Source organism: Strix uralensis, chromosome 27 (assembly GCF_047716275.1).
Source record: "Strix uralensis isolate ZFMK-TIS-50842 chromosome 27, bStrUra1, whole genome shotgun sequence".
In the NCBI taxonomy this organism is placed as follows: domain Eukaryota; kingdom Metazoa; phylum Chordata; class Aves; order Strigiformes; family Strigidae; genus Strix; species Strix uralensis.
Window position 1 is genome coordinate 1,964,177 of NC_133998.1, and position 140,174 is coordinate 2,104,350.

The following is a 140,174-nucleotide window of genomic DNA, read 5'->3' on the forward strand; positions in this document are numbered from 1 at the left end:
ACACAAAGACCCCCAGGGTTTGCAGACTGCCTTCCTTGAGCCCCTAGATTAAGCCAGAAAAGCCAGCCTGTTCTCAGACAGCACACACTGCTTTAAAATGGTGTGTGCCCAATCAGACAATTTAAGAGGTCCACAAATTGATGTTAGAAAGAACCAAAACCTTGCTTTAAACTAAAAGCCAGGAATCTTGTGTAATCTTGTATGACACTCTGCAATATTGGCTATGAAAAGTTAACTGCATGCAAGAGTCCACAGTCACTACTGATCCAGGAATGATTAGCTTAAAATCAACACACGTCTAAGAATAGTTCAAGAACTACAGCAGTATTAAGAATGGTAACAACTACCCAGGGACAAACAAAAGGCTCATCAAACCCAGCAGCCACTGGCTGATGCCTGAGGAACCAGCACAGGAAGAGAGGCAAACACGCAGCAGGCCTTCCTTAGGACACACGTTCAAACAAGCTGAAGGCCTAACCCAAACCAGGAGTCTAGTCTAAAGAACATGGACTGAGAAGGTAACACAAAAAAACAAAAATACCATTCATTTGATTTATTTTGTTCATCAGGTTTATAAATTACTCCCACTGGGATAAGCTCTGCTGTGACAGTGATCAGAGGAAGGGTACTACGCAGGCTGGTCAGTGAAGTTAAATTTGTTCACAACCAAACGGTCACAACCATTCGTGGGAGAGAAAGGGACACCGTGACCTGTTGCAGAATCTGTTTTGGGCATTTCAAGTTCACCTCAAAGCAGGGTCTCAGCGGATGGATGGCTCCAAAACACTCTATCCAGCAATAAATTTCCTACAATAAACACAAAGCAGTCATTAAGGAGTGCTTCCTGCAAAGTGCTACAGCAGCCAACACTACAGACAGAACAAGTTCAAAAACCTCAAAAGCCCGAGGTTTCTGTTATAGAAGCCGGTACAGGCACAGCAGAACGCAGGCCTGTAGTCACTCTGGAGGGAATCACAGGCCACCATAGAAACATCCTCTTCCTCTCTTCCAGTAGAGGAGTATGCTCTTCCCAATGACACATCAAAGCTCTTGCTTCAAAACAGAGGACACACACTGTGGTCTCAGAAAGGTATCCACATTCCTACTACTAAGAATTTTTAAGTAAAGAAAGCCCTTACTAGGTAATTTAATTGCCTCTACATGACTTGAGAGCTTTTCCACCGACTTATCCATAAACATCTATGGTCACCCAAGATGCTACAAGTGCAGCTGATTTTCTTGAGAAGTTTCTTTCATCCTTCGGTTACATAAAAGATCGGTGTGATACATATTTTGAAAATGGAGAAAACAAAGTGCTTAAACTGCAACAAGTATGGAAAAAGAGACTTACAAAAGTAGTAACAATTTGCTTTGCAACTTCCAAACTCAACCATTGTGTGGCTTGAAGGCAAGTATCTTTCTTACATTTAGCAACATTAAAATGTAACTGTTATTCTGACCAGAAGAAACAAGTATTGAGATGTATATAGTTTCCTCTGGACCTTTTCCCATCAGTATCCCTTCATGCAAAGCAAATATCTTCCTAACTCCCCTCTGTCTGCAGCAAGGAATAAAAAAGCTCTAAGCCTGCCTACTACACAAATATGCGTTCAGAGGCCCAACAGAAGGCATCATCTAATTGCTGCTCTAGCTTTACGGATGGTCAGTCTTACAGAAGATTCAGAACAGCACATTTCATATGCAATTAAAGAAGGAAAAAAAAAAAAAAGCACCTTGAGAAAGCCAATTTTCCAATGAATTCATGGCACTTAGTCACCAGCTCTGAACATTCAACTTTTAATAACAGTCACAAGGAACAGAACGGAGCCTGAATTTGCCTAGCAACAAAACTAGTCATGAGCTTGAAGCCGTTCTACCTAGGAATAGAAGTAAATAGATCTGTCAAAAGTTCCAATTTACCACAAAAAACTTGATTTGACTTCTCAAGATCCACATTACATTTTGAAAAATCCACTGTTTGCAAAATAATCACTTGAAAAACATATTCTTATTAATATTATATCCTTCTGGCACTCTGTGAAGCCTCATATGGAGGAAAAAAAAAAAAAAAGTCAGTCCTGAACAATCAAATTGAGCACTTCTGGTTAGGACCAATGATATGACTGTGCCCTGGACAAACAGGACACATCAGCTGTCACATAACCACAATGCTACTGCTTAAGCTAACAGATGCACAAACAAAACTTACCATTAGAGGGAAGCTTAGTCTTCAGTTTTAAACTTGCCACCGATGTAGGGAACATACTGAAGGACCAGCTTCCAGTCTGTGAACCATATTATACCAGTACCAGCTACACCACCCCATGTAACGAGGGTGGGAGTCCTAAAGAAGAGACACACACATGTGCAGGTAAACAACATTTCTCCACTGTGAAAGGTCTGGCAAATGCTCATCACTAAGGTACCTGGGAAAGTAATTTCAATCAAGAAAAAAGCTTGGCAGAAATCTTGGAAGAATCTCACATACACAGAAAAATACCAGTCCCCTAAGAAGTAAGGTATTTTACAGAAAAAGGTTGATATGCTTTTAGTTAAAAAGAGCATCATCAACTTCAGCAAAGACGCACTTATTTGTCCAACTATTCTACTGCTATAGCTCACGTCCCCTTTATTCTGGTCCGCAGCTACTTCATCCTCTCTCACGCACTCGCTGGCACTGTGACAAACATTTAAGCTCTGAAACACTTTGAAGACAGCCAGAGCAATCCGGAGGCCACATCCACCTCAGCCGAACCACCGCCAGGCAGACAGCCCCCCTCTCCGCCCTCCAAACCCAGCCCTAGCGCTGGGCCGGGCCCAGCGGGGTCAGCGGACCGCACACGGAACGCAGAGCCGCGGAACAAGGCGGAGGGGAACGGAAAGGGCTCGGGAAGCCCTTCAGGCGCCTTAGGTGAGCGGCGGGGGCCGCGGCCGGTCCTGAGGTCCACGGTGAGAGGTGCGGAGCAGGCCGCGCGCCTCTCACCGTGGACGCCGGGACCGGCCGCGGCCCGCAGAGCGCACCCAAGCCCCGCTGTGAAGTAGCCCCGGGGCCGAGCGGGCAGCCCCCGGCCGGGCCTCACCAGTTCTGGAAGAGCTGGACGTAGCGCGGCCCCACCAGCTTGCTCAGCATCCCGCCGCCGTCAAAGTCACCCCCACTGCGCATGCGCGAGCGCGCCGCCGAGCCACAAAGGCCCCCGCGCTCCGCGCGCGCGCATTGAGCGGGGCTGCCTGCGGCACTGCCTGAGTCAAGCGGCGTTGTCATGGCAACACACCCCCACCTCGGTCGTCCTCCCTCGAGGCCCCGTGGCGCTGCGTCCCCGACCCCGTCTCGAGAGGGGACACGAGCCCTGGCGGGGTGGCCTGTCCTCACACTGGGGAGGGGACACAAGCCCTGGGGGCCTGTCCTCGTCCTGAGCTGGGTCCGCTTCACAGAATCACAGAATCGTCTGGGTTGGAAAAGCCCTTGAAGCTCCTCCAGCCCAACCATGAACCTCACCCTGACCGTTCCCAACTCCACCAGATCCCTCAGCGCTGGCTCAACCCGACTCTTCAACCCCTCCAGGGATGGGGACTCCACCCCTGCCCTGGGCAGCCCATTCCAACGCCCAACAGCCCCTTCTGCAAAGAAATCCTTCCTAAGAGCCAGTCTGACCCTGCCCTGGCGCAGCTTGAGGCCATTCCCTCTTGGCCTGGCGCTGGTTCCTTGGCTCAAGAGACTCATCCCCCCTCTCTGCACCCTCCTTTCAGGGAGTTGGAGAGGGCCAGGAGGTCTCCCCTCAGCCTCCTCTTCTCCAGACTAAACCCCCCCAGTTCCCTCAGCCGCTCCCCATCAGACCTGTGCTCCAGACCCTGCACCAGCTCCGTTGCCCTTCTCTGGACACGCTCGAGTCATTCAATGGCCTTTTTGGAGTGAGTGGCCCAAAACTGAACCCACTCATCGAGGGGCGGCCTCACCAGTGCTGAGCACAGGGGTAAGATCCCTCCCTTGTCCCTGCTGGCCACACTAGTGCTGATACAAGCCAGGATGCCATTGGCCTTCTTGGCCACCTGGGCACACTGCTGGCTTCTCGCACCACAGGAAAGTGCCCCCTTCCCAGAGCAGTGTCCCCAGCACCCAGCGGTGCCTCTACAAACCCCCCTCGTCGCTGCCACCCAGCCTCTCCCAACAGGAGAGGGAGTTTCAGGCCAGATTTTTTCAGCAGAGGGTCCTAAATCCACCATCAATTCCATAATGTTCCCCAGGCTCTGCTCCAAGCCAGCTCAGCCCTCTGTGAACCTGCAGAAAGTCCGAGGGGGGCACTGGAACCCGAAGCGTCCCCTGCGGCTGCGCTGCCAAAGCTTCAGAGCTGCAAACGCTTCCCCTGCGCAAACCTGCAGTGACGGTGTCCTGCAGCTGTCAGCTTCCCTCACCCCCTACGCTGGCTGCCGGGAGCTGAGACCCACAGAGCAAAGCCTGTTGCAAAAACCCAGCTCCTGTTTTTTCTCACCAGGACACGGAACAACTATTTTATCAGCCCTTTGGGTGACTGACTCAACATCACATTTCATTCTGATGGTTCGAGTGTTTCCGTGCCTCGGTGCCAGCAGGGCGACGTGAGTTACCGAACCGTGCAGACTTTTGGGTTCCTTTCTGCGAGCTGTTTCCCCGCTGCCCACGCGCCAGCTGGTGCACGAGGTCAGGCGGGAGCTTTGTGGCCTGTGTTCCTGCAGGAAACCGGTGCCTTCGCCACAGCCACCACGTTACCAAGGAGAGGGGGGGGGGGGGGGGGCGGGGGGAAGCGAGGCTGGTGAACAGGCCCCGCACAAGTTTTGCTTCTTTAATGTCTGTTTAGCTCCATGGAGTCACGCACACACAGGAGAGGCTCAGCTTTCACTTTATATTGAAAGTTTCCCAGATGCCAAAATAAAAATACTAATACGAAAGGCAAAATAACTCAAAAGGCAATGAAAAACAGCTCAGTCTTTATCTTCAGGAAAGCCTTGGGGTTTTGAAGGCAGTTTGAGGGGGGTGTGCATCCTACTGTTTCACCCCAGTCAAGGCAGACAGGGAAAGATCCAGTAATACTACCAATTTCCTGGTTAGAACAACAGCAATATTAACAACTCATCCTTTCAACATGTTTTGCTTCATCTACAGTTCAAGCACTGTGCAAAGGGATTTGTGGTGTGCTCTGGACACTGTGCTGCAACACCACGCTTGCTCCTTCCCTGCAGAAAGTCCTTTGAGCTGTTGGGAGAATGTTCACGCCGCGGCAGGGACAGCTACACCTCCAAAGCCCGACTTCTGGGGAGGAGCTGCCACTGAGGGTGAGAGTCACTTTCTTCTCTTGGTGTCTTCTGTGGCACAGGTGTCATCTTAGATTCAGAAGCAGAAAAGAAAGGGCAGTGAGCGTGGTTGTCCAGAGCTGCCTTAGGGACACCACAGTAAAGCACAAAGCTGTGTTCGACCATCAGAACAAGTGATCTGCATCTCAGGCCACCAGAGCAAGTGAGGATGTCTCTGCTGATGCCTTGCATCAACAAAAATCACTCCCTGTTTAAAGCAGTGAGGTGGAGTTTTCTGCTCCAAGAGACCAGACTGCTCTGCGATAGCTTGTCCTGGCTCTAAGGACAGTTCATGGCCATGGCTGGCAGTGCCAGCATGACCTGACATTTGCCCCCAGGACCTGATAATCTCATCCCACCCCTTGACACATCGCCAGGGACAAAATGCTTCCAAGTATTCACCCAGGAACCTCCAGCTCTGTTGGTGGCCACTGCTTGCATCTTGGGCAAACTATTTGCTCTCCTGTTGTGTTGCTCCTTGTTCCAGCCCTCACCTGATCTCCCAGCCCAGGCCTGCTCTGGCCACTGGGACTTGCCTGTTTACCTTCAGCCTCATCACCTCTGAGCACCCTTCTTCCAAGCTGCAGCCTTGCTCCCAAGCACACATTTCTCCCTTGTCTGGCTCTGGTACAACCTTGGCTTCTTGGTCCTCTACCCTTTCTTGTCCTGACAGGGGTGGATGGTTCCCCTCCTCACCCTGAGGATGCCCATCATCCCCTGGCCTGGCAGCTCACGCCTCAAATTTCTCAGTAACAAAAGTGTTTGGCGTCTTTAAACAGTTTGGTTTATCTGGGCCTGCCCTGGCTTTTAGCCAGCTCAAGGGAGAAGAGCAAACAGGCCCAGCACAGGCTCTGGCTACACAGCAACGCAACGCCCAAGGCTGAACTAGCTCTTCTACGTGACAGCACGCAGGAAACAACCCCTGTGAGGAGGGAGTGATGACAGAGAAGATGAGCCGAGGCACATCGGTCCAGACAAGGAGACAGAACTGAAAGGACCATCATTCGACGGACTTGGTGCGGCTCAGGGAGGGCAGCGTGCTACCTCAGAGCTTGCTCGCTGCCGAGAGAAGGGCTGCCAGGGCTCAAAGAGATTTAACTAACTAGCACGAGCTGGTGGCAGAGGGCTAACCCAGCCCCGGAACCACAAGGGTGTGAAACAGTGTGACCAGCAGAAGCAGGGAGGTGATAGTCCCCCTGTGCTCTGCACTGGTGGGGCCACACCTGGAGTGTTGTGTCCAGTTTTGGGCACCTCAACACGAGAGAGATCTCGAGGGGCTGGAGCGAGGGCAGAGGAGGGCAACGAGCTGGGGAAGGGCCTGGAGAATAAATCCTGTGAGGAGAGATTGAAGGAGCTGGGACTGTTCAGTGTGAGGAGGAGAAGGGGAGGGGAGACTCATCACTCTCTACAGCTCCCTGAAAGGACGTTGTGGAGAGGTTGGTGCTGGTCTCTTCTCACAGGGAATTAGTGACAGAACAAGAGGGAACGGCTTTAAACTGCAACAGGGGAGGTTCAGACTGGACAGGAGGAAAAAATGTTTCCCAGCAAGAGTGGTCAGAGAGTGGAATAGGCTGCCCAGGGAGGGGGTGGAGTCCCCATCCCTGGGTGTGTTTAAGGGTCGTTTGGATGAGCTGTGGGGGGATGTGGGGTAGGGGAGAACTTTGTAGAGTCGGGCTGAGGGTTGGACTCGATGATCCCGAGGGTCTTTTCCAACCTGAATGCTTCTGGGATTCTGTGAACTACTGCGAGAGCCCCTGCTCAGTTAATTTGGACTGATTTTCCTGCTTGGCCCTATGTGGACAAGCCCCGAGCTGGAGCAGCGCAGCAGAAACACGGGCAGCAAACCTGATATCGGAGGCTGCTTTCAGGCAGCGTCTCCTCTTTGGAACCAGGGTCTTGGAGAGGGTCTGCAAGGGCTCAGTGCTCCTGGATGCAGCTGCCACAACTCCGTTTCCCCCCAAAGGTAGTCGCTATCGTGCTGCATGAGCTGGTGGCAGAGGGCTAACCCAGCCCTGGAAACCACAAGGGTTGAAGCTATGACGATTTGGGGAAATACCTGCTGATCGGAGGGACAACAAACATGTTGAGGACCTGCCTGGTGACGCCGGGAGGAGGAGGGCAGGGAGAGCCCGGCTGGGCAGCACAGCGGAGGGTTTGAAGATACCGTGGCCAGGGCTGGGTCCTTGGCAGAGGGTGACGGGGAGAGATGCCACCATTGAGCCTGGCCAGGGCACAGCCTCACCCCATGGCCGAGCCTGGGAGGGCGAGAACCTACGGGGCTGGGCTGTCTCCTGGTACTGGATCCAGCCCATTCTTGCAGGGTTTAAGCCCTCTTAAACGCTCTGCCACGTTGTCTCCCCCCTTCCCAGTCTATGCTGGACTCCTGCTATGGGCTGGGTGCGTTTGACCCGATTTCCAACTTGCACCCTGCCGGTACCGCCCTCGCTGGGTGCTCTCCAGCAGGGCAGAGGCAAGGAAACACCTGCTGTGCTGCAACACCCCTCCTTCCAGCCAGGCCGGGGCTGCATTCCCAACACGAATCTTGCCACCACGCATAACCTGGGCTAAAATGCAGAGTGCCTGATGAGCCCAGCGCCCGGAGAGGTGGCAGGGGACCCCGCTGACCATGGCAGAGCCCCGGGAGCAGCTGTGCTGTGGTGGGAGAGCCCAGCACCCCCCTGTCTGCCCAGGCGCTTCCGACGGCCGCTGGGGAAGGTGCCCAGATCCTACGGCGATGGGCAGCGCTGGAAACCTTCACCGGTGGCCACGTGCAGGGGGGTCCGGAGCACCTGAGGCTGCACCACAGCGCGATTCGGGTGGGTGGGACCCGTGCCCAGAGCACAGGAACAGAGAGCGAGGGGACAGTGTCTGAAAACCTGTCTTGTCTTGTCTTCTTTCTTTTTTTTTTTTAGTACAAGGTAAAACCTTTATTACAACTTTTCATTCATAGGTATACAACATCTGAAAGACAGATATGGGGAAAAAAAGGTAATATTGTTATAAAATGTCACATTTATTGCTACATTACTGTTATATACAGGACAGTTCTCAAAATCTACTTTAAAAAAGTTAGGATTATTTAAAAATTCCAAATAATCCAGCCAGCTGTTTTGACACTTGTATAAAATTATTTAAAAAAATGAAAACAATTCATATCTTGAGGCACTCAGAAACACAATTTTATCCCCCAATTGTGATTCCTTTCAAAGAACAACGCATTTTCCCACCCCCGAATACTTTATTTTTTTTTTTTTTTGCTGGGTTAGGCATATATATATATATATTTACTATATATATAGTTCAAAACTATAATGTGTATCTGATTTAAGAACAAGGATTTCAGCCACTTAAGTACATCTGGATTTACAGGTAGGCAGCATAAACATCAAAAGCAAGGACCATTTTTTAAAGGCCAAAAACCAAATCCATAAACAACCCAAAACTTTCTACGGGGTTAAAAATAAACAACTTCCGCAGGCATCTCCCGTCTGCTTTCCCACCCCTCCCCGTCCTACAAAAATATATAGAAAGAGCAACCCAGTAACGCTTCGTTTCCCCAACGAGCTGGAACCCTCCCTAGAAAATGGGTCGTTTCCTGCAGACCGTGAGGTCCAAGCGTGTGGTTGGGGTCACCCCTGCTCCGCTTCACCAGGTGCCTCTTTCTCCTCTCCCCTCTCCCGGCAAATGAACCACCGCTGGCAGGAGGGGGCCCAGCTTCCCGCAGCTCCTTCCCTCCCCGAGAGGCCCCACGTTCCAAGGTTTGCTCCAAAGCTGGTGGGTTTCAAGTGATTTGGGAAGACATAGCACCGGGAAAGGGGGAACCGCCGTGTCCCCAGCTCGCTGCCGCGGGGAGCTCCACGGGTCCCCTGGGCACAGCCCAGGGATGCAGGGCACAGGGACGCTCTTCAGCAAAAGGCCTCGGTACCCGGGACACCCCATTTTGAAGCGCAAACCCCTTTGCTCTCCTGTACTGGTGCTGTGCCCGGATGTAACAGGACACGAGTTTTATTCCCTCTCCTTCCGATGTGGTGGGTGCTCAGAACTGCAAGGCCTGAGGAGCCAGAGGCGTACACAAGCAGAGGAACAGAAATACCTGCGTGGAGACCTGGCAGGGCTGCCTCTCACCCCCGTGGGGTACAAGACGGACACAGAAGGTTTGGCAGAAAGGACACCTGCAGCCTGCAGCACCCTCTGAAGCAGAGCCCACCTCCACGCCCAGCTCCTGTGGGAGCCCCACGGCAAAGGCACCGCAGCTGCCGGCTCTGCAGAAGGGGGGAATCGCCCTGAAGATCAAACCTCTGCACACAGCAACCGAGTCCCTCCACGCCTGCCCCAAGGGCAGCGGGGCAGGGAGGGGCAGCTGTGCCACGGGACCGACCTGCAGCATCCACCTCCCCAGTCCTCCAACCTCCGCCCCAGCAGCCAGGCAGTCAGCGGCACGGTTCTGCCCCACTGCAAAGAAACCCACAGTGGCTGCGCGTGAGGGGAAACAGCTCAGAGGTGCTGGCTGGGGAGACTGGGGAGCGCAGGAGGAGAAAAACACACCTTCAGGCTTGTGGTGGTTGAAGGAAGAGCAGCCAAGCCAGGCCTGAGGCTTGGGCACTAAGAGCAGCCCTTGGAGCCGGGCAGCAGCGAGGTGGGACACAGCGTCTCCATTCAAGGGCACTGGGGGAGGTGGCGCGAGATGAAGGATGCTCGCAGTGAGCTGCCAAGCATCGAGCAGAAGGCACAGGAGGGTGAAGGGTGTATGGAAGAGCCCTAGGACCAGGCCTGGCCCCCACCAATTCAGTGCTCAGCTCCTGCAGCATGAGTTGGAAGGGGTGTTCCTATGGTCTCACCCCTCGTCTACCCCCCAGCTCCAGGGCACAGGTCCTGCAATGCTGTTGGAGCTGCTAGAAATGAAGCTGGACCCTGAGAGCAGCAGGGAACGGGAGCTCAGCATCATGGACAAGAGCAGGGAGAAGGGCTGGGCTGGGATCTGGAGAGCCCTGGGTGAGGGGAGAGGGGGTTGCATAGGATTTAACAGGGCAAAGACCTTGTGCAAGCTTGTGGTACAGAAAGCAGGTCTTGCTATTGCTGGTGTCAAGCAGGAACGGGGGAATCCAGTGGCCACGGCTTGCTCCAGGTTAGCCAGCACTGCACCTTGGGGGCTGGTGGCTTGTCCTGGCCCAACTCCAGTACTAGCTTTGCTTCACCTCCCCATCCTCAGCTCCTGTCTAAAACCCCAGGCCAGGAGCTTGCTGAAACCGGAGCTGGTCCAGAGTCACCAGCACGGCTCGCGGCAGGGCCTGCGAGAGGACCAGGGGCTCCACTGGCACTGAAGCTGGCAGCCTCCCCCTGGGAGCAAAACTCAGGGCTGCAGGTGGGGAGTGGGGGTTTCAAAAGCCTCCTGTTCCTCAAGGCCCCGCCACTGGCTCAGGGGGAGGATGCGCTGACTTGCCCAGGGCCCAAAGGCTCTGCTGGCTTCAGCAGGTACACGCGTGAGACGCAAAGGACCTTTGAGAGTGGCTTCTGCACTGAACCTGAAATTGCAGACTCCTGGGGAAATCCCAGCCTGATTCTGTCCTTCCTCTTCAATCGCTGCTGGACAGCGAGTGCAAAACCTCTAGGAAACCAGCTTGTCACCGAGACACGGGCCAGGGGCAAAAGCTGTTCACTGAAGTCACAGCTGGGGAGGTTTCACATCACACTTCTGCATTTCTCTGCTGGGGAGGGCACAAACCCCAACGGCAAAGCATCCAGAGCCCCGGCCCTGGCGCGATGACACACAAGGGGCAGCAAACTGACCCCAGCGCGCGGGGGCTGGCGTGGACCTGCCCCCGACAGCCAGACGTGGCATCTTGGGGTGCCCAGCTAACTCGACTGCCCCGACTCCTGCAAACCATCAGCCCGGGCAGTGCTGCGCCCCTGCCTCCGGGCTGGAGCTCAGGGCAGACAGGAGGGGCACACGCTGGGATCCAGATGTCCCAGGTCCTGTCCCTCCTGCCAACACACCTCTGCAGGATACCAGCGCAAGCTGTAAAAGCAGGGGAGCAGAGAGCCCGAGGAGATGTTGGCAAAGAGCTGGAGCTGAACTCAAGCCAGGCAGTTGCTTGGCTGTGAGTGGGTCTGACTGGCGGGTCACAGGCAGGGGAGCGACTGCCAAACCAGGGGTTAGCTGGAATTTTGCTCCCCGGGGTGCGCTGGCAGCGGCTGCGGGGCTGTGAGCTGGAGCAGGCAGACTGCCACCACCTCCCGTCGATGCCGAGCGCCGTCCGTACGAGCCCATAAAGGTGCAGTCTCTGGGAGGCTGCAGCTGTTTTGCTCTGGGGCAAAAGCAGGTGAAGAGGGAGAAACAACAAAAATCTGCAATTTTTACTGTTAATAAACTGGATTCCAGACACTCCCCAGCACCTGGCGGCATGCGCAGCTCTCAGGCAGGATGTGCAGGGAGGCAGGGGGCTGCTTGAGGGGGGGGGAAAGAGGGGGTCCCTCAGGCCAGGGACCCCAAGACTGCAGCCCCGCGGCTGGCCCTGCCACACAAGAGCTGTCCCATGGCAGCTGTGTGCCAGGGACCCCAGTTCTGTTGTTCGACCATGACGCAGCCCAGTTGCTGCCGCCTGGGAAAAGAGAAACTAGAAAATACACCCAGGGGAAAGCAGCCTCTCCCCTGATTCCCTGTCTGACTGAAGAAAGCTTTGTGGGGGCTCTGTGGCCCCCAACGACGAGGGGCACGCAGCCCAGGAGAACCCATGCATGCAAGGCTGAGAGAGGAAGCAGAAAACTGAAAGCTACCCTGCAGTACGTCACCCACCCGTGACACCTCTCTCTGCAGGACCACTGGTGCGAGGGACATGCAGACAGGCAGAGAAGCAAGTTTGGGGAAGAGAAGCGATCTGTGAGATCGCACAGTTGGATGCCAGCAGAGCGTGGGCTGGGGAGGGCGCTGACACTGGCATTCTCTTACCGTGACACCTAAAGACCAGAGTTTCATTGCAAGAGGCTGTATTTCAGGGCTGGCCTGGTGGTATTTTGGGGACAGCACCTGATAGTGCTCATTTTTAGAAAAGCCACTTTCCCTGGCAGGTTACAGGGACCACCACATTCACACAGAGCCAAACACACTGGCAAGCCAAAGTAATTTTCCCTTGTTCCACTCCACAACTGCTCCCTGTGCAGCTGGAGAGCAGAGATGCCACCGAGGCCGCGCTGGGCTGGCGCACACAGAGCACCCCGCGCCATCGGGGCAGCTCCCAGGCACGGCACTGCCAGCCCCCGACACTGCGCTTTCCTGCTGGAGGAACCAAGATCTCCAAACCCTGGCACCGGGGGTTTACACTCAAGGACCTTCATCCAAGCCTTGCCAAGGAAGTTTAGCTGGTTTTGCTGTCAAGAAAACAGCACCTCAACCACCTCAATGCAGATGCAAAGTCCCATCTCTGTTGCAGTGCCTGGTGGCTTGGGGATGATGGGAAAGGCTCTGTCTCCTCAGGAGTTCCCCCTGGCCTGCAGAGCATCAGCCAGGACTTGGAGGGGATGAAGGAGTTCAGCAAAATTTTGAACAACTCATAAATCTCAAATTTCTAATTTTGATTTTTCTTGACTACAATCTCTTTTCTTTAAATCCAGTTGTATGTGACTGCCACCACAAATTCTTGTTGCAAAATCAAAGTGTTGGGGAAGCACTTTTTAATTTTTTTGTATGGTTCCAAGCTTGCCATTGCTGGGACATTGCTCCATCCCTCCTTGGTCCTGGGGCAGTGACACTGAGCCAGCGGAAAACCCTGAGCAGCAAGTGCCCTGCCAGCCCCAGCACCGTACTGCCAATGGGGCAGAAACTCTCCTGGGATGAAGCAGCCTCTTACACGCTGCAGAAAGCAGCTGCTGAGTCCCCAGATTCCTACCTCAGAGCATGAATCGGGGCCGTCTGAGCATGCTGACCCTGCTGACAGGCTATGGAGGGGCACTGCCCCCTCCCTGCATGTTTTACCATCCCCAAACTGAACTTGCTCCAGCGTCTGAAGCACAACCCAACCCAGCAGGAGGCTTTAGGAAGACGTGGCTTTTGCTGCGAGGGAGCTGCTCCATGGGGGCACGGCTGTCACACATGGAGGAAAACCTCATCCATCTCCCTCTGCCCAGAGCTTAAACAGGCAGAAGAACCCAAGGGAGGGAAGAGTGTCATAACCTGACAAGCTAATTAGGCTGAAACATGTCTGTTGACACAGGCGAGAAGAACGCATGTTCCCGGGCTGCAGGGACCGCAGGCACTGACCTCTCCTGGCCTTCCTGGGGACAGAGCTGGAGGCTGCTCTGGTCTCACCACACAGAAGCGATGGTGGCAGGAAAAACCAGCAGCACCCAAAAGCCTCAGAGCTGTGGCTGGACCTTGCAGAGTCCCAGGGCAGTGCCGGTGCCAGGGGCAGCAGGGAGAGACGTCCTGTGCTGCTCTGGCACTTGTAAGCGGCTCCTCTCTGAGATGCTACAGGGGCTGAGCCCACGGTGCCCGGGTGCAGGTGGCAGATAGCAACATCCCGAGTATTTCCAGCAGGCTTTGGCGGAGCACAAAGCACAGCTACGAGCACAGAGGAGCACCAGGAGGTGTGCCAAAGCCTGCGGTTGCGAGTTAGTGCCACAGGACCTAATCCTGTTCACCAGTCCTCTCCTTCCCCTGGGCCGAAGCGATACAGCCTCCCCAGGAGCACAGGCCGGAGAAGCAGAGGGGAGAGATGGACCCTGATACTGGGGGTCCGACCGTACTCGCTGTCCCCACGTGCCCCCCAGGCCAGCTCCCAGTTATCCTACCTGACTGGGCTCTGCCAGGCAGATCTGGGCAGCAGACGGCCCCAGCCCGAGAGCGTTACAGACGCTGCCGAGATGGGATTTAACATCCCCCCGGGGGGCTGAACATATCTGCCTGCAGAGCTGGGAAGAATCAGGCACAAAACGTTTCAGAAGGGGAAGGAGAGGGAAGAAACAAGAATAAATTCCCAGTGGATGCTTTTCCATTGCCAACTCCAGAACAGCTGCTGCAGCTCAGCACCGCTGAGCACCTCTTGGTTTGCTCCTGCACCTCCGGGGCACCCTGGCACGCGGTGGGGTTGCCGGGGGTCTTCCTCCCGCTGAGCACACCGGAGCACTCTGGAGTGACACTGGGAAGCCCTCGGAGCGATGGGGTCGCTGGCCCAGCTCGGCTGCCGGAGCATCCTGCGCAGGACGGGCGCTCGCTGCCGCCGTCCCTTCCAGCACGGAGAGAGGAGCCCACGCGCAGGGGACAGCGGCCACTCTGCATCCCCGTGGCGAGCCGGGCAGCGTTTGCCTCTGAGATATGACAACGGGGGAAGGCGAGTGCGAAACCACCCCAATCCCCAAACCTGCGGCGTTTTGCACTCGCAGCGGCGGTGGCTCCCGCGCAGGGAGACGCTGCGCAGAGACGGGGATCCTGCTGCCGGTTGCGGCTTCTGAGGGCTGGAGCGAGCGCACGTGCCGGTAGCTGCTCCCCTTCCTGCCGCCTCGGGCTCCGCTGCCAGCGTCCGCGGGTCCATCTGCTGTAAGGTCGCCAGGCGCCGTGTCCCGCTGCTGCCTCTGCTCTGTCTGCCTCCGCCTCCTCCCAGTCCTCCAGCTTTGCTCAGTTCACCTTTGTCCAGCGCTGCCCCTGGAAGCGCCTCTGACAGCGGCTCTTTGCTCAGACGCGTGGGCAAGAGGCGCTTTCCTCCACCCTGGGCTTTCCTCTTGCATCCGTGTTGCTTCTTTGCTTACCTTGAAAGCGCCCTAGTCCCTCGTTCTCTTCCACCCCCCAAGGCCTGCTCTCTCCCGGCAGCTCCTCCTCCCCATCACGACGCTCCGGGCCAGCCGTGGGGCACCGCGGCCTCTGGGATTCTCCAGGAGTAAAGCAAATCTTGCAGAGACCCTCGATGGACCTCAGCCACCTCCCGGGAGGAGCGGGAGCACCGCTAAGGGACACTGCTGCAACTCGCTTTGCTGTTTAACTTCCTTTTCCCAAATCAGAAGTGGCCAAAGCAAAGAGATGGTGAATTCAGCACATGAGTTTGTTTGTTTTTTTATAATGGAAGGTACAAGCCAGGCAAGGAAGAACATCCCCTCGCTGTGGCTACATTCGCTTTTAGTGGCTTTCAGAGCCGAATCTGAGAATTCCTCTCTTTATATCCAGTCTCTCTTAATACAATTTTAATATTCTGGTTGATCCTAAAGATGCAACGTTAACTATAGAAACAGCAGCAGAAAAGCGTGGGGTACAAGACATTTTTTTTATACAAAAAAAAATTCTTTTCGTTGCTTACAAAACATATGCAAAAGAAGCTAAAAAAACCAAAAGGCATTGCTATTTGTTCTACATAAAAAATCTCATAACTAATGTTCTTTTTTTTTAAAAAAGAAATATCAAGCTTAGGCACAATTTTGCTGCTGGCTGCTTGTGAACAAGCCAAGAGAACACGCCACCCCCTCCTAACTGAGTGATATGTATTGACTGTTCTGCACTTTATACTTAAGGCAATTTTTTGTTTTCATTTTGCTTTTGACAAAGTGTTTTTTCCACCCCTTACGTCATGCCAGGATCCGTCCACGTGTGTCAGTATTAGCAGTACTAAAGTTTATGGTTCGAGAAGGTTGCAGGTCACACCGAGGGTTTTCTTCCTACAGATCTCTGTATCCAGAGGAACAAAAAGATCTACAAATAAAAAAAAAAAACAAAAGCCTGAAGTGAGAGAAACCCAAATGAGAATCAAACTCTGCTCCTCGTGTGGTGGGGGCCACAAGGTCCCCCTACCACAGCCTCATCCCTGCAGAAGTCAGCCCCGAGGGCTCGACGTGGCTGCAGCGGAGCGGAGGCGTGAGCTCACTATTCTGCTGAGACACTGGCTTTGCTTTTTATTTTTTTTCCTCAGGGCAGCCCCAGGCACCCACCAGCGTGGGTGATGTCGAGGGACCGCAGCCCCCCCCACGGTCTGGGGCACGTGGGTGCTGTGGGCTGAGGCACCTCTGGGCCACCGCTCCCGGATCTGCTCAATCCCCCACCGACACCCCTGCGCCGCTCAGGCCAAACGGGCTCAGCCGCTCCTGGCCGAGCACGGGGTTCCCTTAAAAACGGGGACAGCCCAGCAGAGTCTGCGTCTGCCGCGGTCTCGCTGGGGGAATTTCACCTTCTGCGTCTTCCTGGGCATTTCTGGGACCTGCCCATTCCCTCCTCCAGAGCCACCAGGCAAAGGAGTTGCTGGTTTCCAGCAGCCAACTGGGGCAGGGCTGGGAGGGGCAGAGCAGAGCTGAGCTCGCTCAGGGTGGTGACAGCACCAAAACCCTCCGACCCAGCTACGGGGCTGCACCTCTGCTGTGGGCAGAGGCGCTGGGTGACACGCACGTGCAAGTCATTTACTTCAGGTAAATTAAGGACGTTGGCTGGCGCCGAACGAGCGGGGCTGAGCAGCCGAAGCAGAGCAGCGCGTGTCGGCAGCGGGTCGGACCCGCAGCGGGGTGCTGGGATCACAGGGCAGGGGGATGATACCTTTACATGTGTCCAACAGGGTTGTGACCATCTCCTAGACCAGGATGTGAAGCTGAAAGTGTCATCTGGGGATCTCCTACTACTCCGGACACTTTCTCCTCTTCCCGACGCTTCAAGCAGGCTGCTTTAGGGTTCAGATTGCGCTCTATGCCAAAGACAGCAAGGGAGGGAGGGAAGCAACCTCAGTCTGGGCAACAGCATCGCGCACGGCAGCAGCATCCGAAAGAGAGAGCGAGGACAGAGTCCCGGGACAGACACACGGGACCATGCGAGGAAACAACCTCAATGCAAGCTGCTCCTTGCAGTGGCTGCAGTAACTTGGCCGGATCCCTGCTAGAGCAAAACCCCGTGCCCGGCTGAAACACCACGCCAATTTAAACATGTGCTTGCTTTCAGAAAACCCCAAGTGCCTCAGCCAGCTCCGGGAGTTGAGGACTGAGTTTTCCAAAGCTGCTTAATGGGATCCAGGTGCCAAATTCCCATTGAGCATAAAGGGAGACGGACAGAGCGGCCTCGAATCCACCCCGGGCCGGGGCTTTGGAAAGCTCAGCCTGCCGCGAGGGTGCCGCTGGCGATGCAAACACACCACCTCGCACCGAAAGCAGGAGTCACAACAGAGATGCACGCGCACGCAGAGATGTGGGGGGAGAGAAAGGCCCCGAAATGCACCTGCCAGCTGGTACCATACCTCGTACTTGCTGCTCCAGGCCCAGAATGACCTGCACCGCTTGCTGTAGGATGATCAGTTTGGTCTGTGCTTTGTCCGTTTTTAAGTGCATCTGACACATGCGTCCCAGTTCTTTAAAGGCCTCGTTAATGTCCCGCACACGCACCCTTTCCCTGGCGTTATTGGCCATTCTCCTCTCCCGGTCCCTCAGATCTTTGTCCTCCAGTGACAAGGCCTCGTCTGTACTGCTGGGTTCATAGCACCACAGGGATTAGTCAGGGGGGTGGTACCAAGGTGGGGGGGCTATACGTTGCCGTGCTGGTAGTGCTTCTGGTGTCCACTGGAAACGGCTCAAACAGCCTCACTTTGCAAAGCCAATTCGTCTCGGGTGCTTCCTGGCGCGACCCGGGCTACTGGGGCTGCGCCTCTGCAAGCCACGTGAAGGTGCTGCCAGCACGGGGCCGGGCTCCCACAGGGCTGGAAGGTGCTGCCGGGGGCAAGGGTGGGCAGTGGATGCAGTATTGACACCGACACCTTCTCCCCTCCGCAAAATTTTGCCTTTCTGTTCATTTTTGGCTGAAAACTAAAAGGTCGGGGCGGGGAGTCTCAGTCAAAAACACTGGGTTCATCCCCCAAGGAAAGACTTTCTGGCAGAAAGCAAATCCCTCTTTGTAAGATTTCCTTCAAAAATCCCATCTGCAGCAAAATCCTCCCAGTGAAGGCGTTTCAGGCAGCCTGGCCTGGCACCCTCTTAGGGGTGGGGGGCAGCACCGAGAGCAGGAGCCAAGTGCCCCGGCTACTGCTGAGGGTCAGCCTTGGATGCAGACACTGAATCCAGGTCTTTCAACACAGCCAAAATCTCTCTGGAAAGGGGTGATTTTCTTTTTCAGGCATGGTCAGGAGCTTTGGGAGAGCGTCCACCACTGGCAGCACCCCAGGGGTGCCCGAAACAGGCAGGGACCATGGGGGAAGGCAGAGTCGTGCTGGCAGCATCTTAAACCATGGCCTCGCCCGCAGCCCGTCCCCTCCAAACCCCCAATTTACTGTACAGACGACCTTCTCCCCCAGAGCAAAAATTCTTGCAGGAAAGACACCTATCTGAGGAGGGTCCTCGGGTCAGACCTGGCACTGGGACAGACTGTGGCCTTCGGCTCCAGGGGAGCCATGTGGGGATAAGCCTTCACCGAAGAGGGGCCGCAGAGTCAGAGCCTTCCTGGGTGCGCCAGGGGGGTCTGGAGAGCCTCCAGACACTGCCCAACCGTGTGGTGGGGAGCAAGGGCTCCCCCAGGCAAGCGCTTGGCCCACTGTCCCTGCCTGCAACCTCTCCTCGCTGCCTTGTCCCTGCCCGTGTCCCCTCCTCACTGCCCTGTGCCCCAGCCGGCACTGCCCCCTTCTCTCCAGCACGCCCAGGGTGGCCAGGGGGCACCCGAACTCACTCACAGCAGGAACCCAGCTCATTCCTCCGAACACACGCTGGCAGCTGCGGTTCCTGGCTGGTGCCTGCCCCCAGCAGGGACTCAGCTCCAGCAGCACCTTGCAGGCAGCAGCCGGGCAGGATGGAGCCATTTCCCTGCCACCTGCGAGCGCTGCTGGTGGGCTGCACACCCAGGGGGTCCCTCTGGGTTACAGGGATGTGCGATGCCTTGGCTGCCTTGTGCCCTGCTCGGAGGGGCACTGACCTGCCTGCTCGGCCCCCTGCAACGCTCCCCCAATCTTCTCCTTTCCCTTCCTGCCCCATCAGCTGCTGACAGCAGCGGGAGGGTCCCAGCAGCCCCGGCTGGGCAGGCAGGGACCCCACGGCCCCACTCCCACCACGAGGGGACAGGGCAGGGGGGGGTGGCTTCTCTCCTGCAAAGCAGCCCGAAGGCCAGAGAAGGGACACCCTAACTGCCTGCGCTAACGCCTGTGGACAGCGGCATGCGGGGCTCGGCTCGCTTCCCCGGCTGCGTCCAAGAAGGGTTTAAAAAGGGACAAGCGTGGGAGACCAAAGTGAACACGGTGCCAACTCTGTCTACCCCCTGCCCCCCGCCGCCCCTCGGCTCCTGCCTCGATCCGCAAGCAGCAAGTACAAGGTAGAGAGTGGGACCACCGAGAGGTCACGGCTGGGGACTGTCTGTAGGAGATCGGAAAGAACAGAACCAAAAAATAAAAACTCGAAATAAAAAATAAAAAAGGAAGGGGAAATTAAAAAAGAGACAGGAAAAAATATACATGTTATGAAAGGCAAAAAATTACAAACTGAAGAGAGGCACAAAGGACTCCAACATCAATGCAACAGCAGAGGCCAGCAGAGAGGAGCACAGCCAGGCACAAACCACCGATGCGTGTTACAACAGCCTCTGCAGAGAGAAAGGGGGTTAACCTGCCCCGGCGCCCTGCGCGGCGGGCCGGGGAGCGGGAGCATGCACTGCGGGATGCGGGAACAAAGCAGCAAAGTCCTCCGGAGTGGGAAGCCAAGCCCTCGGCTTCCCCTCCCAGCGGGACGCGGCACCCAGCGCCAGCACGGGCGGCCGAGACGGGCGCAGACACTCGTGGGAAGGGAGCGAGCGTGTCCCGGCAAGGCAGAGAGCCTGCGCACGCCCGCCGGCAGCTCCAGGCTCTGCTCTAGGGACGCGCAGTGCTCCCATCGGAGACCAGTGTGTCCAGGCAGCGAGGGCTGCTCAAGCCCGGGCTCAGCGTCGCCGTCCTGCCGCCCCTCGCACGGCTCCAGCGATCCCCGGGGGGGTTGCGGGGTGGGGACGGGAGCGCAGAGCCCCGCGCCAGGCGGGCGGGGAGGACGGGGCATCGCTCGCTGCGGCCGCGGGCAGAAACGGGCTCTGTGCTTGGAGCAGCCCTCGGAGGGCTCCCTCTGAGAGATCTGCTGGGTTTTTTGTGTGGGTTTTGGTTTTTTGGTTTTTTCATTTTGCTGGCCAAGCAGCTGAGCAAAACACCTGCCTGCAGGAAAGCGAGGACAGCGCAGGTGCCCCCTCGGGGACCGGCATGCAGCACACGCAGCGGCAGTGGAGAACAAAGGAGAGAACAGCGGGGATGCAAAAAAGGGGAAGAAAAAAAAATAATTAAAAAAAAAAAAAAGGACATCAACAGCCTTGGGAACCCAAGGCCACAGGGGAGAGAGACAGTGCGAGGCACCACAGCACATGTCACAGGAGACAGACAGACAGACAGCCCCGTGCCGATCAGATACGTAAAATATCACCACTCCGGGACCCTCACTGACCTCTAACTTGTTGCTCCAGGTTCAGTATGACTGATACGGCCTGGTGTAGGATTAGCAGTTTGGTCTGCGGTTTTTCGCTGTTTAGGTGGAGTTGGCACATGCGTCCGAGCTCTTTAAAGGCCTCGTTGATGTCACGGACCCGCAGGCGCTCACGGGCATTATTGGCGACCCTCCTTTCTCTCTCTCTCTCGGCTTTTTGCTCTGGGGGAAGAAGATCGTCCTCCTCATCCTCATCTTGACTAATGGTTTAAAATAAGAACGAGACAGGGACATTCCTCGCGTGCACTCTCAGCACTGGTCAACTCACAGAAAAGAAACACACGTCGAGGCACCGAGACGCCGAACCCCGTGCATGGCCCCACGAGCCGGGGCGCTGCGCCCTGCGTGTCCCCGCCGGGACGTGCCAGCCCAGTGCCCCACGCTCAGACACGGGGACACGCAGTGACTTTGGAGAGAAGCAATTAAGGCTCTTCTTCTGCCTCTTTTTTTTTTTTTTTTGCTTGTTTTGTTTTTAAACAACAAAGAAAGAAACCACAACAATGCGATTAAGGCCTGAGCTTGTTGCCGGGAGGTTGCAGGGTGGCCCGGAGAAGGTCTGGGGGCCAGCACTGGTGTCCCAAACTGGTGTTTTGGGAAGACGCAGCCCTCTGCCTCCAGGGCAGGAGGTGGCTGCAGTCTGGCAGGAGCGGGGCTGGCGCTGCCCCACCAGGCAACATCACCCTGGTGAGGTCTCTGAGCCGATGGCGAGGTTGCAGACAAGCCAGCACGCTGGAAGGACTCTACCTGATCCGCTGCCACGTATCTGGCTGGATGGGACAGAGGACACAGGAGCCCAAAGCAGACAGCGGAGACGACCCGAAGCAGGGAGGAGGTCAAAACCTTCCCCGCTCCCGGTGAGGGGAGCTGAGCGCTCGGTCCTTTTTGCGCAACGCCCTGAGCCACCACGCAGGCGGGTGCAGCTCGTGTGGGTCAGGCGCAAGCCCTCTGCTTTATGAGCATGAGGAAGCCCTGTGGCCACGGGGACGGGAGCCAGCAGCAGAGGGTGGCAGGGACCCTTCCCTGGCACAGCCCGAAGCGGCCGGGCGCAGGGAAGCAGCGGGAGCCCGGGCTGTGCCGCCTCTGGGCGAGGGAGGATGCGCGAGGCTCCCGTGGCAGGGCAGGGGCTGGCGGGGCTGCGCCGCAGGACGACCGCCGGCCTCACCGGGCTGAGCCCAGCCCCTGGGGCACCACGGCCGTACCCCAGCCCAAATGCCCCCAGCCTGGTAACAAAGTGAAGGGAGAGACCTGTTCAAAGAGCACCTTGTTCTGTTCCGGGAGGGTTTCAGCTCCTTCTTCTCCTCTTCCGAGTTATCTGCCACTGACGTGTTCTCCTCGTCCTCCTTTTCTTCCCTCTTTATTTCGCTGGTTCCCGAGGAGACGCTGCTTCGCCCCAGCCCCCCTGACAAGCCTGCTGAGGAAGCAGAGCCACACATGGAGGTTGGAGGGGCCGGACCCACACGGAGGACAGGGGGGTCCCAGGGGCCGGACCCACACAGAGGGCGGGGGGGTCCCCAGGCCCTGCTCCCGCTGTGCTGCATCCCGGACTCATTCTGCACTGCTGGTCCGCAGCAAGAGGAGCTGGAGGGGGGGCTGGCTCTGCCCTGCCACCACTCTCCATTATTCTCCCTGCACCTCCCAAATCAGAGCCCAATCTCCCCTGGCGGAGCAGGGCCCGGGGGCTCTGAGCACCCACAGCTGGCAGGAGGGACACGAAGATGTAGGTCAAACCTCTGGAAAAGGCTCAAGGTAGAAACTGCCCTGCGGGTGCTGCAAGGAAGCACCAGCCTTGCGAGAGCACCCACCTGCCCCCAGGCTGCTGCTGGAGAGGGCTGGACCTAACGGGTGACCCCGATCTCCCCCGCGGCAGGCGAGCCTCAAGCGTGCACACGTGCAGAGCTGCCTCAGAGCTGCCTTACCGCTGTACGTGTCCTGCTGCCTGCTGAGGTCAGGGAGTGAGCTGGGCTGTGACGGAAGTGTGACATGGTTGTGGAGCATGCTGGGGTTGCTGGACAACCCGTCTTCGGGGTGACCTCCTCCCACCTACAGCAGAACAAGCAGAGCAAGCCTTGAGGGGGGGGAAGTGTCACGGCCAGTGGGCATGGGCACTGTCACCCCGGGCAGGGCTCTGCAGACCAGGCTGAGGCGCAGCCATGCGCCCTCGTCGCGCGCTTCCGCCGCCCAGAGCGCCGGCATGCAGGAGGGAAGAGCCAACCTGCTCCAGCACCAGCTCTCCTCTGGGGATCGTGGCGGGAGCACTGCAGAAAGCAGCTCCGTGCCCTGCACATCAGCTGGATCAAGCAGAAAGCCCCCGTCAGTGCTGTCCCCTCCCCACCGTGGAAAAGCCTCTCTCTGCCTGGATGCAAGGACACCCTGCCTGGCTGCACGGGTCCTGTCTCAATCAAGCACCAACGTTTGTGCCACCTCCCCAGTGCCACCAGAGCAAGGGACATCCCAGCAGTGTGAACTTTGCTCCCAAGGGCCTGGATGCGAAGGGTGAGGGTCAGGCAGCCTTTCTGAGCCTGCATCCCCCTGAGGAGGCACCGCACCAGCCAGGGACCGACAGGACAGAGCCAGCCCTGCTGCAAACACTCTCATTTCTGCAGCTGGCAGCAGTTTGCAACAGAGGACACACATGATTCATCGCTCAGTAGCAGAGTCTGGGGAGTTTGGAAGGGAAGCACGTCTGGTTCTCTAGAGACTGGAGACACGTTACTGTTCGCTGCAGCAGGCAACCGGCTCTGCCAAAAACGTGCTCCTGTGGTCACCAGCCTCTGGACAAGGCGGGACCCTGGTGACCCAGCACGGGACCCCAGCACCCACGTGCTCAGGGCACCCGGGACCTGTCGCGCTCCCTGGAGCCTGAATGAGCTGTCACACATCAGCACCCCCCACGCACATGGAAGGACACGGTGCCTGCCCGACAGCCCAGAGCGGTCCTGGTGATACCCAGCTCTCTATACCCATGGTCCTGCCCTGCACCGGATCCCTCTCCTCCTCCCTGCATCCCCTGCGGACGGCCTGAAGCTGTTTTGAGGGATTTCCAGCCATGGTGCAGGGAAAGAAGAGCTTTGACCACCTCTGCCTGCCCCAAGGGGCATGTGGGGCTCGTGCCCAAGAGCCAGCGCTGTGCTGAGCACGGATTCACCCCCCCTGCACAAACGCAGCAAGCCACAGTGCAGCACTTTGTGCACGTCACCCGCTCAAAGCTCTCAACAGCTGACCCAAGCTGGACCACACGGAGCCATTCTCACCCTAAAGTCAGCGTCCTTCAGGGGACCCCGCGACATGGGTCCCCCCACAAGCCCCCGCCAGCTGCCATGATGCTTCCACACTTACCAGACTTGGGTGCCTGTTCCCCAGGGACATGACTGAGGGGGGGAAGGCCTGGCCCAGGCTGCCCACGGTGGCACTGTGGGCCGGTGCTGAGCCCAGGAGCCCGTGCATGTCCCCGTGGTTGCTGGGCATGGCGGCTGTCTGGCCCACGGCGTGATTCCTCAGCACGTGGATGGCTTCGTCCAACCTGTCTTCCATTTTGTTTTGCTTGAAGGACGGGACAGAGAAATAGGTCTGCATTAACGCCTTAAAGCCAGCAACCCGCTGCAGCGCTCTCCGCTAGGGAATGGCTGGCAGCAGTCACGCACTCAGCTGCCACAGAGCAGGTATGAGGAGAAATAACCCCCGACCCAGTCCGTACTGTCCCCCAAAGGCACAAGGGGTCACACAAGTGGAACTACGCAGGAAAGGGAGGCAGAAACCAGCCAGAAACCTGTTTGGTTGGGCCAGACCCACAGGGATGTGCATGGGCCATAAACAGGGGGAGGGTGCAAGGCTGCGCCTCTGGCAGCAAGGCTGGGCTCAGGGCACTCCCAGCCCTGCTCAGCTGCTTCCAACCAAACGTCCAGCAATCGGGCAACCATCTTCCTTCAGGCACCGGGCGTTTACGGGAGAGGACTTTACCCAAAAAATCCTTTACTGCCAGGCACAAAGGGATGGGAGAGGAAAGGAGACACTTACTAAAGTGTGGAGGCTCCCTTCGTAGCTGGGAGATAAGGCACCCTGTCCACTCGCTCGCGACCACTGGGAAGTGCCTGCGAACAAACGGGGAGAGCTTGGGACCGGGCATGGCTGCCACTAGATGGGGCTGGAAGCTGGGCCACCACACTGCGCACGGGCCACCATGGCACTCACGGCACTGCAGGGGCCACCACAGCACCGCGTGGCACTGCACGGGCCACCATGGGACCGCAGGGGCCACCACAGCACTGCGTGGCACCACACAGGCCACCACAGCACCACATGGCACTGCACGGGCCACCATGGGACCGCATGGGCCACCACAGCACTGCACGGCACCACACAGGTCACCATGGCACTGCATGGGCCACCACGGCACCACATGGGCCACCACAGCACGGCATAGCGCCACACAGGTCACCATGGCACTGCACGAGCCACCACAGCACCACATGACACTGCATGGGCCACCATGGGACCGCACGGGCCACTGCAGCACTGCATGGCACCACGTGGGTCACCATGGCACTGCACGGGCCACCACAGCACTGCACGGGCCACCATGGCACCGCATGGCACCACACGGGCCACCATGGCACTGTATGGCATTGTTTGGGCCACCACAGCACCACATGGCACCTCTGCTCTGCCTCACCAGGAAACTGAGCTCAGGCCTTCAGACCTGGAGAGGTTTTTAGGTTTCTGTGACGGCAGCGAGCGGGCAGCAGCACGCGGCTGTGCTGGGCTCACCCGGCCCCAGGGCAGCGCCAGGCTGGGGGGGTCTGTTGCTCCGCATCCCGGGCACGAGGAGCCTCAGCACCAGCTCTGCGGGGCAGAAACAAGCCCTCTCCCGCCGGCTGGGAGCACAGACGGGCTCTCACCAGGCACCGAAAATGTTTTTTAACTAGTTGGCTGCTTCCCAGTTCCCACTGCGCTCCTCCCACGGGAGAAAACCAGGGACAAACTCTCCCAGCCTCTCCCTGACTGGACACCCAGGGCCAGGGTCTGTCTGGCGGCGGCAGCGGGTCCCAGGGGTGGCAGCGATGCTTCCACTCAAGCACGTGCTGGTGCTACTGTGTGGGCCGGGCTCCCGCCACCCACTAAAACTCACAGAATCATCTCGGTTGGAAAAGCCCTTGAAGATCCTCCAGTCCCACCATGAACCTCACCCTGACCGTTCCCAACTCCACCAGATCCCTCAGCGCTGGGTCAACCCGACTCTTCAACCCCTCCAGGGATGGGGACTCCCCCCCTGCCCTGGGCAGCCCATTCCAACGCCCAACAGCCCCTTCTGCAAAGAAATCCTTCCTAAGAGCCAGTCTGACCCTGCCCTGGCGCAGCTTGAGGCCATTCCCTCTTGGCCTGGCGCTGGTTCCTTGGCTCAAGAGACTCATCCCCCTCTCTGCACCCTCCTTTCAGGGAGTTGGAGAGGGCCAGGAGGTCTCCCCTCAGCCTCCTCTTCTCCAGACTAAACAACCCCACGCGGGTTGTTTAACTCAACTCCTACGTGGGGGCAAAGCCGGGTGCAGGCAGAGCTGTCGCCCTCACACACCCAGCGTTCGCCGCACCCTGGCACTGCTCAGCTCCAAACGGGGGAAAAGCTACAACTGATTAAAGCAGATGGACGTGCAACTTCACAGGAGACATTTAAAAAGCATCTTCAAGTTTGCTTGGCCTTCCTCATCGCTCTCCTGCTTTTAAAAATACTTAAAATACTCCTTAAATTTGGATTTGGTGATTGCCATGTTTTTAACAAGGGTTTGGGGCTGATCTGGGAAGTACCCTGCCTTGGACCTCCTGAAAGCAAACCTGACACCCCCCCTTTATACAAAGAGTAACGTTTTTCACCTACCTGCAAGCCCCTGAGGGGAGCCGACCGGTGTAGAGGGGTTTGACGAGAAGTTATTGCTAGAGTGATCGGGGGAATAAATCTGGAGCGAGAGAAGCAGCGCACGGTCAGCAGCGCCCACCCCTGCGACGGCTCTCCCCCACCCCAGCAGTGCCACCAAGCCCAGGTGCAGTGAGGACCCCCCCCGTGGGACCACCCGACCGCACCTCCTGGCCCACACCCCAGCCGGAGCAGTCCACCCGTCCCCCCACAGCTCCCCAATAACACCCGGGTCTCTCTCTGTCCCCACTGCTGCCACCTCTGCAGCTACAGCCTCTGTGCTTCAGGTCCCACCTCGGAGGGAAGCGAGAACCCCAAGAAATTATTGCAGGGTGCGGTGCTGGCACCCCCCTGCTACCACTCAGCAGCAAAGATACCTGCACTGAACGGCAAAGAGGCAACCCCAAGCCCTGATAGCCCAGTGGGACCGGTGCCCTCCAGTCTGAACCAGCAAACGCAGGGCCAGGACAACTGGGACCTGCAAGTCCTGCTACGAGGGCTGCGTAGGGTCATGTTGCCAGAGCAGGACCAGGTTGGGTGGCCACCGAGCTGGCTCGTGGGCATGGGTCTGCAGGGCCACCGTAACGTCCAGTGCCTCAGTTTCCCAGGACTTAGGATGGCAGCACAGAGAGCGGGGAAAAGCCTCCCCTCAGAGGCTGCGGTGGTTTTTGGGTGCATTCACCCAAACTCCTCTGTGTGTCCATCTCCCCTGCTGCCTAGAGGGTCCCTGTTATAGAGGGAAGGTCCAACACTGCAACAGGACGGGGACCGAGTCAATGATCTGCAGAAACTCTTACTGAAGCTAGTGCCTTCCCGAGCGCGTCTCCCGAGCTCCCAGCTGTGGTTCCTCTGTTACCTGCCGAGAGAGGACACAGAGGTCACTGCCACGGTGCCAGAAACCCAGCAGGACAAGGCACCAGTACACCACCTTCTCTGGGGTCACCCGCTCTGAGACCGAAATTTGTTGTTCTTACTGCTTTGCTTGAAAATTAAATGGATGCCCAGCTCAGAGCAGCCCAGACGAGGGCACACACACCCCAGCAGCTTTCATGGGGCTGCAGGAACACCTTTATCAGATGTTGGGTCGCAGTTGTCATGTCATCAACCGCGATGAAATGTCTCTGCTGCAGCACAGCCCATTTTCACGGGGCATCTTAAGCCCCCACAATCCTGAACTTGCTTCCCCTCCTCTAAATAAGGGTTTTTCTACAAATCGAGGTCAGGATCCCCAGTTCCTGGGGAACACGAGTTCATTTCAGTAACAGGTTTTGTAACAGGTTCAGCAGGGTAAGAGATTAAAGCACTTGGGGGTTTAACGTGGTATCCAAATGCAGCACAAACTTTCCTATTCCAGATTTAGATGAACAGCTTCACACATACCCCCGCCTTCCCGCAACGCAGGTGCAAATCCTTCCTGAAACTCATTTAAGCCACAGCACCTCCAAGAGATAATGTCACAGATTCTGGTCTCCTCCCAGATCCACCAAGCGAGGTGTAAACCCCCAAGCCAGCTCCCTGTCCCCTTGCCCAGGCATCCAGCAGCCATAACCTCGCCACGCTTCTTCCTCACGCAATAACTCCATGTACAGGTGAAACACAAGGGATAAAAAGCGTCTGGGTGCCTTGGACACAGGTATCAGAGCCTCGGGCATCAAGAGGTTTGCACAAGACTGATTTTCCAGTTAAGCAGTGGAGCGAGGGGGTGATGCTGGGGACCACCACGCGTGTGGGGGCCGCACGTACCCATCATGCTGTCCGTCCCGCTGATCGGGGGCGTGTGACTGGAGACCCCATACGGCGTGGAGGCAGAGGAAAAGCCAGACACAGAGGGGAGTCCACCGTTAACCTCTCCTGAATGAAGCTGGTAGTTCTGGCAGAGAGGGGGAGAGGGGTGAGAGGTGCCCTCGAAAGGCTGCCGGGGCTTCGGCGTCTGGGCCAGGACCCAGGTCCTCCCCGTTGGCAGCCGCCCCGAGCCGACAGCTACGGGATGAGGTGACGTGCCACCACTGGCCAGCCAAGCAGAGCCCCCCCAAGCCCACCCGCGGGGCAGCGTGGGGACACGTTACCATGCGTTCGTGCTGATGTAAACTGTTGAAGCCGCTGGACTGCGGGAGCGGGGAGGAGGAGCTGCCCAGCATGGCACCGTAACTCGACTGGCTCATGGCACCCGGTGAACTCCACAGGTCTGGTGAGTTATGGAGCCCGTCTGGAAGGAAAACCAGAGCTGAGCAGGGCAGAGACACCGGCACGTGTCCCACAGCCCACGCTGGGCAAGTCAGCCCAGGATGAGAGGCTGCGTCTGTCCCCACCGTGTCCTGCCTATGCTGAACATCACCCACTGAGCAAATCAGAGCCACTTTGGAGCTGTTTTGTGTCTCACATGCTCCTGCCCTGAGCTCCCTCCATCTCACGTGCTGTGCAATTCCTCCTGTCATCCGTAAAGGGCCAGGCAGCCCCTGCTCTGGCTGGCCTGCAGGACGCCAGGGATGTTAATAACTCACCTGCCATATAAAAGGCTCCGGGATACACAGTGCTGGGAGGTTTTGAGGGAGTATATCCAGCTGGATCCCTGCTGTAGTCATCACCTGAGTTGGATGGATACACCTGTAGGGCAGGAAAGGGGTTGATGAGAAGTGCTCGGCCACTCCACGGCCCCAGATCCTCCCTACGGGTCACCCCACCCCGCACAGCTTCGTGACAGAGTCAGTCCCGGGGGGGGAACCAGAGTCAGCCGGGGGGGGAACCGAAGCTGCTCAGCTGAAGTCGCGGTGGCGGTACCGAACGGCACGGCTGCGCCCCGGAGCGACACAGGGACCATCACGCAGACGTGTCCCCTCTGCCTTCCCGTAACCCGGATCCCCGCAGCCCCGTCCTGCAGAAGACGCCGGCGCTAGCAGAAGTTTCAACTCTCTGCTCTAGTTCCTTTTTCTGCGGTTATAACTTTTTATGGGTAACCACAAAAGCCATCGTTTCTGGGTGCTAACCCCGCACCCAAGGGCGCGGGCTGGGTGGTGGCAACGGGGACCCGTGAGGCTGCGGGACCCACTCGCCCCTGCACCAGCCCTGCCGCTCCTGAGCGTGGCCTCGGCTCAAACCCTTCCCGGGGATCAGCCCGTCCCACTCGACGGGAAACTGAGGCACGGGGGAAGCTGAGGGCTGAGCAGTGCCTCAAAAGGGATGTCACACGGGAGGGGACGGCTCTCGGACAGCTTTGGCCAGATTTCTGCAGCAACATTTCACTACGTTATTTAACAGCACGTTAAGCAAAAGAAAAAGCACTTTTTTTTCCCCCTTCTAAATTAACCAAACCCATCTTGGAAAGCCCTTACCGAAAATCATCTTGTGCCAGTGCACAAAGATTACTTTTAGAGTAGAAAAGCAACACGCAAAGAAACCGAAATGCCACACAAAATTACGTGAGAACTTTTGTTACAGCTTATTTTCATCCCCATTGATTCATTCTGAAACTGCTAATAATTTTTTTTTTTTTTAAATACACACGAAAGCAGAGGCGGGGGCAGGGGCTGGCCGGGCATGCTCAGCCAGCTCTGTCTGGAAGACCCAGCTCTCTTTGGAAAGGAAACCTGCCCTGAGTTTCTCTTTCCCCACACCCAGCCAGCTCCCTCCGACCCCTTGTTCTCACCCAGCAAGAAGGGGCAAAATTGTTCTCTATTTCTGTAACTGCCCAGAACACCAATAATTTATTCTTTTATTGAGGGGGGGGGGGGGGGGTAATAGATAAAAGGGGTCTTTTTGTTAAAAAAAAAGCTTTGAAAAGCACCAGCGATCGCACTTAAATATATTGATTCATTTTCCCCTGGCAGCCCCAGTTTCTGCTTCTTGAAGCAGCTTCCCTCAAAGCTGGGGGGGTTCAGAGGGGGCAGCCCTGGCCCCCCGCTGCTGATCGGCTCTTGGGCAGTGGGCGGCCAGACCCTGCGGGGCAACGGGGAGCTGAAAGCAACTTGTGGGCATCAGCGCTACAGATTGAGACTGGGGAACTTGTAAAAGAAAAGAAAAATTTAAAAAAATAAAATAAAAGAGAGGGGGAAGGGAAAAACCTGACAGACGCTGGCAGCTGCCCTTCGTCCCTCGCTCAAAAAAGAAAATTCACAGCACTTCGCCTTTGTGCGGCATCGCAGGACAGCGCCGGGGTGAAGCGGGCGCCCGGAGCCGCGCGTGGGCAGCGCGTGCGGCCGGGGAGAGCGGGGGAATGGAGGAGGCTGCAAAGAACAAGAATCCAGTAAATTGACTTTTCCTATAATTTGATTAAATAGCGGGAGCTGGGACAGGGAATCGAATGAAGCACGTCTAATAGCCCCGCGCCATCTGCCAGGGGCTGGCACCTGGCCAGCGCGCGAGGCAGCTGTGCGGCAGCGGAGCAGGCGCGGGGGGGCCGCGGCGAGCTGCAACAGCCATTTAATAAATCCAGAGTGAAAATAAGAAGAATAAAATAGGAGGGATGAGCGGTTCAGGGTTGCAAAGCAGTGGGGGGGGGGGGGGGGGGTGTTTCACCTTGCGGCGTATCCACACTGCTCTGCCATCCCCAACCCCACCATCTCCTGTTGGATCCTCGGGGGACCAGGTTTCACCGCCAGAGTGGTCCTGGCCCCTCCAGATTTTTCATTTCCATGCTCAGCACAGGGGAGGCTGTGAAAAGCCAACTCCCCTCCTTCCCCGCACCGGCCAAGCGAGGAGCATCGCAGCCCCATGGCGCAGGGGGGGAGCCGGCCGAGCTGCCGGCCAAGCACCGCAGGAAACGGTAAATCAGCGCCAGGTCCCCGCTCCCCACGCCGCGGCCCCAGCCCTCGCGCCGGCGGCGGCCTCGGGGACCTCCAGGTGAGGTCATTTCCTCCGGTTAAAATTGCCAGCGCGGCGAGAGAGCCGCTTGAAAAGCCCCAGCGCTGGGATTCGCAGGGCTTTGTGGTGTTGGGTTGGTTTTTTTTTTCCCCCCTTTCCCTGTTTTTCTTGCTTAAATGCTTGAACTGGGGTGGGACTTCAGGCAGACTAAAGCTAAACAGAGCGGTGACCAGACTGCGAATTCGCAGGCTGAAACACCTCCCAGCCACCACACTCGCTGCGGCAACAAAATCCTGCAGGAACCAACTTGCACAAAATCCTTCGCTGGCTTCCTCCGGCAAAGCCAGAGCAGCAGGGGCTTGGGGGCCTCATCCAGCCCCGGGTCCCGTGCCCAGACACGCCAGCCCACGGGGGAGCGCGGCCGCGAGCACTAACCCCGCTTCGCAGTCACGTCGCTCCAAGGGGCTCCGTGCCCCACAGGCAGCTCCAGCCACGTGCCACTGCCCCAGCCCAGCACCTATTTCACAAGAACTAACCCCAAAGGGCCGCGGGTTCCAAGCAAAGGCAGCTCTGCGCCACCGAGCCGCTTGGTCCCTGCCCGGCAGCGCCCTTCACATCCCTCTTTAACCACCTCGCACCGCCAGTGCCTCTCGGTGCCTCTGGCAGAACCACTTCCTTTTCAGCCACCCTCAACTATTCCAGCCACTGACCTCTCCAGTTTTCAAAGCAGCTAGGGAATTACAGATTAAAGCACTTTATTTTAATACGATGCTGATTAACCTATTTATTTTGCACGGGGTCCAGCAACAACACAGGGTGGGCACAGGCAAGTCAGACAAGAAAGAGCCTTTGATCCGCTGCCTTTGGGGCCGGCGACTCCTTTTGCTCCACTCTCCTCTCGCCGCGGATTTCTCTCCCCAGGTGTGGAAGTTCAAAAACAAACCAAGAAGCTGGAGGTCACAGCAACGAGAGGGCAGCGGAGAGAGGCAGCACCGGCCCGTACACCTAAAACTGGAGCTTTGCGGTCAAGGGGCAGCCGAGGCGACAGCCGGCGTGTTCTGGGCTGGAAAAGCCGCTGTGCAGGTGTCGGCTCAGACACAGGGAAGGGGCTGAGTTTTGGCAAAAACCGAGCGGCTCTTCCTGTGGGAATCGGGGCCCTTCAGGGCACTGCCAGCACGACGGGCAGCGAGCCCCATCACCTTTGAAATCTGAGGCCAATAAAGGGCCATTTGTTGGGAGAAATGTTTTCCCCACATGTTGACTGGGGTTTAAAAGCTCCGAATTTCACACAGAAACTCGATGCAGTGATACGGATTCTGCTTCGAGCAGGTTTTTCCCCTGTTAAAACAGACTCTTCTGACTGGAGCTGGTTTCTGCAAGATGTGGGTGCGCACGGACCCTCCAACGCCCCCCCTGGACCCTCCAACACCCCCCGGGACCCTCTAACACCCTTGGGTCTGCGAGCCCAGTCCAGCAAGCCCTGGGTGTCTTCCTCCCCCTCCATCCTCCCCACACCAGCATCTTAGGGGCCCATTTCCAGAGGCAGAGCTCACGGTGGAGGTTACAGCTCCAGCTTTGCGCTGGCAGCGAGGGGACGCCACAGCACGAGCTCTCCCCCCCGGGTGGACACACACGGGTGTTCCCTGGGAACAGGCGCCCGCTTCACATCGCATCAGCATCAGCTCTGGCAGCGAGCGGCACGACACGCTCGGGCAAGGGCACGTCTCCAGCGCAGCCCCAGCCCGAGCTCCAGCTCGCCAGCGCAGGGCCAGAGCCCGCCCGTCCCCCTGCAAGCACGCGAACGCTCCAGCGAGGAATGCAGCCTCGGCCGCCGCACAGCCAGACAGCTCCCCTGTTCCTGCAGGAACCCTCCAGCCCGCTCCAATTAGCTTTCCTGGAGATCCCATTACTTCAAGCCACAAAGACATTGTTCAGTTTATTCCCCCGTAACAGCCGCAGGAGCATGGCTAACATATTCCTACAGGCTGCTCGGCTTTCTTATAAAACAGCCCAGGCAGCGCACACACCTGGAGCAGCCCCAGCTGCCTGCCCGCATTACAACTGGTTTGGTTTCCCTTCTGGAGTGAAATCCGATCACACCAAATATTACATTTCACTCGGGTACTCGCGACATAACGTCAAACAGACGAGAGCCAGCGAGGGCAGGAGGCGGTGGGTCCGGGCTCCGGCCAGGGAGGTGCCGCCGCTGGCTGCAACGCACGGGGAGCGCTGCAGCTCCTCTCTCATTAGGTTCCACAGCTCACAGCGCTTCCCCATTTCTCCTCCATCAGAAGCTGAAGCTGGGAAGACCCTTCCCTGTCCTGCTAAAACCCAACTCCCTCGATATTTGGGGTGGCTGGACCTGTAGGGCCGGCGGCTCTCGCAGCAAAGGGAGCAGGGATGCCCAGGGGATGGAGGAATGGGGATGGGATACCTGCAGGGAAAACACTCCTGCACTTACCGAGGAGGGGAGTCCAGGAGGCACCTTCCGAACCTTTTTGGGCTGTCCGTCTGGTTTAAAGAGAAGAAGAGAGGATCTAATTTTTGAAGGGGGGTCAGCGGGAGAGAAAACAACAAGCTACAGCTAAAAGTCTCCAAGGATGGAAGATGCAGGTACAAACACGGCTCAGATCCCAAACGCCCCGTAGCCAAGGAAGCATCAATAGTGAAGTGTCTGAGGATGAACCTCTCCTCCTTGTCTTGTCTGCACCCTCTGAGGGCGGGTTTCACCCACGAGCCGAGTTCACAGAGCAGTTGCCCAAAACACCGCGATGAGAGAAGGGCTCCACTTGCTCTTTGGAAGAGACCGAGCCCATAAATAAGCCCTCGTTGGGGTTTTTTTGGAAACAATTTAACTCAAAGTGGGTTTGCAGAGAGAGGATGCAGAAAGAGAACAAACGCAGGGATGGGGTTGTATTTTCATTTGCTCCTTATACAGTAATGCACTTGGGAAAGCTTCACTGCTGCAGGGACGGCGCTTGCCCCAGGCTGGTCCCTCCCCAGCCCATCTCTCCAGGTCCAGCTCTGAGCAGGGAGGACGCAGTGTCCTGGGGGAAGGGAGACAATTCAGGGAGACAGCGGGGGAAACATCCAGAGGAGTGGCTCAAGGGGAAGCACTGGTTAAAAATTTGAGGGGTTTTTTTTTTCAGTTCATAATTAAGGAAAGCCCCAGCTGGGGGGGTGCAGGATGCTAACACAGCAAGTCTGCCAAGCCAGGGACTCTGCCGGGTTGTAGCTCAGGAGGAGAAATTCATCACACAGAATGACCTGATGCAAAAGAATCATTTTCCAGGCTGACAACATAAACCAGCACCATTTTAAAGTGGCAATATGAAAGTAGATGCCTTTTTCTGAAAAGCACTGGAAAAAAGCACATGTAACACTGGGTCGCTTCTGGTTTCGTTTGTTGGGGAAAGACCAAAATAGCAGCAAGAAAGCGACTTTGGAGGGTGCGGGGGGGAACTATGACAAGAAACACAAGTTCTGGAGAACTGGGGCTTGTCTTCACTCGAACGTTAAATTCAGACCTGACTTTAGCCTTTGTAAAAAGCAAAATGCCTTATTCCCAGGTAGATCCAGGCGTGGGCAACTCCTGCTCTGGAACACAGAAGCAGGCAAGTGGGCAGGGAGAGGTCCTGGAGCAAACAGCGCCTGTGTCCCAGGGCACAGCTCCCACGCTCCGGCAGGGCACCCGGACCTCACGCCGTTTCTTAACACCTTGTTCCTGGCAGTCCCGTTTACTTGCAGCAGGACAGGGGCTCCAAGCAGGACCGTCGGCTGTAAAATCAGCCTCGAAGGTGGCCCAAGGTTTTCCAGGAATGACTACTGATGTGTAGTGCGGCTGGAGGCATTTTTAGAAGAACCTCAAGCCATCTGGCTGCTTTCACCTAATCTGACATTTTCCAGAAAGAAGGAAATTCTACATGACTCTGAGTCCAAATCCCCCTTTTTAAAAATTATGTGTGTGTGTATATATATATATATATATATATTTATTTCCCTCCTCCCACTAAAAAAAGCAAATGCCCATTTCACACCTACGTGCGCACACGGCAACATCAGCGCTTTCATTCCCGAAGGCAGATCCCAGCCCAGCCGACGGCCCCCGCGCTCGCTTGCCCAAGCTGCAGCACAAACCGGAGCAGCAGCACCCGAGGGTGACACGAAGCCACTTACCTATGTTGCTCTCAGCACCTCTCCTGCGAGGATTGCTGGGGTAAGAAAAATACTGAGACCCCCCTTTCACCCCGGTGGGGGAAAGCGTGCTTGGACTTGCGATTCCCATTTCACTGGGCAGGAAACCAGTCTGCAAACAAGGAGACAGAAAAGCCGTTCCATGTAATTACGGTGGAAAACCACCGCGCTCGCTGGGAGAGGACAGAGCTGCCTTGAGCCACCTTCACACAAATTCAGCCGAGGGGAAAAAAAAATACAAAATAGACAAGCCAAAGGGACAGAAGGAAAAACAAATATGTAAATACGGGGGAAGCGGTGCGGGAATACGTGTGCAATAAGAATAGGGTCTTTTGAGGTGTGTTTTCTCACTGGACCCCAGTAAGGAACCTCTCTACAAACCAAGGAAGCAAACTAGCAGGTGCCATTGCAGGGAACATCACGGTCCCACAAGGGCAGGATGAGACCCTGCCAACCCTTTTATCGTCCCAGCCTGCTGAAGGCAAAGAGGAGGCCACAGTCAGGCTGAGGGGCTTGTGCAGCACTCCCCACCCACCTTACTCAGGACAAAACTCTTCCCTCTCCACCTCCGAGGTTTTACAGCGAGGGATGACAGTCTGTGATGTGACCGGTGCTTTGGTGCCCACGGGGACACCCCTGATGGGCACAACGTGGCCACCCAACCTCAGAAGGCAGATCCGACAGAACAGCCCCGCGCTGCCCCTCGCCCCCACGGCGCCGCCGGGGACCCGGCCAGGGCAGAGGCTCAGCGCTCACCCGGCAGCAAACCCAGGACCCCCGGGCTGTCCCATCTCTCGACCGTGCCTAAACCGACCGCAAGAGACAGGAGAGGCCTGACTGTGCCTCTCCCAGCACCCCCGGCCATAAAACTCAGCCCAGGGTGCCAGCGCTGACGGTTTCTCTCCCACCCCCAGTACCACGTCGCTGGACCCATCGCGGACGATGCGACAGAGCTGCAATGCCTCTGCAGGGGGTGGTTTTCTCTTGCATTTTATCAGGGAAAAGTCAAATCCCTCTTTCTAAAAAGAGGAAACTCCTCCCTCTTGTTTATCCCGGCTGACCTTGGGCACTCTGGGAAGCAGCGCGGAGCCAGCGGGAGCTGGAGCCCAGGGTGCTCGCTGGCTCCCGGGATGGAGCAAGAGTGCCTTTGCTCCAGGAGCATTGCCCCTTTCACCTCGGGAGAAAGTGAAATGTGTTTAAGTGGAATTTAAGAGGGCTGGCAAAGGGCCTTTAAGTAACAAAAGCTTAGCTTTGACCCATCTTCCGAGGGCAACACGTTGAAATAGAGGAGGATTTCAGGCTTTTGAGAAACTGGAAAGAAAAACCCACTGCTTTAAAACTCCGTCTCCTCCAGAAAGGGGTCGGGGAGGGAAAGAGGAGCTCGTGTATTCACAGCTGGTGAAATTCCTGCAATCTGTTCCACCGGTCATATTACCTTTGCATTGAAACCGCTACGCACCACGGAGCAGCGCAGCCAAGAAAAGCAAGCAGCACAGCACCCTGGAGGAGGTCCTGGAGGGCTGGGTCGCTGCTGCCCAGCTCCTCCAGCAGGTACCTTGAGAGGCTCTGAGATTTTAAGGCAATTTCCCAGAGAAAGGGATTTTCTTCCCTATTCCTCTCCCTGGGGATGCCCCCAGAGGTGGTTAAGGGTTAAAGGATGGGGGAGCCACAGCTCTGCCCCAGAGGAGGGTGCTCCCCACCCAGGGCATCTGCCACTGGACAATTTTTCAGTGCTTTTCAAAAAGAAAAAAAAAAAAAACCAAAACAGGTCAACCCCCCCTCCCCCCCCAAACTGGAGCCAGAAGCAACAACTGTTCTGGGGGCCACAGCAAGCGTGCAGACGGCCCTGCTCGCCTCCCGCCGCCCCGCACAAGAGGGGTTTTGTCTCCCCTCCACATCAAACGGGCTCCGTCTCCCGCTCTGCTACCCGATCCGGACCCGCGCGCCCGCGCCAGGGCCTCTCCCGGCCCACGGCACCATTTGCCCATCCCGTTTCTGTTACCTTATATCTCCCCCTCCTCCATGAAACCCCAGCAAAACCATAACATTAAAAAAGCAAGGCTTGGCATCTGTCCCATTTTTATTTTAGCAGCTTCAGTGGTAAATTAAATCCACTCTGGCACAGACAGCCAGCACAGCTGTTTCAGCAAAGGAAACATCCTCAGTTCAGAGAAGAGGAAATTATGACAAATTTGTGTAAAATTAAAACATGTAATATGTGTGTGTGTACATGTATAAAATAAAAAGCTGTCCGGCCAAAAGCTGCTCCCTTGAATAAAATGGTGGGACTGTTTCCCTGAGGCCACGCTCAGGCACTGACGGGGCAGTTGCAGCAACACATCAAAGCAGAGGTGCTTGCTCCTTCCCGAAAAACTACTTCTGGATGCTGGTGGCAGCAGGCTAGATTATCTCAGGGCTGGTCGACTGCGTTCCCGGGCTCTGATTTACGCCTGTGGTATTCCCCACGGGAAGCGAGTTTTTCCCCACGGCACCTCCCGCTGGGGTTCACACGGGGTGACCCAACAGGGCAGGGTCGCTGCTGCGAGAGGCGCCTCTCCCATGCCCTGTCCCTCCCTGACTGTGGCAATGAGCATCTGCTGCAGGTCCTGCATGGGCAGAACCACCGTAAAACCAAAACAACACCTGATATCCACCAAAATGAATCCCAGAATCATCTCGGTTGGAAAAGCCCTTGAAGCTCCCCCAGTCCCACCATTAACCTCACCCTGACCGTTCCCAACTCCACCAGATCCCTCAGCGCTGGGTCAACCCGACTCTTCAACCCCTCCAGGGATGGGGACTCCCCCCCTGCCCTGGGCAGCCCATTCCAACGCCCAACAGCCCCTTCTGCAAAGAAATCCTTCCTAAGAGCCAGTCTGACCCTGCCCTGGCGCAGCTTGAGGCCATTCCCTCTTGTCCTGGCGCTGGTTCCTTGGTTCAAGAGACTCATCCCCCCTCTCTGCACCCTCCTTTCAGGGAGTTGGAGAGGGCGATGCTGCTACAACAGCACAGAAAGCATCTCATGGACTCTGCCTCCCCTTAACTGGTGAGTGGGGGACACGGGGATGCTGGCTGGGGTGCAGGCAGCACATGCAGCACCAAGCGCGGTGCTTGGAGGCAAAGTGAGAGCCCCGAGGCAGGCAGAGGGAGCGAGAAGGTGCCTCCCGGAGCTCTCCTCTGCCCACGGCCACCCTGTCACAAGGAAAGGCGTTGCTTGGATCCAACTCACTGAAACTCCCTGCGAGGGCAGTGGGGCTAGGTCATATCTGATTAAATACAAACCAGCTAGAAACAGGATTAACAATAACAAAATAAGTGAGCCTGAAGAGGTTTTGAAAAGAACCGAGAAGCTGCTACAACCCCATTTTCTAAACTCTTCTGAGCCAGCAACACATGCCCGTATAAACCACTGACACTCAACAGACATTTCTGAGCAGAGCAGAGGCTCTCCAGGACCTCGTGCAGAGAGGCGAGACGCAAACCACCAGGTTGCTTTTCATTCCCAGGCTCTCACTTCCAGCAACTTAACCAGTAAATGAAGCAAAAAATCTCAACGCATTTTATCGTTACCTGGTTTAGTCCTGGCATCCCTGTGTCTCTTCCGAATGTGGAGTACGAGGCTCTTTCACTGCTCTTCCCTACAGCAGAGAAAAGAAAAGACACGGTTTTGTGTAAGAGGAAAGAGGAGGTTTTGTGTGCACTCCCATGCCCCCGCCCTCCCGGAGCGCCCTGCTGAGGTGCGAAGCTCACTCTCGGAAGGCAGCTTCCTCCACCCGTCTGCAGAGGTGACTGCCTCCCGGAATAGCTTGTTGCTAAAACAGGAGCTCTTTTAAGTTCATGGACAGCAGAGCTTGGCTGGTCCATAAACAGCAAAACCCCAAAACTGCAGCCATGCAGGGAAGTGCTTGTGGCCATGGAAACTGGCAGTGTCAAACCAGGAGCAAAAAAATCTCTCCAGACATATTAAAAAAAGCCAGCTGAATTTGGCAGAGGCAGTGACAGAGCAAACCGAAAGCCAGGCATGAGTGACCAGACTCTGCGGGCACTTTTCATACAACAGGAAATAGAATTTCAGCGCACGCTGAGCAGCGGCGTGTGGAGCTGAGCTTCTGCTCCTTACGGCGCAGAGATCGCCTTCTTCCCCTTTCCTGGTGGAGATTCAACTTTCCAAAACCCCATCCAGATCTAAAGAGCAGCCATTCAACAGCAGAGCGTTTCCTTCCTCCCCGAGCCCCCTCCGTTAGGTCCTCCCGGGCCACGGGGCTCCTCGCAGCCAGAGCCCCGCGCGAGCCGAGCCCACGTGCCCCAGAGCTGCCGAGTGAACTTGAGCACCCAGCGACGGCTTTTATCAAACATGTTCAACCTCACCCTGCCCACACGCTGCTGAAAATAGTGTTTTCAAGGGGAAAAAAAAAAAAAAGAACCCAACACACATGGTGAAATGTTTCCATTCTGAAATGTCCCTGCAGTCTTTTCCCTCGCGGTCACCGTCCCGGAGCGCACCACTGCCCCCAGCAAGCAGCACCCATGGGTGCCAGGGCAGCATTGCAGCACCGGGAAAGGACCCCAGGCCAGGGAGAAAGGGTTCTACACTGTGCCTGGGGCAGCCAGAAGCACAAAGGTCTGCTTTGGGGCTTCCCCCCTACCCAAAGCGAAATTAGACACTTTGCTAGTGGGAACAGGCACTTTTTCGTAATAAAAAAAAAAATGGACTGAAAATATATGAGGGATTTTTCCATGCTGTTAATTACAGCCTATTAACAGTGCCACCAGGGAAAAGGGGGAGGGAAGAGGGAAACGGGAGATGATCAAAAAGGCTTTCAACGCAGGGCAGGACGGCCCCGCTCCAGCAGCTGCCCCACGCTGGTGCAGGGGACTCTGCCCGCAGCCCGCGATGCAGCCGGGGGGTGTTGGGCTCTGCCAGCCCCCTCCGTCCCCATCCCCATCCAGCCCTGCCACAGCAAAACCCCAAGCAGGGGTGATCACATCCTGCTTCCAGTCTGGCTTAGTAAGCAAAACTGGGAGGGGGAGGAATTTGCCAATCTGCTTAACCTAAAGCCATCACCGAAGCCGCTAAGATGCAGGTTAATGCACTGGGGAGACGTTTGGGCTGGCAGGCAGCTCCACACACGGTTAAGAGGTTTTGGGGAGCAGATGGGGGGGGGGGGAACAAGTTTCCCCAAACCAGCTCTCCTGAAGCACAGGGCAGAAAGATGGGAGGAAAGAGGAGGCTGCTCAGTTTTGCAACCTTAGCATGGGGGCCTTGAACTCAACCCAAAATTGCAGAGTGGGTTCCCCCACTACAACCCCCAAATCTGAGACCCCCCCCCCATTCCCGGTGGTGCCGGGGGACACAGCGCAGCACACCAGCATCCTGCTGCCCCTCGCCTCCAGCGACAGCTGGATGCATCGGGCATCGCTGCCGTTTCGTTTCAGAGGCTTAAACGTTAAGTAAACAAAGGTCAAAATGTCAGAGGACGGATCTCCTAAATGACCTAATTTTTAAAAGAGCTTAGCAGCTCTATTTGCCACGGCACTGGCAACGGTACACAAATAACTCAACAGGTTGTGGCATCGGGTGGATCACGATTGCTCCTGAAGCAGAGGAAAACCAGGGTAATGCCACACAAGTTTACTCGGTCAGAAATACCCAGGCCTCCGTCTGGTAACACACCGCTGCTTCCACGCAGGCTGGAGTGGTGAAGCGCCGAGCCAAACGCCTCTGCCCTCACCAGATAACCTCGGAGGCTGAACCACAGGGCTCCCAGCACGCGTGCAGGGAGATGGAGGACTGCAACCCAGTGCCAGCTCTGCGCCGTGTCGCTCCGAAAGCCGCTGCCTTCGCCGGATGGTCCTTCACGCCCCGCTCAGTTCACGCGGGACCGCGAGCGTGCCCGGTACCTGCGATGTGCCGCGTGCTTGGATCAGCCGGCATCTCGTGGGAGGGGGGAAATTGGGGAAGGGAGAGCAGCTCGCCCCAGCCCCTGCGCCCTCCTTCATCATAAAAAGGTGAAAAAGCAGCAAAAACCTCAGCAGTAGAAATTTTACATTTAATTGTCTAGGAAAAACAGCAAACGTTTCTGGATTGGCATGTGTCTAGCCTATTGAAATAAAAAAAGTCCACAAGTTGGGCAAGAAAAAGCTGAACTTGCCAGCAGAAGGGGCTGTTTCTGCTGCCAGGGAGGTGCCAGCCGGCACAGGTGGCAAACCCAGCTGCACCAGGACTTGCCCCCATCACCCCTTGGCAGCCCAGGGGCACCGACCAGAAAAGGTGGCAAAAGCCCCGGACCACAGCAAGGACCAGGACAGAGGCAGGTCTCAGCAGAAAACACCAAACATCTCCCCAAGCGCCATCTCACTCCCAACCGAATTACTGAAACCCTGCAGATGGGTGTTAAGGGATCTTGGGGGGGAGGGAGGAACCTAAAAAAAGCCAGAGGACACTGAGGATAAATCCCTTGAATGGGAAAGGGGTTTCCCTCGGAAATCCTGCCGGATTTATCTCTGCAATTTTTAGCATGCAAAGGTGAAGCCTGGTGGAGGGCACCTTGAGCAAGGTGCATCCAGAAGCTGGCTGGGAACATTTAGTATTTCCAGCTCTTGATGGCATTGCTTTGCTGCGAGTCCTGGCACCCCCCTCCTGCCTCTTCCACCCCCGCCAGCTCCTCTCCTTGCCCCTCATCTGCTCGCACTCCCTTCAACCCTGCTTAACAAGCGATTTCCCAATCTCTCTCCTCTCCCCAGCATGTTCTCTCTTGCAGGATCCGGCTGTGCCGGGCTCAGACGAAGCCTCCCCCAGGCCTGCCTTCACCCAGGGCTTTTGCAGAGAAACCCCCGCGCAGTGTTTGTGCTCCCTCCTCCCAAAGGCAGATTTGCTGCCGGGCTTGGAGACAAGGTGGCAGAATAAAAACTCTGTGGCAGGGTTTGGCCTCGGCACCCGGGACCACGGCACCATCTCACCCCCACCAGAGCAAACCACGCTTTTAAGTAAACTTGTGGTTTTGCCTTTTCTCTCCCCAAGACAAGCCCCACTCACAGATGTGTACAAATAAGCCAAGAAAAGGCGATTCAACGCTGCCTACGGGTTTTGCCAGCGCCTGCCGGGAGGAAGGCAGGTGCTTTGCCGAGGCGCAGCGCCCCACGCTCCTGCCAGCCCGCGGGGAGTTCACACCAGTGCCCCCGCATCACCCCATCCCCGCGCCCCGAATCGGAGCCCCGGTGCAGCCCCTGGCACCCACCACCCCGGCCGTGGCGCAGCCACCCACCGTGCACCTCCCCCCAGCCCGGCACTGGTAATTCCATTAGAGTTACGGCCTGGGGAAAAGGGGAGGAAAAACACAACCGGGGATTAGAAGGGGGGAGGAAAAAAAAAGTTAAAAAACCAGGAGCAGTGACAAACCCTGTCTGTGGGCAGATTAAAACCATTGTCCAGGAAGACCCAAATCCACAACAGCTCACAATACACACAAGATTAGAAACACTCCTCTGAAAAGAAGCTAATTACTAGAAATAATTACTAGAAAGAAATCTGTTATGGCTTATCAGTTTCCCCGCTGTTTAAGCAATCCCCCCCCGCCTGCCCCCGCTGAAGATGAATGGTAAAAGAGTGGCAGATTTTGAAGATTGGTGATTTAAAACAAACAGAAAAGCCCTCCTCACCCTCTGAGACCCGCCGGTTCGTCACTGCGCTGTGTCCTGGCACCACCCCGGGCAGCCAGGGATGGTCCCCGTCACCTCTCCCCACCGAGGCTGGGATGCTCAGACCTCCCCAGGATGTCACCCGCCCTTCGGGGAGCGGCACCAAGGGCTCAAAGGTTGAAAACTCAGAGGAGGGAGTGATGGAGCTCGCAGGCATTGCTACTGCACCCTGCTCGTCGGGTTCAGTGACCCCTGCCTGGCAGCCTGAGGTGATTTTTATTCAGAGCACTGACAGTATTTCCATACAGGTACTTACTTTCTTCTTTTTTTTTTTTTTTTAACTTAGGTTATCCTGTCCAGTGCAACACAGGCCAGAGCTCCCTGCCCAGTTAGTCTTGCAGACAGCTCTGGTTTTCCCCATCATCTTGTGGAGCTGAAGCTGTGGCACAGAGGGAACCTGCACTTTGGAAAGCATCCAATCGAAGACTGCCCTCGCACTGTTCCCTTCAAAAAGTGCAGGAGCAGCATCACCCGCAGCTCTCGGGGAGCCCTGAGGGCAGGGGAAGGCCAGTTCTGGGAGCAGCACCCGCAGGTCCTGCCATCAGTGCAGCCTCTCTCGCGCTCTGAGCTCAAGGTGCCTCCCAAAGCCAAGCTCCCATCTTGCCAGGTGCTGTACATTCATCTAAAGAACACCCATAAACCCCAGATACCGTATCCGGGTGTCCCAGCTGTACAGAAATCAGTACTATTTGTTCCAAAGCATGCTATGGGAATTCAAACCCATTTTGGACTAGGTGTGCACCCTGTGAGATCATCATCCCGAGAGTGGGCTGGACTGGGGCTACCCGTGGGTGGGCAGACAGGCAACCGTCCTTCCAGCTGCCTCCCGCTGCCAGGAGTGCTGCCTGCTTGCAGGAAACGATAGGCACCATGTCCTTCTGGGATTAAATCTGTCCAGCACTTTGCCCCAGGGCTTTGTGCTGCCCCAGCTTCTGCCACTGCGCTCGGGAAGGGACCCTGGGCCGGGGACAAGGGCACGGGCTGGGGTGATGGCACATGGGACCTGCCTGGACAGACAGGCAGGAACGAGAGGCAGGGATGCAGCCTCGTGGGGGTTTCGGGGATGTGCTGGCAGCACCCTGCTTCCCCTGAACTCAGAGCCACTTTCCTTCTCTCCTGGGCAAATCCCTCCAGTCCTGCCCTTCTCATGGAGTTTGCCACCCTGGCGCTGCTCTTGATTTTCCACCCGCCCTAGCAAAGACACCTGAAAGCAACGCTCTGCTCCAACCACCGCTGCTCGCAAGCCAGACCCACCTGCAGCCAGAGCTCCCCTGGCCAGCCCTGCAAAGCCCAGCGCAGGGACACGGCGGGAAGAAATTTGGACGAACAACCTTGCACGTTCCACTGCTCCTTTATCCAAACGGCCACCACACCCCGCAGTTCTCAAATCTCTCTCCTCACACCCCGGCTCATGTCAGATCAGTTTATGAGTGGTGAAACGGCTCAGGCGGAAGGGGAGCACCCAGCTGCACCCTTGCTCCTCCTCCTGCATGCCCCAGCCCCAAAACGCTGTCAGCCTTCAGGGGCTGGTGAAGTCTCCACCCTCGAAAGGATTCGACCACTGCTTCAAAGCTCAGGCTGGCAGGAGTTCCCCAGCCCACCAAGGCTGGTGAGAGTGGAGCCTCCCTTCCATTTGCTGGATGCATGTGGAAAACAGAGCCAAAAAAATCACAGTTTGGCTCCATTTCTCCAACAAGTGCTGCCTGGCCAGCAGCGTCCCTTTGCTGTGGGAAGGCTGCTCGTTGTCCCTAACGCACGCCGTTAGAGGATGGCTGGCTGCAGCCTGCTCTGGGACACTGCCCTGACTCCACAAACACAGAAGCCGGAGGACACCAGCTCCCGGAGGAGGCCGGCACCACCCCAACCGAGGCAGCGACCAGCACTCACAGCCTGCGCCAATGGGAGAAGCCAGCATGCACGTTTTCTTTGTGGGGCCCTTCCAGCTCAGCCTTCCTCCCTAGCTGGCCAAGCCCATAATTTCCAACACAGATCATGTTCATCCTGAAGTGTTTCTCCCAGCAGTTTCCAATCCTCCTTGAAGAAATAGAGGTCAAGCGGGAAACAGATACAAATTCTGATTTTGGAGACGGGCTTAGATGGTGGCCTCACGCACCTTTTGTCCACCCAGTACCACTGGACATGTCCAGCCTTATCTGCTCCTTCCATCTCCTCACATTTTAAAATTCCCCAGTTCCACTCAATTGCCTTTATTAGCACAAGCTTGCCCAGCCTGCTGCCCCGGGGGGGACCTTGCTGGAAACCAGGGACTGGCAGCTGACACCTCGGAAACTCACCTTTCCCTCCCACTTTGCCACTGCTTTTACACTATCATTGGCAAAAGCAGTATTATTTTTTTTCTGGTCTCCTTTCTCTCCCCTTCCACTTATCATTCTGCCACTTGAAAAGTTTTCAGAAGCAGCTTGGTAAAAGAGGGAAAGAAATTCCCACCTGTAGTCTTTCTCCGGTCCGTCCTTCTCTGCACACAAGCACAGAGGTAAAGCAAAACTTATTTATGTATTTTGGAACCTGCTCCAGGAATTGATATTTTCTACTTCAACCACATTCAATTTTAGGAATAAAAGTGACTTTGAAATGTGAGGAGTCCCCTGCCCCCGCCGGCTGCTCTCTCCTGGCCTCCCCAGCTCCTGTTTCGGTGGGGGAGCTCCTGGTGCTGCATCCGACTGCCCAGGCCAGCGGCCGAGACCTTGCGCCAGCACAGGGAGATCAGCCCTGGCAGGCACTCGAGCCTCGGGCACGGTGCGTGGCCACCGTCCTGCCGGCCACGAGGCCACAGCTTGCCCCGCGCTGTGGAGACAGCCAGTGGAAATCACCCGCCGGGGCAGCAGAGGCTGCGGCTCCACGTGCTGGGGACCGGTTGGGCTCGCAGCCTTGCCGGGGAGTGCCACGGCGCTTGCCAAAGACTGGGAGCCCTGTCTTTGAGATGAAGCCAAACACGTCTTCCCTGCACACATCAAAGGGGAAACCTCCGTGTTCCTCCCCAGGCAGCTCCTTCTCGGCTGGAAACTCTCAAGGCTGCCTTGGCCCCAGGCGTGGGACAGGTTGGGATGGGTCCCCCCCACGCACACCCCCAAGAAACCCTGCTGAACTGCATCAAGGCTCCCCTGTCTTATGAAGAAACATCTCTTCTGCTTTGCTTACATCCTCCTGGGGCAGAGAATGAGAAGGAATAACCGCCCTTACAGAGGGACAGGGGGGAGCTGCTCAGAAACGCTCTTCAACGTCTGTGTGGGACCCCCAAGGGGCAAATTAAACATCATGTGTGTCCCCTGGCAGCAAGAGGAGCAGAAGGAGGGAGCAGAGCTGAGAGCGAGCCCCTCGCCTCAGACTCAAGCCAGGAGGAGCAAACGCATGGCTGCTTGCTTCCCAGCATGACCCCCCTCCTTTCTTCCCCTTTCCGACCAGCTCCGCAGGAGGAACCTCCTATCGTGGTGGGGATTTTCTGTTTCAAACCCAATTCTCTCTTCCAACCCCACCCTCCAAACCACAAGCAAACGCCGCTAGCGGCCACGACACTGCTCCTTCCACACTCGCTGGAGGGTTTTAACCACCACTGCGTGGGCAAAGGTGGGGAGGACTAACCCCAATTCCTGACCTAATGTCATTAGAGCTCTCTAAGCCCTTCAGGATGGGTATTTTCTGCTCTTAATCTCTCCTCCCACCCCCGAGCTGGGGGAGGTAACTGGGTAAACTGTCGCACACATCCACTCATGCAGGATCACCGTCTCCAGCACAGCTGGTGGGGCCGGGGCCGCGCGGCACTCGCTGCTCCCCACGAGCTCCACACGCTGCCCCGTTGCAGTGGGGATGGAGGAGCCAGACAGGGGCTGCTGGAGCCTCGGAGGACACAAGAAGAGGCCCTCCAAACCCCACTGGAGCGAGGGGAGCACCTCCGACTCCCCGTAGAGGTTGCACCGCCCTGCGGCTGCCAGGCTGGGAAGCAAAGCAGCCACGAGCCTGTTGCAAAACCTTAACGATGAGCTGTGCCTCTTCTCCCCCTCTCTCCTGGTGCTTTTCCACCCTTGATTACCAGCTCCCAAGAGCAAACTCAGCCCATCCTGTGCCAGCAGGGCGGGCATCAATCTCCGCTGTTGCCTCTGGGTGCTACTGTAAAGCAGGGAAAAATAATCACGCACATAAAATACGACGGCTGTCATGCACGTCAGCCACTGATGAGACCCTCTGGACAGCAGCTCCTTTAACCACAGCTTTGAGAACACCTTTTGGAGCGGGTCCAACACGGGGAACAACAACACCAGCCAGTGCAAACGCTCCCACCACCACCTGCCATTCTGCGTTAGATCTCCCCTGCTTTGACCACGCACCCACCAGGCAGCTGAAGGGCACTTACCCACTAGTCCAGCTCCCAGGAATGGTGACGAAGATATGCTGTTGTGAGACGGCAGGTCCCTGTGCTCGCCGTAGTGGGGGCCTTCGCCATAGCTCTGCTGAAGACACACAGGAGAGTTACCGTTGGGTGCGTGGGGATGCCAAGCCAAATGCCAAAACACCACGTTGCCGGAGCTCAGCCTCTCCCGTAGCAGGAAGGGTCAAAGTCAAAGGCTCCTCGTAAAAAGGGCACAGAAATGACCTTATCCTCGCAGCAAGGGAGAGCGGGGCAGTGCAGCCACGAGGCTGTGGCGTGGGGAGGGGATATGGCACCAACGCAGGGGCATACGGGGGGTTTGCCCCACGCTGGCAGCTCACAGGCAGTTTCTGCCTTCGCCCGGCGGCTTGGCACCTGCCAGGTAAGAGCCAGGCAGCCCCCTCCCCGAGCCAGGGGGGAGAAGGGGCGAGGAGAAGGCCTATAAAAATGAGAAATGACACCACAGCGCCTGCTCCGCCACTGACCTGAGGGAAGGGAAAGGTGCCATTGCAAAAACGAATCACACAAACCCATTAAAACACGAGCATCTGTCAAAATCACACCACTTCAATTAAGTTAATGTCTTTTCTCTCTTCCCCTCCTCAGGCCCCAGTTATGCGCTGTCGCAGCCTCGACTCCTTCCCTGTGAAACCCTTCCCCTGCTTTCCATCCCCACCGAGGGTCCCCAAAGCAAACCCCTGTTGGCCCCTTGGGCTCCCAGAGCCGCGCGTGGTGGGCGCCCAGCAAGCGTTGCCGAAGGCGCAGCCCATCAGGTGAGACCCCTCAACCCGCTCGGCCGTGACCCCATTTAGGGGCCTCTCCCACCCTGTGGCCAGGAGCCCCCCTCTTCCCATGCCAAAGCCAAGCACGGGGATGGGAGAGGCCCCAGCAGCCGTGGGGAGCCCACACAGGGTGTGGGTCTGGGGGAGGTTTTTGGAGGAGAAGCCCTCTCCAGGGGGACATCAAGGCAGCAAAGCCTGGGGTCCCTCTCCCCGCTGTCACCCCCGCAGGGTTAACAGAACCAGTGTCCTAAATGGGGCAAGAAAAGCTGTTCCAGGGTTAGACCCAACCTGAGCACAAACACATGCAGTGAGAAGCCAGGGTAAAGCCCCCGTTTGTTTTGGTTGGAGCTCGGTGTTTATGCTTTGTCCTTACCCTTCCTTGGTCAAATGTGGAGCTGTTTTGATCTCCCGTTCCCCAGGAACCTGATCCTGGTCTTTCATCCAAACCTACCAAAAAACAGGAAGAACAAAGGTTACTCTTGCTTTATCAGCAAAGCCTCAAAGGTGTTCTCACAAAATTAACTCTTCCTTCTACAAACAAAACAATATTTTCATTAATAAACCACTTCCACTTGGCGTGACCGATCTTCCCCTCTCTCTTCTCACCTTCCTACTCCAGCTGGGAGTTTATTCCACAAACTTCAAAGCAAATCCCACCACAGCCTGGAAATGCTTCAAAACACAGGACAGTGGGAAGAGGAGAAACAAGTATTTTAACTTGCTTTATTCCACAGAGCTCCCAAGAACCTCTTCTCCCTGGAGACTGATGGCGAAGAGGAGTATGAACTGAAAACTCATCACATCCATCCCGACGCTCCAGTGGGACCCAATATTTTGTCCATGGTGCTGCTGGGTCACAGCCCAAACTCTGTTCCTCATTACACCCGAGCAGATTAAAAGAGCCCCCAGACCTGAAAGAGCCTCGGATGGGAACTGCTGGGGTCCAACATTACCCGTGGCTTACTCAGACTTGTTCAAGGGCATTTGTTACTGAAGCCCCCTCCTGCTCCTGCAGAGGAAGGTGCGCTGCCAACACGGCTGATCAGAGCACGCTCCCGTCAATCTCTGTTTGAGCCATCCCAAGCGTATCCTTGGCAAAGGGGATCCAACCCAAAATGGCAAGGGACCAAACAGCAGGGTTTTGCAGTGTGCCTGCACACACACTGCGGTAGGAAATCGTCTCCTTTCATCATCTGCCAGGTCCACCCAGGCTGCGCTTCGTGGGCTACCAGCACATGAGGCACCCAGGGGAGATGGCGAACGTCCACCGGGACAACAAAACCCCAGGGAGTCGCATCAGCAAAGCTCTCGCAGTTCAAGCTGGTACCACGACTGCAGGAAAGAAACCTTTCCTGGAAGATGAGCCCTGACTCGACTCGGCAGCAGGATTTCCAACGGTGCTGGCCCATCTCCTCCGCTCCGGTGGGTGACCGGGAGTCGGTGAGCGGCAGTCAGCATCTCCCTGGGGTTCAAGAGGGGGCCAGGCAGGGCAGAGGCACCGTTCTGCCCCGCGGCTGCGCTTTGGAAGCGCTACACAGACACTACAACCTCAACCGGGACGGACAGGGAGAAATCCCGGATCTGCAGGAGGCTGAGCAGCGTGGATGGCATCGGCCAGAGCCACCTCTCTGCCTTGACCCACGGAAACCCAACCCCGCTGTGGCCACGCTTGTCACAGGGCGGCACAAGGAACCTCTTGCAGTGGCTCCCAGCATCTCCCTGTGCCACCCCAGCGCCAGGGCCCCAGGGGCTCTCTGGGGTCCCCCTCCACACCAGCTCTTCCAACAACAGCGAAGTGCCAACAGCCGAGGTGCCGGCAGGGCCTTACGGGAGATTTTCTTTTAGGAGCAGAGACCCGCTCGCAGCAGCGGTGACAGCGGAGGCGCAGGACAGTGGCAGGGACGGGGGGTGCGTGCGGGAGCAAGGACACGAAGTGGGGCAGGGTTGCAGGGCGCACTCCAATTTCATTTTAGCAAAGCTGATTATTATGGCAAACACGCTGTGTATTTGTCTCCTCCGCTCCCCTTACTGTTCATTTAACCAGAAACTTCTTTCAAATTACATCCTTCTATTTCTGTGCCTTTGTGTTAATCATTTCCCCAGAGAATTGGTGTTTAATTGCTGTCTAATTTGCATAATTATGCATATTAATCTCTACACCTAATGAATATTCATAACTCTCATTTAGATTTTGTTTTCTAATCAAAAATTTCCAATGTGATTACTGTGCAGAGCAGGGATAAGCCTCTAATAATACCTTGGATACTAGGGAGAATTACTGCCAATTCTCCCACCTCCTACTTCCTAGAATAAACTTTTGCTTTGCTAATGTGTTTTTCTAAAGCAATTCATCTGCATACCCTGCAAACACCAACGGAGATCAGGAGGCAGAAATGCTCCTTCTATTCATTTTGCTTTCATGGGTATTTTTAAAGCTCCCCAACGGTCAGGGCGAAGACATGAGCAGGAACTGCAGTCTCAGGCATCCTTGGCAAACTCACCCCTTTGCGCTGGAAGGACGAGGACCGCAGCACCGACCAGGCTTTGGCTGCGCCCGGCGTCCCCACGAGGCGCCTCGGGAGCCCCAGAATCAGAGGGGAAGCTGAGGCACGGGTGTCCCAATCCCCACACCCACCCCTGCACCGCACAGGACGGGCGTTTGTGGGTGCTGGATCACCCTGCCCTCCTGCAGAGCCACCCCCAGTCCCGTCTCTAACCCACCCAAGGCCAGGATGCACCGGGAGAGGATGCTCAGTGGGGCAGGCCGTGGGGGGGCTCTGGAGGGAGTTTGGGTGCCTGGAAGCCCAGAATGAATTATTTGACAAAATTCCTGAAAAAAAGAAAAAATTACTGCCAGGCCTCCCCAGTGAAGGAGGGAAGAGGAGACAGCAGGTGGTATGGGTGACAAAAGCTGAGGCCAAGAGGCTCAAGTGTCCCCTAGACATGGAGACACCCTCTGCACAAGCTACTTGCACGCTGCGGGGCCACCAGCGCACCCCAAAGAGGGGTCAAAACCACACCGGGTGCTCCGATGAGACGCACGCACCGTGGCAGGTTGTGGAGGACGAGCCTCTCTCCCAGCGCCTGTGTGGGCCCCGCGCAGCCCCCCTGCCCCTCGCTGCTCTTGGGGAGATGTGGGGCTGGGGGCTGGAAACCCCGACCTCCTCCCGTCAGCTCTGCAACACGCAACGGGGCTGCAGGCGCAGCCGCGGCCAGATCCTGCGACAGCAAACCAACCCTCGGGGAAACCCAAAAGGCCTTTTTTTCCTCTCCAGGTGCTGACGTTCACGTGGTCGCGTGGCTGCCAAGGTGAAGAGAGGTTATCGCTCTTCCACCCGAGCGGCACAGAAAGCAGCCCACGGCTCTGGAAGCGGCCCCAAAGGCTCAGCCGCCTCCAAACGTGCCCGTGCCAGCGCACCGCTGCGGGCCAGCCCCGCCGGCCAAAGCTGGAAAAAGAGGTCTCACGCCTTCCCCCGAGCTGCAGTCACCAGCATGAAAGGTGCTGGCAAAAATCTCCCATTTTCAGCCCGCAGGTGTTTTAAGAATTCCGGGATTTCTGGGACAAAGCCAGAAAAAAAACAGACTGTCCGCTTTCAACTTCTGGCATCTGTCCTACATTCAATGCCAACCTGCTCTTCCCTCCCTTCGTATCCAAGTAAGGATCTAAAATTTGGCAGTAAATGCCCTCTGACAACCCTGCAAAAACCCGAAGTTTGGCCAAAAGCAGGTGCTTCTGGAAAAGGCCCCATCAGCAGGGTTTTGCTCCACTCACACCATAAAGTCCCCGAAGACGGCGCCACCACCCAACGCAGTCACGCTCTCCCCAGCCCGCGGTGCTCACCGGCGGTGCCCGGCCTTCCCGTGGGCATCGAGCAGCCGGGCTTGACCCAAATGGAGGAAGAGGAAGGGGAATGAGCAGAAGATGGGGAAGCCTGGGGCGAGGAGCATCCCCGGGGCTCTCCCTGAGTGCTCGCCCAAGGGCACTCAAACATCCCACCCAGACCCTTCTGTCCCAGCAGCTCGGGAGGCGAAGCCAGGAGCCCGGGGCATGGGCAGAAGCTCCCTGGGGCACCCGGCGAGGTGTTTCCTGACTACGGGCGTTGCTCACGCGCTGCTGGGCTCCCCGGGTGAGACAACACCCCACAGGTATCCCCCTCGCCCCCCAACTCTGCCTCACCCCCGTGCACTGATTTCCTGCGCTAAAGCACGCACAGTCCCGGGCAAAAAAATCATAAATCCAAATCGCCAACCGAGATCGTGTCAAAACTCACGTGACACGGAGCTGAATTATGTTTGCACAAGAGAGCTTAATTCTGGCATATCCCAGCTTCTGAGCGCTTGGCTTTGCAACATTTACAACGCTCTTCCAGCGCAGGGTGTGTGTGCAGTTTCAGAGACGCCCATGTGTGCACGCAGCTGTCGGGAGCCAACTTTATTTTAAAATAAACCCATTTTCCAACTAACCAAGTTAAGGCACACTTTCCAATTCAGAAAAGACCAAAATAGGAACTACCTCCTCCTCTCTCCATTAATACAGTTATTAAAAAGCGTACAGATTAATTGTGCATTTTAATAACCCTGATCATGAATATTCATAACACATTTCTTGCTCATGTTCTAATTAAAACATACTAATAGAATAAGATGTAGCTGTCAGACAGTAATTTTTTTTTTTCCCCTTACGATTTTTGTGCCGCAGCTAAGAAGAGCTGATAGACAAGAACCGTCCTAAGCTCTCAGCATGGATAAAAATAATTTGTCCACATCTAGTCTCAGCAAAAAAGCTGTTCACCTGATAACAAGCCGTAGTAAAAGGCTATGCACAAGTGACCGGCGACACAGGGCACCGGGAGCTGTTCCCTCCCCCAGGAGGAATGAAACTGCTTTAAAAGCGAAACTCTTAAACAAGAGAAGACATTAAGGAGCGTGTAGTGTCTTCTGCCCCATCCCCACATCCCAGCAGCCACTTACGGTCCCTCCTGCTCAGTTCCCAGGCTGTGGCTTCCTGTCCTCACCCACGGGGTCCCCAAAGCCGAAAATGCTGCACCAAGAGATGCTGCCCTGGTTTCAGAAACCCCCCGAAAGCTACCCGGGCACACGTGCTGGCCCACAGGCCAGCCAGGAGCCCCGAGGTGTTTTGGAGCTCCGAAACCCCCGATCCAAGCACAGCACCGGGATGCGGCTTGGGAGGGAGCGTGGCTTCGGTGCCAGCCCCTGCTCTGCCCACCCAGACACAGCCAAGGCCAACCTATGGCCTTTGCATTCAAGCCAAGGTCTTTCAAAACAAGCTCAATCCCTAATGACTCCTCTGTGAGCAAAGAAAAAATTGTTTCCCAGCAAGAGTGGTCAGAGAGTGGAATAGGCTGCCCAGGGAGGGGGTGGAGTCCCCATCCCTGGGTGTGTTTAAGGGTCGTTTGGGTGAGATGTTGGGGGATGTGGGGTAGGGGAGAACTTTGAGGAGTCGGGCTGAGGGTTGGACTCGATGATCCTGAGGGTCTTCTCCAACCTGAATGATTCTGTGAAAGCTCCAGGGGTGGGCAGCTGTCCCTTGGGACCCGGAGGACACGCTGGGATGTAGAGCTGAACATTTTGCTCCTGAGACCTCTCGGACACCATTTGTGCAGTAAGATCCAGTTAAACCCTGCACAAGGGATACCCGGAGGAGAACACGCACTGCAGCAAAGCTGCGGTCCAGCAGGCTCAAACGGCTCGAAGGCGCCTGGTTTTCAGTGTCAGGAGGAGGATGCAGCAAGGGGACTGTCACGGCAGCCCCACGGGTGCCAGTGGGGGACACTGCCGGGGATGCTGCGCTGCTCAGGCTGCAGCTGAGCCAGGCTGAGCACTTCCCTCCCCCAGGCCGCCCCTGCCTCCGCAATCTGCCAGCATCAAAGCACCCTCCCTAATCTGATTCCCATCAAAATGACTAGGCTAGACTTTTTTTTTTTTTTTTTTAAAAGTCTATTAAAAATATTTAGGCCAAGCCCCTCGTGTGGCTGGACGAGGTTTGGGAGCTGCTGCAGCTGCCATGAAGACGGCACCTTCCATCTTCCAAGGGTCTACTGGCCACAGGGTGCCCGCAGCGAGGAAGCTGGGTGGCAAATTCAGCTCCGCAGCTGCAGCAGTGCCCACAGGCCAGAGCAGGACAGGGACACGGTGGCAGCTGGGAATAAAAACTCCGCAGCCAACGGCCCACCATGCTTATGTTACAAATACACTTAAGCTCTGCTAGTCCCCAAACCACCCTGGGAGAAGCATGGGGGACCCCGCTCGCCGCCTGCCCCCATCAGAGGTGGGACAGCACGAGCCGCCACGGATAGAGACACCGGTGGCACCGTAATTTGATTTGAAACAGAGGTGACAGAAGGCTGCTTGATAAACACTTCCAAATTAAGCGGCTTTGTGTCCTAATCGCTCTGGCGATCAGCCTCACAGCAAAATCTCTGCTAAAAGGGATTTGAAATCAATAAAATTAGTCGACTAGTAATTAGCTTTAGTCCCAGTCAAACTAGCAAAGTTGTTTTTTCTGGTGAGAGTTGGCTGCCCGGACACACACACCACCATCTCAGCACCCAGGCATCCCCGGGAGAGGCCCCTGGGTGCAGGCAGAGCCCCTGCTCTGGAAAAGTGGGTGCTGGGAGCGGCTGCCAGCTCTGCCTGTTTATTTACCAGCCCCATCCACCCCCGAATAGGAAAAAACAGCTGTGAATGGAAGGCAGCCGGTAGCTGTTTACAGGACGTCGATTGTGGATGGGACTATACAATTTGTTCACTTCCTTTTCCCGGCGCACGACAAAACAATTTTTAAAAAAAAAAAAAAAAAAAAAAAGGCAAAACAAAATCCCCCAAAAGCAAGCGGTGCCAAACACCTGGAGGGCAACACGGGGTCCCCAGCAATGCCACAGGTTGGGAGTCCTCGCCCCAGGTAAGGGAGCTCTGTTTCATCCCTTGAAATCTGAGGTTGGACCAAAGCTGAGACAGCAAGGCTCAGCTTTTCTACTGCCTGGGGAGAAAGAATTTCGGTGGATCTCGCTTGAGAGTGGGCGGTTTCGTGCCTGGACCGCACAGCCCCTGCTGCGCTGGTGGCAGCCACAGCCCGGCCGGCCCTGGGGGAGGGATGCAGAGTGGCCAGACGCAGGATGGGATGGCTCAGATGAAGACAGTCGCTTGCTGGGATGTGCTGCCCCAAGCCCCCAAGTTCGAGGGGTGTGGGGGTGATCCCTGAGGATGAGCACCACAGCGTAACTGCCCTCAGACAAGCCCTGACCAGAGGGACCCAAAGCCACCGTGTCCGGCCCCAGGAAGGGGATGGGGCCACGCTGCCCCAGAAGCTCGGGGCTCCCCAGGACCCAGGTCAGCCCTCTCCCCTGCTTCTCCGTGCTGCAACTTCCCAACTCATCCAGGAGGAGCAAGTGGTCCAGGTGGCACAAGCAGATGCTCTGGACCACGGCAGCCTGGTGAAGCGGAGGGCAGCGACACCTTCCTCCAGATCAGGCACCCGAAGCGGGGACACAAACAACTGCACCAAGACATTAAACAAACAGGTCATCCCGGAGCCCACTAACACAGATCCCTACAAGATTTATGGGGCTGACTCTGCCCATTTATCTTTATGATGATGGATGTACTGAGAATTCGAAGCCAAGACACGCACATCCACCCTGCACAGGCCCTGTCCCCAGGGAAGCGCCCGCTGTTCCCTCCCCGCTCCCCAAACGCGCGCTCGTGGACAATTTTTGACTTAAAAAAAGCTGATGCCACCACTTCAGTGATCATTAATTCCTCCACTTAGCATCTGCTCTGGCATCTCCTGCGCTGTATTCTGGTTCAGCAGTTTCTGCACAGTTCACACTCGGAGCTGGGTTTTAGGAAATGTTTGGGGCTGGGGAAAGATGGGAGCAGTTCCCAGGCAGAAAGTGGGTCCAAGCCCCATTGGCTTTGGGAGAGGGATGAGTATGGAGAGAAATCAAACCTAGAGCCAACACACAAAAAAAAAGCCAGAAAGAGGGGAAGGTGGTCTGGGAGATGATGCACATGGCATTTCAAAACAAAGCTGCATTCACAGCTTCTGCTGTGGGTCAGGACGCTGCTTCGCTCCAATGTCACAGCCCACGGGCAGCCACTCTCAAGGGACAGGACAGGCTCCAAGGCAGCCCCTGGGCTGGTTCCGGGGGTGCTGGGGTGACATCCCATAAATGCCCCAAAAGAGAAAAATAAGTGTACAAAATAGTCCCCAGCACAGGGGTGAGGAAGGTTTGGGGGGGGAAAAAAAAAAAAAGAAAACCCAACAAGCAAATTCAACCACCTTTTGTTTGTAGTTGTTTGCAGACCCTACAGGAAGGTCCCCATGGCATTTTGGGGGGTGGCTTTTTGGTAATCAAAATGAGAGCTTAAAGTTGTAATTAAGGAAATTAATCACCTGGACCAGCCCAAACCTCGTCAAAGCCTTGCAAAACAACTGCACACACAGTGCCAGCGGTGGGACAACGCTGCACCACGGCATGGCCACCGCCACCGGTGTCTGCAGCGTGGCCAAGGACCGGACCCAGAGTCCCATGGCTCACACCAGTGGCGAACTGCTGGGCTACCCTCTTCCTGCAGGACAGGCCAAATGACAGCATTTATTAAAGTAACAAAAAGCCAGTGAGACCAAGCGAAGGCAGCGAGCCCATCGGGCCTCCCGAACACAGGGAAGAAGCCCGCTCCCTCCAGCGCAAAGGCACGGCGAGCAGGGACAGTCCTACCTCCCAGCCCCTAGGAAAGCCAGCAAGATGCCACAGGGAGAAAGAAAACAAACCTGTGACGACAACCAGAGGGAAGAAAATAAACTTTAAAGCTCAAAACACTTCCCCCAGCTGTAAAAACAAAGGCACAGCAATGACCAAACAAGAGCACAAAGGAGCAGCATGAAAAGGGGACGGAGGATAACACAGGGCTCGACCAGTCGGTGCTTTCAAAGGTCAGCAGCCTGCCGGACGAACCCACCGTGTCCCTTGTCCCCAGCCTCTCTGGGACTAACCTACTCATGTTCCTTGTCCCCAGCCTCCATCCAAGCCCAACAGCCCATCCACACTCTGCAAGAAGCAGGATGTCAAGGAGGGTCTAAGGGACAAAAGTGGAGGGAAACAGACCAAGAATAACATTGATTTGAGTCAGAAGGATAACAGGTGTCAGAATTTGCTTTTTCTTTGCTAGCACCTCGCATCAACGCATGTTTTGGAGGAGCAGCTCCGCTACCCTCCTTGCAGGTGGAAACAGAGGCCCAGCGTGAGGTGACAGCAGGAACCCCATGGCCACTGGCCGGGTAGCCCTGTGGTCCCACTGCACCATGACAGGGCAAAGCAGGGCTGCAGGGACCAGGGAGGGTGGGAGAAACACGAGGGGCTGCCCCAAGTCCTGGGGATGAGCCTGTGCCTGGACACGAGCCATCCACAGCTGCTGGTAGCAGCTTGTGCTAAAACCAACCCTGCAGAGGAGCAGGGAGGCGGCTCAGACCTGACCCCGCAGGACCCCCCTTTCCAGGAGGGTGCCACGAAGCACCTCAGCTGTCCCAAACTGCTTTTCAGCAGGAGGCTGAGGAACACACCCACACATCGAAAACAGGCTCCAACTCAGGGCTACTAAACCTCAGCGCAAAGAAACACAGTGCTGGACACCAGCAGTGCTGCCCCATCACCTCTCCTGCAGCCCTTCAAGACAAGTGCTGCCAACACACCGCTCCTCACAGTGATTAATTCTATTAATTAAATATTAAAACCCATGGAGCTATGAGGAGCTTGAAGTCCATACGTGTGTCTATAGGACCTCTGAGGGCTCCTGGGAACTGCAATCCTGCAAGCAAACTGAAACGCAAAGACAGCCCTGTAGAGAACTTCTCCTCATGTTCTGCATCCCATGCAGTCAACATCAACATGCTTGCTACCACAAAACCATTTAAATTCAGTAAATATAGGCTTATTCACAAAGCAAGGGGTTATATTCCATTAAACAGAAAGCTTTGGGGAGAAGAGCAAGAGTAAATCCACATCCTGTTTTTTCCAGCTCATTTATTTTACCACAAAGTTGCACACTCATGAAAGATGCAGACACTCGACACTAATGCACGTATTGTTGTCCAAAGAAAGAATTCATTTTGCTGAGCACGCACAGCAGCCCGATGCCAGCGAGGAATGAAATACGACGGCTGCAGGTCCCCTGAGACGCTACGTATTGACCTTTCGTATTTCGCAGGCAATTGTGTGTTTTGCACATACACACAGATGCGCGGAATCGGCGCATACACCCCCACTACTTTACTTAGAAGCATATACCTCTATTTCCGCTCTAATTTGCATCTTTCCAAGTATTGTTTAATTTGCAATGTAAAATAAAATTACACTATCAGAGATGCAACCAGAATACTGTCCTTTTGCTGGGGAATAGAAATCTTTTCCCACTGGGTTTCCATTACTCACCAAGCAAAAAAATAGGGGACAAAAGCCTGTTTACTTATACCTGACCAAAAAAAACCTCAAAAGTTTGCAAGAGAAACATTTCAGATCAAACAAAAAGGCTTTCCTTGGCGGCTTCCCCAGGCTGTGTCCAGCCCTGCGTACGTGAGCCCTCCCAGCCCACCAGCACCGCCACGCTCCAAAGGCAGCAGGTAGGGAGGCCAGAGGCAGTTAAAAATTAGACAAATTAAAGACCGTTTCCAAATAATGTGGAAATTACGTGGGGAAACGGCCAACCACACACACACACACACAGAGTCACAGTGGCCTTGGTAGTTTATCTGTAAGTCTTCTCTTAGCGGGGAGAGGGATGGTGGTTAATGACTTGTATGCTCTATTGCTAACGAGCCAGCACTTCGCCTAAAAACTTCCTCGGAGCAAGAGGAAAAAACAGATCCCAAAGGGGAGAGGAAGACTGAAGCACACACACATCCAGGAGTGTTTATTCTAACCCAAAACGCAGGGGCTGCAATCCTGCGGGGTCCTGGGCAGCCCAGAGCCCTCCGGGTCCACCAGCAGCGCAGGATGCCCCTGGACCACACAGGATGCGGCCACGGGGCTGGCTAGGATAGCTAACGTGTTCACCCAGACGATGATTCAGCCCACAGGAAGGATCATCTAAGAAGAATTGTTCGACACAATGAGAAAAACTTTCCCAAACAAAGTGTTCTCAACACCACCTGCCTGCCTCCCTCCGCGGGGCTGGGGCAAGCCCTCAGCTCCAGCTTTTGTTTGCAAATAACTTCAAGACTATGGTCGCCACAACAAAGGTTCGTCTTTTCGCCTTCTCCTTTCCCGAGACGAGTGCTGCCGAGCACGCAGCGGGCTGTCGCCTGCCATCCTGCGCCCCAAGAGCAAGCCAGCGGGCAACGCAGAAGCCACCAACAACTGCCTGCTGTCGAAACCCCCGGCCAGGCCCAGACACAGGGCTGCAAACTTCAGTAGCCGAATATGGCCCAAATATACAAGCCAGGCTTACTAAGGCGTCCCCAAAGCAAAAGCAAATGCCAGCAGTACACAAGGTGCAGAGTGCTGGTGATAACTGTGTACAGCCAAGTTTTCCCTCCCAGGCACCAGTTCTTACAGAATTTGGTCAACATGACACAGCATGATGAGATATTTACCGTAAGAACAGTTTAAGGACAGATGTGACCTATTTAGAGCTCTGCCAAATATTTCTGTAATTGAATATACCATCGATTATTTAAATTGTATTAAAAAGGGCTGTATTCGATCTACTTGCTACTAAGCAGCACATTTCCATGAACCACAACTCTTTTTTTTTCCTCCTTAAATATAAACACTTCAAGATGTTAACTTGTCCCTTCCCCAGCAAAGAATCTACATCTTTGCATAACCATACTCCATGCCCCAAATTCCCCTTGTACCCCTAAAGCCAAACGGCCAAGTCACAGAAAGACCTTACTTGAAAAAAAAGATATAAAATCATCAGCTTTGTTTTAAGGTCTACAAAGGCTTATAGCGTAGATGGCGTGGAGCCCATCAGGCAAGGTCTGAACCAGCCTCTTGACCTCAGCAGAAATCAATGATGCATTGCACCATCGGTTTAGGCTGTCAGTCAGCCTCTGAGACCCTGTTTCTATTCAGACGTTGGCCAGGGGACACCAAAAAGATGCTCCAGCCCCTTGTTCCCTGGTTCCCTTTGTACATAGAAGCAGATCACAACACCCATCTCCAAGCGGCGCTTGGCAAAGAGATTAAGGGACCAAGCTGGTGGTGGTGGGTTGGTTGTTTTAAAAATCTGCGTCTGTCACCTGGTCTGGTTCAGTACATAGACAAGTATCTGGGGCCAGCTCAAGGGAGGGGACAGAAATGGAGGGGACGGGAACAGAGGGGACAGGAATGGCTTCTGCCAACAGCAGCGTGGATGCATCCCACATTCAATCCGTTGTGGAGGGAAGGTATGAAGCATCCAGCTCAGGCTGGGAAGTGTCACCCTCAGCAGACACCTACTTCTAGTCTCCTCCTGCACTGGGTGGGACTACAACTTGCTTGGACAACGAGGACGTTGCTGAACGAGCGGAGGGGAAGCCCATCCTTACCATCCCTTTGTCAACAGGCTGGGCACACCGGGCGCTCCCTCCGTGAGCCCTGCGGCGGGTCCTGTGCTGACCTTCACAACAGCTTTCCCTCTCCCCGGGCAGACCTGTCAATACCATGGATGAGGTGCCAGTAGATGGCACTCAACGTGTAGCACCACTCCTCTGTTTTACAGGACTAACCAACACTTTTCTCCTGCGGTGCACATTTCAAACCATTTCCTGGGTGCAACTTTAGCGTCACTGAACAACAGCCAGCAGAAGTTGGTGCTCCCTGGTCTGATCTCTCATGATGAACAACAAAACAAGCCCTGAGAAAAGCCACCGTGCAGTTCCTAGGAAGCCCCACAAAGATCTCAGGCAAGCAGGTTTTCTTCTTCTGACTATTACAACACTAAGGAGCAACACTTCACCTAATTGACATCTTTCACATTACCCTGGGCACGCACAGACCCATCGTTCGGGTTGTGGATGGGTGATGCAGCGCTGCCAACAAGGGTGGGAAAGAGTTTTCTCCCCCTGCTCTGCAGCCGGCGTGGCGAACCCACGGAAGCATCCAGCCCAGCTTCATGCACCGTGTCCGAGCCCTTTAAATGCTCTTCACATCAGTGCTGTGTGCTATTCAGAGGAACAAGTTGGAGACAAAAAGAGACCTATTAGATTATCTTGTCTGTGTCTCCTCTACATGATGTTTCCTTTTGTAGTGCTTTTGTCTAGACAAGCAGTAACACTTCTTATCAGGAATACCAATATAACTGTCTAGTAAAATTGACCATTAAGAAGTTTCTCTGATATTAAAGCTTGCTTTCTCTTAACTACAAGGAACTCAAAGGAATTTTTTCCTCCACGAACAAAACCAGCTGCACCAGCGCCCAACCTGTAAGTGCAGACGCTCCGGTTGTCTGAAGGGGGTTAAAAACCCGGAGCTCCACAGTTTGTTGCGATGGTGAGAGTGGAGCCACGTGGCTCCCGGCAGGCCCAGGTGAAGCACTGTGTGTGCTCAGGATGAGAAGCTGCTGCCCCACAGAAAAGCGGCTGCATTTTCAAATGCAACTTTGGAAAGAATATATATATATGTATAAAAATGAGGAGGGGGGGAAAAAAAAAAGCAAGCCATGTCTAGCCTCAGTGCTGCAAGGAACATGTGAAGGACCAAAGTCATCACCGAACGACCGGAGCACCTCCAGCACGTGAGCTCTGCCGGCAGCTCCCACCTCCACCCCTGGGAAGCCCCTGGGCCACCCCGGCCACAGCCCAAGCTCCCCCTGGCTCCTCATCGCGCCGGGTTCATGAGGTGATCGAGGCATCGCAGCACTCGCTGCTCTGGAAGGAAAGGGCCCTTCTCACCCTGCATTTCTTCACAGAATCACAGAATCATCTAGGTTGGAAGGGACCTTGAAGATCATCTAGTCCAAAAATTTATCTTGAGCAACCTCTGGGACTCACCGAACTTTCCAGGGGCTGCTGAATGTGTAAGACAGCAGGAAACCCAACGAAAACCAGTTCCCCATTTGGAGCACGATGTGGCCCAGAAGCCCCCAAGATGGGGCAGGCCAGGCCGGATGGGAAGAGGAAGACCTCAGCCGGCAGCAAGCGACTGTCAGTTCAGCTGTTTGCAAAACCACAGCTCCACACCTCTCGCCTTTCAGGCGACGCGAGAGCCCCGTTTGCTTCTGCCACCGTGGCAGAGGGAGCAGGTCAGAGGCTGGAGGGGACAACCACCTCTGTGCAAACTGCCTCAGCTGCTCCACTGCACCCCCTCAGGGACAGACAGAATTGAGGGGAAAACAAGCCAGTTCTAACCCTCTCTGGTGCCCAGGATCCACCACACTCAAGGGTTTGGCTGTCCAGCTCCTGCCCACGCTGCTCTGATCAGGACAAGGAGCACATCTACCTCTGGTAACCTCGGGCACGGAAGTTTAACTCTCTCAGGGGAAGCTAATTCTGAGCTTGCATGTTTTTTTCCATCCTGCACATTCCTCCTTATCTTAGCAGCATCCCAATGCCTCAGTTTCTCCCTGGCATCCCAGGTGGAGCCCTGTCCAGTACGAAGCACACAGCATACTGCCTCACTTAAACACAAGCCCACGTTTATTTAAAACCAAGGGGTGTAGCTTTTCCAACCTGCAGCCCACCTCCTTTCAGAGCAGGCACCATTTGTAGTGATTCCGATAAACTGGTTTCTCTCAAGTTAAAAACTAGATACACACGAGCCACTCGAATTCAAGCAAGACCATCCGCAGTGAGCTGGGCATCGGTTTGATTCATTTCTAAAACCAGCTGAAATGAAAACCATCCCACAAGCCCCTTGTAGGGCAAGGAAACCCCACATCCAGGTCATGTTACGCACCCAGCTACAGCAGTTAACCGTGCCAGCCGCCGGCTCGTAGCACGGGGACCACGAGTCACCATCTCAAGAAACCATCGGCTAGCAATTAACTTTGTTGCAGGCTGGAGCCAGCCTCTGGCTACGTACCCTTCTCCTCTTCTTGCCACGCCACTCGCCGCAGCTTCCTTTCATAGGTTTTAGGGGACTTACAGATATGTTATGGGGGAAGGCAGGGAAGCAGCAGAAAAAGATGAGCTCTTCTTGCAGAGCCATGCATCTTGCTCCCAAAACAGGATCGTGTGTCCTCAAGCAGCATTAACGCTCTCTGCTCCTGCCCAAAAGCAGAACGGTACCGAAAGGCAGGTACGCAGAGCCGGGGGAGGAGGAAAGACGGAGCCTTGAAGGCTTCCAGCCCACCTGCCTGCAAATCGCTCGAGAGCAGAATTCCCAACTGATCTGCTAAAAATTATTCCTTCGTACTCCATCCTCCCACCCTCTGCCAAAAAATCCCAGCACCGCCAGATATCTGGCAGGAGGACCTACCCCAAAACGGCTTCTTCTGGGATGCCATGTCCATGGAGTAGCTGGCAGCCGAGGAGCCCAGCGCCCCTGTGCCGAGCGATCCCAGCCCCGGCGCACTCCTCCCACCCGGCCGGCAGCGCCGGGGAGGAGCGCGGCTCCCGGTTCCTCCGTCCCTGCCCACTCCGGCCTGCCTTTGTTTGGGGCACTATAAAGGAGTTCACTCGAAGGACAGGCAAAGGCAGTTAAAAGAAAGTTAACAAGGTTTATGGAGTGGATTAAGTTCACCAGGGGATTTTATGATGCACTGCCTGGAGAGCAAAGAGCACCTCAGCAGCATCTCTTCCACACCAGGTTCCCACAGAGCCCTGGGACAGCCTGAGAGAACCCAGGGCAATGCGAAGTGCAGGGAAAAAGTCACCAAAGTGCCTTAGTCATGCTCTTATCCACAGATGTTATCTCCTTAACACAAGCCCTTTTAAAGACCAGGGTCGGGACTTAGCACCCTCCTGCTAGCAGGGCTCCCAACCGAGTCTGCAGCAGCGGCTTCTGGAGCAGTTGTTTGCCCTCTAACAAAAGCCATCTCCACCCAATCCTGCGTGGCTCTGTTGTGGTGATACAGGGTATTTCTTTGGCACAGCCCTGGTCGCTGTTTATTGTCTTGCTTTCCTTTATCTGCAGATCTCAAAGCATTTTATAAATGTTAAACCTCAAAGCCTCTCTAGGGAACAAAACTGTTTCTAGCTATTGTACATATGGAGAGACTTGCCCAAAAATTAGGGCAGAGCTGGAAATGCAGCAGCAGAGACCAGAGCTGAGACAGCCTCTCTTGGCATGATATAAAGCGACACAGATTATCCCTTAAATACCTGCGTGGACAGACACATCTCCAGTTATTAACCCACATGTTGTCGAGCCGCCTCTTGAACGAGCACTCGCGCTCTCCAGGTCTGAAAGCCTCGCACACTGGAGCGCACAACAATCTCTACAACTGGCAATCCAAACCACAACGTCTCACTAATCTTTCAGTTTTCTTCTTTGGGTAAAAAAGCACCAGTCCTACAGTTTCAACTTTTTAGAAAATTATTTAAAGAAAACAGAACAAAAACCCACAATGCTTTTAAAAATACAAAGCAAGCTGGGGGAGAAGTGCTGTTCTCTATTTTTGAGCTGACCCAGAAGGGCTGGAAGAGGCAGCGTGCTGTAGGAGATGCTCATGCCTGGCTCTCCTTGCCATGTGGCGCATGTCCTGCTGTCAGAGGTCCTAAGCTGCAATGGTTTCACAGTGGGGAGCGTAAGTCACAGCTCCCCATCTTTTCACTCAGCTTTATTTTCCGACTTGAATTGAGAGGAACCTGAGGAGCGGCAGGAAGTGGCAATTCGGTGCCATCCAGGCTTGGCTTTTCCCACCGCTCCAGGGAAACGCTGTGGTGAGCTGGATGGTACGGGAATCATACCAGATCACTGCCTGTAGACTCCAGCTAGAGAAGAAAATCGAAATAATCCCACGTCTGGGATGAGAAGGAGCCAGCACAAGGGGAACAGCCGCTTGAAAACCTCATAGGAACGAGAGCAAGCAGCAGCGGGAGGCAGCCCAGCAGCCGGCACAGGCATCCGCTTGGATGCACAAGCTCCTGTGTGACCTGAAATCGCTCTGCTTGGGCTGTAAAAGCTTTGGGACCAGCTCTTACGAGAAGTGAGTTAAACACCGGGCCCAAAGGACCTCCGATTTTGACTGCAACAAGCAATCTAGAGAGGACCGCAGAAGTTTGCTGTGAGCCCATGGCTGAGACCTCAATTCCCAGGCTCTTCTCGGAGCACCATCTCTCCCCCAAGCCCAGGATCTCATGTGACACTGCTCCAATTTCTGACCCATACCTAGTGCTCTACACCACAAGAAACCTGGAAAAGCAAAACCAGCTACAAAGAGTATGTAAAAACCCCACAGGACAGAATTCATGACTCGTTTTCCATTCCGAGCTGCTCACATCTGAGTGGCGTTTCCAACACGGCAGAGCTCCACTTGGATCAGCTTCACGCTTCCCTGCGGAGCTGGGCAATTCCTGGAAAGTCAGCGCAGGGAGAGCAACACCTCTGTGCCACTAGTCCTGAAAAGGGAGAGAACCGGAGACAGGCCGGGCAATCGTCAGCCCCTTCCACTGCTTCCCTGCAGCCCTGCTCGGGGAGGGTCCAGAGGCAGAGGGGCTACGGGGCAGTTCTTACCAATGGGGAGAGGGTAAGCAAGGGCGTGCAGGCACCTCGGCTAGAAACAGCAGCTTAAAAATAAACAAGCACTGAGTTTTGACTTCTGAACTAATAGAAACCGAGAGGACTTCTGCAGGATCTCTGCTGACCACAAGGCAGAAAGACTTCTTCCTCTTCAGCTGTTTTGCCCCTGGGTCTCTTTTGCAGGTCGTGGCTGCAGCCGCTCTAACCTCAGAGGCTGCTCGTTACATCACAGCTGAGAAGCAGCTAACGAAGGAAACGCAACTGGGATGGGCACCACCGAGGCTCCGGAGCATCCCACTCAGCCAGAAGGAGAATTCCACTAAACCAAATCCAAAGTGGAAGTCTTATGCCCCGATTTCAAGCAAGAAGATCCAAAGCAAACCTGGGCTGTTGGGGCAAGGAGGAGCTGCGGATGGCAGCCCTCAGGGTTCCCCAAGGAAGCTCAACCTGCAGGTCCCTCCCAAAGGTTCAGCTCAGCTGAGTTCACCAAACCACCCACCCTGCCCCTTCTCTCCATTTTGCACACCTTTACTACCCACTGATGTCCAGGGAAGGGCTTAATTAAAACCGTGATGACTGCTAGGTCTTGCAATATCAACAGCGAATTAAGTGCAGGCAGATGGAAAAGAGGAGGAGGACAAGAACCAGAAGAGCTCCAGGATTTATGGCAAACATTGCCCCGATGGGACCACGGCCACCAGGCACATGGCCACATGCACAAGGACACCAGCTCAGCACCCACTTCTTCCATGCCCACCACTGCCACGTCCCCGGGGCTGGATGCGCCGCTTCTGCCAGCACGGAAACTGCTTTCGCCCCGCGCAGCCCCGGGCTCTGGTGAGACCTTTGCGTTGCCCCAGTTAACACCTTCAGAGGGGCAGCAACAACAAGGCTGAAGCGGAGCTCAAAGGTGCAGGTCTGTGCTGTAGCCTGGACCACACCAAGCTTGCACCCGGGTTTCACAGCACCCCGAGGCGCCCAAGGTAACTCCCGCAAGTGCAGAGGCGCTCGCCCTCCCGTTATCAGCGCTGCCGGAGCCTCCTGGTCCTCAGCACCTGCGGGGCCGACTCCAGGCCCGGGGAGAGCTGCTCGTGCCATTCGAAGGTGGCCCAGCCCTCCCGGGGCACAGACCCCGGCTTTTCCTGGGAGAGTTTTTAGAGTTAAAGCAACACCGGTAGTGGGATTGTCAGCAGCACAAATGCACAATCAGGAGGGGAAGATGTGGGGGGAAAGCATCCAACTGGCGAATATAATACTTGGAAGGAAAGGCAGATTTTAAAAAAAATAAAAAATGAGGGGGTGGTAAAAAAAAATCTCAGGAAGTCATCTAGTCATTCCTGCTCTTTGCTCAAACAATAGACTCGGGATGCTGGCTAAGTTATAAATAATCCTGCTGGCTACACAACACAAATACAAGACAGGAGCAGGGTAACTATCAGCTCAATGGAAAGTGAGTCACTACCTTCTTACAGCATACCCAAAAAGGGCAAACACCACGGCCCCGCTCCTGCTCGGCGGGGCTGGGCCGGTGCGGGGGCTCCGCTGGCCGGTACCTCCGTCCCGGGAGGGGAGGAGCAGCTCGGTGCTTCAGGAAGCCACAGCCCGCGCGGCTGCGAGACGCAGGCTCCCCGCGCCACGGTGTGCTTCTGCAGCAGCGAGGCTGCCTCCAAACCAGAGCCGACCGCACAGCCTGACACTGGGGGACCGATGGCAAGAAGGCGCTCAAATTGGGGAAAATAATGGGAAGCCACTAACTCCGCAACATCCTTCTCTTTTTAGAAGGGAAGTTGCCATCGCGAGATGATTTGGCTGAGCTGTTTTCCAGATCGCTCCTCCGAAATCTGAGAGCGAGCAGAGAGATGAACAAAGCCAACGCACCTCGAGATGCTGGTGAAACCGCCCCAGGGAAGGGCCTGCCTGCGAGGGTCTCTGCCCTGAACACGGCACTGGGGGACATACACAGCCCCTGTGGCCTGGCAGCTCTCGTGGGGAAGGGAAGACCCATCTTTTTGGGCACCCAGGACAACCTCGTGGTTGCTCCGGGTCCGTGGCTGCCCACGGCATGGAGCACGAAGTGCAGCAGCCCTTACACCAGGAGCAGGGTGCCACACGCATGGCCACAGTAGCGAGAAGCCCTTGTGCCAAGAGTAACTGAGAAAGGCAAAGATCTTCCCAACTGGACACTTGGATAATTTGGAAGTGACATAAATTCTCCTTTTCTTTAAACCAAAAAAAAAAAAAAAGAGCTTCCTGACTTGTTATTCCATTACCCAAATCTGGAAATGTAATCATATTAGTTCAGCTGCATTAACACAACAAAAAACCCCAACAAAAACTGTCTTAAAGATTGAACTGATCTCCAAGGGGCCAAGAGAAAGGAGAACAAAAGTCAGAAACCTGTGGCAACCAGCTCCCCCTGCAAGCACCATGGCCAGCCCAGCACCCAAGTGATCCTCCAAAGACAGATTCACAGAGGCAGAGGATGTGAAATAATCAGGATATGAAGTGATTTTTAAGGGGTTTTTTTGCCAGGTAGGTGAGGTAAAAGGTCACTAAGAGCTGTGTGAGCACACCCAGCTCAGCAACATAATGCTGAGCTCGTTACAGAGCTTAACTCAGTTTAAAACGTACCTCAGACAAGGAGAAAAATCCAGCCTCCAGCCAAGTGGAAAGTTCAGGCAGCTCTAAGAGGCTGTGGGGATGCGCTGCCACGGACCCAGCCACCGTACGGCTCCTCAAACAGCTCCTCTTCCAGCAGCCCAAGCAGCAGCGAGATGCCACCGCTCCTGTTCTACAGTGGCCGGGGAGCGCTGCCCCACGCTGCTAGAGAAAGCGACGGCCACAGGAAAACCACGGCCCCATCTGGGAAGGGACTTGGAGCTGCCACCACTCCAACAAACTAAAAATAAAAAGCCCAAAAGCTTCAGCCCCCAGCTAGGAAGCAAAGCCCTGCATGCCAGGAGACAAGCTGAGGCACAGGTGCCCCAGCCCCATCCACGGCCGGCTGGGAAAATCACCCTCACCACGCTCCGGCCACGAAGGCAAAGGCGACTCGGAGCCTGCACGGCCGAGGCGTTGACTTGCCTTTTGAAAGAAAAGGTGCCTGTCGATACCAAAGTCCTTGTTAAGTCAGCAAAGGAGATTACAAACCTACGAGGACAGAGCAGCCGCGGCTGAAATCCAAACACACGGGGAGGCTCGGCAGCAGGCTCATCTCCTCGGCCACGAGCGGAGCTGCCACTGAAAACATGTTGCTCAAGAGTAAATGTAACCCCTCTCCTTCGGAGCCTCTGTGCTTCAGAGGACACGGGAATGACCACGCAGCCAGACAAGTTCACTTAAGGTTTTAGAGGAAAGGTGCGAACAGTTTGAACCACGGTACAAGGAATAAAGGAACCTTGCTTTAAAATTTTTTCTTTAAAAAGGGGGAAAAAAAAAAAACAAACAACCACATGCAATAGGGAGGCACATCCACCTTCCCACAGCCTCTCGGGCCATTCATCATTTGGATAAAATCCAGTTTCACATTGAAATTCAGCTGGACTTTCAAATGCAAATACGAGGAGAAGAGCAACATATGGTAGAGGTTAGTACGTATTTTTCCTAATTAAATGGCATACTGCTGTTTTGTATAACAATGTTAACGGGGCATTAAGAAGCCTTTGGAAGAGAGACCACCTCACTTTAAAAAAGGAAAAAAAAACGTCCCAGAAAGCAGAAGGGGCCCAGGACCTCCCCACTCACCAAGGAGTGGTCACACACTCACCACCACAAGGATGGGTTTTGTCACTTGTCACAGCTAAGCCACCCACCCCCCCGGGTTGCGCAGGACGAGGCAGAAAGGTGGGAGAGGTGACGGGCAACACCGGTGTCCTCCAAGGCTTGTCCTGCGGGAGTTTGGCTGGGTCTTCTCCCAGGCCAGAGTCACGATGGGTTGTCCCCAGGGTCACCCCTGGATGCCACCATGTCTGTGACCAAACTGCACAGCGACAGAGACCTGGGAGGGCTTTTGGAGGGGGAAAAAAACCTTGCTGATTCCTCATCCCCAGGGATGAAGGATGGGCAGAAGATGCTTCAAAACTCTTTTGAGAAGGAGAGGAACAGTTCTGCCTCGCGTGGTGGCCAGTGTGCTCCGGGCAGCTGCCACCAAAGCTGCTGCCCGACAGTTCCCAAGAGAGGCAAGTGCTGCTGCCAAAGGAGACCCCATGGCTCGCTGGCAGTCCCCAGCACCCTGCAGACAGGGGACCAGCACCCGCTTTCCTGGAAGGGTCTTTCCATTTAGGACAGGCCAAGGTTTTATAGCTGATTGTCCTTTATCTCGCTTGGTATGAAAAAAAAACACCTCCACATGCATCCTGGGGTGTTGGAGGCTGCCCTTCCTCCAGCCTCATCCCCACATGCTCTGAAATGAGGCCTGTTTATTTATTTTCAGTCCCTGTCTAACCATGAAGACTCCCCTGCTAGAAAAAGCTTATGCCACATTAACTTCACCTCCCTCTTGCTCCTGACGCAATCTCCAGCTAAATTTAGATGAAGACATTGCCTTAGGTCACTTTGGAGGTGGGGATGTGCTTCTCAGGGTTAACAGGCAGATGGACAGTATTTTTTTTGATTCTTCTCCCTGCTGGCTTTGGAGCTGGGCTACTTGGAGAGTTAATTGAAAAATTCAAGATTTTAAAAAAAGGGGGCAGATGTCCTGGACTGCCTCTTTCCCTCCTTTAGTGAGGGAGCAAGATGCTGTGAAAACATCCTCCCTCCAGAAACATTAATCACAGCAGCGAGAACAGCATCAAAACAGCAGCTACAAAAAAATTCTCCAAAGCTGAATCAAGAAATTTTCACTCACAGTCCAGCTTTTTCCTCTTCTGGTGTTTCTTTGTATGTATGACCACCCTGTAAGGCCACTCGGGACAGATGAACCCAGAATCTCTATGGCAGATGGCAAAACTCCCTCCTACATCCTACCCCAAACCCAGGTCGAATCGGTTTTAAGATGACAAAGACGTAAAGGCCACTGTGGCTGCTCCTGCCACGTCCTGGAGAGGACAGACCCCGGGAGCCGCAGGCGTGAGCTGCCTGAATTCTGCCCTGGGCTCGGATCCTCTGGCAAAAAAACCCCAACAGTGACAAACCCCTGGGCATGACAGCGTCTTCCACTCTGGGTGGGGAGGTTGGCCCGGTCCTAACTCCCCCGGGGAGCGCCGCTGGGGTACGTGTCCCCCCGTGTCAGCTCGCTGCCGCCGCTGCCACATACACACGTTTCGGTGCCACGAGAGCCCTGTGCCCCAGCTTGCCTCAGGTGATCTCCTATCCTCAGCGCTCGCTGTGCTCCCAGTCCCCTGTACAATTACGCATTCAGCACCACAATATATTTCACACTGTATTTCATGCCTCATTTGGCAACAAAATTAATTAAACTTTAAGTCAACACTGAAGGAGTGCAGTACCTTTCTTCCCTCCGTGGCATATATAACTCAATTTGTTTAAGCTAATGTGCTAATCAAGACTTGCAAAGTATTTGGGAACCTTTTGGCAGAAGGTTCTCCGAAGTGTGCACCGAGACGCTCTCCGTGCCGGCTGGTCTCTGCTCCGAGGTCTGGCAGGGGCACAGCAATCAAGTGACTGACGACAGGCTGTCTGCAACCACCCTCTGGAAAAACCCCGCTTTCTTAAAATGCAATCCCTCCCCCAACAGCGCCGCTCACCAACAGGTGCCTGCATTCAGGCCAGCACATCGTCGTAGGGGTTTTTGCAGCCCCCGAGCTGCCCAGCACGACGCCAAGCAGGTCACTGCCCATCCTCGCCTGCCAAGTCGATCAGGTTCAGGCAACTGCACGGACTCAGCTGGGCTGGTGGCCTGGGGATGTGCCGGGGAAACCCCAGCACCCTGTCCCGACGCTGCCCAGGTCCCTCGTCCTTGCTACACTGGGAGAGGCGGGCGAGCCAGCGCTCCTCCTGGGAGCCTGTGTGCTGCCACCCCCTTGCCATGCTCCTGGGATTTCTCAGCTATTTGGAGGCGCTGAGAGAGAGGGCAGGATAATCCCAACCCACGCGGCTGGGAATCCAAGAGGCAGATGTGGGCAAACTTTTTGGCATAACTGAGACAGCTGCATCGGCCGCACGTCCACCCCTGGCCCACCACTCGGCAGCTCTCCGCGCGATGGAGAGGGCGCGGGGCAGCCGCCAGCACGCGGGTGGGCGAACCACGAACCCCTCCGCTCCTGCGCCCGGAGCAGGTAAAACAGGCTGAGCAGAAGCAGCGAGGAGCCTCGCTGGGGAGTGAGCGCCAAGAAAAAAAAAAAAAGAGAAACAGCAGCCAGCAATCAGCGACCTGGCATTTACCCGCACACGATCCCTGCGCCACAGGGGAGAGGCACCAAACCCGCTCCCAGGAGCACGGTGTGTTTTTCAGGCACCGTCTCGCTCCCGCTGCTGCCGGGGCAGGTTTCCAGCTGATGCAGCCAGATCACCTCCGCTCCCGCAGTTGGTTTATGGTGCCACGCTGCTGCCAACGGGCAGATCAGCCCGGCTCAGGCGATCATCTCGCAGCAGCCTCAGCTATGAGGGGACGTGGTGTTTCCCCAAGAGGGCTTCACCCGCCCATCGAGTTTAGTCCGTGGTGTCTTCTTGTGCTCTTGGGTCTGCGGCTCAAAGCGCTCGGGATCCTGAGACGCTCACGACTTCACTGTGATGACCACGGGGAGGCTTGTGTCAACATTTCCTTCTTCCAGCTAGATTGGTAGATTACCATCATCTTCCTACTTGTGAAAATGTCACTTGTGAGTAATATCATTATTCGGTTGGGTTCGGAGTCTGCTCTTCTGTTAGAAGAGCATCAAAACTACCACCTTTAGCAGTGATTTTGGGTGCTAGTGAGCAGAGAAGAGGCATCCTTCAGCCATGTAAACACCGGAGAATGTAGTGCCAGGTTAGAGATGAGGCCATCCAGAGTAACAAAACAGCACTACGCATTAAATCCATCCCCTCAAGACACCCATTTGCTGTCTCAAACTTTAAAAAAAAAAAAAAATTTCCAATTTGAATTTCAGTGCATATAAACATTAACAATGGAGATGCAATAGGCAGAGTAACTGGTCACACGCGGGACACGTGCTGGAGTAGGGCACCCTACAGAGCATGCAGAATTTGAAATTAGCAGCAGCGAGGTCCAGCAGAAACGCTTGCCAGCCCTGCTGGGCCCCTTCCAAAGCCATCTCTCCCCTTTGGAAAGGGCACAACAAGCGTGCGAGGCCTCGAGCTGGGATGCTGAGCCAAAGGCTCAGCCCCGCACCAACACGTGCCGCTCGGGCAGTCCTGCGTGAGCGGGGTTTGAGGTGGGCTGAGGCAGAGCTGCTGCCACCCAGCACCAACCCCCCAGCACGCTGCCCTCCAGAAGATCCTCTGTAACGAGACCCCGGCCCTTGCGATTGAGAAGACAGCAGTACGAACAAGGCAATGACATTAGGCATGCAATTAATACACAACCAGCTCCTCTTATTAAAAGAGAAGCAGGTGCTTGAGCTTGTACACGTTCTTTTGAAACACAGAAGGTTCACTCCGAGCCCAGCTTCATGTCAGCCTTAATCCAGGCAAGGCATGTGATTTTTACATAAGATACACTCATCTCATCATAACCCCTCCAACAGGCACAGTTTCACCAGTACTGAATTGTCTCATCTAGGGAAGGAAAAAGCTCTGCCGGCAGGAGATAGCTGTACTGCTTCAGCTCTTCTGGCAAAGTTAAAACTGTGTGCTTAAACAAGGTCTGTGTCAGATTTGCAGTTTCTAAACAAAAGCTGTCACTTATCTCAGTACAGCTTCAGCTCTCTGGCACCCCCGACATTCTCTGTGCTCTTTCCTAGTTCAGAATCTCAAATCCAGCCAGGAGAACTCTTCCCCGGGGTGGGAGACAAACAAAAAAACCCACCCAAAAAACCCTCCCCTGAAAATGTGCACCCTTTCACCCCCTGAAGTTAAACACACACCAAGACAGGGACTGGGTTCTATCTGCCTCTCCCCGGCTGCCGGAGAAGCAGTGAGCTGCCGTCAGAGCATCCCCACTGCCCCAACAGCACCGTCACCTTCTTCCTGTTCTTCCCAGGCTCACTCCTCACGTGTCCGTTAGAAACTGCCTGTGCCTCTGGCAGGACACCACCGCTCTCAGCCTTGCCCGAAAATTCGAGGGAAAAAAAAAAATAAATTTGAAGAGAGGTGAGAGAGAGAGAGAGAGAGAGAGGACGGCCTTCACGTTTCAACCTCACTGCAAAGGCGCAGGAGAAACAGCTTCTCAGGTGGGGAAGCCCTGGGAGCAGGAACATGCACCCCAGGACACGAGGATCAGAGATGCAACTGGGGTGTGACGCTGGATTAAGGGAGACAGGCGTGAAGATCTTCCCCTGCCATTTGTTCCCCCACGCTTGCTATTTCCTGCCAAGCCGTGCTCCCTGCCCCCAGCTTTTGGGCCCTCCAAGTCTTTTCTTCCAAACCCTGTTTTCTGTATCCTGGTTAACGGGACCCACCCCACAGGAAAAACAGGGAGCAGAAAGGGGAGAGGAAGGAGAACAGGAGCTTCCCGAAGGCAGAGACAAAAACAAAGCAGAAAGCTGTTTAACGCACCTGACTAGCACGTGGGAGATGAACTTCACTGAAAGTCCTCCAGGCTTTGTTACTGGAAAGGTTGGGACTGCAGCACCCTGGGTGTTTCCCTACAACACCCTCAGCACGCTGGCAGCATCCTCCTACACCCCAGGAGCAGGCTCTGCCGGCGGCAGGAATGAAACGCTCCAGGGGTGCGGAGAACAGCGGAGGACTGCGGGGATTGTCTCTTGCCAGGCTCAGACGACCTCACAGCTTTGCAAGCTTGACTTGTCCACGGCAAGGCTTTTTTTTCTTTGATAATGGCTAAAAAGTAACATTTACTTTGAAAGAAACCATCACGCCAATAGGCAGGCAAGTCAATTTTTCTGCTTTGACTTTTTTGTTGTGGTGGCTTTGTGTTTAGTGACAGTTTTGCAAGCCTGCTGTATGGGCACGCACGCAACCGCAACATAAACAAGCAGCCTGAAGTATGTACTTTAATGGAAAGTGCCAGTTTTAAATATCAAGTCACATATTGCGCACCTCATGTCTGCCTTTCATCATCTATCAAAATAGCAAGTAAAGCCCATCACTCCCACTTCAGCATAAGCAAAACATGTGGGAACTAGAGGCAGTTAGTAGGAAAACGTGATACATCCTTACTAATAAAAGCTCCTGCTTTCCTCACTATGGTAAATGGTTGCAAATGCGTTTCTGCAGCCTGAAATCCAATTGCTGACAGCACGGCAACAGAAACGCTGCGCTTAGCTCTTCGCAACTCTCTAACTTCGATGCTTTTACCTCACCCTGCCGAGCTGGCCGCCCCGCGAGCGAAGCGGAGCCCAGGGCAGAGCCACCGGGGCAGGCACCGCGCTCCCAGCCGCTGCACCAGAGCCTCCCCTCCCCACCTTGGAGCTTCCTAATACAGGGCTGTGTGCACGCACAAAATAATTAAATCTTCAAACAGCTCACCCATAGCACCAATTAAAGAGACAACCTCATCTTTCATAGAATTTATTACTTTCAGTGCTGTTGCCACAGGTATCTAAGTTTGAACGTTGTTTAAAGCAGGCTTTCAAAGGGGATACAGACTCACCTACCTCCAGGGAGAATGCATTTACTTTGTTCAGTAGACTATAACTTAAAATTTGTTACATGCACCAGCTTGTAACTCTTTGAAAAACTCCCCGGTTAGCCAGCTTCAAATGTATTTTATGAACTTGCCCCGATCAAAGCAATTCCCTCAACAATGAGCCTCATCTCACCATCTCACTAGCAAAAAAACACCGAACAAATTTTGGGGGTGGAAATCACAGCACAGACGAGGAGGGGACTCTCCCTTCCAAACCCACCTAAGAGATCCCAAGCAAGGGAGCTCCCCTGAGCACAAAGCACGAAGGAAAAAGACATTTAATGGTGAGTTCACTTACTCCAAAGGGAAAAAGAAAAAAAAAAAAAAAAAGCTGTTTTTTTAATAGAGCTTTTATTTGTTGCGAGCAGAATCGTCTGTCAGCAGGAGAGCGCCTGGGCTCCCGTTTCAAGAGGACACAAACCTGGCATCGCGCACCATTTCCGACGCGGAGGGGAGATGGCTGCACGCTCTCCGCATCAACCACGGATGCGAAGCGCTGCTCCGGAGGTGCTCTGGGAGCTGCGTTACCTCACACAACCATTTGCCTGGGTTTTATTTCCCTGCTCCGCAGAGCCCCGGCTCATTTGCTGAAGCAAAGGCGCAGCTGGCACGCACCGACCCTGCCGAAAACCCAGCAGCCACGAGGTGACAGCCCCGGCACGGCCCCATGCCGCGGCAGCAACGCCACAGCCCGGGCTGGGAAGAGACAATGAAACTTCTTTGCCTCCTGCCACTCCTGTCTTAATGTCAATTTAAAATAGTTATTTCCATGTGAAATTTAGCACGAGCGGTTTCCTGCTAGAGGCACAGTTTAATTAAGCGCGCTGGGAGGGAGCTCATTTCTGATCAGATTAGTCATTTATGAACTATGACATGGCGGGGGGGGGACGGAGGACACGGTTTTAAATGTTTTGCTACTGCAAAGAATAACAAACAGTTTGGCGAGGGGACGATGAAACCACAGCCTTCTAGGACCAGGACAATAGACATACACGGAGCGTCCTGGCTAAAATAAAATGCCAGCAGCAAATGACACGGCTTACGCTGAAAAACACTAGTTGCAGCTCAAAGCCCCAGGAAGACCAACTTCCCTGCGGTGACCTATATGTGCTATAAATGCTGCAGACACAGTCTGCATGACGTAAGCTCCATCCTAGTGGCAATTGTTGGGTTTCGCCTTGCCAAGAAAATGCAAAGCGGAGGTGCTGAATTGTCCATGCGGCGGGGTAGCTAAACCAGTTCCTCCCTGGTGCATTTAAGGACAGAAATGAGGGAAACAGTGGCAGAGCTTAAAATAAAACCAGGAGACAAATATAAAAGCAAAGGGATCTCAAAGCTGGAGGGCTTGCATTAACACTTTGAATTTTCCTGGCCTGAGAGAGAGAAATGGGTTCCCTTTCGCAAAGGGGCCACCCGCAGAAGTGCCAGCAGCTTGGCCAGGGCAATTATTAATTGGGATTTGAAAAAGATTTGAATTTGGGGCAGTTTTCTCACTCTGATTTTCTGGTAGCACCATTTCAAATGACTGCGCTGCCTTATTTACCAGCTGGACTTCGGAAGCAAGAACCTCATCTTGGCAAGTGGGGCATTTTGGCAGGGAGTCATCAGAGTCCCTGCCCTGCTCCCTTCACTCCTAACGTCCCCTGGGGAGGAAACGGCCACGAGTTAACAGCTCCTCCAGAAGTGAAAAAAATAAAAGCTACGTACTGCCCCAGGATTTCCCCAGGAGGAGAGAGATGAAAAATGGGAGGCCAATGAATTCACGTGTCCAAGGGTGGGCAAAAGCATGAAACACCAATTTTTTCTGACACATAAGACAACATCAGTTTATTATCTTGGGGTTACTACAATAACCCCAAATAATGAGACACTGGCACTATGGCACACATTACTAAGAGCTAAGACTTAAGCGAATCTGTGTCGGTGTCTCCTTTCCAGGCAGAGGGACAGCAGCGGAGGGGAAATGCTGCGCTACCTTTATCAGGGGTACAGGACACTGACTGAACAGGAGTGTTTGAAAAGTATGAGGCACATTAAAGATGAAGCCTAGGCCTTCCTGCAAGGCAAGAAGATTTAAGGAGCTAATCTCCAGGTCCAGATTACGGCGTGGCTGCAAGGCACTCTGCTCCCTCAGCAAGTCCAGGTCCCCAAATCCAAGGACCATCTGCTCTTCCCCTTCTGACCACATCAGCGTTGGTGACAATTCAACTTCAGATCAAATTTTGAGCCGGATGGCTGGCTATGCCTTTGGGGATGATTGTACCTTGCTGTCAATTACTGAATTAGGCTAAACCAACAAACTATGAAAACAATCACTCGCCACTATCTAGGACCTAGTTTAGACACCCTGGATTCCTCTAACAGGCGCAGTGCACGCCTGTGCATGGCACATCTTGTTAACGTCTTACTGCAGTTATTCACCCCACCAGCAAAAATCAACTGTCAAACATTCAGGACCAGAGACAAGTCATAAAGCCGACATGCAAAGGAAACATGCTCCCCGCTCTCCAAAGGTGAGGCCAAGGATGACTGGCCAAGGGATAACTCCGCTGCTGGAGCAAAAGGTTTCCCGTAAACCAAGCCCCGCGTGCATTTCAAACCCAGGATGCCCATGGCAGGACAAAAGAGCTGCTGCAGAGCCCCAAGCCCAGGACAGCAGCGATGGTGCAACTGCCTTCAGTGCAGTTGTATAACACCAGTCCTCTGTTTTTATGAACTGCTCACAGCCAGACTCAAAAAGCAGCAGCCCAGAGGAAGGGTGGTGTCAACATTACCTTTCACTCACCCGAAAGAAAAAAAGAGGGGGGGGGAGAGTAAAAGATTTTGTGTTGTTTCGGCTGCCGCACAGCCAAGCAGAGGGGGGTCCAGTCACTGCGCTGGCCGTACCACAGAGCCCTGCTCGCAGCCTCTGCTCGCTGGCCAGCACTGTAAACCCGGCAGCCAAGGCAGCCTCTGAGCAGGAAACGAATTAATGCAAGCTGCTCCATCACTATTCTCTCACTAGCGTGTAGTGCGTCTTTTGTGGATTATTTTAACAGCAGAAGTCACACACAGGAACACTCGCTGGAGAGATCAGCTTCCATCTGGGTTAACCTGAGAGTTTTCTCCCCTCAAATTTCCTCCAGCACCCACTCAACAGCTTCCCTCCCTGTAAAAATGTTTGCTCAAAGCCATCGTGACACGCAGCTAAACAGCCCGATCCGAAAGCATCAAATTTCCCTGGTCAAAAAGTGCAGGAGCAGGGCAGGGCACAGCACACCCCTCCCATCCCACTTCTGCAGGTTTCCCCACGAGCTGCCCCACGGCACGCTGTGGCATCGAAGCTGCTGTCCAGAAATCTCACCCTGGTCTCCGGGATGCCTCCCGGTGTCAGGGCACGGCCATTCCATGTGGCCAGGAGTTCCCCTGGACAGCTTGAGTTGGCCCAGGGTAGAGAAGGTCAAGTTTTAACCATCCGCAAAGCATCAGCATGTTTCAGCAAGAAGGGCAAATTAACTGAACTTCCTGCATGCCAGGGACCGCAGCGAGCCTTGCACAGAGCGGCTTCCCCGGGCATCAAAAGCCTGGCACGACACCGCGCCGTCCGCCCGGCTGGGGAATTCTCCTCTTCAGCCTCAAATTAACCAGTGCCGCGTTTCCCCATCAGACATCTAAAGCTACGTGCCCTTCAGAGAGTCTCCTATCGCAGCCGGATCGCCAGCCCGCTCCTCCCGGCAGACGCCCTGCTCCCAAAGCCCTTTGATGTTGGCACCCCTGGCCCTTCCTCGGCATCCTGGCCGGCAGAGATGCGGCCACTCAGCGCTTCTGGGGAGCAGGGCCAGCTGCTGGCTTCAAGGGCACTGCAGCAAGGCAGGACAGGCAAGGCTCTGCTCAACAGCACCCCAAAACCGCAGCGGGGTCCAGCTCGGAAGCTGGTGACGGCTCCAGCCAGCCTTGCTGCCCGCCTCCCCACTGCCTGGAGGCATCTGGCCAGGAGGGCTTTGCAAAAAACTTAATTCCCATCCGGGAATGCTGAGATCCCACCCAATAGCAGGGAGCTGCTGGAGGGGCTGAATGGAGCAGACAGTCGAACTACACCAGAATCTCCCTTTGGGCAGCTGAACCCCCGGAATTCACCACCACGTCTTCTCAGTGACGTACAGCAAAAGTCTTCCAGGGCGTACATCTGCAGACACGCGTTCACCTAAGCAGCTTAAGAGAACAGCATTGACTGTCTGCTGCTCTCAGGCTGCTTCAATCAGAGCGGCGAGACAACAACCTTCAGCTCAGGTAGTGACTTCTTAATTGGAGACAGATCAGCAAGAGCAGCTTTGTCTACCCAGAGACATGTGGAGCAACAAGAAAATCATCCAGAGAAATAGTAGCAAACCACCACCAGAAAAATGCGTAACACAAAACTACAGAAACGCCTCCTTTTGGGTCTCTGGAAGCAAAGACAAATTTATTGCAAGAAACATTACAGTGTTAAGGAAAAAAAAATTAAGATGACAGTACCTGATCCTCCAAACTGAGTGCTTGCTAGGGTCGTGGGTCTGTTTTTTCCATTAGCCACTGGCAGGGGGAACATCTAGAAAAACAAGAAGATGAGAGAGAAGGGAAGAGAAAAGCAATTTCAGTATGTTAGTTTTACTGTGCTGCTGCAAAGGGGGTCAGATTGGGCAGGCGGGGGGGGAGGAAGGGGGGAAGAGAAGCACTGTTTTGATGCAAAAAACTTTCCTCTCCTTGTGTCCCTGCTACATAGATCAGCTGCAAGGAGGGACAGGAGAGCAGCGCAGCTGTGCGCTAATATACACACACATTCCTACGTGCATAAACTTCTCCTGTGTACACAACGCGTCTGGTTCCTTAGGTGCAACTGAAAACCATCCAAGAAGCATCACTGCTGTGGTCAAAACCAACAGTTTCTTCCCTAACTTATTCACCAAGGCCCAGACTAGAGGGTGTTCATGGGGCCATGGCGAAAGGCCGACTCCATTCATAAAAAACTAGCAGGAAAACGGCAGCACCCCACAAAACTTCTTTTATCCCTCAACCCCCAGCACCCGCAGCGGTCCAGGTCTCATCCCGCGTCTCTCGCGCTCCCAGGCCCGTCTCTAGTGCCAGGGGAGGACGCGGGCTGCCCAGGGGTTCCCGCTGGCACGGGCAGAGGGGACCGAGCCACCCGCTCCAGCGACGCTCAGCCTCGGCGCAGGAAGCCTCACGCCAGCTCTGGGAGGGAAGAACCCTCCAGCCTTGCGGGGCAGCTCCCACCCCTGGTGCTTCGGGGGCTCTGGCAGCGCCGTGGCCTATCACAGCCCTGGGGTCTGGTGGGAGAAGCTGCGCCAAGGGCAAAGGTATTTAACTCACGATTAGAAAGATTAACATATTTCACGGTATCGGGCACTCTGGCTGCTTGTTTGTTATACTGCTGCAGCTTCAGTATCACAACTAATCTTCTCCTGCCAGGGAGCTTCCTCAAAAATACTGCATACCTCGTCAGCTAACCTGTATAAATATTTTTAATATAAGTTGGGAGGCTTTCAGAAGCTGTTATTTAAAAATTTATATGCACCTGCGTGCAGCAGAAAAGAAAACTAATTCTTCTCCACACAAATGGAGCTCCAGCCAATAAAACAACTGGTGGGAAAATGCTTAGTGAATTAACATTTTAATATCCTTTTACTACTCAACTCAAGATACTTTCACCACCAAGTCATTTGAATTTTTATTATTTTTAGCTTTGCAATGTCTGAGTAACTCAAAAGTTTAATGCTTTGAAGATTAAACAATGTAATGGCACAAGAGCCTACAGAAATGCAGCATTTCATGCCCTGACATAGCTGGTGTCTGGCTGTGGTCAGAAACATTCCTTTATACAAAACCGCCTGCCCAGCTTTGTTTTCACAAATGCTGGGGAGAAAGAAAAAAAAAAAAAAAAAACAGTTCAATGTGGTAGAGATGCAAAGAGAGCAGTTAAGAAACCAACTGCCATTCAAAAAAAGAACACAAGTTTGGGATCATATATATGTATGCACACACGCACATCATGTATACCTTAGATATATGTATTTAAATAAAGGTGTAAACAGTGTTTAAGCATGCAGCCTGCGTGTGGACAACCACTGCTGCCAGCCGCCAGCCTGCAGACACCTGCCTTCCTACGGCTTCGCCCCCGGCCGTAACCCCGCTCTCCCCACACCCTCCTACACGGAGCCTTGACATGCACCCACTGGGGGGGCTCCTGCTGCAGCCCCCCAGGAGGCTGCTGCCCACCCCAGTGGGCTCCAGAGTCACTTGGGGTGGGCCGGCAGCCCCGCCACCGAATACGCCTTGTTTCCTCAGGAAGTCAGGCTAGAAAACAAAAACAAACCCTGATGGCACCAACGACTTGCAGCCTACCTTGCTCTGCAATGCTACAGGTTTTGCCCGCCCGCTCCCCCCCCACCCTCTCACAGGCCAGCGTTGTTTTCTGCAAAGATGCCCAAAATTACTAAAAATGGAGTTTACATGGCTGATCCCACCCGGCCTGTGCTCACTCCCTCCTATTAAGGTAGGGAAGAAGATTAAGCGAAGTGGTTAGAAACCCCCCTTCCAAGTGGCATGAGGCAGTTCTGCATGTGCGAGCAGGGGGGGGATGGGATGCGTGAACATAATGGTACAGAAAAAAAAAAAATAATAAAAGCAACAACAACCAAAAAAAAAAAGCACCGCTGGCTCTTTTGCACGAGCAATTCTGCTTAATACTTGCTGATGCTGAAAAACCCAAGGTTTAAGCAGCAAACCCAAGTGGAGAAAATGAACAGCCTTGTTCCACTGTGCAACGAGCACTTTCTACTTCTGCAAGAGGTGGTGTGTGCCCCCCCCCGCCACGCTCGGCAATCCCCAGCACACCCCCGCACCCGGCCCCGCCGGGGGATGCCCTCCCCACCTCTCCCCTTCACCCGCCTCCGCCTGCTTCGAGAGATATTTCAAGACTGATGCAACACCTTCCCGCTCTCCCTGCCCCAGGGATTAAGGAGTCACGGACCCCTTTCCACGCCAAGGGAAGCGGGGATGCTAAAGCAGGGTGATGCCGGAAAGGGGGGAACCCCGGGTTACCCCGTGCCTCAATACAGGCTCCAAACACACTTATCGCTTGCCACCTCCAGGAAGTGTTTTGTTGTGTTTTTTTTTTTTTTCTTGCTGCCAGTTTGTTTTTCCACTGTGGTGTGGGCTGAAGCCGACCGGGTACGCTGCCTCGAGGAGCGCGGCGCAAGTCATACGTGAAGTGCCGGCTGCCTTCGCTGGCGTATGTCACTCACAGGCAAAGTTCACCCACCCACTGCGAATTTCCTTTCTGCTTTTCAATGCTGCTTTAAAAATAAACGGGGGGAAGGGAGAAGACGAACCGGAGCTGGCACATACCGGAGGGACCCAGGCATTGAGGAGGGACCCAGCCATGAGCGTCTGAGGAACTGTAATTGGGTTATTACTTGGCCTTTGTTGGATTTGAATAATGTAGATTGAAACGGTTATATAAAATCCCCCATCTTAAGTTGCTGTATTTGGTTTCCCAAGTCCTATCTCCAGCCTCCCTCACAGCTGACGACAACTTCTTTGTACCCTCGTAGCTCAATTTCCACCCCTCCCAAAGAATTTCTTCTCCCTCCATTTCTCCCAGGTTAAAAGATGCAAATCCAGCACATGGGAAGATCCAAACGCCTGCACCGGCCACCAGAGAGGTTATAGCTAAGAAACCCCACACTTCCACCAGCGAACTCACAAGCAAGAAAGGCAATTTGCCAGACACAAGTAACAATATCAAGCAGCATTTCATTTATTGTGTACTTCTACCAGTACATCAGTGTTTTCAAATTAAATGGGTGTTTTCACTTCCTCCGCTCTTGCACCTTATGAACTTCAGGCTGAACCAACATCAGGCCTGAACTCAAAACCTGAAATCTGTTTTGTAGCATGGAAAGTATCCAGCTGTTAATTCAGGGAGAAGAGGGAATTTGACTCAATAAACATTGCCAGCAGGATATTTCATATGTTCATTTAAGACAGACCTTCCTAACTACAGCCCCAAACGTCCACTGTGGCGTAAAGTCAAACTTTACAACTGCTTCACTCTAAACAAAAACGAGAGTTTTATCATTGAAACACAGGCGCTGCGCCTTGGCCGGAGCAGGGTGCAGGGCACGGCTTCAGCATCCTCCAGCATGTCAGAAGCAGCAGCAGCGAGGGCAGACGGAGCTCGCTCGAGCCCCGCTTGCTGGTAACAGTTTGGCTTTCACCTCCGGTTCGATGGCTGGAGCCACGAGGGCTGGCACGCCACGAGAGCGGTGAAATCAGACGGCAGGTCCTACGCGACTGCTCAAGCCCCTGCCCACCCTGCAATGTCTCATCGAGCTAGAAACCCACCCTGACAACTAGCATCCCCGCAGCATATGGTTAATACTCTGCTAATAATCATGGCTGTTAACAGCATTTCACTTCTGCCAGAGACCTAGGCTGGCACGCAGCCGCCTGCCTCTATCTAGCTTGGCAGGCGCGCTCTGCGGCACGGACAGGCCCCCAACCCCATCCACGTGCCCGCCGGGCCGCTCCATCCCGGCTCTCCCGTGCCGTGGGGTGCCCCTGTGCTCCAAGCGCCCCAGCCCAGCCGGGATACCTGCCCACACCTTCCCTCAACGCACCGACGCCGGCCGCGTGGCACAGCCGAGATGTCGCCCCGCGGCCGAGCATCTCCCGTCGGCGCAGACCAAGGGGCGGCTCCTGCCCTACACAGTCTCTGCCCCGCCAGGCCGAGTGGCAAAGCCTGGCCACCAAGGGCCAAAGGAGAACGCACCCAAACCCAGGCCAAATAAATAGGTTAAACAGGCAACTCGGATCTATAGGCGGGAGATGCTTTCTCGAAAGCTCTCCTCCAGATTTGCAAGCCCGTCCTGGACTAGTGCCAGGGAGCGGTGGTGAAAGAAAGCTTACAAATTACCTGTACTTTGGGGCAATTATAAAAGGCAATTTGTTCAGAGGTAGAAGCAAGCACGCTGCCGTGCACACCCCAAAGCAGCGATCAGACTACAGAGCTGGGTGTTTGGCTCCGGCTCACTTAGATGCACGTTACAGATTCCTTTGATTTTCACCCTTATTGGCAAATTACATTGGCACAAAGCTTTGGGCGAGCACTCTGCAGCTCAAAAACTACCCAATTTATTAAAGAAGGCACTGTGAGCCCAATTTACAGCATCTCACACAACCCTGCCATTTACTGACCCCACAAACTCATGTCTGACTACGCAACCCCATTAGAGCCAGGGCTTAAAATTCACTCACTGCACAGTAAAACACAGCACAGAGCTGGACCACAGACTACTGGGGTTGAACATATTTTCCCTAGAAAAAAAGGAATTGAAATACTGATCTGAAGCAAACGCTTCCAGCTGCTCTGAATCTCTCTCTAGTCCTCCCTCCCATCTACTCTCCTGGAAAGGATTAGTGGATCAATGCTCCCCACTCCTGCTTATTCAAAGAAAAATATAAATATACTTGAAAGAGAGAGCTTTGTGGTCAAAAAGCCTGCATCCCAACAACACGGGGAGAGCAACCCACGGAGCAGCCTCTTCGACAGACCCACACTGTGCACAACAAGCTTCCAACACCAGGGTGAAGACCGTCTACTAGGGAGGAAGCTTTCCATTTTAGCTACTCATCCTTCAGGAGAGATGTTAATATTCCCTTTATGCAAACTCAGGGGAAGGGCGTGCGTGTGCAGAGATGAGGGTTTGTGAAATAGATCTGGCTCAAATCCAGACTGCGTCGGAGCCCATCGGCCAACTTATCCTGGAGGGAATGTCCACGAATCATTTGCTGGCAAATGACATTTGCAGGCCCTGATCCTGCAAGCGGCCGCCCCCGGTGCCACTGCTGAACCCATGGGTCTTAGACAAAACACAGAGCAAGTTCTGGTCACTCCCAGGTTTACACCAGCATAAGAGTGTTGGAATTGAACCCAAATTCAACTGTTAGGTGTCGATTAATCTCCAAGGACAGAAACATTTGTGTACAGAGGGAACAGGTCAGGACCCCTCCAGGGAATACAGCTCTGAGCATGCAAATGAGGATGGTTCGTTAAATTTGAAAAAAGGTCTTGGGGGTTTTTTTTAAAGCTCTGAATGGTGAGCGGGATTTGATATTTTTCTAAGGGGGAGAAAAAACAAAGCAGGAGCCACTGCAGCCCCAACCAGCGAGCAGATTATGAGTTACTGACCCAAAGTGCAGTTCCAAACCTGGCACTCTCCAGCAAAGGAGACTCAAAGCTCCAGGGCTCCTGCCAACCCGCAGGACCTCCGAGATGAGGGGGGGACAAATAACCACACACCATTCCCCAGCGAGCCCTGAACATATTCCAGGTTTTATGCGCACCGTCACTGCAGTCCCCCTACCAACTGTAAAACATGCTACTGTAAAAATACCTCACTGGTAATTTAACGGAACCAGCCTCCCAACACAAGCATGAAACTGGGAGAACTGGGCCTCTCTTCCTGCAGGAGAATTACTCTCTGGGGGACTGAGAGACCCCACCAGTGGCCGCCCCTCCAGCACAGAGCCCTGCCGGGACTGGTACAAGCCCCAGCTGTATAAAAAGGTTTATTTCCCATTGCTAAACCTCAGTGCTCGGGAACAGCAAAGTGGCTGAGCCTCAGCACTTCCCACAGGCGTAACAGGTCCCAGGACAATGGGTGCCCCTAGTTCTGCCACCACTTTTCCCCCCTTTCCTCCCTTCCTCTTCAAGAAGCAAGAAAATCAGCCCAGCAGGGCCATGGGCTGGGTGACCCAGGACAGCCCAGAGCCTCAACAGCAACACTCGTGGTTATTCCTCCTCATGGAGCTGTTTTTTCTATCTTCACAGCACGTTTGCTTATCTAAAAAGCAAGACGCGCGCTCCAAGCGCCATGAGGGTGCAGCACACAACAGAGGAACCCAACAGAAAGTTATTTTCTTTTGAACACAAGCTCTCCCTTCCACAAGTCACCTGCCAACAACAGCCAGCACCGGCGCAGCCAGCGCACAGCGCACACTCTGGGGCACATCGCCGACCCCAGACGGCAGCACAGACGGACGTGTCGGGGACTAACCCTCGCCTTGCTAAGACTAGAAGGGACTTCTCCTCCCTCCGAGCTGTGCACACCCTTCTCAGGGAACTCTTCGGTCCTGTTTCTTTGAAAATAAACAGCTCCTAAACGCAGCTAAAGTTTTCCAGGATACAGAAGAGCAGAGCGTGGGGAACACAAGTGTCCAACTCCTGCAAAAATAATGCGCTGGAGAGCTTGGACACATTTCAAACTGTGACAAAATAACCTGTGAGAGCAAAAGTTTAATAGTCTGGATCTGGGGAGAGGAAAAAAGCCTGATTAATCAGCTACTGAAGTTACGTCTTTGCATGGCTTCGGAAACAAGTCAACCAGCCCATTTCACAGTGAGCATTTAAACAGAGAACACACAACTCTGTTACATTTCCCCAGAATTTCCCATCCACAAAAAACCCCAACCCACCTCTCCGTGCTCCCTGCAAGGAACCAATATACGTGTGGGGGAAAGGGGGGGGGGGGAGAGGGGGGGCAGAGGCTTTGCTTTAACTTGAAAATAAACAAGTTGCAGCACATGTGCACGCACACAAACACAGCACATCTGAAACCCATCATGTCCAATTTACAGGCTCACATTTCCTCCCTTCTGCAGCTCCAAAACACTGCACACAGGCAAAGCCCCGGGGCCTTTAAAGCCCCCCGGCCGCGCTCGCTTACCATACTGAAGTCCAGCAGGTCACTGAGCTCTTTGTCTGTCCCAACTGCAGCCATTCTCTGCTGCTGCTGATTCATACTCCCACAGACTCAACAGTGGCAGTCCTAGAGAAAGCGAGGGGGAGGGGAAAGAGATATTTTAATGACTAGAGCAAACTACCCACCCCATTGATGAATATTTTAAAAAGACAGAGCGAGAGAGAAAGGGGCGAGAAAAGAAAAATCCTTTGCGCGTCTCCAGCATCCAACTCCTCCGCTGAGAGCACAGTCGGAGTCCTCACATAGCACCCAGAGGCAGGAACAAGCGCTCTATTGACCAGACACACTTGTATGTTAGTTTTTTGCTGCCAATTCCACTAGTTCGGGCCAATTCTGTTCCTGGCGTGTGGCGAATGAAGGGGGAAAAAAAAAAAAAAAAAAAAAAAAGAGTCAACTCATTTATCAAAGGGTTCAGGCAAGTTATCACTCAGGCGCTTGTCTGGCTCGGTTCGCCCCCTCTCCTTCCCCCACACTCACTCCCCGCAGGAGGCTCTCTTGTCCTTGCCTAGTTTTGTTTAAAAAAAGAAAAAAAAAAAAAAAAAAAGATCTGATCTTACGCCTCTTTCCTTCGGGTTGCCGAGCACCTGCAGCTGCTTTTTCAGGGGCGGAATTTGGGGATGTCCAGCCAGGCCGTACCCGGTGAGAACTGAACCTCTCCACTCCCAAAAGGGACTGGAAAAAAAATTTTTGTTTTTGGAGGGTTTTGCAAAAATAAAGCCCTCCAGGCAACCTTGCAAGATAGGTAAATATTATTCTTCCTAATTTTACAGATTATTTTTTTAAAGGGAGACTGATCTTTTTGGCCAGCTCACTATGATAGAAAAATATTTCTTTGGGAGGGAGGAAGAGAGGCCTGGGATGAGATAAAAGATTCCTTTTTTTTGGCCTATTTTTTTTTTTTAGGAACTCATTCATGGTTACAAAGGGCAGCTGGCCAATGAATTTAACTCATTAATCATAAGGTTAAAAAAAAAAAAAACTCCATGCGATCCAAAGCGTTTGTAGGCTGTGCCGGCTCAGCCACCACATTTCAATGAAGTTTTAAAAAAAACACTGAAATCAGCCCAGCATGTAAAAACCCTTTGCCACTATAAAAAAACAGCCAGGGGATTTTTTTTTTTCTTTTTCTCTTCTTTAAAAAGCCTTTTCTTTAAGTGTCATCAATGCATCTGGTCAGTATTTTTAAAGCAACTTTACCAACCGACTGCCCCACTGCCTCAACCGCTCCGGCGGGGTCGGGGGGGACGAGCTCGTCCCCGTTAGACCCCGGAGAAACCCCCGCGCCCCCGGTCGCTGCCAGGGAAGGGGGGGTGGGTGGGGGGCAGATACATCGCTTCAGCAGCCCCCCCCAAACCCCGCATCCCCCGAGGCGACCGGCAGCCCTCGCCAAGATCGCGGACAACTTGAACAATACGCGCCCCCCCCACCCCCAATTCAGTCCGTGCTTTTATTTTTATTCCCCCCCCGCCTCCTATTTTTAACTCCCCGCGAAGCCAGCGCCCTGCCCTGGCCCGGGAAGGGCTTCACCCGCCCCGGCAGCACAAAGGCCGAGCAAAACTTGACCCGGGGGGAACAAGGGGCGGCCGGGGGCCCCGCCGAAGCCGGGCTAACGCGCAGCAGATGTCCGCCGCTCCCCCCGTCCCGCTCGGGTTTCCTCAGCGCGGCCCGGCGGCGGCACCTTCTCGCCTCGGACAAAGGCTCGGCCGCCCCGACCGGCTCCGGTTCCCTCAACTCCCGGCGCGGCCTGTGCAGCCCGGCCGCTCCGGGACACGCGCGGGCCCAGCCAGGCCGGACCGGGCCCAGCTAGGCCGGACCAGGCCGAAGCGGGCCCAACCGGGCCGGACCTCGCTCGCCCCTTGCCAGGCCTCGGGTCCCGCCGGGAGGGGGGTAAGCGGGCTGCCCCCCCCCCCCCACACTGCGGGGAGGGCGGCGAAGTGGGTCACAGCCGTCCCCCTCGCCGTGGGGGGGGGTGTCACAGCGGGCTGCCCCCCCCTCCGAGTGGCGGGAGGAGGCCGAAGCGGCGCCCTACGCCCCCCCCCCCCCCGCCACGGGTGGAAGCGGGCTGCCCCCACGCCACGGGGGGAGGTCGAAGCAGCCCCCCCCGTCCGCTCCCCCAACTTTTGCAACGCCCCGAGCCGCAGCCGTGTGCCCCGAGCCGGGAAGGGGGAGCGGGAGCCCCCGGCCCGCGGGTGGGGAAGGAGGGGGGTGCCCGGCTGAAGTTCGCAGCAAGACCGGGGACCGGCCCCCCCCGCGGTGGGGAAGGGGGAACCCTCACCCCCCCCCTTCAAGACACCCCCGCACGCGTCGGGACCCCCCAGCACGCCCCGTCCGCCGCCCGCCCCCCCCCTCCCCCGGCCCCGGCAAACTTTGCCGAGAGCCGGCGGCGCCGGGGACAATAGAGCCGAGCCCCGTCCCGTCCCGGGGCAGCCCCGCGCGGAAGGAGGGGGCCGGCGCCCGAAGTCCCGCAGCGGCTCCTGCAGCCCCGGGGGAAGCGCGTCCGTATTTTATTATTTTATTTGTTTTATTATAATTATTATTTTTTATTATTTTTTATTATTTTTTTTTTACCTGTTCCGGGGCAGGCGCGCACCCCCCGTGCGTGCGCGGGGGAGGGGAAGCGCATGAAGGTCCCGCGGGCGCGGCGGGCTGGGGGCGGCGGGCGGGCGGGCGGCGGCCGCGGCGCCCAGGGCCGGCGGGCGGCGGCGGCGGCGCCTATTGTTCTCGCGCCGCCGGCGGATACAATGTAGCGAAGCGGCGCGATCGCCCCGCACCGGGCGGCGCGTGCGCCCCGGCCCGCCCCGCGCCCCCGCCTCCCCCCACCCCCCCCCACCACGCACCCACCCCCCGCCCCGGGTCCTAACGCTGCTGCTGCCGCCGCGGCCGCTCCGCCTCCCGCCGCTGCTGCTGCTGCGCCCGCCGGCCCCGCTGCCTCCGCATGGTCCCCCCGCGGCGGCGGCGGCGGCGCGAGACGCGGCGGCCGCCCCCTCGCCCCCCCCCCCCCCCAACCTCCGCCTCGCACACGCCTCCCGCCCTCCCGCCCCGCCCCTGCGCGGCGGGGCGCCTCCCCCTGCCGCCGTATCCCTCCGCCGTCCGCACAGGCAGTAGGGGATTGGGGGGGGCACCCGCTCCCCACGCACCCCGTGCTGCCGTGGGGGGAAGCGGGGCGGCGCCGGTTGCGGCGGGACGGGCCCCGACGGCAGCGGGGAGAGGGGGGCGCGGAGGCGCCACCCCGACTGGGGAACTATGTTTCCCGGCGGAGGGGGGCTGGAAGACGCAGTACCGAGGGGCGGGGCGGAAGGAGCGTGACGACACGGGAGCTCCGGGAGATGGACTGATAAGGCCGCGGGGCGCCGTCCAACGGGAGGGCCCCGCCGCTCCGAGTGGCAAACGGCGTGGCCAACCAGAGGGCGACTAGTTCCTGGGCCCCGCCCGCTGAGCGCGGGGGGGCGGGGCGCGGCGGCCGGGGGCGTTCGCTGTTTCACGTCGCCGCCCGTAGTTCCCCCACGCTTCGCCGACGGGGCCCCCGGCGGGGTCGGGCGGGCAGAGCCGCAGGCCCGCCCCGGGGTGGGGGTCCCGCCGCGGGGTCGGCGGCGCTCCGCGAGCCCCCGCAGCCGCCTCCCAGCTGGCCGTCCCCTCGGTGCCCCTCCTTGGGGTCGCTTCACCCGGGGCAGCCCCACGCGTGGCGCTGGAGGAGCCCGGTGGGACCCACCCTGGCGCTGCACGGGGGCCGCGGCCTGACCCCACCGTCCCCTCGGGGTGCCTCGGGCACCCCCCGCGGTGCTGGGGACGTCGAGACCCCACCACAGGGCACCTCACCACCCCCGGACCGGGGGCACCAGGGCAGCGCTGACGTTGCTGCCCGCCCGCAGCCTCGGCCAGCCCCCGGCACCGCAGCGGGTGTTGGGATGTAAAGTCCGTATTTGATATCCAGATCTTTACATCTTCCCGCCCGTTTACCCGCCCGGTTTAACTTTGCAGCCAGGTGCCGGCGCTTGGAAGCCAGTCGGCAGGCGCTTTGTATCAAAGGTGCCGACCCACGAGCCCCGGCACCTTGTGTAACGGGTGGCCGCCCAGTTCAGCGGGAGCGAGGGAGGCTGCTCCGCTTGGCGGGATCTTCCACAGAGTCCCAGAATCATCTGGGTCAGAAAAGCCCTTGAAGCTCCTCCAGTCCCACCATGAACCTCACCCTGACCGTTCCCAACTCCACCAGATCCCTCAGCGCTGGCTCAACCCGACTCTTCAACCCCTCCAGGGATGGGGACTCCCCCCCTGCCCTGGGCAGCCCATTCCAACGCCCAACAACCCCTTCTGCAAAGAAATCCTTCCTAAGAGCCAGTCTGACCCTGCCCTGGCGCAGCTTGAGGCCATTCCCTCTTGTCCTGGTGCCCAGGGAGCTGCTCGCCCGCCTCGCTTGTTTGGTGGCTTTTTAAAATGCCACCTGGGGAGAGGGGAGCTGGGTTTGGGGGAGCGGGTGCTCTCCTCAGCCCGACATCGCTTCCCTTCTCTGGGTCACGTCGCGGTGGGAACCAGCACTTTGCCCCCAGTTCCGTTGATTCGGGCAGAGGCAGAAGCACGGGGCTGCTGGGCGAGCGGGCGGGGGGTTACCTCGCCGTGTCAGGTCCACACCGGCATGGCTGGAGGGATTGTCCGACAGTCGGATCGAGGAGGAGCTGGGCTGCTCCCCGCCCTGGCGCGGGCGCTCTCCTTGGGAAAGACCTGCTGCTCCTGCCCTGCCTGGTCAGCTTCAAAGCCGTTGGGCAGCAAGGCTGGTTTCATCGTCACTTTGTCTGACCCCCTTCTTCAGCCAGAGTTCTGAGCCCGCTGTTGCCTGGACCTTTGGGTGATTTGGCTTTTTTTTTTTTTTTTTAAGCTGAAAGGATTAGCCTGCATTTAAATGGGGTTGGTGACCAAAGTCATCTCCTGTCATCGGGGATGGACCTTCCCAAGGGTGAGAATGACCCCCACCCCAATTGGCAAGGATGGGGATGTATCCGGGCTGGCAGCGAGGTGCTGGCTGTGGTGGCAGCCTGAGGCGTGCAAAGGGGGAGCCATCAGCCATCTGCCCTGCTCTGAGAGGAGCGTACTCCCCTGGGAGGTGGGGTTCAGCCGCCCCGGGCACATCCCACACCGATCTGGGGTGAGCTGAGCATCACCCTCGGCCCTGCCGCTTCCCCACAGGCAGCCAGCCCTGGGCAAAGCGCCCACTCAGGGAATCACTGCTTGGGCTCGGGGTGGAAAGGCATGCGGGGCACAGATGGGGCTGGCCATTGCGTGCCACTGCTTTTGGGAATTGGCACGAGGCTGAGCCCCGGGCCAAAGGGACGGCAGAGACACAACCCCCCTGCCCATGCTATGCGCTCCCCCTGCTCCCAAAGGAAGGGGAGCGCTGCCTCGTGAGCTGCTGCTCTATAAAAGGAGGCCATTCACCTTTTTCTCCTGCATTTTCTCAGTGCCTGATGGCCCCTCGGGCTGCTGTTGCCCCGCAGCACCCTGAGCCTGGCTGCTCTCCCCCTACCTGCACCTCCTGCCAGCATCACCCCTCTTTCTTTGCTCCCCCTCTGCCTTCCTCTCTGGGGGATGACAAGGAGAAGATGAAACGTTTCCCTAACACAATTATATTCTAATTTTGCGTGTGTGGCCATAATTTCCCTGTCAACAATTGTAATTAAACCTCAGAGCCTAGCTATCCTGCTGCCGGTGGCTGTGCAAAGCCTCGTGATGGAGAGCTGTGGCAGGCAGGAGTCAGCGTAGCCTCGCCGGCTTTCCCTGGGCATCGGTGGCCGGGACGTTGTGGGGTGAAAGCAGTGGGGAGATTTTCCTGCTCTGAACTGTTTTGGAAACTGTGCATCTTTGTGTATGTTGAAAATAGAATTTGTCTTTGAAGGCTCCTACTTCCTGGTGGCAGCACTGTGGCAAGAAGCGTGTCCCCAGGTCTGCCTGTGGGGAACTGGGGAGGCTTAAAACTCCTCCAGTATCATGTTTTTTTCTTGAAGCTGAGAAGTTCCCACTTCCAGTTCATGGTGCGGCCCCCTCAGTTTCCTATTTTGGGCTATTTTGGTGTAGGGCAGGAGGAAGCAGAAGGGATGGGGGGGGTATGCAAAGGGGTACCACGGGGATGCCACCCAGACACTTCCATCCAGGGCACTGGAGGGGCTCTGGTGACATTCCCTGCCTGGAGATGCACTGGAGCCTGCAGGCTCAGGAGCAACCTCGACATCCCCTGAGCACCTCGTGATGCGAGATACAAGCCAACCCCAGCCCCTTGCCCGTGCGTAACAGCATAAACACAGCAAGTGCTGTGCATGGGCAACATCTCAAGTTCCCCTTGTTTCCACCCCCTGAAATTCTGGTATGGGGATAGCAGGTCTCATCATCTTCACAACTGTTAGTGCTAATAACATACAGCTAATAAACAAGTAAAAGGAGCTGAGGTTGTATTGTAGTCCTATGACACCAAGAGCTGTGGCTTAAATAAAGCACAGTTTCACAATGACTCTTGCAATACTCAAAGCTGGTGATGCCAGAGGCAAAAAACATTGTGTGGAGGAGGCTCCAGGGCAGGCACCATCCGAAGGAGAGCACAGAGACCTTCCGCCATGGGCAGGTTATCCCCAGGGGCTCAGCTCCTGGCCAAGCCTTGCTGGAAGGGGAAGACCCCATCCATGCAATGCTCCCTCTTCGGAGCAGCAGTGGCCGTTGTGGCAAAGGCATTTGCTACCTTTGAGAAGGGCTTTGCAGCTCTGGAAGCTGGTGGTGAACCCGGCAGTGCTGGAGGGGCTGGAGCAGCACAGCCACGCCCCAGGCATCCAGTGCAGACCCCAGCAACCAGCTCTACCCGTGCTGGGTTTGCCATCATCCTGCCGAGGGTGCAGAGAGGGGATGATGAGTCTCTTGAGCCAAGGACCCAGCGCCAGGACAAGAGGGAATGGCCTCAAGCTGCGCCAGGGCAGGGTCAGACTGGCTCTTAGGAAGGATTTCTTTGCAGAAGGGGCTGTTGGGCGTTGGAATGGGCTGCCCAGGGCAGGGGGGGAGTCCCCATCCCTGGAGGGGTTGAAGAGTCGGGTTGACCCAGCGCTGAGGGATCTGGTGGAGTTGGGAACGGTCAGGGTGAGGTTCATGGTTGGACTGGAGGAGCTTCAAGGGCTTTTCCGACCGAGATGATTCTGTGATCTGTGAAATGAGTCCCTTGGTTGCTGCATGTAACGCAGACGATGTCCCTCAGCTTTGCTTCCAGGGGTGCTCGCTGTCCCCTTCTCAGGGTCCCTTCCCGTCCCCTGGGCCTGAGCTCCAGCAGCTCCAGCCCTGGGTCCCCGCTTGGTCCGCGCTGGCTGTAACACGGGGCAGGGCACCGGCAGCCCTGGAAAGTGCGGGGCAGTTAATAATTCTGCAGGAATCAAACAAATCCCGCTGGAGCCAAATCACCCGCGGGGTCCATCAATTGCCTCCCCACAGCGCAACGCCGTGTTTGCTGCACCACAGCGAGAGAAACAAAAAGCAATAAAATATCAATAAGCACCAGTGCTGCTGGCAGCCGGGGGGGGGGGGGGGGGGCGGAGTGGTGGTGCCCTCGCCAGCCTGCGCAGCGCCGGCGTTTCTGCTTCCCGCTCTGGGGATTTCCCTGTGTTACGAGTTTTGCAGAGAAACAACATCCCTTTATAGCCCTTGACTGAGGTCCAGGGGCTCCGGCCAGCTCCGAGTTCCAGCCGTGATGAACTCCCTGCCCTGGGTCTTGCTCCCCACATGCAAAGCGGAGCCGTTGCAGCAGCCGGCCATGGGCGTGCAGCTCCTGGCGCGGTCGCCTCCTCCTTGCCACTGAGGCCTGGGCCGGTTGTTACATGCAACAAGGCAGAAGTTAACAGAGGCCACGAGCTCCGACAGCCGGCAGAGCCACGCACCATCTCCACAGGAAGACAAGTGGTTACTCTGGTTGGGTCTGTTTCTCTGTGGCCCCGGTCCCTGTGCCTCAGTTTCCCCTCTGTGTGATGATGGAAGGGCCAAACTCTGCTCACGTGAAACCCTTGGAGACCTTCGTAGGTGCAGTTGGAGATGCATCAGCCCACACCAGCATCCCCATTTGTTTGGAGGTTGGAAGCCTTGTGCCAGAAACCTGCCTGAGCTGGGGGGGCTGCCCAGTGTCCCAGCCTCCTTCCCAGAGCCCAAAACCAGCCGAGCTGTTTAATTTCTCACCGAGGAGGTGCAGGACCTGTTGCTGTCTGCAGGGAAACGGCTGCTGGTGCAGAAGAAAAGGCTGAAACCTGAAGCGGGCTGGATGGAGACTTGCTCAAAGGCAGCTTTGGGGCAGGTTGTTCTGCCTCTGAGCCCCCACCCTGGCCTGTCACTGTCCCCATGTCACCTCCCAGCGCTTCGGGAGGGTCTGGGAACGGTTCACTGCGGTCCTTGGCCAGGAGAGCTTGGGAGTGCTGGGCTGGTCCAGCCTAAGTATTGCGGCAATGCCTGGGGGAGGCTCCAGCCCGGCGGGGGCTGCAGGCCACGGGCCACTGCCGCTTCCCTCGGAGCCTCCCACCCCCTCTTACAAAACTGAAAATGAATGAAAGTTCAGATCAGTGCTGGGCAACAAAACAGGCTTAAAAAAAAAAGATACTGGCTCAAAATCCCCATTTCCCTGGAATTCACTTCGAGCAGGGCTGTTTTCCAGGGCGTGATGTGATTCCCCGGGTACGGCGCTGCTTGCTGGGACCTCCCCCTGTTTGGGACCCAGACTCTTGCCCTATTAATGACCGGGGACACCGTGTGATGGCCACCTGCACCACGAGGGACTTGAGGTCCGGCACGGAGGAGATGGATAGGCCGGGACCACCCAGCGAGGCTGGTGGCTCGCAAAGTCCCTGTGCAAAGCCCCCCTGCCCTAAAAATCAGGGCAGCCCAAGGAGGTCCCCTCGGCGTGGGGGACAGCGAGGGGCAGGACCCGGTGAGCATCTCCCGCCCAGAGCCGAGGTCTGGGGGTGCCGTCTTGCCCCGGGGTTCGCCCTTCGTTTCAGTTTCAGGGAGGTAAATCAAACCGGGAGGTACGGAGCATCGCTCGTCACTGCCACCGTGGAGGATGCTCCCGCAGCCGCCCGTCCCTGAAGCCACCGAGACATGGGCCAGCATGCGGCTGCGCTCGGGCCACCTCACCGGGAGTCCCGGGGCGAGGGGGCCAGTGGGAGCTCGAGGCTTCGTGCTGGATCCCGACGACTTTAAGGAGCAAGTTTGAGTTCATATTTGCATTTAGTCACAGTGTGAGTCAGACATTCCATCCCCGGCTGCCGAAATGCCTCAGCTCTGACTTCTGATTTCCCACTGCAACCTCGGAGGGTTTTTTTTCTTTTTTTTTTTTTTTCCCTTCTCTTTCCCTTTCTCCTCTTTTTCTTCCCTTTCTTGCCTGTCCTTTCTGGCCAGCCCCATTTCGAAGGCAGGTTGGGCTCCATGGGAGCAGAGTCTGTGCTGGGCATGGGACAGCCATGATGCTGGGGGGGGGCAGGGAGGGAAACGGGGCAGAGGGACGGTCATGGGCATCCCAGAGAGTTTATTTTTGCCTGTAGCAGTAGGGAACCGAGGGCAGATTAAACCCTGCTGGACAGTCCAGCTGTGGAGGGGGTTGAGCCAGGGAGTCCCCCACATCCCTCCAGCGACAGTGTGGGGGACGTGGGGGTGGCAGGAGCCCCACTGAAGCCACCAGCAGCTTTTGGCAACCCTGGCCATTGCAGCGAGGCCCCAGGGCAGGGAAAAACCAGGGGGGGAAAGGGGGAGGAAATGGGGGAACCTCCCAGAAGCAGCTCACTGCCCTCTGCTCCATTGCAGGGTCCGTGCCAGACTTGCACAGGTTTATCTGTCCTCAGCAAAGCGTCAGTTCTTGATTTTTAACATTTTTAATTAAAAAAGACCTGGAGCTCAGCCGGCATGGACCAGGGAGCTGCCTCCCCCCTGTGCCCCCCCCAACCCAGCTGCCCCTTTCTGTCCTCCTGCAGCTACCGGGCACCCAGAGCTGGGTCCTGCAGGAGCATCGGGGATGCCCAGCCCAGACCTGGGGGCTGCTGGACCCCCGAGCCGGGGGCTGGGGAAAGGAGATATGTCGAGTATTTGGACAGAAAGGCAATTTTGTTTTTGGTTTCTTGAATGATGCATTCCACATGGCGTTGCATCACGCACAGCTGTTACATCACTTTAGCCAGGAAATTTAAAACAAGTGGCCTCGGCTGGAAATGGTGGTTTAATTATTATTTATGGACAACAACAACAACAGGGAGAGAGAGAAAGGGCCTCAAAACTCTTTTTTTCCTTTTTTAAAACCCGCCCATCTCTCACGTTACAGGGACTTTGTCCCAGCTCCCTCCCAGCCTACGTGATGGTGCAGCAGCCGGGCTGCCACAAGGATGGGCTCTCGGCGAGGACAGGCTTTGGGCTTGGCTCGCAGCTCGGCCAGCCGCTACGGACCCTTTGGCCACACTGTCCCCCTCTTCTCTGGGGGTGCCCCTTGTTCCTGGCTGCCCCTGCAGCACCCACAGCAGAGCAGGGCACCCTCCAGCCCCCGGCCACCACAGGGGTGCTGCTCATCCCTGTGCACAGATGCTTCCTCCGCCAAAGGACAAGCACAAGCCGCCGGCAGCTCCCTGAAAGCATTATTAACTTCACTCACTATCCTCTCTTCAGGTGCCATTTGTGAGCAGCGATGGCCCCCAGCAGCCCCCACAACATGGCACTGCTGTTATAACTCTACCGGCTGAGTTACGATAGTCGATATTTCCCGTGGGAAAGTCTGGAGTTGCACGGTAGATCTGAGTTCAGAGAATCCCAGAATCATCTCAGTTGGAGAAGACCTTGAAGCTCCTCCAGTCCAACCATCAACTCAACATTAACAGTTCCCAACTCCACCAGATCCCTCAGCGCTGGGTCAACCCGACTCTTCAACCCCTCCAGGGATGGGGACTCCCCCCCTGCCCTGGGCAGCCCATTCCAACGCCCAACAACCCCTTCTGCAAAGAAATCCTTCCTAAGAGCCAGTCTGACCCTGCCCTGGCGCAGCTTGAGGCCATTCCCTCTTGTCCTGGCGCTGGTTCCTTGGCTCAAGAGACTCATCCCCCCTCTCTGCACCCTCCTTTCAGGGAGTTGGAGAGGGCGATGAGGTCTCCCCTCAGCCTCCTCTTCTCCAGACTAAACCCCCCCAGTTCCCTCAGCCGCTCCCCATCAGACCTGTGCTCCAGACCCTGCACCAGCTCCGTTGCCCTTCTCTGGACACGCTCGAGTCATTCAATGGCCTTTTTGGAGTGAGGGGCCCAAAACTGAACCCACTCATCGAGGTGCAGCCTCACCAGTGCTGAGCACAGGGGTCAGATCCCTTCCCTGTCCCTGCTGGCCACGCTATGGCTGATACAAGCCAGGATACCACTGGCCTTCATCCCTGCCTGCTGGGGCTGCCTAGCATGGCCTGCCTGCCTGCCCCACAGCAACTGGCCCTCAGCACAGCCGTGGGGACGCAGGTGGCAGTGACGGGTCCCCTCCTCTGACCTATTTTGCTCCTTTTCTTCCAGCTGTGGGGACCAAAGTGTTTCTGAGAGCGTGATCATCCTCCCTGCCTTCATGTGGGGGCATCAAGGACCCTCTTCTTCCTATCTTCATGCTTTCTTTTGGGCACAGCACGGAGCAGGGACATCAGTGACCCTGACCCCCTGCTGCCAGCACCCCAGGGGTCCCTGCTGCTGGGAGAACACCCCCCTCCATCAGGCTCCGTTCCTGGCTGAGTGTGAGTGGTGGGAGCCCACGCCGGGGCCACTTGTGTCCCCATGGACCCGCGGGTGGGCAGTGGGGCAGCCCTGGTGGGAACTACCCGGCTGCTCCTCCAGACCCCCCACGCGGGGGTTTCGCACAGCCCCCAGCCCCATTTGCAAGTGGGGAAACTGAGGCAAAGGAAAGGGCAGCGGCTTTTCTGCCCCTCGACAGCGTGGGGTGGCCATCGAGCGTCTCCACAGGTACCTGCTGGGCAGGGCCACGTCCCCGCCAGAGCAGCAGCGAGGTGGCGGGGAGGCAGCGATGCTGGGGGGAGACACTGGGAGGAACAGGGCACGGCCCAGCCCTCGCTCGGGACCCACTGGAGAGCCGGGCGCTGGCGGGGCTGGTCGGATCCAGCCCTGCAGACGAGCACGGCTGCAGCACCCGCCTCCGCTCACCTCCCAGCCCGGGTAGAGCCGGGATGGAAACTTCTCAACCACGCGCTGAAAAGCTTCAGGGCAGCTCGTTGGAAAATTCAGTGGGGAATTCTTCTGTGCACAAAACCCCTCACTTTGTGCAAATGTTGAAAAATGCAAAAATGCCTCATCAAATCGCTGCCCCAGTGCATCAGAGATGACAAATGCTCCGGCCACCTCACCCCACCGCCGTGCTGCTTCTCTCCCTAATTACACCCAGAATAACGTTCTCCAGCCCATCATCCGCAGACTACTGGGTGCTGATGGGACCCCTGGGAAACACGAGGTCGTGCCACGATGCAGCACATCCCAGCCCCACCGGCTCTCCTAGGGCTCAAGGGAAAGTGGTCCCCAAATTGTAATGTTTAGATGACTTGGTTGGAAAGAAATCCCACCCTGGGTGCCCCAGGTCAAGGGCGCTCTTTGTCCTCCTGGCAGCGGGATATGGTCCCCATGGCACAGCAGAGCCTGGGGATGCTTGTGTCTGTTGTGGGGGGGCGGGGGGGGAATGCGATCTTGCCTGGGGGGGTTGGAAAAGCTGCCTTAAAATCAACCAAGAAAGAACCAGGGTCATGAGAGAGCCTGTGGCACGGTGTGCTGGAGGAGGCAACACGGTGTCCCCGGCCCCAGGTGGAGTCCCCCGCCTCCTGCCTCACCGCTGCAGCCCGCGGCCCAGGATAGCATCCGCCTACGAACAGGAAACCCTCTGTGTGTGTTTGCCAAGGCGGGGGGGGCCCCGGGGAATCTCCTCTGAATGGAAAGAAAAGGCACCCCCACACCCAGACACCATCTTAGTGCCTCCTTCAAGGCGGCGGGGGGGGATCTCTGGGGGTGTCCTTGTTGGGGTGCCCTGAGGGGGCTGGTGGGGACTGTCTTTCCCTGCCAGGATGTCGGGGTGAAGGTTGCTGCTGGCTGAGACAGCTCGCAGGTGGGAGAAGGTTAATGTGGGGACGATGGATCCTGCTGCGAGAAGGCTGAAGGGACCCTGGTCCCTGGCTGTGCAGGCAGCCTGGGGAATGGGCAGAGGCACAGGCAGGAGGCTCCAGGGAAGGGGGATGGGGACAGGGAGGAAGGAGTGAAGCAGAAAGGAAGAGAGAGATGGAGGAAAGGAAATAGCTGTCACGGGAGTTGGGCGTGGAGCAGGGACAGGGACGGGAGCCTTGCCCTTAGGTGCTGTCCAGGATTCCAAACAGGGTGCCCAGCACCTCTTCACAGGTGAAAACAGCAGGATCTGAGGGCAGTTATCAAACCGGAGGGTAAATATTCCCCATGGACAAGGAAGGTGGCAGCACCCCTCTAAAGGACTGCCAATATACCCCCTGCCAGCTGGAAAAGTCCCCTCCACCCACCCCAAAAGTCCCAGTGAGGAAGGGACAAGAAGAGATGGCAGGTTTTTGCCTGGCTGAGGTGAGGGTTCGAATGCCGCTGGGGTGTAAATGTGTTGTTAACGGGGCACCTTTCCAGCTCTTCAAGATAAACAACTAAATAAATATGTCCTCGCAGCAGATGAGGCTCAGAAAGATTCAATTGGCAAACGTGCCCCGAAGGGGAGCGGCTGCGAGCACTGGGACACCCGGGGCCGTGGTGGCCCCTGTGCCTTCGCTGCAGGGGAAGGAGAGGACACAAGTGGTGCCTCTTTGGGACCGGCTGGGGGATTTCCCTTCCCTACCCAGATATCTTCACTTAGTGGGTTCGATGGTGTAATGTCAAGTTTCAGCATCATTTGAGGAGTAATAGAAACCACCCTGGTGAGGTGAGTCCCTGCTCCAGGCTCCTTCCCCCGCCGCGGGGCCGTGGGGGGGATGGCCAGATCCTGGTGACAGCTCTCGCCACAGCAGGAGCGGGCTCACACCTCCCCTCCAGCAAAGTGGGTCTCAGCCCCATTTTCCATCCTCCCTCCTCGCAGTCTCAGCCCAGGGGGGTGGTTTGGGCACCACCTGCCCCCCATCAGCCTCCCCACTGCCCGAGCCAGCCCCCCCAGCATGGGGAAGATCCAGTTTGGCTCCATCCTCTTCTGTGCTGCTCCAGTCCTTGACCTCTGTGTCTGCACCGTGACCTCGTCCCACCGCGCGTGGCTCTGGCATGAGTGGGAGATGCTGAAAACTCCCAGACTTGGGCTTGGGCACAGGAGCAAAGAACGGCATCCTGGCTTGTATTAGAAATAGTGTGACCAGCAGAAGCAGGGAGGTGATAGTCCCCCTGGCCACACCTGGAGTGTTGTGTCCAGTTTTGGGCACCTCAATACGAGAGAGATCTCGAGGGGCTGGAGCGAGGGCAGAGGAGGGCAACGAGCTGGGGAAGGGCCTGGAGAATAAATCCTGTGAGGAGAGATTGAAGGAGCTGGGACCTGATCAGTGTGAGGAGGAGAAGGTGAGGGGAGACTCATCACTCTCTACAGCTCCCTGAAAGGACGTTGTAGAGAGGTTGGTGCTGGTCTCTTCTCCCAGGGAATTAGTGACAGAACAAGAGGGAACGGCTTTAAACTGCAACAGGGGAGGTTCAGGCTGGACAGGAGGAAAAAATGTTTCCCAGCAAGAGTGGTCAGAGAGTGGAATAGGCTGCCCAGGGAGGGGGTGGAGTCCCCATCCCTGGGTGTGTTTAAGGGTCGTTTGGATGAGCTGTTGGGGGATGTGGGGTAGGGGAGAACTTTGTAGAGTCGGGCTGATGGTTGGACTCGATGATCACAGAATCACAGAATCATCTCGGTTGGAAAAGCCCTTGAAGCTCCCCCAGTCCCACCATGAACCTCACCCTGACCGTTCCCAACTCCACCAGATCCCTCAGCGCTGGGTCAACCCGACTCTTCAACCCCTCCAGGGATGGGGACTCCCCCCCTGCCCTGGACAGCCCATTCCAACGCCCAACAGCCCCTTCTGCAAAGAAATGCTTCTTTTCCAACCTGAATGATTCTGTGATTCTGTGACCATGAGCAGGCACCTAAAACCAACCCAGTGCTCTGGAGAAACCAGCCCTGAGTGACCTAAATTTATAGATCAGCTCCCCAGAAAGGGGCTGAGATCTGGATGTGCTTCTCCTGGAAGGACACATGAGCCCAGATCGCCTTGTCCCAGGGGGTGCCGGGGGCTGGGCACAGGGATGCTGTAGCTCTGCTGGCTCTCGCCCATCCTTTGCGGTGGGTGCAGGTGCATCCCTGCCGTGTCCCCCCACCCGGCCCGGCCCGTGGCACCGCTTTTCTTTCGCTTCCCCGGGGCCGACACAGCGTGTGGGTGGGGGATCCGACCGCACCAGCACGGTGATATAATTAGATGTCGGCAACCCCGGGAGCTCACGTCACTTCGGCTAAGGGGAAGAAGAAGCAGAAACTCCTGGGAGAGCTGAGCCACTGGTGGGGGGGTCTGGGGGGGCCAGTCAGCGGCCTGGGGATGCAGCAAAGGGCAGTGAGGGGAGCAGAGCATCCTTCCCCACACTGTGCCCCGTCCCCAGCTGTGTGGCAGGGGCAGAGGCTGCTGCTGGCAGGGGGGGTGTCACCGGGTGATGTCCCCATGTGGGGAGCCACCAAAAATCCTGCAGCCTGTCCGTGGGCGCCTGTTCTACAGCTGAAGCTGGTGGGTCTCTCCCCGGCGTTTTGCAGGGTGCTCCCCCTCCCCCACATCTGCAGCTTTGCAGGGTCTTTGGGAAACAGGAGGGTGCAGAGGGGAGGTGGGGTGATATCCAAAGGCAGGTTAAGGGAGACCAGAGGAGGAGGAGGAGGAGGCTGAAGAGATGCTCGCTCAGCCCTGGGCATGTGAAAGGACACAACAGCAAAACCCATCTCCCCCCAGCCGTGGCCAGCAGGCTGCAGAGGCGTTTGCCCATGGGGGGAAGATGAGAGGGGATGTGGGCACCCTGGGGCTGGGTTTCGGGCTGTGCCTGAGTGTCAGGGGACGTTTAGGATGGAGCGGGGTGCTGTGACTCTGGCTGTGGGCTGGTGGGTTCCACCGTCAAAGTCTGGGGACACCTGATGACCCCCATTGCGCCGTGGCCCCACCCTGTGTCCCCCACAGGGCCCTGCCACCCCCCCACCCCAGCAGCGGGGGAGATCGGGCGCAGCCCTGAGCTGCGGGGAGGGGGACAGGCAGGGGGGAGGGTGCAGGAAGCCAGATTAACGGCAGCCAGTCGTGAAATCTAGGGCAGACCCATCTGTCAGGCGTCTCCCGTTCGAATCCGGCTGCGATGCCTCCCCCCGCATTGCCCCCACCTCCTGCATCCCCTCCCCACCCCGCTCCCTGCAAACCCGCATCCGGGGGGCTGCGGGGAGCATCCTCGGGGGGGAGAGGAGGCCTTGGGGTGGCAAAGGGGCTTTTTACCCTTATTAAACCCTGAATGTACCTTTTGTTCCCACAGGCAGCCCCTGGCCATGCTCCTGGATCTCCTCCAGCCCAGTTTTTGAACACCTGGGGGCTTTCTCCTCTTCTGAGATCTCTGGAAAGCTCCAGGTCAGGGAGCCAGGGGGTTTCGTGGTAGTTTTGTTTAAAATCAGGGGCTTAAGGGAGAAAAAAAAAGCACATTTGGAGAGTGGAGAGGAAAGGGCAGAAAGGTGACTCGGGCTGTGCCAAACGCTCTGAACTGCCCCCGCGTGCGGCCGAGCCCCGGCTCTGCGGTTCCTGGACAGTCCAGCTTTTGAAGCTGCTTTTCAAAGCTTTCGGTGACTGATGGTGTTGGAACCTCCCGGGAGCTGCTGGGGAGGGGGTGCAGGGTGTCAGCTCTGCCAGCCCCAGGAGGTACTGGGGTGCTGCCGGCAGGACCACGGGGCTGGAGCATGGAGGAACCGGGGCAGCAAGAGGAGGCTGGGAGTTGGCAGGATCACGCCCTGGCAGCTGAGCCCCACACCAGCCCCACGTTCACACAGGGAGGGGAAGTCCCTGACACCTTGCTCGAGCTGTGAAATAAAAAAAACCTGGCTGCCCAAGAAGCTGCCCGTCTCCCACAGAGCGTCTTGCTCAGATTTTGAGCAAAACTAGTCAAAAAGTGGCTTGGAAACCCCCGGCCCTGCCATCCGTTCTGCTCGATACTTGGTGCTGTGGGAAAAGGCACTTTTCTATCAAACTGGGCAGGAGAGCCGGGTGGAAGGACACAAATCTTCCTGCAATGAAAATATACATCTGGATGTGTGTGTATGTAACCCGGGACTGCGGGGGCACGTTCACCCGCCTGGGTTTGCAGTGACCTCAGTTTAACTTGGCAGCCATCAGACGCCCTTATCTTATCTCTGCATCGAGCTGCTCACAGCTAAACAAGTGCCAAGCGCCTTGGCTTCCCCTGCTCCTGCCTGCTGGGGCACCCGCTCATGCAGACACAGCCCCCCTGTGCTCATCATCGCGGGGGGGGGGGACACCAGCTGGGTGCTTGGAGCTGGCACTACGGCTTTCCTCTGGCTTAATTCAGGGGAACAGGGAGTGCCCCCAGCCCCGCATCCCTCCTCCATCCCCCAGCATCCCACAAAGGGCAGGCGGGGAGGTGCCAGGTATCATCCTTGTCTCCATTTTTGTGAATGGTGAAGCTAAAACTGGCTGTGCTGTAGGTCCAGAGGCGCCCAGGGCACGCGGGTGCCCTGGTGTGGGCAGCCAGGATGCTCCGGGTTGGGCGATGTGCTGCAGGGCAGAGCCCGGTGTTTATCTCTAATCCTGCCTCCGCACACGTGCTCCCAAAATAAAACACCAGTGCGAAAGGCTTCACCTGCTCCAACCTGCTCCTCGGCAGGCAGGACGTCACCCTGATTTATCGCTTGCTGTTTTCCTTTCCTGGTAGCTTATAAACCCAAATATTGGCAATTTTTTCCCCAAATACGGGAAGGAGACAGAGATGGGGGGCATGGGAAAGGAACCTGTGAGCTCTTTGCCCCACAATGTGTGCCCCACAAGCTGTGCAAGGAGGACGGGGGGGTCATTGGACTTGACTCATCTTTGGTGAGGATAGTTGCCATTTTTTGGGTGCAGCCGGAGCTGGACAGGGGGATGAGCCCCCCAGCCCTGCCTCTGCTGCCTCTGCGGTTTCCCTACCTGCTCCAGGGGCCCCCCGAGCTGGGGTGACAGCGAGACGCAGAAAGCAGGATGTCACCTCAAACCTCAAGAGGAGCTGCTGCCGAGGGGGAGGGTGCCCGGGATGCCGAGGTGGCGGTGGGGGGGATTTGCAAGTCACTGTATGTAAACACGGGTGCTCCTCTCCCAACCGTCCTCTTCCGCAGCCTCTCATCCTTGTCGGGGTGTGCGGCTCCTGTGTCCCCCCAGACACAGGGAATGGCCCCAGAGCACTCTGAGCTCCTGGGGGAGTGGGGACAGGACCCTTTGCCGGGGTTGTATTGGGACCCTGCTGTGACGATGACTGAAGAAAATGCCCTGATGGGCAGAGGTTCTTCTGGGGGTGATGGCACAAGGGTGTCCCCTTCTCTCAGGGTCAGCATAGCACCCCGACCCCTCGACCGCTGCCATGAGCCATGAGATGCATTTATAGAGTCACAGAATCACAGAATTCTGTGATTCTGCAAATCCAGAATCACAGAGTCACAGAATTATCTCAGTTGGAAAAGCCCTTGAAGCTCCTCCAGTCCAACCATGAACCTCACCTTGACCGTTCCCAACTCCACCAGATCCCTCAGCGCTGGGTCAACCCGACTCTCCAACCCCTCCAGGGATGGGGACTCCCCCCCTGCCCTGGGCAGCCCATTCCAACGCCCAACAGCCCCTTCTGCAAAGAAATCCTTCCTAAGAGCCAGTCTGACCCTGCCCTGGCGCAGCTTGAGGCCATTCCCTCTTGTCCTGGCGCTGGTTCCTCGGCTCAAGAGACTCCTCCCCCCTCTCTGCACCCTCCTTTCAGGGAGTTGCAGAGGGCCATGAGGTCTCCCCTCAGCCTCCTCTTCTCCAGACTAAACCCCCCCAGTTCCCTCAGCCGCTCCCCATCAGACCTGTGCTCCAGGATTTGGTAGCTTTGGGGCAATGGTTGGGGACCCCATGACCCCCTAAGCAAATTGGGGGGGGCGTTGCCCTCAGGACTAGTGGGAGTAAATCCAGGACTCTGCCCTCATCCCGCTCCATTTCTGGGCTCCTCAAGAGCTGGTTTGATTTCAGTTTGTCGGCCACCACCACCGCAAACTGCTTTTGCTCATCCATGTAACCCTCCGAACCGCACCGCAGTCCGCCTGGGGCATGAGCCCCCTGAAAGCTGGGAAACCCGGGACCCCCAACCCCATCGGGCTCTGTGACCCTGGACGTGGGGCTGGGACACAGCAAGGAGGGGACCTTGTGCCGTTCCTAAAACACTCTGTGCTCCCCACTGGCTCAGGAGGGTGTCAGGGAGGGGGACACCCCGGTATGATGGAGCCTACTGCAGGTCCACAGCTGCAATGCCACTTGGTGGAGATGTCACATGCGGACAACACCCCAAAAAGCACCCACACAGCACCCACATGTGCAGGCACCCACGAAGCGCCCCACCTCCCCAGGGATGGGGCACTGGGGCTATGAGCCTCCCCTGGGGAAAGGCAGCGATTTCCCCGCTGCTCAAAGGCGAGAGGGTGAGCACGGAGAGGGGGAAATGGAGGCAACCCTCCCCCTGCACCCCCTCCCCGGCCCCCCCGTGCCCCGGCTCTGGGCTCTACTGGGGAGATGAAGGTTTCCGGCTTCGCAGGTGTGCAGTGGGGCTGAGCGCGGTGGCGGGGGGGCCAGGGGACCACGGCGGGTGGGGGCCGCGGGGAACCGCTGGCTTGTGTTTGCCGGCTGCGAGGCACCCACGTGCCACCCTGGGCTTGGGCAGAGGCACCCCCCGGCCCTCGGCAGCACCGAGGATGAGGATGGTCCCAGTGGGGATGGCAGGTCTCTTTCCACCTGTCCCATGTCCCCTGCCAGCCCCGAACCCCACGGTGCCCTGGGCAGGGAGGACCTACAAGCCAAAGGGATGCCCTGGGATGGGGACAAGCTCAGCTCCGGCTCCCTGGGGCCTTGGATGGCAAGTGCGGCTTCAACTTCTGGCCACCAGCTGTCTGGCCACCCTCGCCACTGCGGCGTGGGGCAGGAAGGGCTGTGGGAGGGGGCTCCTGAGCCTGTGAGCAACAACTTTTGTGGCTTTGAAAGAAAGAAAAAAACCTTGCATCTCCGGGGAGCAGCTGCTCCTGTTTGCCCATCTCCTTTCCTGCTTTTTTTTTTTTTCTTGCTTTTTTTTAAAAAAAATCTTCTCTCGCCTCGACCACAGCGACGCTAAGATGGAGCCGGTTCCCTCCCATCTAACCCATAACCGGCTCCCTCCACCTCCCCCAACCTACCACCTCCACCTCAAGGATGACAATGACAGCTGCAGGGGTTGCGGGCGTCCCTTCCCCCTCTTCCGCACCCCTTCCCGTCCCCCTCCTTGTCCCCAGCCCCCCCTGCCCCAGCAGCGAGCCCCCCGAGCCGGGCTGCCTGGCGGCCCCACAGCCTTTCGCCTTGACATTTGAAAAATGCCAGGCTGAGCCGGGAGACGGCAGCTGCAGGGTGGCACCCGGCCAACTATTTCATTTTGGGTGGGTTTCGGTTTGTTTTCCGTGGCGGACGCCGCTGGCGGGAATGAAAGAGGAAGGCTGCGCCCCCAGCTCTCGCCCTCCAGGTTTGGGGGCTGCGGCGGGGGCTGCCGCGGGGACGTGGCACCCACAGGCACCTTGGTCATGAGGCTTGACCTGGCTGACAGGGATTGACCCAGCACTGGTGACCCTTCGGCTGGTGCATGGCTTGCATGGCTCAGCGGTCCGGCTGCCCCCACCGCCCCAAACCCTGGGGGTACCCACGTGCCATCCCCCCAGTTTGGGGTCCCCACCATCCTGGTGTCCGAGGGTCCCTGCGCACCCCCAGTGTCAGCCTCGGCTGGGTCCTGGCCCCCGGCGCATTCACGGGGTGGGAAGAGACAGAAGGACAAAGTGTTATTCAGCATCCAGCTCTCCTGGGAGATTGTCCGGGAGTGGGACGGGGGGATCCTGATGGGTTCAGCCTTGGGGTCCCTGTGGAAACACGGCCCTGGCCAGGCATGGGACTGCGTCACCCCTTGGCACAGGTGTCCCCAGTCCCTCTTTGGCCCCTGGGGACATGGAGAGTTGTCACGGCCCCAGCACAGGTCTTGGTGCCGGTGGGCACCGCAGGGGACGGCACTGACGTGCTGCCGGTGGGTTGGGGGGTTTGCCGGGGGCTGTGGCGCAGAGCGAGGGGGAAGGGAGAGGATATTTCTCCTGCCCGTTGCAGGTCCCCAAGTCCCCTGGCTGCCGCCTTGCCTTGGGTTGGACGGCGCGAGGGACGGGGACGCTGGGCCCTGTGCCCTCCTCCGTCCGGGGCAGGGGACTGCAGCAGGCAGCAAGGGCAATGCTTTGATACTCATATTTTATATTCATGTAAGCAACATAAATCCGCCTGGCTGCTCTTTCCCTGACAATAGAATTCATTATGATGGAAATATCCTCCGGAGGACTGCAGCTTAATTACCTCCTGATTTGCATTTTTGCATATTAATGACTGCAGAGCTGCTAATTTTGCTGCATTATTTTAAAGGCAAAGCAACCCCTCTCCTCCGTTGTCTCGCCTGCCATTTTCTTTTTCCTTCACTTTCTCCCCGTTAGCGCCAGAGGAGGCACAGCCACAGTGACTGCCTCGTCGGTCGTGACCCCAGCGCGACAGCCCAGCTCTGTCCTAGTGCCACCCCCAGAAACGCCAGACAGAATCACAGAATCGTCTAGGTTGGAAAAGACCTTGAAGCTCCTCCAGTCCCACCATGAACCTCACCCTGACCGTTCCCAACTCCACCAGATCCCTCAGCGCTGGGTCAACCCGACTCTTCAACCCCTCCAGGGATGGGGACTCCCCCCCTGCCCTGGGCAGCCCATTCCAACGCCCAACAGCCCCTTCTGCAAAGAAATCCTTCCTAAGAGCCAGTCTGACCCTGCCCTGGCGCAGCTTGAGGCCATTCCCTCTTGTCCTGGCGCTGGTTCCTTGGCTCAAGAGACTCATCCCCCTCTCTGCACCCTCCTTTCAGGGAGTTGGAGAGGGCCAGGAGGTCTCCCCTCAGCCTCCTCTTCTCCAGACTAAACCCCCCCAGTTCCCTCAGCCGCTCCCCATCAGACCTGTTCTCCAGACCCTGCACCAGCTCCGTTGCCCTTCTCTGGACACGCTCGAGTCATTCAATGGCCTTTTTGGAGTGAGGGGCCCAAAACTGAACCCACTCATCGAGGGGCGGCCTCACCAGTGCCGAGCACAGGGGTCAGATCCCTTCCCTTGTCCCTGCTGGCCACGCTAGTGCTGATACAAGCCAGGATGCCATTGGCCTTCTTGGCCACCTGGGCACACTGCTGGCTCATGTTCAGACCTTCCTCACGAGCACTGTGCTCTCATCAGCCACTCGGGCCACCCAGTGCCACAGGATGCCCCAGGCCAGGTGCCCTTGTGGGGTGTCCCGGGGATGTCCCCGGCTCCTTGGTGAGCACCAGGGGCAGCGTGGCTGCCTGTGTCCTCCCCACTCCTGACTATTGTTCTGGTGGTGACTTTTTGGATAGTGGTGTCACCCTGTGTTACTTCCACTCCATGGCTCCAACTGCAATAGGCTGGGGAGCAGCAGGGGGCTTTGCCTCCCCCCACTCCCCTCTGGCCTCAGTTACTTGTCAGCCCAGAGCATCCCTGTGCCTACTGGCACCCTGGGACACAGGGCAGGGCACCTGGCTGGGCATGGAGGTGCCACCTCCCAAAAATAACCAATGGGAAGAGGAAGGATCCAGGTGATGGGGGAATGGCTGAGCCCTCTCTTGTCTCTCTGCGGGGTGCAGCGCAGCCCTGGAGTAACGGGCAGGGCTGGGCGCTGCCTGACCCCTGCCCAGGTTGGAGGTACTTTGCCCCTGGTCCAGCTTCCCTGGAGGCCGTGACACCCCCCACCCCGTGTGTGTCACTGTCCTCGGGTGGTGTTTAGGGATCCCCATCCCGTCCGCCAGTACCCAGCTGAACTCCGGGAAGGACCCACTGCCTGGTCCCCAAACGTGTGCTGACACCAGCCCCCGAGGCCAGAGTTGGTCTCCGCTCCCTTCCCACGTCTCACCCCACGTCAGAGGGGCAGAAGCAGAACCAAGGGTTTCCTGTCCCCGGCCAAAGCCCGTGGTGATGGCAGGCTGGCCCAGGTGCCACCAACCTGGGGCTGCCCAGGGTGACTCAGCCCACCGGGTGCCACCGAGGGCTGGGTGCAGGGAGAGCCTGGGGGTGACACACACCTACGGGATGCTGAGCATTAGGCCAGCGTTAGGCAACGGGGTGGGCAGGGCAGGCAGAGCAGGGGGACAGGGCTGGGGCTGGGGACAAAGATGGGGCTAGGGATGGGGTCAGGCTGGGGACAGGGATGTGGCTGGGGACAGGGACAGTGCTGAGGACAGGGACAGGGTCAGGCTGGGGACAGGGCTGGGGCTGGGGACAGGGACAGGGCTGGGGACAAGGGTCAGGCTGGGGCTGGGGTCAGGGCTGGGGCTGGGGAGGGGGCTGGGACTGGGGACAGGGATAGGGCTGGGGACCTATCTGGCACCCCCTGGCAACCCCTCACCCCCTCCCCTTAGAAGGGACCTGCCCCTTGGGGACAGGGACAAGACTGGGACTGGGGACAGGGCTGGGGTTGGGGACAGGGACAGTGTTGGGGCTGGGGAAGGCGTCAGGCTGGAGACAGGGTCAGAGCCGGGGCTGGGGTGGGGCTGGGATTGGGGACAGGACCGGGGCTGGGGATGGGGCTGGGACTGGGGACAGGACCGGGGCTGGGGACAGGGCCAGGCCCCGGGTCCCGGCTGGGCCCGCACCGGCTGCAGCCGCGTGGCGCCACCTGGCGGCCGAGGGACGCGCTGCGGGGGCGGGGCGGGGCGGGGGGGCCGAGGGGTGCGGGGAGGGGACAGGGGGCGGTGGGGGCCACGGGGGGGGGGGGGGCAGTGTCCCGTAGGTGCGTGGGGCAGGACCCCAGCGGGTGCCCCCGCGCCTCCTGGCACGGCCCCAGCGGCAGCGAGGCCGCCCGGGGGCTCCCTCCGAAGGCGGGTTGGGTGGTTGTAACCCCAGCACCGCCCGCCCCCCCCCCCCCCGGCAGTTCCCGCCGCCCCCCCCGTCCCCTTCACCCCGGGGACGTGTCCCCGACGTGTCCCCCCCGCAGGTGACAGCGGCCCCACGCGGGACCCGCTGTGCCGGGGCCGCCCCGCTGGGTGCCGGGATGCTCGGGCCGAGCCCCCCCCCCCGCTCCTCCCCACGGGTGGCTCCGCCACGACACGCGGGACCCGGTGTCCCGCCACCAGCCCACGCGCCCCCCCCGGCCTGCGCCTGCCCGGGACACGGAGCGGGGCCGGCAGCCGGGACCCGCCGGCGGCGGCAGCGGGACGGGGCGCGGGGGCAGCGCGGGGCCCCCGGCGGGGCCGGGACCGGGGCTGGGGCCGGGGCTGGGGCCGGGGCTGCCCGCTAGAGGGCAGCGGGAGCCCAGGAATTGGGGTCTCCGGGCTGGACCCGCATCCGGCCCTGCCCTGCGCCCCCCTCCTGCCCTGCACCCCTCCACCCTCCATCCAGCACCCCCCTCCTCCTGCCCTGCACCCCTCCACCCTCCACCCAGCACCCCTCCATCCTGCCCTGCACACCTCCACCCTCCACCCAGCACCCCTCCATCCTGCCCTGCACCCCTCCACCCTCCACCCAGCACCCCCCTCCTCCTGCCCTGCACCCCTCCACCCTCCATCCAGCACCCCCCTCCTCCTGCCCTGCACCCCTCCACCCTCCACCCAGCACCCCCCTCCTGCCCTGCACCCCTCCACCCTCCACCCAGCACCCCTCCATCCTGCCCTGCACACCTCCACCCTCCATCCAGCACCCCTCCATCCTGCCCTGCACCCCTCCACCCTCCATCTAGCACCCCCTCCTCCTGCCCTGCACCCCTCCATCCAGCACCACTCCATCCTGCCCTGCACCCCTCCACCCTCTATCCAGCCCTCCACCTCCTCCTCCACCCCTCCTGCCCTGCTCCTTGCCCTGCACACCCCCTCTGCCCTGCATCCCTCCACTCTCCATACGGCACCCCTCCACCTTGCCCTGCACCCTGCCCTGCACCCCTCCACCTCTATCCAGCACCGCCCCACCCCACACCTCTCCACCTCCACCCTACACCTTTTCCCTCTTCCCCTTCCCCCCCCGCCCCCCCCCCCCGCCTGCCCCTCTTCCCGCTCCCGCCGGCTCCCATCCAGGGCCAGAGCTCCTTGTTCCCGCTGTGCCACCCGAGCATCCCTCCGTGCCTCAGTTTCCCCAGGGAACACACCACACCAACCTCAGCAGTGATTTCTGGCACCCCCTCGCGCCCCCTCTCCTTGGAAGGGACCTACCCCTTGGGGTGCCACCCAGGCCGGGAATTTAACCCTCACCCTCCCCAAGCCAGTAGCATCCCACTAACACACCAGCCTCGACATGCTGACCTGCCCCAGCACCCCCCTGCATCCCGGAGCCCCCCATCCATCCCTAGGGACCGCTGGTGTCACCGTGGTAACCAGTGATGGTCAGCAGCCGGTGACCTGGGCGCCCTGGAGGGAGCCCTGGCCCTGGCCGGGGTCACCGGGGTCAATCAATCTCATTGCTATGCATAGAGCCCTTCGTTACCACCAGCACCGGCAATGAGTGCCAGGGCTGGCAAAGCACGGGAAAAGGAGAGAAAAAGGGACAAAACGGGGGGAAAAATATATATAAAAGTGACTCAAAGAATTTTGTTTTGAAAGCTTGTCCCAGTTTCCCCCCTGTCCCCCCTCCCAGGCCTTGCCCCGTCAGGGGACCCCCAAGATGGGTCCCTCCAGAGCTCTGCAGGGACCTCGGGGCAGAGGGGCTGCGGGGGTCTTGGGGCCGGGCAGGGACGTGCCTGGGTGGGTGTCCCCGGGCAGGGTGGGGGTCTGGGTGCCCCCAGGTCTGGGCGGGGAGGCCGTGCTGCCCGGTACACCGGCATGTGGGCTGCTGGTTCCCGAACCCCCCTGCCCATGGGGGTGACCCCACTCCCACCGGCGTTACCGCATCCTGCCGGAGAGCGTCAGCAGGCGGCTGCAGGAAGGGGCAGGGGAGAGGGGGAGCTCTGCTGAACCCCACCAGCCTCCTCCTGCCCCATCCCAGAGGGGGAGCAGAGGCAGGCGGCCATGTGCCCCCCAGCAAAGGGAAAACCACCCTGGGGAGCGCTCAGGGGTCCCTGCTTGACGAACAGGGAAGCTGATGGCAGCCTTCCTCCACCCCGCATTACTCTGAGCCTTCCTCACCCTCCTGCCATCCCCACCCAGCCCTGGGCTGGGAGCCACGGCTGTGGGGCCTCCTGACCTGGCTGAGGCCCAGCAGACTCATCTCCCCAGTGGGATCCCTGCCCACACCTCCTGCCTGCCCTGCCACAGGCACTCGGCTGCGTTCGATCAGCCGCTGCCGGCCGGCCCCGGCTCCGGGCTGTGCTGGGATGAGTCTGGGCAGCGAAGCCCCCTCCCAGGCAGGGGGATGGGATGGGGCACTGAAATCTTCCCCAAAACGGGGTCCTGCTCCTTGGAAGCCCCCCAGCCTGGCAGGGCGGATGGGGGTATCTGTGGAGGCTGTCTGGGAGGCCAGTTGGGTGGGAACCCTGACTTGTACAATCTCGAGATGCTCTGTGGCACAGGGGTGCAGCCACCCCCAGGGTGCAGCCGCTCCAAGACAAGCTCTGAGCCAAAAAAGCCACCAGGTCCCAGCAGAGGCTGCTCAGGGCGGCCGGGCCCTGCATTGCCACCTCCTGACCCCAAAACTGAACCCCCAAGGGACAGCCCAGAGTTTGGGGGGGGTGATGGTTTTGGGGAGGGGTCAGCGGCCATCCCCAGAGCTCTCCCACTGCACCCCGTGCCCCCAGCGGCCCCCCCGCTGCTCCGGTCTAGGGCTGGAGCCTGCGGAGGACAGACACGGCGTCTCCAGCACACAACCACACTCACCTCGGAGAGGGGGGCTGCTGGGAAAAGGCTCCCCCCTCCCCACCTCTGCCGGTTGCCCACAGGCAGGGGCATTGCCAGGATTTACGGGTACTGGGTCGACAGCAGCGTCTCGGGGCCTTCCCAGTTCCTCCCAGGCCTCCCCAGGGAGGCAGCGGGTCTGAGCCCCTTGGGGGTCCCCTGTCCCAGCTGCGGTGACATCCCAGTCGCTCGTTGCTGCTGGGGACCCCCCCATCCCTCCACTGGGACACGAGGGAGCAGTAGGGTGGGAGCTGGGTGCCAGCGGTTGCTTTCCCCCCTCCACCCTTAACATTACCCCAAGTTCCCATTTTGACTCCAGCCCTAACGGGGACCCTGGGGACCCCCCCTGGGACCAGCAGTGCCGGGATGCTCCTGCGCCGGGTCCCCCCCACCCCCAACATCCCGCCGGAGCCGCACGTGAACAGCAATGAAGGCAGATTGTAGCTGACGGCTGGAAGATGGATTTATTGCAATGATGCAAAAATTAGTTTACAGAATATATATAAATAAAGATTTCCTTCCTTGATGGGCGAACTCAGCACAGCAGCAGCTCTTCTGGCAGGATTTATTAATCACCCCGATGCGCTGCTTGTGCAGTGGTGACTATTTCCCTGGGCAAATAGGACCAACGGTGCTCTAAGATGGGGCAAAAAATTCTCAATTTTAGCTCTCTCCTCCGCCCAGTGCCACTTATTGCTGCTGTGAACAAGGCTGGCCACAAGCCACGGCAGCCTAGCAGAGCAGGGCCTCCCCTCACCCCGAAATCGGCTGGAAGGGAGGCACCCCGCTAGTTAAACATGGGGAAACTGAGGCACGGATGCAGCGTGGCTCCTCAGAAGCTGAAGAGAACCAAAGGGAGGATACAGGAGCTTGTGCTGGCTGGGGTGTAAAATATGTAAAATATGCTTTCTCTTGGATTTGGGAGGAGGAGGCAGCTGTCCCTGCCAGACCCCCTGTACCTGCCCTAGGTGAAACGCCGCCTCCCAGCCCCCCTGCTTTGTTAGAAAATGAGGAACCCCCCTCCCCGGGAGGGCTGCACCCCATCACCACCCAGCTCCCAAGCACCATCACCCATCCCGCGGGGGAGCGGGGCACGGAGGGGCCGTGGCGGGGGTGGCAGCGGGGGCCCGCGGGGCGCCGGGCGCAGGCGGGGTGCAGGCTGCTGCTCTCTGTGTCTCCTTGTTGTGCGGTCGATCCCCAGACAGACTCCTCGCCTTGCTGCGTGTGCTCTTTCGAGCCCATTGATTTCCCTGAGTAAGTGAGTTTGTATGGATCATGCAGCATGCAGCCCGGGCTGCCCAGCGGTGCAGCAGCCGGCGGGGGGGAGGGCATGCGAGGGAGGGGGAGCCGAGGAGAGAGCAGAGCCGATCAATATGGACAGTGTGAAGTGAATTAATGGAAGACGTAGAGGCTGGCTGACAGCACTGCCGAGGCCGGGCTGCCCTTCGGGGGCTGCTTGAAGGCAGCTGGCGATGCCGCGAGGGGTCCCCGGGGACCCTGGCTCCGATCCTGCCCGGGGGCCGGGGGCCGCCGGTGGGGCAGGGGACGGCCGCGGGGACCTTGTGGCTTTAGAGCTTCTCCCCGACAAGAGATTTGGGATCCTCTGGTTCCTGAGACAGCCCCGTGTACCCGAGCCCAGGCTCTGCCAGCAGCTGCCAGGGCAGCACCGTGCGTGGTGGCACCGTAGGGTGCCCAGCTCTGCAAAAGCATCTGTAGCCACTTTCCCCACAGCCAGGCATCTTGGGTTTAAAAAATTATATTTTCCTGTGGCAAACAAAAAGCTCTCAGGCAGGCTGCTTGGTCAGGATTTTCATGAAAACATTTAGTGGGGTGTGTTGAAAATAAAGGAGAAAAAAATCCCCAGTTTCTGATTAAAATCTGTTTTCTCTTTCAAGAGGGGTCCCCATACCCCGAGAAGCCGGCTGTAACCAGGAACCTGCCCACAACCAGCTTGGAGCAAGCGTGAAGGTTTCCGATGTCTCGTTTACCTCTGCAGAGCGTTTGGCAGTGAGCTCCAAAGAAAGCAAAACCTCAGACGTCCCCCCCCAAAGCACTCCCTGCGGCGTCAAGGGGCCGGGAGCGGCGTGGGGCAGCCACTAACAACAGAATTGCTCTTTCATGGGTCGTGGCTGTTTGTTGCTGTGCCCTGGGTGCTGGTGGACGATTCCTAGTCCTGGTAAAGTTAAACAGAACCACCTGCTGAGCACACGCTCAGTGTAGAAATCTCCCTAACTCTACCCAAGATGAGAAAATTTGCAGCCCATGCCACTCGCTGAGACTCATTAGGGACTTAGGGCATAATTACTCTTCCTCTTTCTGGCATGTCTTTACTGGGATTGAGATATAGAGGAGGCAACCTTGGCTGGCATCATTAGGTTTCAGTGTTAACGCATTTAGGGAATGGAAGAGTTCCCACCAGTACAGACTCAGGTAGCGGTTGTCTGGCTCATTTTGCTCAGGCTGCGCAGCGAGGGGTTAGGGGAAGCGCTGCGGCCACCTGAAAAAACATCTCCAGGTCCTGCCGCTTCTTTTATAATGGGATCAAAGCGGGTTGAGTGGGGCTCGGGGGAGCATCAGCAGGGCCCGTTGGTAAACCTGCTCCAGCCGGGACCACGGCGTGCTGGAGGGAGGGGATGGTGCCTGGAGGGCATGGCGCTGGGACTGGTAAGTCGCGATGCAGGGTGGGATTTGTTACAGCGACGCCCGTGTGTGCAGCTCTGTGCGAGGCTGGATTAAAGCCAGTGAGGGCCACGGGGAGACAATTGCCATTTCTGGGGCTTTTGGAGTTTTTTCTCCCTTGGTGTTGAAGCCGGAGAAAAACACTGTTGCTAGTGATGCTTCAGGAACCCTGGGGCTTTCTTTCTGGCTCCCCAGAGGTTTGCCTCAGGGCAGGGGCTGGCAGGGCACTGATGTCCCCCCCGCCCCCGCGATACATGTCTGTCCCCAAGCCCACAGTGACGGGTGTGGGGAGCCGCTGGGCAGGGACTGGGGTGGCTTCAGGTGCTGCCTGACCCTGCACTCCCAGGAACTGGAGGGATGGACGATGCTGTTGAGCAGGTGGGTTGATGGGAGCACGATCTGCTTTTTACACCCTTTGCCCAGCGCTAGTGTGAGCGTGCGTGCGGGGAGGCCGCCCTCGGGGATGCTGTGGTGGTGTTGAGGAGGGGAAAGAAGTGTCGACGGTGGAGCTGCAGAGCAGGGAAGATGCTGCTGAGTGGCGAAGGCAGAGCTGTGCCCTGGAGATGGGCACCCACGTGTCCATCACGAGCTACGCAACAGGGACGTGGCGCAAAGGGGATGCGATGGGTGAAGGAGGGTGTCACCACCAGCCTGGCATCATGTCCTGCCTGGCAATGCCTGGACACGCAAGGCCTGAGGGCAAGCGGCTCCCCTGGGCCCAGCGCTGGGGAACATGAGGCAGATGGAACTGGGGAGGGGGATGAAGAGGTGTGCTGGCCCTTTAAGAGAATAATTTCGGAGCTGGCCTACTGAGTTATTGATTGGCGCTATGGTAACGTATATTAGATTATGTATGGCTGGAAATGTGTTGTGGACTGGGAGGCTTGTTTGGGAAGCCAGCACTCTTCTTCTTGTAAACCAGCTCCCCGCAGAGGGTTTGGGTTGTGAAGGGTCTACAGGGCGTCAGCTCAACCGGCGCTGAGGACGGGCAGCGCTCGATGCACGTGTGAGACGTTGGGATCCGGTGCTGTGGGCCGTGGCTGGGGGCAGCTTTGGGTCAAAGGGATGGATGCTGCAGGGTTTGTGTTCAAAACGGGGTTATCAGATGGATGGGAATATCTGTGGGATTGGTCAAAAGTGGGAAAACCCCGCGGCCACCGGTGACTCCCACCTCCCGTCTTCCTTGGAAAAGATGAAACATGCGGGGAAGGACCCAGCCCCGTTGAAACAGCCCAGGTGAAACGTCTGGGTTCAGCCCAGCCTCTCTAGCCCATCTGCCAGCACTTTGGCTTTGGTTTATTGGCGTGAGCAGGAAAACACAATTTTTTTTCCCGTTGCTATGGCACAGAGGAGGCAGGTGGGCTTCGAGGGAGGTGGGTTTGCCAAAAAATCTCCTTTGCCAGTCAACAATCAGGTCGCTCGGCCAGTCCGAGCCCTGCAGCTCCACATCTCGGATGCCCTCCTGGATTGCAGGGGAGGCTCCTTCCAGGCGCCCCCCAGGAGTTTACACTGACCCAGGGGAACAAGATGAGGGGCTGAGGGTCAACCCACGCCCCTCCCCTGGGAATGCCGAGAGGGAGCAGCTCCTGTTCGGGCGGATAAAGCTCCCAAATCCCAGCAAAAGCCCTCCATGCCCATTCCCTTGCCGGCAAGTTGGTAGGACAGGACACGGCTCATCCTGCTCCTCCTGGGTGATGCTCTCCAGAAGGAGAGCCCGGAGGCGTGCGGACCCCGGTGCACAGCGGGGCCGGGGGGTGAAGGTGCCATATTGATCCCGGCCTCTCGCCGTCACCTTTCGGCGCTGACCGCGGGGCAGCTTGGGGAGGCAACGGACCGTGCCGCTGTGCTTAGAGCACGGTCGGGGGTATTGTGCCGGAGTAATTGGGCTTAGAAAATGAGAGGCTTTGCAATCGTTTAAAAGCGGGGAGGGCGGGGAAGGCGATGGGGAGAGGCAGCTGCCGGAGGAGCTGAGGGAAGGAGGGCTCAGCCCAAGGGAGCTGCCGGGGGGTGTGATGTACTTTGGGGTGCCCCCACAGCAGCGTTAGTGCTTGGGTGCAAACTGTGCCTGCCCCCTCTTTTTCCACTCCCAGCTACCCTGAAGACACCCCTTTGCCCTGGGGCCACCCCAGCTCCCTGGGGGAGTGGCTGCCCCACGAGGGATCCCACCAGTTGGGGGTCCCCAACCATCCCCACCGTGGTTCAGTGACCGATGGCTGCTGTGTCCGGGGTCAGGCCAGCAAACCCAGTCAGGGCCAGGGATGCACTGGGGACAGTGAGCAAAGGGAAGGGGACGGGACCCTCGTGGCAGGAGGTGGTGTCCATGTGCGGTGCTGGGACTGTGGGAGACTGGCGGGAGATGGGACAAGGGGATTTAGGGGGGAAAACAAGGCTATTTCTAGCATCTTGCAGGGCTGCCTTTTGCATCTGGCACCAGTGCTCACAGCTGGTGATTTGGCAGCGAGACGGGGACCTCTAGGTCCAGTAGCCACCAGCTACTGAGACGTTTCACTCCAGGCAATTATCAGCAACTGCTCCAGTGCTAAACACACCATTTTGTTTTCTCTTCCCTTGCCTTCATTTTTTTCTTTTTTTTTTTTTTCCTCCTTCTTCCTCCCAATGTAACATAAAAACCTATCGATCACTCAGCCGGGTGCTCCGAGCACGCACACGATGGGAGAGGGACGGATCCAGTCACTGGGGCTGCCCGAAATGCCAGCGGCAGAAGCTCCTGGGTCTCCTCCATTCTGGATGCCAACGGCATCTCCCAGCTCTCTGCGGCACAGGCAGGGATGGGATTGTCACCTGGGGCTTCAGCCAGACCCATCGAGCCCAGAGTGTTGGCCCTGCAACCACGGGGCTGGCCCGGGAGCCGCTCGTCCTCGGTCCGCGGGCTGGAGCTCCAGGTTGGTGCCAAGGTCGTGGGGAGCCCTGAGCTGCTCTGGGAGCTGAAGTCGCTTGGAAAGCGATTGCCTGTGGTCAGGCTGGGGGTTGGTTTTTAAAGCCTCAGGTCCTGAATTTCAGGAGGTTTTTAACTGCATTTCTGGCTTTCCATGCACAAGGAATTGCCCAAGTAGTTGCTTGAAGGGCTGGAAACCCCGGGCAAGACCCTCCACAGGTTTTGTGAGCTCAGCGAGCTGACAGGGTTCTGGGTACCGCAGCCACGGCAGTGCCAGGAGTGTGAAACCCCCAGTTCCCAGCTCCTCCTCCTCACCAGGCTGGTGGCTCCAGAGGCTCTGGGTGAGTCTGAACTCCAAACTCTTGTGCAAAGTCATGGTCCCTGCTTGTCCTCTCTTTTTTCCTTTCCTTTTCCTTTCCTTTTTCTTTTTAACTTTTTCTTTCCCCCTTTTCCTTTCCTTTCTTTCCCCCTTTTCCTTTTCTTTTTCCCTTTTCCTTTCCTTTTCCTTTTCCCTTTTCCTTTCCTTTTCTTTCTTGCATTAATTCTCATTCCTGCATCCTGACTGGCACTGAGGGCTGGAAGAGAATTAAAATAAAATAAAGCAAAACACAATGAGAAAAAAAAAATACCCCTGTTCCCCTTGGATAAGCCTATGAGAACATCTGTGGGTGCACACAGATGCTCTGCCCCAAATCTTCATGGGTCCTGGGAAATGGTGTGTGGTTTGGGTTGGGGTTTTTTGGTTTTGTTGGGTGATTTTTCCTTCCAGCTGGCTTGAGCTGTCTCAGGGAAGAGTGTGTGGTGCCAGAGCCAGGGGCGGGCCTGGAAGTGCCGGGTCCCTCTGCGGGCAGTAGGTATTGTTTGGGCTGGGGGAGAGGAGAGGACCGCGCCGGGGTGATGGATGGAGGAAGGCAATAGCGCTTGGCTCCCCAGCACATCTCCGATATGCAGCTTGGAGCACTTGCCAATCAATTAAGTCAACGCACCCGGACTCCTTCAGATCTATTTAAAGAGTCTGGCTGCCCGGCCCTGAAAGGGAGAAGCTGCTAATAACCACCCTCCCCTCCTCTCCCTCGCTCCCTCTCTCCTGGGAGGTACCAGCCAAGCAGGAGGAGAAGGATCCCCGCAGCTTCCCTCTGCTGTGGGGACGTGCCAGCCTTTCCCTGATGTCCCTAGAGGTGCTGCCCTGCTCAGTCCCTCCTGGGCCAGTGACAACTGCTGCGTTGGCCTTTAGCTCCAGTCCCTGCTTGGGTGCCCCGTGGCTGTGGAGGAGCTGCTGAGGGTGGGTCCAGCTCGGATGCCACATGCTTGTCGTGGTCACAGCCCTGGGAGTGGGGAGGATCTGCTCCAGGGAATGGGACCCACTGGCAGGGACAGGAGAGGGTCCTTCTGGTGACCCTCTCCATGGGAGAGGTGGCCAAGACCTGAGACTGACTGGGGTTAATCCTGCCTGAGGACCTCCCAGGCTCAGCGAGCTCTGACTGCTGGGGACACGGAGACACAGCCCCAACTGGCCATTGGTGCAACGAATGTGGGGGTCTCAGGGATGGCGTGGGGGAGCTCTGGATCTGGCCCTGGCTGGACAGTGGGTGCAGGCAGATGAAGAGGCTCTGAAACCACCCGGCTCCAGGGATTTCTGGAGAAGCTGTCTTTTTTTTTTTTTTTTCCCCCTTTTTTTTTTTTGCCTTGTTGAGAGGAGCTGGCAGCTCCAGACCCAGCAGGGCATTAAGGAAAACAAATGGGCCCGAGTGAGGAGGGAGAAGCCCTTTCCAGGCTGTGTTTGTCAAGATCCATATTGGCACGTGGCCCATCCCTCGGCAGCCCATTAAGACCTGGAAATAGAAACAGGCGAATGTCAGCGGGGAGGAGAGGGGGTGAGGAAGAGGAGGGAGGAAGGAGAGGTAAAGGGTGCTTGGGGGCATCCCCTGTAACATCAGGGCTGAGCTTCCCGCAGGGAGGGCAGGATCTATCCCCTGTAGAGGGGGTTGCAAGGACACCCCTTGCTCACCAAACACCAGAGCAGCCTCCGTCCATCCCGCATCTCAAAGGACCACTGAGACACGAGGACCAACATGGGCCCTGGCCGGGGACCTTTTGGGCTGATGAGGTTTGAAGTGAGACCATTTCTGCAGTGATGGTGAGCAGGATGCGGCCCCAGCCTGGGAGGGCAGCATTCCCCTGCACCCCAGCACCCAGAGCTGGTGGCACTGGTGCTGGGGGTGCCGATGCCAGCAGGCAGCTGGGGAGCCCACAGTGGGTGCCAGCTAGGCTGAGCTCCCAGTGCCGGGACAGGAGGGAGGTGACATTCCCCCCAGCTCCTTGTGGCAGCACATGGGGCGGTGCCAGGGCTGCCATCGAGCTGACATTGGTGGCATAAATGGGAAGGGAGAGGGAGAAGGGAGGTGTAGTGGGGGGTGCAGGGGTGTCCCGTTAGTGTTTGTGTAGATTTTCATCCGAGGAGCAGTTGGTGGAAGGCTGGGAGAGGAGGCAGGGTGATGTCTACTGACTGTGCTGAGCACCTGACCTTCCCCGAGAGCGGGTGCTCTGTCCTGGGGCTCCTTTCTCACTTGTCCACCCTGGGGAGAGGGGTACAAACCTTCACCTCCCAGGGGAGAAGGGCCAGTGGGGCCATTTTCCCACTGCTCTGTGATTTGGGGACAAACACAGTCGGGGGGGGACAAGAGCAAAAGCAGGGAGTTAAGTCCTTCTTTGGCTTTAAATGCTCCATTTTGACTGCGGGGCAGAGGCGTCCTGGGGGGGTCACCCCTGGCCGTATGGGTTCGATGTCCCCAGGGTGGGCAGAGACCTGCACCCATCAGCCTTCGGGGAGCCCCGTCATCCTGTCACGCTCTTCGGCACCACGCTCCAGCTCTCCTCTCCTGATCCCCTCATTAGCTGCAACACGGAAAGTGTTTTGAAACCTTTGCAGAGGGGTCTCTCTCCACCCCCCCCATACCCCCCTGGCCTTGGCCACTTTTCCCGTCACGCTCATTAGAGCCCTGAGTATCAATCAGGCGGAGATGAAAGCCAGCTGGGGATACATTACAACACCTTGGAAAGGGATGAAAGGGCCTCTTTAGTCCTAACAAACCTCTCGAAGCCGAAATGCATATGGATGTGAGCCTCGTGCACGCTGCCTTTCATCTCAATTTTCACCTTTTGGGCTGTTTGGCTTTTGCTCCTGCAGCAGCCGGGCACAGACATCCCCCTGACACCGTGTGTGTGACCGGCGCGGTGGCCTCGGGTCCCCAGGGATGGGTGGCACAGGGTGCTGGACACGCTGGAAGGATATTAGGATGTTTTATGGGTTTTGCTTTGCCCATCTGTCCCCTCTGATAGCTGAGGACCAAAAGGATGATGCAAAAAGTGACCAGCCAGAAGGAGACTCCATGGGCACCTCTGGGTGCAGCATCAGTCCCGTCCCAGCTCCAGGGACGGCTCCCACTGAGGGAGGGTGACAGGATCAGGCCCTCGCTGTGCAATGGATTTTAAATTTAGAAATTGTTCAGATTTGTACTTTGAAAAAAATCCATGGGGCATTAAATATTTACAGAAAATCAGCAGCTGTGTAAATAATAGAAAAATCCAATATTCTGCGAGTGGACCGGTTTTCAATAAATTTGAAAATTTTATGATATTGTTATTATTATTTATTGCCTATTTTATTTGTCAGTGTCTCTTTTCACAGGCCGCATGGATCTGGGTGTTTGATCACCTCGTGCCAACCCAGCATCCAAACTTCCTCTGCCGAGAACCACCGGCTCTGCCCCAGCGGCGCCGCTGCCTGCTGAGACCTGGCCTGCTCGCTGCACTGATGGGCCGTGCCCAGGAGCAGGTGTCAGGGCAAGGTTTCCTCTGCCAGCATTGCCCCGCCAGCGCTGCCCGTCCTGGCACGGCCCTGCAGCAGCAGGACGCGGTGGCACAGGGGGTCCCGGCGGGGCCGAGGGTGCAGCGGGAGCCCCGCGGGGGTGGAGGGCTGCGGAGGGTGATGGCGACGTAGCACCTACTCTAATGGGATCCTCTCCACAAGTAATTAAGCCTCGGCTAATGCTAACCGTAATGTGATGTATGTATGCCTTTAACTAATCATTTATTAGCCTCGTTGATGGTTTGTCAATATTAATTCATTTATTTAAACAACTCCGAGCTGTAATGAAGATGTTTGCTTTAAGGGGGGAAAAAAGAGATGGAGCTGCCAGGAGATTTTTTTGTTGACTCGATGGATGTCGCCCTGCCCTGGGTGATGGGGCTGCGGTGGGCTGAGGAGCTGCTGAACCACTCAGCCCCGGGCCAGTCGCCTCTCCCGCAGCCCTGGGGTGTGTGGGGAGCTGCCATGGTGCATGTGGGTGTAACTGGGGACTGCAGGTACCAGAAGGAGCTCGGGGCTTCCCGCACCACCAAGAGGAGCAGGATCAGGCCCTGCTCCCTGCCCCTGGGGTGATGGGAGCAGCCCAGGGGGACGCGGGGCTCCGGCACAGCCCCCTGTGCCAGCTCGCATTGGAGCAGTTCCAGCATCAAGCAGCTCCAGCTCTGTCACCAGAGCAACTTTGTTTGGAAGAATTTTCTTCAGTTTGACCTTAAAATGTTCGAGCTGTGCCTTAAAGCCTGAAATCAAACCCAAACATGCTGCCTGACCCAGAACAATTGGTTTTTGCTTGACTTTCAATTTCCTAATGATTTCAAACTGGTTTTCATTTCAAATCAAATTACTTCTATTTAATTTTTTTGAGGCAGGAAACGGGAAGTTGCCAATAAACTGAAAAAAAATGTATTTTTGGTCCTGTTTGATAAGCTCAGGTTGGATCAGATTTGGTCCTTCTTCTGTACCCTTTGGGTGTTAAAGCAGGTGGGATGCACGAGAGGGGAACGGCCTCTCCCAGGGAGCATCCCCGGGGCAGCCAGGTCCTGCCTGAGGACTGTGCTGAGCAGATCCTGGAACGGGGCCTCTGGCCAGACATTAGATCAGCTGCTTCCAACTCTCCTCAGCAGCTTCTTAAAAACAACTAGATCACAGCATTAAAGTTAACTTTCTCTTAAACAGGCTTAATTAGCGTCCTTCAGAAAAACATAAATTAATCTTGGGTTGCTCTGGAGGATGCGGAGTTTCCCCTTGATCGATTGTCAGCTCTGGCTCCAGATAAACTCCTCAGGAAGTCAAATCTCATTTTTGGTCATCCGTAATGTTGCTCCCGGGAGCTGGTGAGCTGGCAGCATCCTCGTGTTCTTGGTGGTGGGACCTGCTCCAGGCTGTGGGCACTGAGATGTGGCTCTGGATGTCACCACAGCCATGTATGATCGCGCACGACCGCTCACCACCACCCATGACCACACACAACCACACACGACTACGTACAACCATGTACTACCACGCACAACCGTGGATGACCATGCCTGACTGTATATGACCACATACAACCATGCATGGCTGGGAAATGACCACACACGACCACTCACCACCACCACACACGCAGCCACCCTGCCCCAGCTGCCCTTGGCCCCCAGCTGCAGGGATTCTCTTGCTGGGTTGGTGTCTTGCCTGTACACAGTCGTGGATCGTTTGTCTCCCATCAACGTGCTTCTTGGCCCCGACCTCCCTTGCAGTGCCTACAGCATCTTGCCATTACAGGGTGACATATCAGTGGAGAAGGACCTTCTCCTGCATGGTTTGATCCTGCTACCTGCTCTTTTTCCTTTGATGCTCTTCATTCCATATGAGAAGGGACAGAAAGCAGTCTTTGCCTTGTCTCCTTCTCCAGGGGAAAACGGAAAAAAAAGATGAAGATTTGGTGGGAGGTCAAAGGAACCTGGAGATGAAGATTGCTGTCTTTTGGGAAGCTGCTGAAAGGCTTCCAGCACAGCAGGAAAATGCATGGATCCCCCAAGGAACAGGGATGGAAGAAACCAGGTTAATTCAGCTTGAATTGGTGGTGACATTTGCCTGTTTTGATAAAAGCAACACCCAGAACTGCTTGAGCTGTTGCGTCCAGTGCGGAAACCTTCAGGAAAAAGAGGGGGGAAGATGCTCACTTTGCAGGCAGGGAAACTGAGGCACGGAGGATTTGATGGCCTTTTTGGGGTGCAATATCCATCCCAGCCCCAAAGTCCTTGAGCAAGGGGCTGAGAGCCTTGAAAGCCACCCAAACCGGAGCAGGAATTCCCTTTGGGATTCACCCAGTGCTGTGCGCAGAGCAGCTCTGAGGCCACATCCCTCTCAGCATCACCCAGTGAAGCCACAGGGGGGAGGGAATGGGGGGGCTAAAGGGCCCATGGCCATGGGCAGACACCGTGCCTGGGTTCCCTTGGGGTGTCAGGCAGGCAGAGAGCGAGGGACCCCATCCCAGCTGCAGACGGAGGGATGAACCAGAGAGCAGGCAGGAGGAAGCGCAGGGCCAGAGGCGGGGGGGCTGCCCAGCCTGACACCGGGTCACGGAGCCGGGAGCGTTGCGAGGTGCCGAAGGGATCAATAGCAATTCTAATATCATACGAGTCAATTTTGACCTGTCACGGACAGCTCGGCAGGCTGACTCCAGAGCTGCAGGACCTGATAAATGGGCTCTCAAAACCATATTTATAGCAAGAAAAAGCTCATAAAATTGAAACAAGGGCAGAGCGCAGCGAGGAGGCTGCAGCCCGGCCGCAGCCCGGCCGTTACGCTGACCGCGGGAAGGGGAAAGGCAGGATGCAGAGTGCGAAGGGGCCTGGGAAACTGCCCATCCTGGGGGGCTGTTTAAGCATTGAGGTTTGGTGCTGGAGGGTTTACAGGGTGGAGACCGAGCTCATGGGGCAGAAAGGCACAAAATGATGTCCCAGGTGGGGGCTAGAGGTGAGCATGGCGGGGACATGGCTGGGGTGGGCGGGGGCTTTGGTGCTAACGCCAGTGAACTTCTGCCCCCCAACCCTCTGCAAGCCCCCATCGGCCACGTGTGCCCCAGGGACACGGCTGCTGCAGGGGACGGAGAGCTCTGGGTCCAGCCCAAGACCTGCAGTGGGTTCCTGACTTATTTCTGAGGAAGACATGGGGAAGGCACATTTCCCCCATTATTGCCCCCCCCAAGGCAAGTGGGACCTGCAGCCGTTTGTCCTTGATCCCTCTCGGGACAGGTGCCAGGAATGAATCTCCCCATCCCGTCCATCCTGCCGCTCTCTCCCCCAAGAGCAAACCCTGCCCGGCATTTCCAGGAGTTGCAGTTTTCCTCCAGGCCTTGATGTGGAAAGACAATTGGGAAAAAAAAAGAGGGGGGAGATGGACTTGTGCAGGGGTGAGGAGAGGAGGAAACCCCCGCCCTGTCCACCAGTGCCCGGACAGCCAAAGTGACATTGGCTCCTCCGTGCCCCAAAACGTGTGTGTCCCCTCCCCTGTCCCAGCCAGGAGAACACCCCAGGTGGCCTCTCTTGCAGGGACATGGCCAGGAGAGGCATGAAGGGCCATGGTCCCCATGTGGTCCCACTGCACTGATTTACTTCTTCATCCCTCTCCCCTTTTCCCCACCCTCCTTCCCCCTGTTTCAAGCCCCACGTGGTGTTGGGCCATGTTTCCCTTCTCCACCTCTTTTCGTGCTTTCCCTGCTGTAAATCCTCCCCCAAATACCGCTCCCTCTTAGCCAGGGAGATTTATCACTCCCAAATAGCCTTCCCAGGAGGGCTAAGCCCCGCTCAGCACCCCCGGCGGTGGGTAGGGTGGAGCAGGGGGAGGTGAACACCCCTCCATCCTCCCTGTGGCTCCCTGGCCCCCACACATGCCCACGGGCACTCAAGGAAAACCAAACAGCTCCAGACACGGAGCATCCCGATGGTTTATTCCTGCCACTTGTGCAGCATTAACTGAGCTGTTGGCTGAGCACGGTGGCTTCACTGGGTCTGGAGCCCACCACGTTCATGTGTTACAGGTGTGGTGAGTTGGCTGGTCTCAGCTTGAGTCCTCTGGAGGGGGCAGTCTGGGGTGAGGGTTTGAGAGGAGGAGGACGAGGTGCTGAGGGAGGGTGTGAACATGAACAGGGCTTGAATTTGGGGCCCTAGGTCCCTCTGTATCTGGGACTGACGCCTCTCAACACCAGCTCCTCCATGTGCCTTGTGGTTGGCATTTTTGGGATGCTCCAGGCTGACATTGGGGTGGGTCTTCTGGGAAGGGGATGGGTCTGGTTTTTTGCCTCCCTCTAGAGCAACAGAAGGGACAGGAAAACACCCCCCTCCAGATTTCCCCCTCTTCTTGTTATTTTCCTCTCCCTCACAGCTTTTCTCCCCCTCCCCTGCGCAGCAAATACAATGTCCCAATAACAGGGGGATCGATGCAACCTGAGTCAATCACCCCGAGGGGGACCCTGGTGGAAACCCATGCCCTGTCCCCGCTGCTCATCTCTCTTCACCCTCAACTGTTTGATCAGGTTTTGCTTCAGGTTTTCTTCCAAAACGGGAAATTTTCTGCTTCAAATAGGAGAGGAGAAAGGAAAGACCAGTATGTTGGAACAGTCCTGTCTTCCTCCCTCCCTTCCTAGCAAATCCACTGGTTTCTTTAAGAATTAGGCTCCCAAAGACCTTTGTGCATCTGGGTTTTTTTAAGTTAAGAAATGTAACATTCCTCCCCCAAAGCTTTGTATATGGATTTCTTTTTAAAAAAATAATTTTCTATGGAAAAAAATTGACTTAGACACCTCATTTCTTACCATGTGAGTATGTTTACCAAGCAGATCAGCTGGCAGGGATCTCAACTGGGGTCTTTTCTCTGTGCCGGTGCTGCCCAGGAGATGCGTGTGAGTCTGAGCACAGCTCAGGACTGCACAAACGCATTTCTGTCTGCAAGCTCTGCACCAGGGAGGAACTCACTCCACCACCCCCCTCCCTTGGAGAGGAACGGGTGACAGAGGACTTTGGAGGTGGCTTGGATGTTGCTCTGATTGGCCAGGGGAGGCTACAAAGAAGAAACAGGGCAAGAAGAGGTGTTTTGCCCAAACTCCCTGCTCATAACTGCCAGGAAAAGGGGATTCCAAAACACAAATGTGAGCTGGGCAGCCTTTTGGGATGAAGCAATGTGCGGAGCAGGTTGTAGGACTAGATGGGAGCATTTGGTCTTGTGCAGGGTGTTTACAGCATTGCAAAAGCCCTCTTCAGTCCTGGCTGGGTGAAACCTGGATACACAAGTGAAAATATGCCATGGTGCTCAAATGCCAAATCCTTTTTGCAGAGGGAGCCCTGGAGCTCTGGTTTTCCCTCTGGTGAGGATTCAGGAAGGCATCTGAGCAAAGGCTGGGTCATCAGAACCTGTTTTCCTCCTGCTCTCCTCTTGGTGGGTCCGAGAGAGTTGCCGGGCTGGATGGGATATGTAGGATGGCCACCCCTCTGCCATTGGGCATCAAGAGCCTCACACAGAAAACTGAGTCCCCCAAGAGTTGCCAACGTGCAGGTACCAGCACCCTGCCTTGTCCTGCCGTCCTCCTCTCCATATTGTTACTGCAGACACAACACAAAGGTTCTCAACAACCCCAGCCCCAGTCCCATCTTCATCAAGTCCCATGTGCTTTCCTGGTGTAAGTAAGTGAGGTTATTTCTAGATAGGACAGAAAGGCAGGACATCCCAGTTTGCGGCTGGTATCTGGAGAGCCACCACTATGGCGGGAGAAGAACCATTGAGCAGCATCTCCTGCTTCTGAACAGACCAGAACAGCTTCTGAGTGTCCCTTACTGCTGTGCTCATGGGGACTTTTGAGCATTTGCATGGTGCTGGTGGCAGGTCTCTGTCACTGGTGACACTGTGTCCACCACCAGCTGCACCACCTCTTCCTTAAAGGGTCTTCACCAGCATCAGCCTGGTACCAGCGCCCCAAGGACTCAGCACCACAGCAGCATCTCCTGTTCCCAAGGATGGACATGAAAAGCCCAAAGCAGACAAAGGCCAGGAAGAAACAGTTTTCTGCAGTGGTGAGAAGCTGAGTCCAAGATCCTGAGATGTGGTGCTCCCACCACTAGGCCATGGTACATTCCCTTGCAGATGGAGACAGACATGTTCCAGCGGTTCTGCTCTATTCCTTCTGCTCCTTGGCCACCTGGGAGAGCATCTCCTTCTGTGCAGACAAGCATTCAAGCCTAGTCTGTTGGAGACAACCCAACCACTGACATTCCGGGCCTACATTCTCCATGTAGGCCTACTCTCCAGGTCTCCATTGCCTCCATTTTTCATTATCCTTGGGACCCACTATGCCAATGTACCTCTGGAGAAATGGGGGTGGTTGCGTGGAGAACCCATGCGTGGCAAACAACGATGAGCACTGGGAGAGGACATGTCTGCATCTAGCTGCTCTGCCAGCCCTTATCTGGGGAAGGCGCATCCGGAGGAAACAAGGAAGAGCTAAAGGGGACATCTGGCTGCTCGAACCCTTGGCCCCCATCTCCACGTACCAGGTGAAGATCCTGGCGTCCTCTTGACTGAAGCTAGGCAGAACGGCTGCATCTCCGGCCTTCCTATCTCCTTGCAAAGCGTGGCAGTTCCTGAATTGCCCGGCCGCAGCGGGCCCTAATGGCCCAGAGCTGATGTTTTATTGTCGGGTTTAAAAGTGTAATTAGTTCAAGTGTAAACAAAAAAACCTTGCTTAATTAAGAATTTTTAAACAGGGCAGAGAGAGATTCCGGAAACATTAATGAACCCCAGGCAAGCACCATAAAATTGATCGAGGGAAGAGAGACAGCGGGGGACGGGGGAGGGCTGGGATGGGGATGCGTGATGAGAGGGTATTACCGCAGAAATCGCCTTCAGTTTACTTTGGTTGCTTAATGCCGGAGTGCATTTGGAAGCCTGTGTTTATGGCGATGGGTCTCCATAGAAATACCTAATGATTTTTTATGCATTAATGGGAACGATGGACAGCGGTAATATATTGTTTAAGGAGATGGAGAGGATCCTTTTAAGGCTGACATGTTATAGATCAAGAGTGACGGGACAGGCCCTGGGTTGAGGTTCCCCGTGCCATGGCCTGTTGGGCCCCATGCCTTAACAAGGATCAAATGCCAGCCTCTATCTTTAAGAGTCCATAAAAAGAAAAAATAAAATCAAAGTGCTGTTTTCCCACCACCCCATCCCTCCCTTCAATGCACTTTTTGGCTGATACCAAGAGAAGCTAAATATATCTGCCTTTCCCGTCTGTGGGCAATCGGCTGTGTGGATGGGAAGAGGGTCTGAGTGTTTCCCATCCAGTCAGCTCCCAGGACCACGTGGCAGATGTGTGTCTCCAGGGTGGTATGTTCTCTGTAGATTGTACCCTCTGGAGCAGGGCAGGGCGCCTGGAAGATCCTTCTTCTTCCCATTGCCTGGGAAACAGCCAAAGGCTCCATTGGGCTCTGCTCAAGGCCAGCTGGCCTCAACCTTGGCTGGTTGGGTTGTTTAGTGTGAGGTGCTGGTGAAGGTCAGCAAGAGGAAGAGCCTTGAAGACTTTCTCTGTGTGGGTGTCCTCTTGAAGGTGATGGGTCAGAGAGCTGGAAGGGTCCAGAATAAAATGAAAGAGAAAGAAAAGTCAACTTCTCGCCTGAAAAAGGTTATTCCTTTTATTCTACAAACAGGGGTGGAGACCTCTGCTCAAGAAAGGAGTCCTGCTGTCTCTCTCTCTCAGGCCGAGATCCCAGCTCACCTCAGAGTGAAGAGCAGCCCATGCTGTTGGGAGCTGAAGGACTTTGAAGATCAAGGCATGATTTGGCTTTTCCTTTCCTGGCCCAGCAAAAGGCCCCAGGCATATCTTGCCCAGTCCTCTGGAGCAGTCAAGTCCTGGAGAAGTTCAGCAATTTTCTGTCGTTCTGGCCAAAGTTCCCTTTGCCAGACTTCCATAGCACAGGCAGTGTCTCTCAGTGTTCTGCAGGAATATCCATCTTGTTCTCCCCCAGACCCCTGTAACAATCGTGTCTGGTGTCACTACTGGCCACCAAAATCCTCAGAGAGAAATTGTCTCCTGCCTGGGAGCCCACCTTCATCCTTGCATGGTTTCTCCTGTCCTTGCCTTAATAGAGATGGAGAAGAAACCAGACAGTGTCCTGTCCTACTCCCTTCTGGAGTACATGAACTCACTGCCTTCTACTCTTCCTCAAAGGCCACGTCTTCCAAACATCTTATTTTTGTTCCTTCCCTCCATGGCTGTAGGTTGCCTACATTTGCCTTGTAAATCTGGTCCCTAGCCCAGGTGAGCTGCTCCAGCGGGGATCTCACTGAAGACCAGTCAAACAAGAGGGTGAGTGCCAGGTCTGGCACCTTGCCTGGCCCCTGTGCACTCCCCAACCTGCTCGGGGCTTTTCCCCAAAAAGCAGGACACTGTGGGCTCCTTTGAGCACCTCCCCTCGAGGTACAACGACCAGGGCCACCAGGTGACACAGTGGTCCTTAGTGAGACCCCACTCTGTGAGCTGTCAGCTCCATGGCAGGGCTTCGCTGGGCAGAGAGAGGACCCGGATGACCAATGTGAGAAAAAACAAGTCCCCATTAGATGAGCCTCACTCAAACTTACTCATTCTCCCAACAGCTCTGGGAGGCATTATCTAGAGGTAGGAAAACTCCCCAAAGGGAGTTTAGACCATATCTACTGCTCAGGTCGATACCCAGCTGTGTGGGACAGGCTGTGCTGCTGAGGGAGGGATGGCTTCTGCCAGCAGAAGGAGGTGGAGTTACACCATGAGGTGGTGGGAGAGAAGGTGTGAGGTCAGCATCTTATTTCCTGCATGCTGTTTGGGTCTTGCTGGGGTATTTTTGACAGCAGAGCAATGTTCAGTACTTTTCACGCTCCTGGCCACAGTGGACGAGGAGGGACAATTTAGCAGTGCTGGTCCAGGGCATTTTGCTTTTGCTGTGATGCCGAGGGTGCACGTACACCTGCAGCAGTGACAGAGCCCAGCCCTTGCATTCAAAAGAGGATTTAGATATTCGCGTAGGCGCCAGGAGGTCCCTGCCACGCTGTTGCCTCTCCTGTCCCGTCAGACCTTGCGGCACGCAAGGCGTCCAGGGCCACGTGCCAGCACAGCACCCACCCGCAGAGCTCCCACAGGGCAAGCTGGGCTCTGTGGGGCTTTGTCCTCCCACCTCCTCTTCCGTCCCCTCCTCTCTGCCTCTTCCTTCATCATTTCTCCGCTCCTCCCACCTTCTCCCTGCCTCTCCTCCCTTCCCCTGGCTTTTGTTCCTTCTCTCCTCTTCCCCTCCCTCCTCCCAGAAGCCTTCCCCCATCTCCAATCCCTGCTCCGGCTGCCCAGCCTGTGTCAATTAAGTATCGATCCCCTGTTCTCTATCAGTGGTCAGCTGAGCTAACCAGTCCTGCTAGGTGCTTTTCACAGTGATGAATAATAACAATAATAATAAAGGGGTAGGGGGGGAGGCAGCTGCACTTCGTGCCTACAGCCCTTCACCTCTCCCTACCCCGCGCACGCCCGCCCTCACCCCCTCCACAGCTACAGGCAAAATCGATAGCGTGCGGAGTCAGGAATGGAATATTTTTATCCTCTAATTGGGAAATGTGCTTTGACAAAGCCCAAGGAGCAGGGAGGGGGCCGGGAGATACTGTACTGAGAGTCAGGGAAGGCGGCGGAGCCTGGCCAAAGTGGGGACACCGGGGATTTTCTGCTGCAGCTGGCGACAGCTGGGACGAGGTAACGGCGGTGGGGACTTTGTCTGGGTCCAGGGCACGGCTCTGGAGGACTGGAGCACTGTAGGTCCCATGGAGGACCCAGTCTTTACCCAGGAGATGTCAATGCAAGGATAAAAAGAGGACAAAAAAAAGCCCATTCTCCACCTCAACTCCCTACTACTGCTTTGCTATTGTGGTTGCAAGGAAGAAGGTGTGTGCACTGCTCCCTGATGGCATCCGTGGGCTCCACATCCCGTGACATGATGTGCCACATGTGCTTGCCCAGGCCTGGTTATGCTGAGCAATGTGGGACAGTTGTGCATGGGAGACTGTAGCGATGTGTCCCAGGAAGCCACCAGCCCTCCCTGGTTATCTGCGGGGAGATCCTACAACACCCAAGGCAGCTGGTATCGATGTGCCTGCAGAGATGGAGGTTGGATTCGATGATCTTAAAGGTCTTTCCCAACCTAAAAGTTTCTAAATGATTCTATGCCCACATGGGTGGCCATCCTGCAATGAGCCTCATGCTTATCATGAACAGGAGCCAGCAGTGTGCCCAGGTGGCCAAGAAGGCAAATGGCATCCTGGCTTGTATCAGCAATAGCGTGGCCAGCAGGGACAGGGAAGGGATCTGACCCCTGTGCTTGGCACTGGTGAGGCCGCCCCTCGATGAGTGGGTTCAGTTTTGGGCCACTCACTCCAAAAAGGCCATTGAATGACTCGAGCGTGTCCAGAGAAGGGCAACGGAGCTGGTGCAGGGTCTGGAGCACAGGTCTGATGGGGAGCGGCTGAGGGAACTGGGGGGGTTTAGTCTGGAGAAGAGGAGGCTGAGGGGAGACCTCATGGCCCTCTACAACTCCCTGAAAGGAGGGTGCAGAGAGGGGGGATGAGTCTCTTTAACCAAGTAATAAGCGATAGGACAAGAGGTAATGGCCTCAAGTTGCTCCAGGGAAGGTTTAGACTGGATATTAGGAAGCATTTCTTTTCAGAAGGGGTTGTTAGGCGTTGGAATGGGCTGCCCAGGGAGGTGGTGGAGTCCCCATCCCTGGAGGTGTTTAAGAGTCGGGTCGACATAGTGCTTGGGATATGGTGTAGTTGGGATCTGTCAATGTTAGGTTAATGGTTGGACTGGATGATCTTCAAGGTCTTTTCCAACCCAGACGATTCTGTGATTCTGTGATGGCTAGAAACCTCTTCCTGTCTCCAGCTGTGTGGGCCAGGTGAGTTACACTGCCTTTGAAATATTCCCTTCCTCCAGCCAAACCAGCTGCTGGTGGGTTCTCAGGCACCACTGGGTCTCCAGGCACCACGAGCCACATCCTGGTCCAAGACACAAGGGTGCAGCTCACTGAGGTCAGCACAGGGGATGGCAGGGGATGGCTACAGCCCCTTATGGAGGAGAGCAGCCAGGATCTATGGCTGCTCCCTGGGGAGATGGCTGGAGACCCTGAGGAGCCTCAGCACGGCTAAGGAGACCAGACAACACCATGGAGGGACACCAGGACACAACTTCCAATCCCAGGTCAGCCTCCCCCTGTCCCCACCAATCCTGGCCCACCACCCACCTCTGCTCTGACCATTCCAGACCCACCTTGGTGGCTATATGATGTCATCACTGCATCACTCCTGGTTCTAAGGATGCTGTTGCTCCGAAGGGAGAAGGAGAATGAACATTTTCAGGGCTCTGTTGAGCCTATTTTGGGGCAAGTAAAAGACAATTCTTCCCTAGGAGCTGTGAAGGACTAGTGTCTCTTTAGGGCTGTAAAAAAAGATTAGTTCTCTTTCTAGTGCTTCTTCTTCCTTCTGAGACTCCTGTAGCCTGCCCCAGTCAGCCCAGGAGGTCTGCAGCCATCAGGGCTACAGGGCACCAGTGAAACCCAGTGCAGTGCAGAGCCCTCAGAATCGCCCTCCTCCAAGAGCAAGGGCTCCTGAAACTGCTATCAGCCTGGATACTGGGGCTGCACTGGGTAAATTCTGGAGATCAAGGAGATTTGAGTCCTGGCTCTGCAATACAACCCCACTCCCTTCTTCAGGCTGCAGAGTTTGGGGTGAATTAGTCTGTTGCCTCTGAACTACGTTGTTGCCTCTGAATTAGTCTCCAGTTTTCAAACTGGGAACATGCGGCGTTCTGCTTGGCTCTTAATTAGAGCCTCAGTGCTTAGGCAATATCAGGGCCCAGGGTGATGCGCTGGGGAAAAATCCAGCTGGAGAAGTGTGCCAGACACTCAGGACCTTGTGCTTTAAATAGCCAGTGAGGCAGGAGCCTGACTGCTTGGCTTGAGGAAAGCTGATGTGAAAATCAAAGAAAAGATGAGCAGAAATGGCTCAGGAACGTGTGTGGCAATGACTCTCATCAGACAAAAGGAACGGTGTTTACTTCAGCTGAATGAAGTGTACAAGGAAAAGCTCCGGAAGGAAATGCCATTTAAAAACTGAAATTAAATACTTTGATCTGCCAACTCAGGATGTTTCAAACGATACTTAATTTCCCTGTTTAAGATGCCTATAATGTTTCTGAGTAAGTTCCTAGATTTTAGTCTAATTGTATCTTCCCCAGTTTTATTTCATATGAGATGTTGACAAGTTGTAGTTTAGGGAAAAAGATCTAAAGGCTGAAGATTATATTTCTCATTATTTTGGGCCAGACTTGTGGAGGATCACTGCTCCACTCAGCCCTGTTTGCTGGGCTGGTGATCCTGGTCCTCAGCAGAAGGGTTGAACCTGGCCTGTCTGCTTCAAAGGATCCTAAAGGAAGCAGAGTGTGGCCCAAAAATGTGGTCTCTCTGCAGACCTTGGGACGGATGTTAAAACCTATTGCAATTCTGTCTTCAGCAATAAATGGCAGGTTGAAAAAAGCCAACAGAGTCCTCAAGTGCAGGTTCTGCTTTGCAGAGGCATTTCAGATGATCTCAGGAAAGACCTTGGGTAAAAGTCCAAGATGAACCTAGTGAGGCACCCACAGCATGAAACCCACAAATAAGACCAAAAAAAAAATCTCCTTATCTGGTTCTGGGAAGGAGCTTCTGAGTGAGGTCTGGGCTCCCCCAGGGTCCGAAGGAGATGGGGCTGGGCTGGCCGAGCACCCAAAGGGGTGATGACTGCCTGTGTGCCAGGCAGGGTGGCTGGGCTCACCAAACCTCACCCATTCCCTTTACTTTAGCCTCAACCAACAATCTCCTTGAGAAGTCTGAAGTGATCTGGAGAAGTCTAGGGTGTTTTTACACCATGCAGTGGCTGTCTTTTTGATCTGGTTTCAGGTTTGCTTTCAAACCTCTTAAACATCTTATCTGCTTGCATCCAGCCCATGCCTCTGCTATAAAAGCACTCTTTGTCTGCCTTTGTCTGGTTTATATTTAGGTACCTCTGTCTTGTTGTGACCATGCACACGAAACCTTTGCAGGGATGGAGGGGGAGACCCAGCACTGAAACCACAACTCTGCTCCTTTCCACCCCACTCCAAATGCTTGCAAGCCCTGGATTTTACCTGCTTTTGTCTGCCCCTTGCCCTGCCGGTGGTGCCCAGGGCTCGCTGTGCAGCCTGTGGGTGAGGTGCCATTTTGCCCACCCAAGGAGAGACTGGCTCGGTGCATGCCTTGGGCTGGGGCTGAGCCAATCTTCTCGGAAATAAAGACAAATCGGCAGCTCTGCCTCCCACAGCAGGGCAGGGAGTGATTACAGTTGTCATAGCAGTGGGCACAGCCCTCTCCCTCCAGCCTTCCCTGGCAGCCTGGTTTATTTTTGGCTATTATTTTCCAAGATGTTTTGAATGAAAGCAAGAATGAGTTGGAGGGAGAAACAAAGCAAAGCTGGATTCCCCTGCTTCTCCCCATGTCGAAGGGCACACAGGGAGGAGTATGGCAAAGGTTACTGGGCAAATTGGTACGGTTGTGGGGGCTGCTGCATCCTTCAGGACATGGCACGGCTGAAAGCCAAGGTGAGGTGGTGCAGCGTCTCCATGACCTGGTCAGGAGTGGAGATGAAATGGGACACCTTCATTCATGGGATGGGTGGGGATACAGATCCCAGTCCCTTCTCTTTATAGAGACCCTGTGAGACCAATCGGATGCCGTGTTGGGGAAAAGATGCCTGCATTAGGAAGGTATTTGCCTTCGCCTGTAAAACAGGCTGACTGTCAGCCTGGCTGCTCCATCCTGCTGTTACAAACCTCTGATTAGCAAGGAAAGGACAAAGATTTGGGCCAGGGAAGATAGGGTGGGTCACGGGTGCTGAATCCCCTGCCCAAGGAGAGCTCGTCTCTGAGCATCTTTGCTGGGGTTGGTGCCCTGTGCTGTTCCCCAGCTGACCCTATCCCAGGGATCTGGGCTGCATTGCCTCCACATGCTCCTGGAGATCACCAGGGTCAAGGGCCCTGCAGACATCCCAGGAGAAAATCCTGATCTGCAGGTGCCCAGGCCAGAACTACTCACATGGGATCCCAGCCCAGGGGATGGATGAACCAGACAGACGGACCTCAGGATGGACATGCCCATGCAGGACAGCAGCAAGGGCTTGAAGACGGTGGCCTTGTGACTGAGTGAAGGACCTTCCTGAACATTCCTGATTATCTTATGGGATCTGTTGCTGTTCACTTCCATGTTCTCTGAAATTAGCCCCTTTCTTATGCAGTGTCCTGGGCCTGAAATAGGTTTCTCCTGGAGAACCTGGGACCAGGAATGTGGGCAGGGGGTGCCTGGATATCATTCCTTCAGCCTGAGACCAACCATCATGCAGGACTTCCATGTGGGTTCACAGGGATCAGTGCTGGGACCCACTCTGGTCCACAGAGTCTTCAATAATATGGGAAAAAAGCAGAAAATCCAGTGATGGAGGGGGAGGTGGTGGTGGTGAGACAGAAATTTTCAGGGTAGTTGACACAAAGAATGACTGGGAAAGTTTGCAGAAGAATCTAAGGACATGAGGGGAATGGGCAATAAAAGGGTAGATAAAATACAATGTTGATAAATGCAAAGTCATGCACATGAGGAAAACAACCTTAACTACCTATATACCACGATGGGCTCCAAATTAGCTATTACTGCTCAGGGAAGAGCTCTTGGAGTTAATATGGGTAGTTCTCTGGAAATGTCAGCTCAATGTTCGGCTGCAGTCAAAAAGGCAAATCGGATGTTAGCAATGATTAAGAGAGGAACAGAGGAGAAATCAGAACACATCATTATAGTCCTGTGTCAATCCATATTCGATACTCCCATCCCCTCCTGCTCTGGAAGCTGAGCAGGGAGGGGCACAAGGGTGGGATTGGCTGGTACCCACATGCAGGGACATTAAGGGGTGTATGAGGAGCCCTAAAGATTGTGAGTAGCCTGGAAAAGAAGGAAAATGTATTTTCTTGTTTTCCTAAGAGAAGAATGAGGCAAACTCCCAAATCTCTCCAATAAGCAGTCTCAGAGCAAGCCAAAGGGAATACTTTTCCTTCTGCATTTCCTTGTGTTTAGGAACTCCCTGTCTCTGGGAGCATAAGTGTGTTTGGAAGGGCTGGAATAACCCCTTGGGGGTGGTTACATGGAATGGCCAGTGCAGCCTCAGCTAAATAAGTCCTTAGGCTGAAGAGAAGGAAGTGGTTCAGCACGAGAAGTGTCACCTTATTTCTTACCAGCTCTCCCCTAGTATCTGTCCCTGGGGATAGGGATGTGCTGAGGGTCCCAAAGGTCTCCTGGAGTTCAGGGGAGGGAAGAGCCACTCTGTGGGCCAGGAGGAGGGTGGCAGAAGGAAAAAACCTCTCCCCATGAGACAGACTTGTGGAAGCCCATCGCTGCTCCAGGCTGATCTCAGTGCTGGGCTGGGAGTGAGGGCTGGGTTTAATCTGTGCTGCCCCAAGCGAACTTCGAACCCAGGAGATCTGGTCCTCCATTCCCCAGTATAGTTGCCCTCTTCCTGATGCTGAGCAGACACTGGGCTTGAAAACTAGGAAATCAGCTGTGAAAATCCCACATTTCTCTCCCATGTCTCCCTCCTCACCATGCAGGAGCAACGAGGTCCCCTTGCAACCAAAACTGGAAAGCTTTAATGCACAAGGAACGTCTGAGCAGGGGCCTGAGGGGAATCCCTCCTTTCCCAATTATTTGGACCATCATTTAGCTTCTCTCCTCACTTTGGTTTAACCATTTACATGGCAAGGAAGACCTTGGAGCTGCTTTGGTGGCCCCAAGGGTGGATTTGCCCTCATGGAGGACAACTGCCCAACTTCAGGGATGGGTAGATGTTGCTCAGGAGCTGCTCTCGAAGCTCTCGTCCAGTTGTGAA

General features: G+C 56.3%; 2 protein-coding genes across 16 annotated transcripts; both read right to left on the reverse strand.

The window, feature by feature from the left end:
* Window positions 1-538: 538 nt before the first annotated feature.
* On the reverse strand, window positions 539-3,169 carry UQCR11 (ubiquinol-cytochrome c reductase, complex III subunit XI). The gene is made up of 3 exons (XM_074851590.1): window positions 3,081-3,169; window positions 2,210-2,344; window positions 539-807 (listed from the first exon to the last, which is right to left on the reverse strand). Exons 1-2 carry the CDS (start codon window positions 3,161-3,163, stop codon window positions 2,224-2,226), a joined length of 204 nt encoding a protein of 67 aa, XP_074707691.1. The 5' UTR covers window positions 3,164-3,169; the 3' UTR covers window positions 539-807; window positions 2,210-2,223.
* Window positions 3,170-8,317: 5,148 nt separating this feature from the next.
* Window positions 8,318-90,325, reverse strand: TCF3 (transcription factor 3). Of its 15 annotated transcripts, none has more exons than XM_074851697.1 (20): window positions 90,208-90,325; window positions 87,604-87,705; window positions 80,333-80,405; window positions 48,879-48,952; window positions 47,709-47,802; window positions 39,212-39,279; window positions 35,624-35,753; window positions 33,909-33,958; window positions 29,152-29,254; window positions 28,717-28,856; window positions 28,394-28,520; window positions 27,448-27,506; window positions 26,615-26,693; window positions 24,763-24,836; window positions 24,085-24,288; window positions 22,665-22,788; window positions 21,994-22,159; window positions 20,710-20,948; window positions 16,826-16,970; window positions 8,318-15,994 (listed from the first exon to the last, which is right to left on the reverse strand). In XM_074851697.1, the coding sequence occupies exons 2-19, from the start codon at window positions 87,676-87,678 to the stop codon at window positions 16,828-16,830; spliced, it is 2,022 nt and encodes a 673-aa protein (XP_074707798.1). In that variant the 5' UTR covers window positions 87,679-87,705; window positions 90,208-90,325; the 3' UTR covers window positions 8,318-15,994; window positions 16,826-16,827. The 15 variants fall into 15 exon arrangements, with proteins under 15 accessions (XP_074707798.1, XP_074707806.1, XP_074707805.1 ...); XM_074851705.1 differs by lacking the exon at window positions 20,710-20,948 and adding an exon at window positions 17,514-17,737 and having other exon boundaries at window positions 22,009-22,156; window positions 47,709-47,805; XM_074851704.1 differs by lacking the exon at window positions 20,710-20,948 and adding an exon at window positions 17,514-17,740 and having other exon boundaries at window positions 22,009-22,156; window positions 47,709-47,805.
* Between the last annotated feature and the right edge of the window lie 49,849 nt (window positions 90,326-140,174).

Coding starts and splice junctions, on each gene's coding strand:
- UQCR11 (XM_074851590.1), bottom strand. CDS start 3,163: ATGCGCAGTGGGGGTGACTTTGACGGCGGCGGGATGCTGAGCAAGCTG. Junction 2,345..3,080: donor GTCCAGCTCTTCCAGAACTG/GTGAGGCCCGGC, acceptor TCTCTTCTTTAG/GACTCCCACCCTCGTTACAT.
- TCF3 (XM_074851695.1), bottom strand. CDS start 87,678: ATGAATCAGCAGCAGCAGAGAATGGCTGCAGTTGGGACAGACAAAGAG. Junction 48,953..80,332: donor CACTCAGTTTGGAGGATCAG/GTACTGTCATCT, acceptor GTTTTTTGGTAG/GTTTGGATGAAAGACCAGGA. Junction 22,789..24,084: donor GGAACAGGCACCCAAGTCTG/GTAAGTGTGGAA, acceptor GTTCTGCTGTAG/GTGGGAGGAGGTCACCCCGA.